This window comes from Somniosus microcephalus, unplaced genomic scaffold, assembly GCF_052327205.1.
Source record: "Somniosus microcephalus isolate GS21.2 unplaced genomic scaffold, FLI_Smic_1.0 unresolved_chr6, whole genome shotgun sequence".
NCBI lineage: Eukaryota > Metazoa > Chordata > Chondrichthyes > Squaliformes > Somniosidae > Somniosus > Somniosus microcephalus.
Window position 1 is genome coordinate 23546679 of NW_028225184.1, and position 144179 is coordinate 23690857.

Genomic DNA, 144179 nt, shown 5'->3' on the forward strand with positions numbered 1-144179 from the left:
GGCTTGACACGGTAGATGCAGGGTAGCACTATTCCTTGGCTGGATAGTCTAGAACTGGGGGTTCTCATCTCAGGATAAGGCTTCTGCCATTTAGGTCTGAGATTAGAAATTTCTTCACTCAGAGGTTGGTGAATCTTTGGAATTCTCTGCCCCAGAGGGCTGTGAATACTGAGTCTTTTGGTATATTCAAGGCTGAAATAGATAGATGTTTGGACTCATGGGGAATCAAGGGATAGGAGATCGGGGTGGAAAGTGGTGTTGATGTCGATGATCAGCCATGATCTTATTGAATGGCGGAGCAGGCTCGAGGGGCCGTAACAGCGACTGCTGCTCCTATTTCTTATGTTCTTCCATTCGCATGAGCTGGATGGTGTAAGCTTGCACATTAAACCACACGCATATTTCTCACATTTTGGTTTTAAGAACACTAAAGCGAGCCGGCCGAATTATCCATCAGCAGATTGAATAATTTTAAAAACAAGGCAGTCAATTTTCGTTTTTACTGCACCAGTGGTAACCTGGTTTACTGCTCGTTATAAAACCGGCTAATTCTCGCTTCATTGCTTTATATAAGGGTCATATCCGGCATTTTATATGTGTAGGTATGTCAGATATTCCGCCAACCAGCTGCCTCCACGTGCCCCAATGATGATGCTCTCAGCACCCCCCGTCCTGCAGATAGCCCTGGTAATGCAGCTCACTGTACTCTGCATTCCTGAAGCATGGTGGCGATCTCGGGGTTGTCTAGTGCTACAGTGTTGGGCAACTGTCGCTGAAATCTGGCTCAAAGTATAAAGAAAACATAAACTGCATTATTTGTGATTCTGCATCAATCGGTGTCGGAAGTCAACCCCAGGATGAAACCAATCCGTTGCACCAGTGAGGCCACATAGCTTCCCCATTCGATGATCTTCCTATCCTGCCCCATCCACCTGTTCCTCCTCATTTGTAATTAGCCCTAAACTCGGTGCCATCCCTCAGGGTGATGTCAGCTGGCTTGCCGTCACACATTATGATTGGTGAGAGATCCTGGCCCCTCTGTTTCCTGCCTTTTCATTCTCAGAGACAAACGTACATCCAGTTGCGATGCTGCCCAACAAATTAACTGAAATGAAAGGCAAGAATACAATACCTTCTTGTGTGTGATGCATAAATGTTATAACAGTAGCCCTGGGGTGGAGGAAGACAGGGATTAAGGGGCGTGAGGCCAAGGTATGTTGATAATTTCTAGATGGTGACTCAACGCCTCCTACCCTAGCCTCATCAACGCTTTCTACAATGTACATTGGGAACAGGGCCAGGGAGTGAAGAGCAAATGGGCTGCAGTGCAGTCCACTGCATGTAATATGCAGACCTGCCATCATAGAATAGAATCATAGAATAGTGCAGCACAGAAGGAGGACTTTAGGCCCATCGAGTCTACACCAATCTGTAAAGAACATTAATGAAAATCATGTAGCAAACAATATAATTCCCCTGTAACCTTCCTCCCAGGCCCAACACTTTGGAAAAGGAGTAGCGTAGTGTCTGTAAAGGGAAAAGTGGCAATTACCAACTGAACAGGAACAAGATCATCCAGTGCAAATATATCGCATGCAAGAGCTCTGCAAAATATATTTATTTATTTTTTGATTTTTCTTGATGAGTAATGGGTCCAGTATTTCCCTACCATTGTATATCGAGCTCTAACAAGTGCTCTGCTAGCTTTACTATGGCTTTGCCGAGAGAGAAGTGGAATATTTTTTTTCATGGAAACCATACCAGTGTATTTACTGCCTTATTCATAGTTGACAACCTGTACAGCACTATGGCCCCATTAACCTACCTCTGCATTGTGGTTCCTTTTCAGCGTTAGGTACATCCACATTGCTGAGGATTAGAAACTTATCGTGTAGCTCCTACTGGTTCAAGGAATACTACAGACCATGCCCAGGTAACTGACCCAGAATCACTTAGATGCTGAGAACTGAGCCTATTGCAGGTATTGGATGAATATTCCCTTCAGCATTAATAGGCTGCCTCGTGCAGTGGCCACCATTTCAAGAAAAGTGATTAACACACATTTGGCGGAAGTGCATTATCGCATTCTAATTAGGAGAAGATCATGACTGATTAGATGTTTCGGTAACCAACCCTTTTTGTAGCTTTAAGTCAACTGCGTTAATTCTCCCTTCTTCTACCTGATGTTTTATGAGGTAAAACATTATGCATCAATAAGGGACCATGATTAAAGCAGCGTGCTAGGAAACAGTGCCTTTAGGTGAAGTTTCTCTAATTCCTACTGCTGTGTAACTAATAGTTGTTAAAAATGCTTTTATTGAGGAAATGTTCTGACCAATGTAATGAAAAGGGGCCATTCTACCTTGAACAATAAATGCACAACCCAGTGTGAGAGAAGCGGTCAGATCATGAAGGGCCTGTGCTGCACCGCTGGTCTTTGAGGAGTTAATTGGTCTCGCTGGTTAGCCTTAACACCATCATAAATGACTTAAAATGGTGGAGTGAGTTTGACAGGGTAGATACAGAGAAACTATTTCATCTGATGGGGAAATCCAGGTCAATGGGAACAATCATAACATTAGAGCAAGATCGTTCAAGATTGATATCAGAAAACACTTTTTCACACAATAGTAGTGTAAATCTGTAAACTGCTCCCCGAAAAGGCTCTGGATGTTGTGGGGCAATTGTAGCTTTCAATAGTGAGAGTGACAGAGATTTATTAGGTAAAGTTTTCAAGAGATGTGGATTAAAGTTTGGTACGTATAGAATCATAGAATAGTACAACACAGAAGGAGGTCATTCGGCCCATCAAGTCTGTGCCAGCTGCTGCAAAGCACAATCCAATTAGTCCCGCTCCCACTCTCTTTCCCCATATCCCTGCAATTTTATCACCTTCAAGTATTATCCAATTCCATTTTGAATCTGTATCCACGACCTATCGGTTAGTGCAGTCCAAATCCTAGCCACTCGTTGCATAAATAACGTATTATACTCATGTCACCAATTTTTTTTTGCCAATAATCTTAAATCTGTGCCCTCTAGTTATCGACCCCTCAGTCATTGGAAAGGGTTTCTCTTTATTTACTCTAGCTAAATACTGTATTATTTTAAACATCTCTATCAAATCTCCTCCTAGCCCAATCTGTTTCATGGAGAACAACCGCAATTTCACCACTCTCTCCACATAACAAACCCTTTACGTCCTTCCAAAAGTGTGGCGCCCAGATTTGGAGACAATATTCAAGCTGGGGCCGAACTAGTGCTACAATGTTCCTTCCTCCCTGTTTAGGAGCTGAATGGCCTACTCTGTTCCTACATCCTTATGTTGCTATAATCGCAGTCTGCTGTTGATGATGATGGTGGTGTGCGAATCGATCGTCCTTCCCGATTCTTATCATTTTGCTGTGATTCCTGATGTAAACTGCGTAATGTCATGGAGTCATTGATTTACACAGCACAGAAAGAGGCCCTTCGGCCCATCGTGTTCACACTGGCCATCAAGTCCTGTCTATTCTAATCCCATTTTCAAGCACTTGGTCCTTACTCCCTGCTCTACTAATCTATGACTCGGCTAATGAAGGCAAGTGTCCCATATGGCGTTTCAAGTGCTCATCTTAATGCTTCTTGAATGTTGTGAGGATTCCTGCCACTACCACACTTTCAGGCAGTGAGATCCAGACTCCAACCACCCTCTGGGTGAAAAAGATTTTCCTCAAATCGCCTCTAAACCTCCTGCCCCTTATCTTGAAACTATGCCCCTGGTTATTGACCGCTCTACTAAGGGGAAAAGTTCCATACTATCTACCCTATCTACGCTCTCCATAATGTTGTACAACTCATCAGGTCCACCTTCAGTCTTCTCTGCTATAAGGAAAGCAACCCCAGTCTGCCCATCCCTCTTCATTGCTGAAGCTCTCCAGCCCAGGCCACATCCTGGTGAATCTCCTCTGCACCCTCTCCAATGCAATCACATCCTTCCTATAGTGCGCCGACCAGAACTGCACACAAAAATTCCAGCTGTGGCCTAACTAGCACTTTGTACAGCTCCATCATAACCTCCCTGCTCTTATAATCTATGACTCGGCTAATGAAGGCAAGTGTCCCATATGCATTTTTAGACTAATTATGTACCTGTCCTGCTGCCTTCAGTTATCTATATACATGCACACCAAGGTCCCTCTGATCCTCTGTTCTTCCTAGGATCCTACCATTCATTGTTTATTCTCTTGCCTTGTTATTCCTCCCAGTCGACTGAAGAAAAGATCAGTCCTGGCCTTCATACACCCTCCATAGTCGATTAAGTCCGAAAAGATTCTACAAATATGTAAAAAAAAAATTAGACAAATGTAGTTCACGTACATTCAGAAAATTTATAATGGCGAACAAGGAAATGGCAAGCAATTAAACAAATACTTTGGTTCTGTCTTCACGCAAGAGGAGACAAATAACTTCCCAGTAATGCTTGGGAACCAAGTGTCTCAGGTGAATGAGAAATTAAACAAAATTAGTATTGTAAAAAAATACTGTTGGAGAAATTAATGCGACTGAAAGCCGATTAATCCCCAAGGCCGGATAATCTGCACCCCAGAGTACTAAAAGAGCTAGTCAGGGAAATAGTGCATGCATTGGTTGTGATCTTCCAAAAATTCTAAAATTATGGAACAGTTCCTGCAGAGTGGAGAGTGGCAAATATTACCCCACTATTTAACGAAGGAGGGAGAGAGAAAAAGGGGAACTACAGACCAGTTAGCCTAACATCAGTAGTAGGGAAAATGCTAGATTCTATTATAAAGGTTGTGATAACAGGACACGTCGAAAATATCAACGGGATTAGGTAAAATGACAACATGGATTTATGAAAGTGAAATCGCGTTTGACAAAACTAATGGAGGTTTTTGAGGATGTAACTGGTAGAACAGATAAGAGAGAACCAGTGGATGTGCTGTATTTTGATTTCCAGAAGGCATTTGATGCACTCCCACATAAGAGGTTAGTGTGCAAAATTGAAGCACATGGGATTGGGGGAAATACTGGCATGGATTGAAAATTGCTTAACAGACAGGAAACAGAGAGTAGGAATAAATGGATCTTTTTCCGGGTGTCAGGCAGTGACTAGTTGGGTACCGCAGCGATCAGTGCTGGGGCCCCAGCTATTCACAATATATATCAATAATTTGGATGAGGGAACCAAATGTAATATTTCCACATTTGCTGACTATACGAAACTAGATAGGATTGTGAGTTGTGAGCAGGATGCAAAGAGGCTTCAATCTATTTAGACAAGTTGAGTGAGTGGGCATATACATGGCAGCTGCAATATAACGTGGATAAATGTGAAGTTATCCAATTCAGCAGGAAAAATATTATAGTACTTTATAATAAATGATAGATTGGGAAATGTTGATGTAAAAAGGGACCTGGGTGTCCTTCTGCACTCGTCACTGAAAGCAATCATGCAGGTGCAGCAAACAGTTAGGAAGGCAAATGGTATGTTGACCTTCATTGCAGGAGGATTTCAGTACAGGCGCAAGGATGTCTTACTCCAGTTATACAGGGCCTTGGTGAGCCCACACCTGCAGTACTGTGTGCAGTTTTGGTCTCCTTACCTAAGAAAGGATAAACTTACCGTAGAGGGAGTGCAGCGAAGGTTCAGAAGACTGATTCTTGGGATGGAAGGACTGTTGTATGTGGAGAGATTGGGTCGACTGGGCTTGTATTCACTAGAGTTTAGAAGAATGAGAGGGGATCTCTTTGAAACGTATAAAATTCTGAGAAGGCTAGGCAGACTTAATGCATGGAGGATGATTCACCTAGCTGGGGATTCTAGAACGAAGAGTCATAGACTCAGGGTGTGGGGCAGGGCATTTAGGACTGAGATGAGGAGAAATTTCTTCTCTCAGAGAGTGGTGAACCTGTGGAATTCTCTACCAAATAAGGCTGTGGAGGCCAAGTCAATGAATATATTTAAGAAGGAGCTAGATAGATTTCTAGACATAAAATTTATCAAGGGGTATGGGGAGAGAACGGGAATATGGTATTGAGAATAGGATCAGCCACGGTTATATTGAAATGTGGAGCAGGCTCGAAGGGACGAATGGCCTACTCCTGCTCCTATTTTTCTATGTTTCTATGATTACCCTGCTGATGCACACTGTAGCTTACTCGTAAAAAAAAACGAGAAAGCTCCGGATGCCATTGGAACCCATATCAGAGCCACAGTTGGCATCTTTTGGAGATGAAAATAAATAATTTGAATTTAACAGTGCAAACGTTCAAAGAAAACAGGAGAAATGAGGGAATTTTATATATGCTTCAAAAGGAAAAAGGCAGCACTATGGGAAAGAGCAGAGGAGTGGGACTAATTGGAGAGCTCTTTCATAGAGCCGGCACAGGCTCGAATGGATACATGACCTCCTTATGTGTTGCATCATTCTGTGATTCTATGAATCTAATTGAGTTGACCATCTCTATGCACCATCCAGCGCATAAATGCAAGACTATCATAGCTTCAAGAAAAAGTTGACAAACGTTGTTACTAACTGTTCCTTTGCTGATTTGTACTTGAAGGATACGTGTTAGTCCCGTGGCAACACTAATTGTGGCATTCGGCACATTGCTCTTCCTCGATGGCCAGTGCAATGGAGAGCGCATTAAAATTTGTTCCTGGAACCTGCAGGTTTTCGGGGTGAGTCAACAATGCACATTTACAAAGAAGGTGCAGTGTGTTAAATAACTGTAATAGAGAGCAATAGATAACTGGATCCCTTCTTCACTTGCTGCGCTGGTGTCAACTGTTTTGTGGAGCTCAGTAACTCAACCCACTCAAGCTCCTGTATGACTATCGGTACTTTTACTGATCCTCGTCCAGGTCATTCAGCTAATGCCTCCAGTCAGTGTCCAATGTCTAATATGTGCCACTGTCACATGAAGCTCTTTTATAATTCAAGATGCTTTGGTAATCAGGCCAGATGTATTATTAATTTACTCTTTCCAAATAAAACACCACAATAGTGAGTCTTCAGTGAGACACTCAGACCTCTGAAGGATATCAGGTACACCAGATAATTCCATAGTTGGAAGAAACCATGAGAAGGGTAAAATAATCACAATCATAGATTTAAGCTGGGGCAGGACCATTCTATCGATACTTTACAGTTTAACATCAATATTCAAACCCGAGTCGCTTTGGGGGGAACTCTTGTTGCATCATAGATTTGTTGAATTAAGATTCATTTAACCGGGTTCCGTTTCCATATCGATTTCTTCTCTCTGCTATTTTAATGCAGCCGTTACAATGTAGATGAAATCGCGTGACAAACTGCGATGACAAAATACCTAATGGAATTTCCGTAGTCCTTTCCTTTGTTGCGGGGAGAGAGTTAACTCAGAAGGAAGCAAGGCTCTAAATTTTCCAATAGGTTATTTGACCTTGAATTGTGGCTGAACAGGCAGGGAACTAAGGGGATAACTTTTCCATGGGGGTGGTCAGTGGGTGCGTTTGGTGGTGAGTCAGGTGGGATTTTTGATTGACATTTGGTCGGGAACCCGACGACAGGCTAGTTTCCCAGATGTCAACCAGCAACGTTGGGGGGTGGGGTAGGTGAGGAAGAGATTGTTAACAGCCTGTTAAAGAGCATTTTGCAATAAAAACAGACAAAGCTGGAAATACTCAGCAGATTAGGCAGCATATGTGAAGAGAGAGAAGCGGATTTAACGTTTCAGATCGATGACACTTCGTGAGTACTGGAAAACGCTGGAGATGTAACAGGTTTTGAAGCAAGTGCAGGGGTAGGGAAAGGGGGAGGGGCGGAAAGAACAATGGGAAGGTCTGTGATTGGATGGAAGGCAGGAGAAATTAAGAGAGATTAAGAGAGATTAAGAGTTGGTGCAAGGCAAAAGGGGTTTGTTTCTTATCTTGTCCCATTACCATCTCCTTTTGCATTGAACCATCTCTGAAGCTCTCTTAATGTCTCTTAATTTCTCCTGCCTTCCATTCTATCACAGACCTTCCCTTAGTTTCTTTCCTCCCCTCCCCCCTTTCCCTGCCCCTGCCCTTGCTTAAAAACCTGTTCCATCTTCAGCTTTTTCCATTTGTGACGAAGGGTCATCGACCAGAAACGTTAACCCTGTTTCTCTCTCCACAAATGCTGCCTGACCTGCTGAGTTTCCGTTTTTTCTGCTTTTTATTTCAGATTTCCAGCATCTACAATATTTTGCTTTTGCAAAAGTGTATTTTCAGCTCACCTTAACATTTTTCTAGGCCACCCACGGATTTCACGCTGCTCGGGGATCAGCTCAGCTCAGCAGCTCGGGAGTTGTATTACCATGGTATCATCTCTTTACTTGAGAGCTGCAAATGTGCTATAAAAGCTCCCATCTCACAGCTGTGCACTTTCCAAGCTCAGAAGCTGTTGCTTACCGCAGTTGGAAAAAAAATGAGCTTTTTGCAGGTTACAAGTATTTGGATTAAACTCTGTATCCAGTGTCAACTCATTGGAACAAATTCTCTCACCATTGGCAGATCACTTCTGTCATCTCAACTGCACCTGCCATCTGTTACATCAGCATTGGTGCCGTTGAAAGTCTCTCAGCTTGGTCCTCAGAATCCCAATACGATCAGCCCCAACACCAGCAGCACCAGGCACACCAGCAGCACCAACAACAACACCAATCTTCTCTGCAATCACCTAATGCTGCACAGGACACAGGGCATAATCTCCCGACCACATTGCTGCCCAGAACGCCAGGGATGGCCTCACCATGGCCAGATTACTTCACTTGATGCTGTACACCCTGGTTGCCAAATGATGCGCCAGGTTGGCACCACGCCACACCGACACCTTAGATCATCCCTTCAATGACCAAGCCATTCCTGTTACACTCATCACGATTGCAGTCGTACCCTTATGCCTCAGCATTCACTGCAACTCACTGTGCCCCTTCTAAAGGTGCACACAGATCTGCCAATAATTCAAAGTGCTCAAAATGAAGGTTTCAATGTTTTACAGCACATTAACAGAAACTTCACATGGACATTGGCTAAAAAATTCAAGTGCCTATCCTTGTGTGTTGTTAGTTGGTCGCTTGCACTAGGATGACGGTGAATGTGAGGGGTGGCTAGTGAGATGGGGAAGTGATAATGTAGATAGAAAGGGATGGGTGGAGGTACAAGGTAAGTTGGTGTGAGTAAGGTTCTGCAGGAATAGATTAGGGAAGGCAGAGTGATGGGGATGTGATGATGTTGAATTTGGCTTTGCAGTAATGTTTCGTGATCTACTGAGATCATTACAAGGTTTGCACCACTGCATCCATGTCCTGACAGCATCACTACTAGTGTCCTCCACTGCAATGTGCAACAAGGCTGCGAGGATGTCCTGGGGTGTTCTCTTGTGCACATTGGAAAGGAAAATAACCTCGCTGCGTGCTGTAACTCCCTCCATAAGCATATCGAGGAAGTCATGGGAGAGCCGACGTGCAGCGTGCAGCTGGGCAGTGCTTAAGTGCACATTGTGCTGTAGAACACTGACAGCGCAACTGCCAAATAAATTGGCGCATGGCCCCTTTAAGGAAACTGGCTGCTGATGAGTCATGAAATGAACTCACCAGACACGCTTCCTTCAATTGGCCTGGAAAGGCACTGGGCTGGCTTAACAAACCCAATAGGGGGATAATCATTCTATACAGTGTGCTGGAGCGAGCAGTGCGGTTGGGACCCGCCACTGACCCTGGCCTCCGAGGTAGGGGAAACCGCAGCCATTGTATTATTTTATTAAATCGAAACGGGTTCCGTATTCATTACTGGTCCTTTCTGAATTGTGCATTCTGTGGCTAGGCCGATCTGTGTGGTACCGCTCAGGCTGAATCCAAACCCGCAGTCCTGAGGACACGAGGATTCACACCAGTATCCACAAACAAATTATTTCTATGGACCAAATTGTCGTCTTGATCACCAGAGCGAGCTCAGAGAAAACTGTTAAGCTATATTTGCGGTAAATTGATTGCTGATGTTAGAAAGTGTGGGATGCCCGCCACTTTCTTCCATCAGCTTTGAAGCGCAAACATGTGACCAATAAAGGAAAGAAAAACCACTATTCCGTCAAATTGATAACCACGTGAAAAGTAATGAGAAATGAGTATAGAACAGGTACATGCACCTTCTCGGCAATAGTGTTTCTTACATTCTGATAAATAACAGGACATTTAGATGGGAAATCAGGCTCCTCCCTTGGCAGGAGATATTTTATTCTGATGATGCAGTGCCCCCACAGGATGGATTCTAATGGCAGAAGTCAACCCTGTTTTCTGACGTGTGTCACGGGGTTTCTTGCATGTTGGAATCCTTTGCTGTCCGAGTTACAACAGAGAAAAAAACAATGGCCAGTTTCGAGGCTTTGACACCTGGCGCAGCAGTGTGTGAAGAGCAGGCCATTACCGCAACCTTGTACACTTCTTTAAATGGGCTATGAACATTATAAAGATTTCCCCTAATGCCTCATAATCTATACGAATTGAGTTGTCCACCTCAAAATATTTCAAGCCACATTCATTAATGTTTCAAATAAATCGTGTAGACCAACAAAAGAAGGACAATTTAATTGGTTTGGAAAAGGCACCCATCTCTTTTTATAGAGGCACTGTATCTGAGTCTTCCTCTGGAATCTTAATGTCTGTAATTCAACTCCCTTTAATAGCTACGGGGTAGATAGCAGTCTGGGTCCAACTAGTGCACGCCAGAACTTAGAGGCCGGGGACCAATGCAGGTTGGTCATTGGGCCTCATCGGTGTGCATTGTCGTGCAGGTCGCGCTTCAACAGGCATCTCGCCAGAGCGAAGAGGTTAAAGTCTGGCTTCCCTGGGAAAATCCTGAGCTAAGACCCCAGGCGCGGAGGGAGGGGAGTTTCTGAAGTGGGCTGGGTTGGGGAATCTAATTTTTTCTTCCAGGTGTGCCACGAGAACCACTGACGTATCCTGATCCAGCCAGGCAAGCTTCCACACAGCTTATGAAGCGGGCCTTCAACTGGCAATTATTCCTAATTTGCATATTTAAAGTGCGGAACAAAATTTTTAGGTGCTCGGGCAGGACTTCTACAGAAAGTGCAATATGGGTTGGGCATGGAATGAGCACAGGCTGCCCCACTGCGAAATTCACATGCTTCTTGCTCATTTTACGACCTACATTTCTAAAACTACTCGGGATAAAGGCAGATGTCTCTCTATCGCGTTGTATAGCTATATTTAATAGGTCAGCAACAGAGTTCTGTCATTCATAGTCCAAGTTTAGAATTAACAGAACATAATAGATCACCTGATATTCTTGAACCAATTATCTTGAAAGGACATATTTTACTTCTTTCCATTAGGTGACATTGTGGGGCGATGACGAGATTATTAAAGGAATTGCGAGCGTAAGTACAATGCTACATTCTCCTACTTCTGTTCTTTCATATTAAGTTGACACTATTTCTTTTGATGGTCAATGACGGAATATTAAATGAGAGTGATTGTATGTTTGAATCACACCGTTAGATGGAGTCATCAAGGCAGCAGTAAAGATTCTACAATTCCCTCATCACCTCTAGGTTGGGCGGATCTTTGATGCCGAAGTCAGAACTATTTGATTGGTCATTCTTTGGCTCTGTTCGCAATGCGGCACTGTCAGTAAGCAGTAATTATAGAGTAAAATAGTATTAAAGTAATTATTAATAACCATTCTTATACTGTGCTTAGTGAGTTAAGACCAGCAGGTTGTCCCAGAGTGGGGCTGGAGGAATGAAGTAAGAATAATGGGTTATTCCGGTTTTAGGATGGTTTAGCCATTCATCGCCAGATCTGGCTGGACGACATAAAGCATTATTGGGTCCTGCTCTCCTCTTCCAAACTGCTCACAAATTCTAGGATCATTCTGGAATACAAAGCTAAACCCCCGCTTCTTTCCTTGATGACAACAATGTTGTTAAGCCCCTCTCCCCTGCCTCCTTTGCCCTCTTCTCCAAAATTAAGTGCACCCCTGCCCTAGCCATCAACTCGCATCTTTCTCTAGTTTCTCTCTTCCCTCCCCTCGTGCACTTCCTGAGCTCATATTGTCCATGAGACCCACCTCCTGCTCCATGGACCCTATTCTCACCGAACTGCTGACCACCCAACTTCCCTTCCTGGCCCCAATGTTAGCTGATAATTTTATTGGTTCTCTCTCTTCAGGTACTGTCCACCTCTGCTTCAAATCTCCCGCCATCACCCCTCTCCTCAAAAAAGAATCCTTCCGAGCATGCAAACTGTTGCCCAACATCCCTTGCCACTCCAACATTCTTGAACGTGTTGTTACCTGCCAAATCTGTGCATATCGTTCCCGGATTATATGTTTGATTCCCTCCAATCAGGTTTCTGTCCCTTTCATAGTACCGAAAAGGCTCTTAACAAAGTCATAAATGACATCCCATGTGGCTGTTACACTAGCAAACTATCCCTCTTTGTCCTTTTCGACAAGTATGCAACCTTCGTGAGACACAGATGTGAGCTATAGGATAGGGCCAGGGGTGTTCTTATTTGTGGAGGCTGGAAGAGGCGGCAGGCAAGATCTTTTATAAAAGATGGTTTGTCTTAGAGAAAAGAGGCCGGGGTTTCTTTGTATTCCAGGGTGATCCTAGAATAGTGACCCGTTTTGGCAGATGAGAACATGGCCCAATAGTGCTTTATGTGGTCAAGCCAGATCTGGTGATGAAGGAACAAGGTGAGCTCAGAGAGGCATGACACCATCCTCCTCCAACGCCTCTCCACCATTTTCTAGCTGGTTGGGAATACACTCACCTGCTTCCGTTCATATCTATCCAGTCACAGCCAGAGAATAACCTACAATGGCTTCTCTTCCCCTTTCCCACACCGATACTTCTGAAGTTATCCAAGGATCTATCCTTTGCCCCCTCCAATTTCTCATCTACATGCTGCACCTCGGCGACATCATCCAAAACCTGATGGTCAGTTTCCACATGTACATGATGACACTCAACTCTACCTGACCACCAGTTATCTTGACGCCTCCACTGTCTCGAAATTGTCACACAGCTTGTCCAACGTCCAGGACTGCATGAGCAGACATTTACTCCAATAAATTTTGAGAAGATGAAGCCATTGTCTTCGGTCCCCGCCACAAAAGCTGTTCCCTCGACACTGCCTCCATCCCTCTCCCTGGGAACTGTTTAAGACTCAACCTAGCTGGTCGCAAGCTTGATGCCATATTTGAGGCCAATTTTGTTTGATAACGGTCCTGTGAAGCACCTCGGGTTGTTTTAAATGAATAAACGCACGAGATTGTGGGAGTGAGTTAGGACCAGCAGACAATCCTGTTCTGAGGTTGTGGGTGTGAGTGAGGACCATTAGAATATCCCAGTGTCAGGATCGGGTGTGAAATATCACCAGCTGACTAACCCGGTGTGAGGTGGTGGGTGTGAAATAGGAACAGCAGACTATCCCAGTACGAGGTTGTGAGTGTGATTTAGGACCAGCAGACTATCTCAGTGTGAGTTGGTGGGTGTGAGTTAGGACCAGCAGACTATCCCAGTGTGGGGTTGTGGGTGTGTGCTAGGACCAGCAGACTATCCCAGTGTGAGGTTGTGGGTGTGAGTTAGGACCATTAGACAATCCTGGTGCAAGGTTGTGGGAGTGAGAAAGGACTAGGTGACTATCCTAGTGTGAGGTGGTGGGAGTGAGTTAGGACCAGCAGACTATCTATGTGTGAGGTTGTGTGTGTGAGTTAGGACCAGCAGGCTATCCCAGTGTGAACGTTTTGGAATGAGTTAGGACCAGCAGTCTATCCCAGTGTGAGTTTGCAGATGTGAGTTAGGACCAGCAGACAATCCCAGTGTGAGGTTGTGGGTGTGAGTTAGGACCAGCAGTTTATCCTGTTGTGAGTTTGTGGGTGTGTGTTAGGCCCAGCAGACTATACCAGTGTGAGGTTGTGGGAGTGAGTTAGAACCAGCAGACTATCCCAGTGCGAGTTTGTGTGTATGATTTAGGACCAGCAGACTATGCCAGTGTCGGGTTGTGTGTGTGAGTTACGACCAGCAGTCTATCCAATTTTGAGGTTGTTGGAGTGAATTAGGAGCAGCAGACTATTCCAGTGTGAGTTTGTTGGAGCGAGTTAGGACCAGCAGACTATCCCGGTGTGATGTTGTGGCAGTGAGTTAAGACCTGCAGACTATCCCAGTGTGAGTTTGTTGTGGGTTTGAGTTAGGACCAGCAGACTATCCTGCTGTGAGGTTGTGGACGTGAGTTAAGACCAACAGACTATCTCAGTGTGAGGTGGTGTGTGTGAGTTAGGATCAGCATACCATCCCAGTGTGGGGTTGTGGGTGTGAGCTAGGACCAGCAGTCTATCCCGCTGTGAGTTTGTGAGTGTGAGTTAGGACCAGCAGACTATCCCAGTGTGAGTTTGTCGATGTGAATTAGGACCAGCAGACAATCCCAGTATGAGGTTGTGGGTGTGGGTTAGGACCAGCAGTTTATCCTGTTGTGTGTTTGTCGGTTTGTTTTAGGACCAGCAGTCTATTCCAGTGTGAGGTTGTGGGAGGGAGTTAGAACCAGCAGACTATCCCAGTGTGAGTTTGTGTGTATGATTTTGGACCAGCAGACTATCCCAGTGTGGAGTTATGGGTGTGAGTTATGATCAGCAGTTTATCCAATTGTGAGGTTGAAGGAGTGAGTTAGGAGCAGCAGACTATCCCAGCTTGAGTTTGTGGGAGTGAATTAGGACCAGCAGACTAAACCGGTGTGAGGTCCTGGCAGTGAGTTAGGACCTGCAGAGTATCCAAGTGTGAGATTGTTGCGTTTATGAGTTAGGACCAACAATCTTTCCTGGTGTGAGTTTGTGGGAGTGAGTTAGGACCAGCAGACTATCCCAGTGTTAGGTTGTAGGTGTGTGTTAGGACCAGCAGACAATCCTGGTGTGTGCTTGTGGGAGTGACTTAGGACCAGCAGTCTTTCCTGGTGTGAATTTATGGGAGGGTGTTAGGACCAGCAGACTATCCCAGTGTGAGATTGTGTGAGTGAGTTAGGACCAGCGGACTATTCTGGTGTGAGGTTGTGGGAGTGAGTTAGAACCAGCAGTCTATCCTGGTGTGAGTTTGTGGGAGTGAGTTAGGACCAGCAGACTATCCCAGTGTGAGGTTGCAGGTGTGAGTTAGGACCAGCAGACTATCCTGGTGTGTGGTTATGGGTAGTGAGTTAGGACCAGAAGACTTTCCTGGTGTGAATTTATGGGAGTGAGTTAGGACCAGCAGACAATCCCAGTGTGAGGTTGGGTGAGTGAGTTAGGACCAGCCGACTATCCCAGAGTGAGGTTGTAGGAGTGAGTTAGTACCAGCAGACTATCCTGGTGCGTGATTGTAGCAGTGAGGTGGGACCAGCATACTAACCCAGTGTGAGGTGTGGGTGTTGGGTAGGACCAGCAGATTATCCCAGTGTGTGGTTGTGTGTGTGAGTTGCGACCAGCAGTCAATCAAGTGTGAGGTTGTGGGAGTGATTGCGGTCCAGCAGACTATCCCAATGTGAGCTTGTGGGTGTGTGTTACGTCCAGCAGAATATCCCAGTGTGTGGTTGTGGGATTGAGTTAGGATTGCAGGATATCTCAGTGTGAGGTTGTGTGTGTAAGTTGCGACCAGCAGTCCATCCAGTGTGAGGTTGTGGGAGTGAGTTAGGACCAGAAGACTAGCCCAATGTGTGGTTGTGGGAGTGAGTTAGGACCAGCAGAGTTTCCCAGAGTGGAGTTGTGGGTGTGAGATAGGACCAGCAGACTATCCCAGTGTGGGGTTGTGGGTGTGAGTTAGGACAAGCAGACTATTCAAGAGTGAGATTGTGGGCGTGTGCTATGACCCGCAGTCTATCCCAGTGTGAGGTTGTGGGTGTGAGGTAGGACCAGCAGACTATCTCGGTCTGAGATTGTGGGAGTGAGTTAGGACCAGCAGACTATTCAAGTGTGATTTTGTGGTTGTGAGTTCGGACCAGCTGTCTACCCAATGTCAGGTTGTGGGAGTGAGTTAGCACCAGCAGACTATCCCAGAGTGGAGTTGTGGGTGTGAGTTAGGACCAGCAGACTATCCCAGTGTGGGGTTGTGCGTGTGAATTATGACCAGCAGACTATCACAGTCTGAGGATGTGGGCGTGAGTTAGGACCAGCAGACTATCCCAGAGTGGAGTTGTGGGTGTGAGTTAGGACCAGCAGACTATCCCAGTGTGGGGTTGTAGGTGTGAATTATGACCAGCAGACTATCCCAGTGTGTGATTGTGGGTGTGTGCTAGGACCCGCAGTCTATACCTGTGTGAGGTTGTGGGTGTGAGTTGGGTCCAGCAGACGATCCCAGTGTGACGTTGTGTGAGTGAGTTAGGACCAGCAGACTATACCAGTGTGAGGCTGTGTGAGTGAGTTACGACCAGCAGATATCCCAGGGTGAGGTTGTGTGTGTGAGTTAGGACCAGCAGACAAACCCAGTTTGAGGTTGTGGGTGTGACTTTGGACCAGCAGACTATCCCGGAGTGAGGTTCTTGGAGTTAGTTAGGACCAGCAGACTATCCTGGTGTGAGATAGATGGAGTGAGTTAGGACCAGCAGACTATTCCATAGCGAGGTTGAGGGTGTGAGTTCGGACCAGCAGACAACCCCAGTGTGAGGTTGTGGGAGTGTGTTAGGACCAGCAGACTTCCCCAGTGTGATGATGTGGGTGTCGGTTATGAACTGCAGTCTAACCCAACGTGAGGTTGTGTGAGTGTGTTAGGACCAGCAGACTATCCCAGTGTGAGATTGAGGGATTGAGTTAGGACCAGCAGATTAACCCAGTGTGAGTTTGTGGGTGTGATTTAGGACCAGCAGATTCTCTCAGTGTGAGGTTCTGGGAGTGAGTTAGGACCAGCAGAATATCCCAGTGTGAGGTTGAGGGAGTGAGTTAGCACCAGCAGACTATCCTGGTGTTAGTTTGTGGGAGTGAGTTAGGACCCACAGACTAACCCAGTGTGAGGTTGTGGGAGTGAGTTAGGACCAGCAGACTATCCCAGTGTGAGTTTGTGGGTGTGTGTTAGGACCAGCAGAATATCCTGGTGTGAGGTTGTGGGTGTTAGTTGGGACCAGCAGTCTATCCCAGTGTGAGGTTGTGGGTGTGAGTTAGGACCAGCAGACTATTCCAGTGTGAGGTTGTGGGTGTGAGTTAGGACCAGCAGACTATTCCAGTGTGAGGTTGTGGGTGTGAGTTAGGACCAGCAGACTATCCTGGTGTGAGGTTGTGGGTGTGAGTTGGGACCAGCAGAATAAATCAGTGTGAGGTTGTGGGAGTGAGTTGGACCAGCAGACTACCCCAGAGTGAGGTTGTGGGTGTGATTTAGTACCAACTTAATACCCTGGTGTGTGATGGTAGGAGTGAGTTGGGACCAGCAGACTAACCCAGTGTGAGGTGGGGGTGTGAGTTAGGACCAGCAGACTATCCCAGTTTGAGGTTGTGGATGTGAGTTAGGACCAGCTGACTATCCTGGTGTGAGGTTGTGGAATTGAGTTAGGGCCAACAGACTATCTCAGTGTGAGGTGGTGGGTGTGAGTGAGGACGAGCAGACTATCCCAGTGAGGGGTTGTGGGTGTGAGTTAGGACCAGCAGCCTATTCCGCTGTGAGGTTACGGGGGTGAGTTTGGACCAGCAGACTATACCAGTGTGAGGTTGCGGGTGTGAGTTAGGATGAGGCGACTATCGCAGAGTGAGGATTTGGGTGTGAGTTAGGACCAGCAGACAATTCAAGTGTGATGTTGTGGTTGTGATTAGGACCAGCTGTCTATCCAGTATGAGGTTGTGGGAGTGAGTTAGGACCAGCAGACTATCCCAGTGTGACGTTGTGTGAGTGAGCTACGACCAGCAGACTATCCCAGCGTGAGGTTCTGGGTGTGAGTTAGGACCAGCAGATTACACTGGTGAGAGATTGTAGGAGTGAGTTGGGACCAGCAGACCATCCCAGTGTGAGGTTGTGGGAGTGAGTTCGTACCAGCAGACTATCCCAGTGAGAGGTTTTGTGAGTGAGTAGGACCAGCAGACTATCCCAGTGTGAGGTTGTCGGTGTGAGTTAAGACCAGCAGAATATCCTGGTGTGAGGTTGTGGTGTTAGTTGGGACCAGCAGACTTCCCAGTGTGAGTTTGTGGGAGTGAGTTGGACCAGCAGACTATCCGAGAGTGAGGATGTGGGTGTGAGTTAGTTCCAGCTGACTACCCTGGTGTGAGATTATAGGAGTGAGTTGTGACCAGCAGACAAACCCAGTGTGAGGTGTGGGTATGAGTTAGGAGCAGCAGACTATACCAGTGTGAGGTTGTGGGTGTGAGTTAGTGCCAGCTGACTGTCCTGGTGTGAGGTTGTGGAAGTGAGTTGGACCAACAGACTATCTCAGTGTGAGGTGGTGGGTGTGAGTTAGGACCAGCAGACTATCCATGTGTGGGGTTGTGGGTGTGAGCTAGGACCAGCAGTCGATCCCGCTGTGAGATTGTGGGGGTGAGTTAGGACCAGCAGACTATCCCAGTGTCAGGTTGTGTGTGTGAGTTAGGACCAACAGACAATCCTGGTGCGAGGTTGTGGGAGTGAGAAAGGACTAGCTGACTATCCTAGAGTGAGGTTGTGGGAGTCAGTTAGGACCAGCAGACTATCCCTGTGTGAGGTTGTGTGTGTGAGTTAGGACCAGCAGGCTATCCCAGTGTGAGCTTGTGGGAATGAGTTAGGACCAGCAGACTATCCCAGTGTGAGTTTGCAGATGTGAGTTAGGAGCAGCAGAGAATCGCAGTGTGAGGTTGTAGTTGTGAATTAGGACCAGCAGTTTATCCTGTTGTGAGTTTGTGGGTGTGTGTTAGACCCAGCAGACTATACCACTGTGAGGTTGTGGGAGTGAGTTAGAACCAGCAGACTATCCCAGTGTGAGATTGTGTGTATGATTTAGGGCCAGCAGACTATCCCAGTTTGGGGTTGTGGGTGTGAGTTACGACCAGCAGCCTATCCAATTGTGAGTTTGTTGGAGTGAGTTAGGAGCAGCAAACTATCCCAGTGTGAGTTTGTGGGAGTGAGTTAGAACCAGCAGACTATCCCGGTGTGAGGTTGTGGCAGTGAGTTAGGACGTGTAGAATGTCCCACTGTGAGTTTGTTGTGGATGTGAGTTAGGACCAGCTGACTATCCCGCTGTGAGGTTGTGGACGTGAGTTAGGACCAACAGACTATCTCAGTGTGAGGTGGTGGGTGTGAGTTAGGACCAGCAGACTATTCCAGTGTTGGGTTGTGGGTGTGAGCTAGGACCAGCAGTCTATCCCGCTGTGAGGTTGTGGGTGTGTGTTAGGTCCAGAAGACGATCCCTGTGTGAGATTGTGGGAGTGAGAAAGGACTAGCTGATTATCCTAGCGTCAGTTGGTGGGAGTGATTTAGGGACAGCAGACTATCGCTGTGTGAGGTGGTGTGTGTGAGTTAGGACCAGCAGTCTATCCCAGTTTGAGGTTGTGGGTGTGAGTTGGACCAGCAGACTATCCGAGAGTTAGGTTGTGGGTGTGAGTTAGTACCAGCTGACTACCCTGTTGTGAGATTGTAGGAGTGAGTTGTGACCAGCAGATTAACCCAGTGTGAGGTGTGGGTGTGAGTTAGGACCAGCAGACTATCCCAGTGTAAGGTTGTGGGTATGAGTAAGTACCAGCTGACTATCCTGGTGTGAGGTTGTGGGAGTGAGTTAGGACAAGCAGACTATCCCTGTGTGAGCTGTCGATGTGAATTAGGACCAGCAGACAATCACAGTATGAGGTTGTGGGTGTGAGTTAGGACCGGCAGTTTATCCTGTTGTGAGTTTGTGGGTGTTTTTTTAGGACCAGCAGACTATCCCAGTGTGAGGTTGTGGGAGTGAGTTAGAACCAGCAGACTATCCCAGTGTGAGTTTGTGTGTATGATTTAGGACCAGCAGACTATCCCAGTGTCGGGATGTGGGTGTGTGTTACGACCAGCAGTTTGTCCAATTGTGAGGTTGTTGGAGTCAGTTAGGAGCAGCAGACTATCCCAGTTTGAGTTTGTGGGAGTGAGTTAGGACCAGCAGACTATCCCGGTGTGAGTTTGTGGCAGTGTTTTAGGACCTGCAGACGATCCCTGTTTGAGTTTGTTGCGGTTGTGAGTTAGGACTAATAGTCTATCCTGGTGTGAGTTTGTGGGAGTGAGTTAGGACCAGCAGGCTATCCCAGTGTTAGGTTGTAGGTGTGTGTTAGGAACAGCAGACAATCCTGGTGTGTGCTTGTGGGAGTGAGTTAGGACCAGCTGTCTTTCCTGGTGTGAATTTATGGGAGGGTGCTAGGACCAGCCGTCTATCACAGTGTGCGGTTGTGTGAGAGTTTTATGACCAGCAGTCTATCCTGGTGTGAGTTTGTGGGAGTGAGATGGACCAACAGTCTATCCCAGTGTGAGGTTGTAGGTGTGAGTTAGGACCAGCAGGCTATCCTGGTGTGTGGTTATGGGAGTGAGTTACCCCAGCAGTCTTTTTGGTGTGAATTTATGGGAGTGAGTTATGACCAGCATGCTATCCCAGTGTGAGGTTGGGTGAGTGATTTAGAACCAGCAGGCTATCCTGGTGTGTGGTTATGGGAGTGAGTTACCCCAGCAGTCTTTTTGGTGTGAATTTATGGGAGTGAGTTATGACCAGCAAACTCTCCCAGTGTGAGGTTGTGGCTGTGAGTTAGGACCAGCAGTCTATTCCTGTGCTACATTGTTTGTGTGAATTAGGACCAGCAGACAATCCCAGTGTGAGGTTGTGGGAGTGAGTTGGGACCAGCAGTCTATCCTGGTGTGTGTTTGTGTGAATGAGTTAGGACGTGCTGAATATCCCAGGGTGAGGTTGTGGGAGTGAGTTAGGACCAGCAGCCTATCCTGGTGTGAGGTTGTGGGAGTTCACTGCGAAAGACAGTTGATCCTATTTTTTCTTTGCTTGACTTTTATCTCCAGTTGCATTCTCCAGTAGGTTTCACTCCATCTTGATGAGGACAGAGATCTACATTAATTTATTTTCCCTTGCCGCGTGTGCTGCAGGCATTGGTGTCATTCCTGCTACGTCAGCTAGTTTTGACGAAATTAGCACAGACCCGTTCAGTGTGTTTTCATGGGACACTCTATTTTCAGCACGGAACCAGTTAAGAAATTCCACTGTCAGATTATAAAAAAGATTAGCACAGCCTCGTATTTTCCTGTCTCTTTATCATTATTATTAAAATATTTTTGCAACTTTTGTACTCTATAAAGATGGTGGAAGAATGTCATCTCGTCCTTCTGCAAGAAATATTTCTCCCACAACGCACTGATTTCGCTGGCAGGTTCAACCGTATCAAGTGAGTCACTGCTTTACACCAACACCGATTCTTTGCATGATAAGAAATGTAGGCATTGTATTGACAGCTTCTACTGTTGGGATATTTAACTTTCTACCTTGAACGCTAACCAATACCATCCCGTGTAGAATTATGTGAATTACTCCATTGGTCAGAAAGCATAGCCATGATATAGGCAGGCTTAATAAAGTTCATTGAATATTAAGATCACATAACTCTCTGTGTGAATTCCACAGTCTCAAACTCTCTGTGAATTCCAGAGACTCGCGAATTCTGGCGTGAGATTTAATTAGGGTGCACAATTCGATTGATTTCCACCAGCCGTTGGCACCATAAGAGAACGCCAAGCAACTAGCAATTGGGTGCGGTGCTGCCAATTACTCCTGCGAAATTCAGCGTGAGGTTATAGGCAGCAGTCTCCGGTAGTGTTCTATGGTGCTGAGCCCGTGTACAGCTGCCCACTCGCATCAAGTGCACAAACTTCAGTTGCGCTCCCTGAAGTACCGCCGGATGATATGTCTGAGAGGGTCAGGTGGGTGTACTTGTTCCCGGGGCGGCGATATTTAAAGGGGAAGTGCTGGGCGGCCGTTTGTATTTGTTGGCTGCCTGCCAGCACCTGCCCCCTCTGCCTTCGGCGAGGGCTGGGATCTTTTGCTGGCACCCCAATCCCTGGTGGCCCAGCTCTGCCCGGGATCGTGCTGCGCAAGGCCCCTCTCCTTTAATAAGTCGAGGGAGGACTGCAGTACCACAGTGCTACGTGCCGGCGTGCGGGCAATGTGGCAGATAGTGCTGCGATATTCTCTGGGAGTGCACCAAGAAGGAGGGGGATCACCTCCAGTAGCACCCCTCCTCCTTCTTGGGATGCTACAACTGAATTTCAGGCACGGGGCCGCAAAACTTTTGGAGCGCGACCCAAAATTTACCCGAAAAAATTACCTGACACATGCAGACCCTGTCATATATGGACACAGACCGATGATCCCCCTTAGCTACTGAGACGCTGCCTGTGTCCACTGTAAATATTCACACTATCCAGGTGAACGTGACAGTAATTGAACACTGTCTGTTGTTGTTGTTGTTTGGCGTACTGACCTCTACCTAGCGGAAGCTGAACGCCAACTCTCCGACACCTGCTCCTACCTCCACCTGGACCATGACCCCACTACCGAACATCAAACCACCGTTTCCAAGACTGTCACTGACCTCATCTCCTCTGGAGATCTTCCCCCCGCTGCCACCAACCTCATAGTTCCCCAACCCCGCACAGCCCGCTTCTACCTCCTTCCCAAGATCCACAAACAGGACTGCCCTGGTAGACCCATCGTTTCAGCCTGTTCTTGCCCTACGGAACTTATCTCTTCCTATCTTGACTCTATCTTTTCTCCCCTTGTCCAGTCTCTTCCCACCTACATCCGCGACTCTTCGGACGCCCTCAGCCACTTTAACAGTTTCCAGTTTCCTGGCCCCAACCGCTTCCTTTTCACCATGGACGTACAATCCCTCTACACCTCCATCCCCCACCTGGATGGCCTGAGGGCACTCCGCTTCTTCCTCGAACAGAGGCCCAACCAGTCTCCATCCACCACGACCCTCCTCCGCCTGGCTGAACTTGTTCTCACATTGAACAACTTATCCTTTAACTCCACTCATTTCCTCCAAATCAAAGGTGTTGCCATGGGTACCCGCATGTGTCCTAGCTATGCCTGCCTTTTCGTGGGCTATGTGGAACAATCTTTGTTCCAGTCCTACTCGGGTCCCCTCCCTCACCTCTTTTTCCGATACATTGATGACTGTATCGGTGCCGTTTCCTGCTCTCGCCCCGAACTTGACAATTTCATTCACTTTGCCTCCAATTTCCACCCTTCCCTCACCTTCACATGGTCCATCTCTGACTCTTCCCTTCCCTTCCTCGACTTCTCCGTCTCCATCTCTGGGGATAGGTTATCGACCAATATTTACTACAAGCCCACTGAATCCCACAGCTACCTGGACTACACTTCCTCCCACCCCGCTTCCTGTAAGGACTCTATTCCATTCTCCCAGTTTCTCCGCCTCTGCCGTATCTGCTCCGACGATGCCACCTTCCACACCAGTGCTTCAGACATGTCTTCCTTTTTCCGCAACCGAGGATTCCCGTCTACCGTGGTTGACACTGCCCTCGACCGTGTCAGTTCTATCTCCCGCACCTCTGCCCTCACCCCTGCCCCTCCCTCCCGGAACCACGATAGGGTTCCCCTTGTCCTCACCTTTCACCCCACCAGCCTCCACATTCAACGGATCATCCTCCGGCATTTCCGCTACCTCCAAAGTGATCCCACCACCAAACGTATCTTCCCCTCCCCTCCCCTTTCAGCATTCCGCAGGGACCGCTCTCTCCGAGACACCCTAGTCCACTCCTCTATCACCCCAAACAGCCCTTCCCCTTCGCCTGGCACCTTCCCGTGCAAGCGGAGGAGAGGTAACACCTGCCCCTATACCTCCCCCCTCCCCACTGTCCAGGGCCCCAAACACCCCTTCCAGGTGAAACAGCGATTTACTTGTACTTCTCGCAATGTAGTATACTGTATTCGCTGCTCACGATGCGGTCTCCTCTACATTGGGGAGACCAAACGCAGATTGGGTGACCGCTTTGCGGAACACCTCCGTTCAGTCCGTAAGGGTGACCCCGAGCTTCCGGTCACCTGTCATTTCAATTCACTGCTCCATTCCCACTCGGACCTCACCGTCCTTGGCCTCTTGTACTGTTCCACGGAAGCTCAACGTAAACTCGAGGAACAGCACCTCATCTTCCGATTAGGCAGTCTGCAGCCTTCCGGTCTCAATATCGAGTTCAACAATTTCAGATCATAACCTCGGCCCCTATTTCATTTTCACTTATATTTTTCCACTCCTTTCCTTTCCCCGTCCCCTTTCCTTTTGTTTCTCTCTCACACCTGGCAGCTATCTTTTGCCCTGCCAGTACACTTTACACCTAATCACAGCCTATTACCATCTCGTCTAGCTTCTAATCTCTTTTACTTCTTTTGGTTCTTTTATTCTTTTGTCCGATCGCAGCCCTGCCTTCGATCTAGTTCCTTTTCTCTCCAGTTTTGAAGAAGGGTCAAACCCGAAACGTCAACTCAAATTTCTCTCCACGGATGTTGCCTGACTTGCTGAGTTTTTCCAGCATTTTCTGTTGTTATTTCGGATTTCCAACATCTGCAGTATTTTGCTAGCGTAGTAATTGAACACTGATGGAAACCCTTTCTAATACTGAACGGGGGAAAGATAAAATTCTAGCCCACTGAGCCCATACCCACCTGTTTGGTACCTTGCAGGATAGGATCAGTCTTGTACGGGAAAGAATTGACTTTCTGCTTCCCATTTAGCTAGTTGAGATGATTAGGAAAAGCGGGCTCAATGTATGTGAGTTTTGAGTCCACTCTATTATTGATTGATATCACATTCACTCCTAATATATGGACTTTTCCCAATGGGTCCCTTTCTCTTTGTGTCAGTCTCAATTCTAATTATTCATAGATTCATAAAGGCACAGAAGGAGGCCATTCGGCCCATCGAATCCGTGCTGGCTCTCTGCAGAGCAATCCAGTCAGCCCCATTCCCTCCGCTGTATCCCCGTAGGCCCTGCAAGTTTATTTCCCCTTAAAAAATGCGTGTCTCCACTTGTACCAAGTGCATCAGCAGCGAATTCCAGGTCCTCGCCACTCGCTGCTTAAAAAAGGTTTCCCTCACATCCCCCTGTATCATTTGCCAAAAAACTTTAATCTGTGTCCCCATGCCTTTGTACCATCAACTAGTGAAAGCAGCCTTTCCCAGTCCAGTCATACAAACTGGTCATAATCTTGTACACCTACATCAAATCACCCCTCGACCTTCCTTATTCTAATGAAAACAAATCCAGCTTCTCTAACCTGACCTTATAGCTAAGATCTCCCATCCCCGGAACCATTCTGCTAAATCTCCTCTGAACCCTCTCATGGATTTAACATCCTTCATAAAGTGTGTTGACCAGAACTGGATGCAGTACTCCAGTTGTGGCCGAACCAGCGCGTTATAAAGGTTCAGCATAGCTTCTCTACTTTTGTACTCAATACCTCAATTTATGAAGCCCATGATCCCATATTCTTTGCTAACCACTACCTCAATATGTCCTGCTACCTTCAGGGAACTATGCACATTAACTCCCAGGTCCGGCTCTCTCTGCACACTCTTTAAAATAATGCCATTAATTGTATATTAATTCTTTAAAAATAAATTAGGAGGGCGAGGAGGGGCCATGAAATAGCACTGGCGAGCAAAATAAAGGAAAATCATAAGATGTTTTATAAGTATATTAAGGGCAAAAGGATAACCAGGGAAAGGGTAGGGCCCATTAGGGACCAAAGTGGCAATCTGTGTGCAGAGCCAGAGGATGTAGGCGGGGTTTAAAATGAATTTTTTGCATCTGTGTTCACTATGGAGAAAGGCGATGCAGACATAGAAATCGGGCAAGGGGACTGTGACATACTTGAACATATTAGCATCGAGAGGGAGGAGGTGCTAGCGGTTTTAGCGGGCCAAAAAGTGGATAAATCCCCAGGCCCGGACGAGATGTATCCCAGGCTGCTGTGGGAGGCAAGGGAGGAGATTGCAGGGGCTCTGACACTAATTTTCAGAACCTCTCTGGCCACAGGGGATGTACCAGAGGACTGGAGAACAGCTAACGTAGTACCATTATTCAAGAAGGGTAGCAGGGATAAACCAGGGAATTACAGGCCAGTGAGTCTAACATCTGTGTTGGGGAAATTATTGGAAAAAATTCTGAGGGACAAAATTAATCTCCACTTGGAGAGGCAAGGATTAATCGGGGATAGTCAGCATGGCTTTGTCAAGGGTAAATCATGTCTGACCAATCTGATCGAATTTTTCGAGGGGGTGACTAGTGGGGTGGATGAGGGAAATGCTGTGGTTGTGGTTTACATGGACTTCAGTAAAGCTTTTGACAAAGTCCCGCATAGGAGACTGGTCAAGAAGGTAAGAGCCCATGGGTTCCAGGGTGCCTTGGCGCATTGGATCCTAAACTGGCTGAGTGGCAGGAGGCAGAGGGTGATGGTCGAAGGTTTGCTTTTGTGACTGGAAGCCTGTGTCCAGTGGGGAACCTCAGGGATCGGTGCTGGGTCCCTTATTGTTTGTGATCTACATAAATGATTTGGATGAGAATGTAAAAGGTATGATCAGTAAGTTCGCAGATGACACGAAAATTGGTGGGGTGGTAAATTGCGAGGAGGAAAGCCTCCGGCTACAGGACGATATAAACGGGTTGGTCAGATGGGCGGAAAAGTGGCAAATGGAATTTAACCCTGAAAAGTGCGAGGTGATGCATTTTGGATGGACAAATAAGGCAAGGGAATACACAATGAGTGGTAGGACCCTAGGAAGTACAGAGGGTCAGAGGGACCCTGGTGTACATGTACATAGATCCCTGAAGGCAGCGGAGCAGCTAGATAAGGTGGTTAAAAAGGCATATGGGATACTTGCCTTCATTAGCCGAGGCATAGAATATAAGAGCAGGGAGGTTATGATGGAGCTGTAAAAAACGCTGGTGAGGCCACAGCTGGAGTACTGTGTGCAGTTCTGGTCGGCTCACTATAGGAAGGATGTGATTGCTTTGGAGAGGGTGCAGAGAAGATTCACCAGGATGTTACCTGGGATGGAGCGCCTCAGCTATGAAGAGAGGCTGGACAGGCTGGAGTTGTTTTCCTTGGAGCAGAGAAGGCTGAGGGGGGACCTGATTGAGGTGTACAAAATAATGAGGGGCATAGATAGGGTAGATAAAGAGGAACTTTTCCCCTTAGTGGGGGGGTCAATAACAAGGGGGCATAGATTCAGGGTAAGGGGCAGGAGATTTAGAGGGGATTTGAGGAGGAACTTTTTCACCCAGAGGGTGGTTGGAATGTGGAACTCAATGCCTGAAAGGGTGGTGGAGGCAGGAACCCTCACAACATTCAAGAAGCATTTGGATGAGCACTTGAAATGCCATTGCATACAAGGCTTTGGACCAAATGCTGGAAAATGGGAGTAGACTGGACAGGGATGGATGGGCGGCGCAGACACGATGGGCCGAAGGGCCTCTTTCTGTGCTGTAAAGCTCTATGACTCTAACTCTATAACTCTATGACTCTATATTCCCTCTCCCTGATCCTTCTGCCAAAATTCATCAACTCACACTTCTCTGTATTAAATTCAAGCTGCATTTCTCCAGATAGCAACAAGGTAATGTCGTATATACACGAATCTTGAAGGTGGCAGGACAAGTTGTTAAAGCTGTTAACAAACATATGGGCCTAGAAATTGGGTATAGCCCCGCCAGCAAGTTTGCGTCGAAAATTTTGCGCCCGCCGCGGAGCCAGTTGTGCCCGCCCCATATTCACTTTCAGCGCCCCAAAGTGGAACCGGGCACTGGTACAGGGTGTGTCCGCCCCGCTTGGGGCGCTGAAAGTGAATTTCAGCGCTCCCAGTCCCACTGCGCCACCCGATGCGGTGCGGCAGGCTGCTGTACTGCAGGTCTCCCCCTTCTCTTAAGGGGGAGGTGCCTGCAACGGCCGGAGCCCCGATTGCAAGTGCCAGCAAAAGAGCCCGGCACAACGGAGAAGTGCCGGGCTCCACGGAAACCAGCCGGCAATGCCGCGGGGGGGGGGTGGAGGAGGCCGGGGAAGGAGGTGCGGGCAGGCGGCTGCCGAAAAAGCGGCCACCCCGCACCTTCACCTTAACTTGCACCGCTAAGGCTGCAGTAAGGACTCGATCTCCCGATGTTGTTAGCGCCCACCACGGAAGAGGCGGCCGCTACTGAAGATGGGGATCGGCGTGGTTTCGGGCGGTACCGGGGCACTGCGTACACCGATTACGTCATCGGTGCCGGCGCAGCGCTACCGGCTAACGCCGATGTTAGGGCCCACCTAATTTCAGGCGCGACGCAACTTTTTGTGCAACCCACTCTTTCGCCCCTAATTGGGTGCAAACGCAACTGAATTTCTAGGCCATGATATCCTGAGATGTATAAATAAAGGCATAGAGCACAAAAGCAAGGAAATTTAGCTAAACCTATATAAAGCACTGGTTAGGCCTCAGCTGGAGTATATTTTCCAATTGTGGGCCCCACACTTTAGGAAGGATCTCAAGCCATTTGAGAGGGTGCAGAATTGATTTACTAGAGTGGTACCAGGGATGAGGGACTTCAGTTATTTGGGAGACTGGAGAAGCTGAGATTGTTCTACATTGAACAGAGAAATTAAGGGGTGATTTAATAGAGGTGCTCAAAATTATGAGAGGTTTTGGTAGAATAGATAGGGAGAAGCTGTTTCCAGTCGAGTGGCAGAAGGGTCGCTAATCAGAGGACACAGATTTAACCCGATTAACAATAAAAAGCCTGTGGGAGATGAGGAGAATTATTTTATGCAGCGAGTGTTGATCTGGAATGCATTGCCTGAAAGGGTGATAGAAGCAGATTCAATAGTAACTTTCTAAAGGGAATTGGATAAATGCTTGAAAAGAATAAATTTGCATGGCTATGGAGAAAGTACAGGTGTGTGAGAGCTATCCAATTAGTCCATCAGAGAGCCGGAACAGGCACGGTGGATGAATAGTCTCCTTCAGTGCTGTAATATCTATGAGGGACTCCTCCTTAAATCTTTAGCGCCCTCTTTGTGTTTACTTCTTTGCTAGGCCCCTCACACCTTTGTTTCCTTCATGATCTCTTTCAAATTAATTACATTCAAGCAGTATTTTTTTAATCATTCCTCTCTCAGATAAACCCCTTTCGCTTCATGTCTGTCTGATGCTCCAATTTCCTTTGCTAATTTCCTTGGATCCCCCTTTTAATGTTTGCGACCCTGCTGCCTATGGAATTAGTTTCTTCTTATCTACTCTATGAAAATGCCTAATGATTTGGATATCCCAATTAAATTTTTCCTTATCGTTTCCGTTTCAAAGGGAAGTAATCCCAGCTCTAGTCTTTCCACATAACTGAAGTCCCTCATCCCTGGTACCATTCTGGCAAATCTCTTCTGTTGCCCTCTACAACGTAGCATAAACACTCCCAAGGCAGGTATAGCATCGGTTAGATACAGAGTAAAGCTCGCTCTACACTCTGCCATCAAACAATCCCAGGGCAGGTACAGCATGGGTTAGATATAGTGGAAAGCTCCCTCTACACTGTCCCATCAAATCCTCCCACAGCAGGTACAGCATGCGTTAGTTACAGAGTAAAGCTCCCTCAGCACTCTCCCATCATATACTCCCAGGGCAGGTAGAGCAAGTGTTTGATACAGAGTAAGGTTCCCTCTACACTGTCCCATCAAGTACTCCCAGGGAAGGTACTTCACGGATTAGATACAGAGTAAAGCTCCTTCTACCATGTCCCATCAATCACTTCCAGGAAAGGTACAGCATGGGTTAAATACAGAGTAAAACTGCCTCTACATTGTCCCATCAGATCGTTCCAGGATAGATATTTCACAGGTTAAATACAGAGTAATGCTCCCTTTAAAATATCCCATCAAACACTACCAGGGCATGTACAGCACGGGTTAGATAAAGAGTAAAGCTCACCCTACACTCTCCCATCAAACATCTGCTGGGTCCACGCTTTCTGTCCTAGACTGTAAGTGGCTCTGCTGGGTCCATAATTTCTGTCTTAGAGTCTAAGTGCGGCTTCTGTGTCCATGCTTTCTGTCTATGCCGAGTAAGTGAGGCTGCTGGGTCCATGCTTTCTGTTCTAGCTCTGTAAGTGGGAATGCTGGCTCCATACATTCTATGTAGACTGTAAGTGGGGCTGCTATGTCCATGCTTTCTGTCCTATCCCTGTAGAATTGACAACTTGAGCGCCTCCGCTGAGATCAGCTAGTTCAACACAGACTGTGAATGAAACACGGGACCATTCTGGTCTGTGCGACTGAGTACCATATTTACCTAGTAAAACATAAACAATAAATTTGAAAGAAACATCATGCCGGTCAAATCACGTGCAACATTGGCTCTTTGTTTTGTGGAACTTACTCAGTTTCACACTTGGTTTTCTCTGCAGTGTGACGCCTCAACTTTCACCTCTTTTTTTAAAAAGGCTATGCTGATTGCTGGTGATCTAAATGCTGACGGTGATTATGTTTCAAAGAGAAAGCAGGATTTCCTTCAAGGGAAATTCAAAACATTTTCCTGGGCTAAATGTGTTCCGAACAAAAGTCCAACTCGAACCAAGCCATGCTATGACAGGTAAATATCAATTGTTATTGAGACAAACAGGCAGCCAATGTGAGTCTTAAAATAATCTGGTCAGAAACGGGCGACAGAAGGGCAGGCGACGGTTTTCCATTGAATGATATGGAAATGGAAATGAGGCGGGGTATAATATGGGCGGCCGATTCGCTCCAGTTTCCTTAGTGTCCCGCATTAAAAGTGAAAATTCACCCATCAGTTTCATTTCGAAAAAGGGATTAGATTTGCAATATGATTTTGCTAACATCCTACCTGTTGGGAGTATCGCTACACTGCACATTGGCCTTGATCAGCAGCCCGTTTTGCACTCCACCCAGTTTCGGACTTGGTGGATGCTGGGCTGTCAATTTACATAAGCCCATTTCGGGCTCGCTGGGAGAAAGATTTTACATCGTTTGTCTGCGGAGATCTGGTTCAAATCTAATCTATGGTGCTCTCTCAGTATTTCAGACACCTGAACTTGATCTTGGGGACAGTGTAAAGCAAGCCACAGCCACACTTCAGGCCTTTTTAAACTGGCCCCATGTTCTTTTCCATTGAAGTCATATCGGCCATTGTGCACTGCTCCAAAGAATAATTTCACTCCTTGTGCTTCCACAGTTGTGGCTGGAATTGATGCTCAGATTAGAGGAGGCAGATGTCATAATACTGGTACTGAATGAATAATTTGCATCTGTTTTCACAAAAGAAGAGGATGAAGTTAATTTTGCAGTAGAGAAGGGGGAGTACTGGGGTGCCACAAGGATCAGGCCACAGTCGTTTACAATCTATATTAATGATTTAGATGAAGGGACCAAAGCAACGTATCCATGTTTGCTGACGATACAAAGCTAGTTGGGAAAGTAAGCTGTATAGACAGGATAAGTGAGTGGGCAATAAGGTGGTACATGTAGTATAATGTGGGGAAATGTGAAGTTATTCACTTTGATAGGAAGAATAAAAAAGCAGAATACTTTTTATATGGCGACAAACTATTAAATATTGGTGTTCAGAGAGATTTAGGTGCCCTTGTACAGGAAACACAGGTGTCAGCATGCTGGTACAGCAATTAGTTAAAATGGCAAATGGCACGTTGACCTTTATTGCGAGAGGGTTGGATTAGAAGAGTAAGGAAGTCTTGCTACAATTGTACAGGGCCTTGATGAGACCACACCTGGAGTACTGTGGACAATTTTAGTCTCCTTATCTATGGAAGGATATATTTGTCTTGTAGGTGATACAACGAAGGTTCACTAGCTTGATTCCTGGGATGAGAGGGTTATCCTATGATGAGAGATTGTGTAGAATGGGCCTATACCCTCTGGAGTTTAGAAGAATGGGAGGTGATCTCATTGAAACATATATTCTGAGAGGTCATAGTTTCATTCTTTAAACCATTAAACAAAAGATATACTACTCGAATCCTCTTCTCTATATCAGATGCACTGCAAGAACAGAGAAAGCAGAGCCGACAGCTAGATCAAGAGCGCGGAACAACTCCAGTAGGCGCGGATAATTGTTTTGGCACAATCTTTGGTCCGTAAATCATAGTCAGTATTGACAAATTCGGCCTTTTCAGTGGGAGATAAGGAAGAATGAGAGCTGGTCTCATTGAAATTTACAAGATTCTGAATGGGGTTGACAGGCTAGGTACTGAGAGGTTGTTTCCCTTCCTGGAGTGCCTAGAACTAGGGGGCATAGACTCTGGATAAGTGGCCGGCCATTTAAACTGAGATAACGAGGAATTTCTTCACTCAGAGGGTGGCGAATTTTTGGAATTCTCTGCCCCAGAGTCTTTAAGTATATTCAAGGCTGAGATCGATAGATTTCTGGATTCTAGGGGAATCAAAGGATATGGACATCGGGTGGGAAAGTGAAGATGAGGTCGATGATCAGCCCCGATCTTATTGAATGTTGGAGCAGACTCGAGGGGTCGTATGGACTACTCCTGCTCCTATTTCATATGTTCTTATATTCCTAGTTACAGTATAGGATAAAAAAATGAGGTACTAAATAGCTTGGCATCACTCAAAGTTAATAAATCTTCCGGCCCAGATGGAATGCATCCGTGGTTGCTGAGAGAATTTAGGGTGGAGATAAAAAGCTCTGAGCAAAATCTTTCAGTACTCCACGGTGTCAGCCATGGTAGTAGTCTTGCCTTAGAATCAGAAGTGTGTGGTCCCAAGTCCCACTCCAGAGACTAGAGCCCATAATGATGGTTAACTTTCCATGCAGCTATTCATGTCTTAAATTAAGAAAACAAGGAAGTTATGCTAAACTTTTGCAAATCACTGGATAAGCCTCAGCTGAAGTATTGTGTACTTTTCTGGGTACCGCACTTTAGGAAAGGTGTCAAGGCTGTGGAGCGGGTGCAGAGACGGGTTACCAGGATAACAGCAGGAATGCAGGACTCCAGTTATGTGGAGAGATTGAAGAAGCTGAGATTGTTCTCCTTAGTGCAGAGCAGGTTAAGTAGTGATTTCATGGAGGCGTTCACAATTATGAAGGGCTTTGATAGAGCAAGTGGGGAGAAACTGTTTCCTCGGGCAAGTAAAGAAATGTCATAGATTTTAAATAATTGACAAAGGAACTCTAGTAGCAATGAGGATTTTTTCACAGAGGTTGTTAAGTTCTGGAGCGCACTACCTGAAAGGGGGTTAGGATCAGATTTCATAAGTGCTTGCAAAAGACAATTTGACAGGTACTGGAAGAGAACTGATTTGCAGGGTTATAAGGGAAAGCTGTGGTGTGGGACTGAATTGTACAATTCTTCCAAAGAGCTGGGACAGGCGCATTGAGCCGAGTTACCTCCTCCTATGCAGTAGGATTTTATGATTCGAGGATGCCAGATTTCAGTGCGTAAGGCATGGTTCACCACCTTTGAGATCCAAATCCAAATCTGTCCCTGGCTATAATAGGGGGCAGAGACTATGAGATACTATCCTTCGAGTTTAAAACACAGTTTACAATCCACCACACTGTTGATTAGGTGTTGCAGTATTTGTTGCTGTCCTTTTAAATCTGGGACATCTGTCCACATCCAGCCCAATGGAACACCAGGTTTCATTGAGCAATCGATGTTGTAGTTATCCTTTGTTGATTTCCTGCCCTCTTGAATAGCTCCAGACCTTGGTTAGCATGGATCAATCTATGTGAAGAAATATTTTACTATATATGGCAACACGTGCCCATTACTCAGTTTGTACTTGTGCAGTCCTTGTACTGTTATAATTGAGCTCAAGATTGAACTTTTCTATTCATCTTAGAATCTTGGATACATGTAAAATATACAAGTATTATTCCACCTCTCACAGGAAATATCCTTCTCCTTGTTACCCATTTCTTTGACTTTTTCCTAAGAAGCAATTTTAACCAAACCCATCCACGGGGAAACTGACGGAATCAGATTAAACGCTGATCTTTTTGGGTGGGATGCAAAGCTGGCGATCCAGACATTCCCGTGGGTTCCCCGCCCAGCGTGTTTGGTGAAAGTTAACCAGTCCTGGCATCGATTTCACACCACAGGCATGTACGCAGGGAAGTGGGCAACATGCCGGACATAGGGGTGCAGCAGTGGGGCGGCAGCTTGCAGGGTCGACTAAAGTTAATGACAGGGATGCATAACCCTGCCACTTGCCGACTTTACAACCAAGGCAGTCGGCCGGAAGTGACTGCCCAGCAGTTATAATCGAGCGCCAGGGGTGCCCCGCAGGACTGGTGTCTGGCACAAGGAAGCCCCGTCAGGGGAGGGGGATTTATAAGCCATGGGTAACCGAGGCCCACTGTTTCCTTGTGGGGCCCAGAGGATCACTCCTGTTTCTCTTGGCACACAAGGGCAAAAAATAATACCTTACTTGTGGGGGCATCCTTTGGCCAAGATTTCTGTATCTGGCAGAGGAGCCTCCACTCAGGCCTAGAGTTAAAATGTTAAATAGGGCCCACATAATTCCATCGGAACCACCTTGCATATTTAACAAGGACCCTTATGGCTTGGCGTGGGTGTCATGACGTCTATAGTTTACAACTGCAGTTGGTCAGATCGGGGAAGGGATGTACTTGGATAAGTCACACGCTCCATTTTAGCACACACTTCCACTTGGTTTCCATGAGGTGCGGTGGAGTTAAAATTGAGCCACTAGACTTTGTTCATGCTTCACCTTCAGCTGAAATCCATTCAGTTTCCGGAGTGTTCCAGCAGAATTTGGTATCTTAAATAATTCAGTATTTCTCTTCCAGGAACAGGGAGATAGAGAGGTCAGGCCAGGGCAACATCCGGTATATGCAACATGAGGCATTTAGACGTTACATTTAGTTTCAGAGCAGTGGGAGGCATTCAAGGAGGAGATAGTGAGGGTTCACAGCAAATATGTTCCCACAAAGGAAAAGGGTGGGACACCCAAACCCAGAGCCCCCTGGATGCCAAGGGTTATACGGTGTAGGACAAGGAAAAAAAGGGAAGCTTGTGTTAGACACCGATTGCCAAATACTACAGGAAGCCCAGAGGAACATAGAAATTGCACGGATGAAATTAAAAAGGAAATTAAGAATGCAAAGAGAGTGCATGAACAATATTGGCATGTAAAATCAAGGAAAACACAAAGATGTTTTGTAAATACATAAAGGACAAGAGAATAATTATGGAAGGAGTAGGGCCTATTAGAGTCCAAAAAGGTCATCTATATGTGGAGGCAGAAGACGTGGGTATGGTTCCTAATGGATACTTTGCGTCGGTCTTCACAGTAAAGAGAGAGGATGCTGACATTGTAGTTAAGGAGGAGGAGTGTGAAATATTATATGGGATAAATATGGAGAGAGAGGAATTATTAAGGGGTTTAGCATCTTTGATAGTAGATAAGTCGCCAGGCCCAGAAGGAATGTATCCCAGGCACTTAAGAGAGGCAAGGGAAGTAACAGTGGAGGCTATGACCATCATTTTCCAATCCTCACTGGCTACAGGTGTGGTGCCAGAGGACTGGTGGTCAGCTAACGAGGTACCTTTGTTAAAAACGGGAGAAAGGGATAGACCGAGTAATTACAGGCCATTCAGCCTAACAAGGGTGGTGGGGAAATTATTGGAAAAAATTCTGAGGGGCAGTATAAATCATCATTTAGAAATACACGGAATAATCAAGGAGAGTCAGCATGGATTTCTTAAGGGAATTGAATTATTTGAGGTGATAACGAGGAGGGTTGTTGAGGCTCGTTTATTTGATGTAGTCTACATGGATTTTAGCAAGGCCTTTGACAAGGTCACACATGACAGGTTGGTCAAACAAATAAAAGCCCATGGGATCAAAAGGAAAGTGGCAATTTGGATCCAAAGTTGACTCAGTGGCCAGAAGCAAAGGATAATGGTCAATGGGTGTTTTTGTAACTGGAGGGCTCAGTACTGGGTTCCTTACATTTTGAGTTTCATATCAAGTATTTATACTTCAATGTAGGGGCCATGATTAAGAAGATTGCAGATGATACAAAAACTGGCCGTGTGGTTGGTAGTGAGGAAGATAGCTGTAGACTGCAGGAAGGTATTGATGGACTGGTAAGATGGGCAAAAAAGTGGTAAATAAAATCCGATCTGGAGAAGTGTGAGGTAATGCATTTGGGAGGGCTAACAAGGCAAGGAATACGCAATTAATTGTAGGATAATGAGAAATGTAGAGGAACAGAGGGACCATGGAGTGCATGTCCACAGATCCCTGAAGATAGCAGGACAGATAGATAAGCTTGTTCTGAAGGCTTACTGGATATTTTCCGTCATTAGTTGAAGCATAGAATATAAGAGCAGAGAGGTTGTGCTGGAACTGTATAAAACATCAGTTGGGCCACAGCTACAATACTGTGGTCAACACATTAAAGGAAAGACGTGATTGCACTAGAGAGGATCCCACGAAGAGCGACTGGATAGGCTGGGTATTTTCTTTAGTGCAGAGGAGGCTGAGGGGAGGCATAATTGTGGTGTATATGAGGGGCCTAGATAGAGTGTGTAGGAATGATCTATGTCCATTAGCAGAGAGTTCAATAACCAGGATGATTCGATTAAAAGTAATTGATCGGAGGATTAGAAGAGATTTGAGGAGACCTTTTATCACACAGAGGGTGGTGGGGGTCATGCAACTCATTGCCTGAAAGGGTGGTAGAGGCAGAAACCCAGGACGAATTTTAAAAAGTACTTGGAAATGCACTTGAAGTGTCATAAGCTGCAAAGTTACAGGCTAAGAGCTGGAAAGTGGGATTAGGCTGGAGAGTGCTTTATCAACTGGCACAGATATGATGGCCAAATGGCCTCCTTCTGTGCCGTAAATTTCTATGAACGCGTGATTCTGTGAACTAAAGCTAACTCGGCTTACAGCACCTTGGCTGAATGGTGATATCAAATGCTCTGGAATAACACGTGATTTTTCTTTCATTTCAGATTCATTTCAAATGATCGGCGAATAAACCTCAAAGACTTTAAAGTGATTCCATTTCCAGCAACTTTGGTATGTTTATTTTCCTGAATTTCTATATTATTATGTAAAATTTAAAGATGTTATCCAGCATTCACAAAATAGAGAGGTTTCACACACGAAACTAGCAAATGGAACAAATGGTGCCATGAAACGTATTAGGAAGGCTGAAGCACACAGGTGCAAGTCAAGGTTTCTGCAAAAAGCCCGACTTTTCCAATATCCGCACATCCTACTGTGAGGTGCAGCAGTGGTCAAATTGCTGGAACGCTCAGTTTACAAGATTTTTTTAAAATTCCCTTTGGCACAAGAAGCTCGGTACCATCCAGGACAAAGCACCTGCTTGCTTGGAGTTACTTAAAAAATCATTCCTGGGATGTGGGCGTCGCTGGCAAGGCCAACATATATTGCCCATGCTTGGCCTGTATTCACTAGAGATTCGAAGAATGAGAGGGGATCTCACTGAAACATATAAAGTTCTGAAAGGGCCAGACAGACTAGATGCAGGGAGGATGTTTCCCGGTTCTGAGAGGGCTAGAACGAAGGGCCACAGTCTCAGGATACGGGGTAGCACATTTAGGACTGAGATGAGGAGACATTTCTATACTCAGTGGGTGGTGAAACTGTGGAATTCTCTACCACAGAAGGCTGTGGAGGCCAAGTCACTGAATATATTTAAGTAGGAGATGGATATATTTCTAGACATGAAAGGCATTAACAGGTATGGGGTGAGAGCGTGAATATGCTATTGAGATAGAGGATCAGCCATGATCATATTGAATGGCAGAGCAGGCTCGAAGGGCCGAATGGACTACTCTTGCTCCTGTTTTTCTATGTATCTATGTTTCACCCCTAATTGCCCTTGAGAAGGTGGTGGAGAGCCTCCTTCTTGAACCGCTGCCGTCCGTGTAGTGAAGGTATTTCCACAGTGCTGTTAGGGAGGGAGCTCGAGGATTTTGAGTCATAGAGTCATAGAGTTTTTACAGCACAGAAAGAGACCCTTCGGCCCATCGTGTCTGTGCCGTCCATCAATCCCTGTCCAGTCTAATCCCATTTTCCAGCATTTGGCCCATAGCCTTGTATGCAATGGCATTTCAAGTGCTCATCCAAATGCTTCTTGAATGTTATGGGGGTTCCTGCCTCTACCACCCTTTCAGGCAGTGAGTTCCAGCTTCCAACCACCCTCTGGGTGAAAAAGTTCCTCCTCAAATCCCCCCTAAACCTTCTGCCCCTTACCTTGAATCTATGCCCCCTTGTTATTGACCCCCCTACTAAGGGGAAAAGTTCCTCTTTATCTACCCTATCTATGCCCCTCATCACTTTGTACACCTCAATCAGGTCCCCCCTCAGCCTTCTTTGCTCCAAGGAAAACAACCCCAGCCTGTTCAGTCTTTCTTCATAACCGAGGCATTCCATCCCAGGTAACATCCTGGTGAATCTTCTCTGCACCCTCTCCAAAGCAATCACATCCTTCCTATAGTGAGGCGACCAGAACTGCACACAGTACTCCAGCTGTGGCCTCACCAGCGTTTTGTACAGCTCCATCATAACCTCCCTGCTCTTATATTCTATGCCACGGCTAATGAAGGCAAGTATCCCATATGCCTTTTTAACCACCTTATCTACCTGTTCCGCTGCCTTGAGGGATCTATGTACATGTACACCAATGGCCCTCTGACCCTCTGTACTTCCTAGGGTCCTACCACTCATTGTGTATTCCCTTGCATTATTTGTCTGTCCAAAATGCATCACCTCGCACTTTTCAGGGTTAAATTCCATTTGCCACTTTTCCGCCCATCTGACCAACCCGTTTATATCGTCCTGTAGCCTAAGGCTTTCCTCCTCGAAATTTACCACCCCACCAATTTTCGTGTCATCTGCGAACTTACTGATCATACCTTTTACATTCTCATCCAAATCATTTATGTAGATCACAAACAGCAAGGGACCCAGCACCGATCCCTGAGGTACCCCACTGGACACAGGCTTCCAGTCACAAAAGCAACCTTCCACCATCACCCCCTGCCTTTGCCACTCAGCCAGTTTAGGATCCAATGCGCCAAGGCACCCTGGATATCATGGGCTCTTACCTTCTTGACCAGTCTCCTATGCGGGACTTTGTCAAAAGCTTTATTGAAATCCATGTAAACCACATCCACAGCATTTCCCTCATCCACACACCTAGTAACCCCCTCGAAAAATTCAATCAGATTGGTCAGACATGATTTACCCTTGACAAAGCCATGCTGACTATCCCCGATTAATCCTTGCCTCTCCAAGTGTAGACTAATTTTGTCCCTCAGAATTTTTTCCAATAATTTCCCTACCACAGATGTTAGGCTCACTGGTCTGTAATTCCCTGGTTTATCCCTGCTACCCCTCTTGAATAATGGTACTACGTTAGCTGTTCTCCAGTCCTCTGGTACATCCCCTGTGGCCAGAGAGGTTCTGAAAATTTGTGTCAGAGCCCCTGCAATCTCCTCCTTTGCCTCCCACAACAGCCTGGGATACATCTCGTCCGGGCCTGGGGATTTATCCACTTTTTGGCCTGCTAAAACCGCTAGTACCTCTCCCTCTCGATGCTAATATGTTCAAGTATGTCATAGTCCCCTTGCCCGATTTCTATGTCTACATCGTCTTTCTCCATAGTGAACACAGATGCAAAAAATTCATTTAAAACCCCGCCCACATCATCTGGCTCTACACACAGATTGCCACTTTGGTCCCTAATGGGCCGTACCCTTTCCCTGGTTATCCTCTTGCCCTTAATATACTTATAAAACATCTTAGGATTTTCCTTTATTTTACTCGCCAGTGTTATTTCATGACCCAGTGACAATGAAGGAATGGTGATATATTTCCAAATCAGGATGGTGTGTGACTTGCAATGGAAACTTGCAGATGTTGGTGGGGCAGCACGGTGGCATAGTGGTTAGCACTGTTGCCTCACAGCGCCAGGGACCCGGGTTCGAATCCGGCCTCGGGTAACTGTCTGTGTGGAGTTGTTTGCACATTCTCCCCGTGTTTGCGTGGGTTTCCTCCGGGTGCTCCGGTTTCCTCCCACAGTCCAAAGATGTGCGGGTTAGGTTGATTGGCTATGATAAATTGACCCTTAGTGTTAGGGGGATTAAATACGTGGGGTTACGGGGATCGGGTGGGACATGTGTCGGTGCAGGCTCGATGGGCCGAAATGGCCTCTATCTGCACTGTGGGGTTTCTGTGTGTTTCTGTGTGTGTGTTCCCATGCAACTGCTCCTCTTGTCGTTCTGGGTGGTTCAGGTCGCGGGTTTGTTAGGTGCTGTCAAAAATGCCTTGGGGAGTTACTTCAGTGCATCTTGTAGATGGTACACACTGCAGCCAAGGTGCACTGGTGATGGAGGAAGTGACTATTTATGTTGGTGGATGGGGTGCCGATCTACTGGGTTACTTTGTCCTAAATGGTGTCGAGCTTGCTAAGTGTTCGAGCTGCAACCATCCAGGGATGTGGAGAGTAACCCATCACACTCCTGACTTGTGCCTTGTAGATGGTGGAAAGGATTTGGGGAGTCAGGAGGTGAGTCACTCTTCGCAGCATACCCCGCCTCTGACCTGCTCTTGTCGCCAGTGAATTTATGTGGCTGGTCCAGTTAAGCTTCTGGTCAATGATGACCCCCAGGATGTTGATGGTGTTGGAATCGGCAATGAAAATGCCATTGAATGTCAAGGAGTGGTGGCTAGACTATCTTTTCTTGGAGTGACTGACCATTCAACTTAGCGATACAATGCAACAACTGTCATGACTCCTTTTCTAAAATGGAAATGGGTAAAGGAATACTGTATTAGTTCAAGACTGGCGCTTAGTAAGTTCTTTGCCCTGGATATGCTGAGGTAGCTGATTTCAGCTGCCGTGGCTGGTAGGCCAATAATCAGACTGAGATCCTTCTCCTGATCACTACCTTGTGACTCCTGCCAGAATGTGGATATGCGCATGTTCTTTGGGTAAATGTTTGGGCAAGGGCTCGACATTAATAAGCCCACGGTTGAATATTTTGCAGACACGAATTACATGGGTCCCATGTGTAGTTTGGTGCACTAGAATATGCCGTGCATGCATGGAACTTCATTTCAGCAAGAACCAGCCCTTTTTGGCCTGAGAAAATAACAAAATGCCTGACAGGATATTAAGAATGATTTATAGCGAAATTGAGCTGGTGTCAGAATTTATGCTGGGTGCACTTTTACGTTGAAAGATGACCGTATTGCCAAGTTCTGATTTGGCAGTCAATGGGGACAATGGAGGCTTTGAGTCAACTTATGTTGGTCCGGGTAAAGCTATAGGTGATCTTATCCCCAAATGTTACTGGAAACTAAACTGGAGAGAAACGCTCAGCATCCTCACAACAGAGCTTTTAACAGAAAGTAAATTTCCACCAATTGTCATTAATATCTCCAATTAGTTGCTGTATTTGGAACATCAACCAGTTGTATTTATATAGCACCTTTAACGTAGAAAAACGTCCCAAGGCGCTTCACAGGAGCGTTATCAAACAAAATTTGACACTGAGCCATATAAGATATTAGTGCAGATGACCAAAAGCTTGTTCAAAGAGATAGGTTTCAAGGAGCGTCGTACAGAAGAAGTGAGAGGCGGAGTGATTTAATCAGGGAACTGAAGAACTCAGAATTTTGGCAGCTGAAGGCATGGCCGCAGAGAGTGGCGTGATTATAATCATGGTTGCTCAACAGACCAGAAATAGAGGAGCGCAGATATCTTGGTGGGTGGGTGGTGGGGTGTTGTGGGGCTGAAGGAGATTACAGAGATAGGGAGGGGTGAGGCCATGGAGGGATTTCAAAACAAGGATGAGCTTTTTACAATCGTGGCATTGCTTAAACGGGAGCCAATGTAAGAGAGCGAGCACAAAGAAATTGGGTAAACAGGACTTAGTGCGAGTTAGGACACGGTCAGCCGAGTTTTGGATGACCTGAAGTTTACAGCGGGTAGAAAGAGTAAATCAGTTTTATCTCAATGATCAAGTTGTAGGACTAGAAAATGGCTCATGCCCGAATGTAGCTGTGAATTAGTGGCAAACACAAACCGCCATGACAAAATATTTGAGCAAGAGTACGATGCAAAATTCATCCTTTTGCATGATTAGGGGGGCGATTATGAACTCCAAATATGATAAAGGTTCCAGCCTTGTTTCTGAACTGCAGCCCCAGAAACTCCTTCCAAACCCCACGGTCAATAATACATTTCAGATCAGTGGTTCTAATGGTAGGGTGGACTGTGTGTATGCCATCATCGGCCCTGGAAATTCCCAGCCAATACCCTTAGCTAATAAGAACGCATCAATTGACGGATTTCAATCAAAACTGCAACAGGAAATTCCTCTATTTAGTTTTCCATCTAGTCCCTGGGGTTTACTGCAGATGTACGGGATTTGGTTTATAAATACTGCTGTGCTGGACCATTCATATGCTTTTCTATTATTCTTTTCTTATTTGTTCCTTCATTATTATTCTTATTAATCTCACTCCTTTATCTGCGCTATTGTTTATCTCCACCACCCTCCTCAGCTTGTTATGTTAGACTGCGTTGTCCCTTCATTGTGCTTATTCTTAGCCCATATGTTCTCATATTTTCTCTTCTCTGCAGCCCATCCCAGAAATTATTAGCCGTTAGCTCTACGTTTTCTTGTTTCCAGAACATTGGCGTCAGTTTGGTAAAGACATATTCCTTCATACCTGTACAACAACGCCCTGTTTCAAAGAACATTCCCATTTTATAGAAATGCGGAAAGCTCCTCCATGAATGGTTCCTCCAGTTACCTATGCAGCCATCTTATGCTCTATCTAGCTGCATCATCCATATCCTATTCAGCCATCTTACGCTCTATCTAGCTGCATCATCCATATCCTATTCAGGCATCTTACGCTCTATCTAGCTGTATCATCCACATCATATTCAGCCATCTTAAGCTCTATCTAGCTGCATCCTCCACATCATATTCAATCATCTTACACTCTATCTAGCTGTATTATCCACATTCTTTTTACCCATTTTACACTCTATCTAGCTGTATCATCCGCATTCTATTCAGCCATCTTACACTCTATCTAGCTGCATCATCCATATCATATACAGCCAACTTACACTCAATCTATCTGTATCATCCACATCCTATTCAGCCACCTTACACTCTATCTAGCTGTATCATCCACATCATATTTACCCATCTTACACTCTATCTATCTGTATCTCCCACATCCTATTCAGCCATCTTACACTCTATATAGCTGTATCATCCACATCCTATTCAGCCTACTTAAACTCTATCTAGCTGTATCATCCACTTCATATTCAGCCATCTTACAATCTGTCTAGCTGCATCATCCACGTCGTTATCAGGCATCTTACGCTCTATCTAGCTGTATCGTCCACATCATATTCAGCCATTTTATGCTCTATCTAGCTACATCATCCACAACGTATTCAGCCAGCTTTTCTCTATCTAGCTGTATCATCCACATCATAGTCAGCCATCTTACGCTCTATCTAGCTGTACCATACCCACTGTATCCCAAACATTCTGTTGATGAGCTCATGCTTTTTAACTGCCCATTTGCTTCCTATGACTCTATGTAAGACCTCTCCCGTTTTCCACTTGGAATGTAGCCTCTGGTCACCCACGCAACAGTCAATAATTTATTTTCGCTCTCTATTTTTTGCGCTTCATTCTAAGGCCCTCGTATCCCATCGGTCTGCTCTCCAAATCGTTCACACTGATCATAGAATCATAGAAAGTTGCAGCATGGAAAGAAGCCACTTCGATCCATCGGGTCCGTGCCGATCATCAAAGAGCTATCCAGCCTAATCCCACTTCCCAGTTCTTAGTCCGTAGCCCTGCAGGTTAGAGCATACCAATTGCACATCCGAGTACTTCTTAAATGTCATGAGTGTTCCTCCCTCTACCTCCCTTTCAGGCAGTGCGTTCCAGATCCCACAACCCTCTGGGTGAATAATTTTCCCCTCAAATCCCCTCTAAACCTTTCCCCAATTACTTTAAATCTGTGCCACCTACATTTTGACTCATCTGTTAAAAGAAATAGGTCCTTCCTATCCGCTTTATCTATACCCTTCATAATTTTAAACAACTCAATAAGGTCTCCCCTCAACCCCCTCTGTTCCAAGGAAAACAGAGCAAAGAAAGATTCTATACTGCCGGCAACATCCTTGTAAATCTCCTCTGTACCCTCTCTAGTGCAATCACATCTTTTCTGTAATGTGGTGAACAGGACTGCACGCAGTACTCTAGCTGAGGCCTAACTAGTGTTATATACAGTTGAAGCATAACCCCCTGATCTTTTATTCTTTGCCATGACAAATAAAGTCAAGCATTCCGTATGTCTTCTTAACCACCTTATCTACCTGGTCTGCTACCTTCCGGGATTTGTGGACATGTACTCCAAAGGTGCCTTTGTTCCTCTACACTACGCAGTGTCCTACCTGATGCAAGTATTTATATACCTGATGGCGGATTCCTATATCCATTGGCCTGCAAAGTAATACCATGTCCCATGCTTTCGTGGTAGGTACAAATCCACCAACCGGTAGAATGGATGGCAAGCTGGCTCCAAATCTGAAACAGAAAAGAGAGAGAAGGGATAAAGGTAGTTTCTCAGGTTGACAAATGGTGGCCAGTGGTGTTCCACAGGGAATAGTGTTGCTGCCGCTATTTTTCATTGTTTAAATAAACGATTTGCACTCGAAAATCGGATGTGCAATTTCCAAATTTGGAGGTAGCGTCAAATTGGTGTATAGTTAATAGTTAATACAGAGAAGGGCTGCGACAAAATACAGGAAGGCATTAATGAACTTGCAGAATCGGCAAGTAATTGATAAATTAACTCGCTACCAGTGGTTGAGGCAAACACCTCAGATGCTTTAAAAAGGAAACTAGACGAGAGGAAAGGGAATAGAAAGATACTGAATGTCTGAGATGAGGCAGCTGTCCTCGTAATATTCTACACTAAAGGGAATACAAGCCTAGTCTATGTAACATGTCGTCATAGTTGAACAATTTTAACTCTGGTATCGTCAGTCAGATATCTATCTCAGTTTTGACATTTTCAATTGACTCCCAAACTCCACGGTTTTTGAAGGAAGAGTGTTCCAGATCTTCACTATCCTTGGTGTGTGTAAGTGCTTCCTGACATCACACTCAATGGCCGAGCTCCACCTTTAAGCTTATGTCCCATTGGTCTGAACTCGCCCACCAGAGAATGTAGATTCTCTCTATCTACCTTATACATCTTAAACACCTCCATTAGATCAACTCTCGATGACTGTCTGTGTGGAGTTTCCACATTCTCCCCGTGTTTGCGTGGGTTTCCTCCAGGTGCTCCGGTTTCCTCCCACAGTCCAAAGATGTGCGGGTTAGGATGATTGGCTATGATAAATTGACCCTTAGTGTTAGGGGGATTAAATACGTGGGGTTACGGGGATAGGGTGGGATATGTGTTGGTGTAGGGGTTACGGGGCTCGGGTAGGATATGTGGTGGTGCAGGCTCGATGGGCCGAAATGGCCTCTATCTGCACTGTGGGGTTTCTGTGATTTCTGTGATTTCTTAATATTCTACACTAAATGGAATACAAGTCAAATCTATGCAACATGTTGTCATAATTGTACCATTTTATTTCTGGTATTGTCTGTTGTACCTGCGCTACAACCCTTTAAGGCTTGTATATCCTTCCTTAAGTGTGCTACCCAGAACTGGACACAGACTACCAGATGGGGTCTAAACCAATGCTTGAAATAACTGTAAACTAACTTCCACCCTTTTGTGTTCTAGCCACCTTGAAATAAAGCACAACGTTGCATTATCATTTTGTACCTGTCCACTTGCTTTTGATGATTTCTGTACATGGCCTCTTAATTCTCTTGCCTCTCCACGGTTCCCAGGTTCTTGCCGTTTAGAACATAACCTGATTTATCGTTCTTGGATCCAAAGTGGATGACCTCACAGCTCCCCACGTTCAACTCCACCTGCCAAAGTTTGTCCCACTCACTTAATCGATCAAAGTTCCTTTACTCCTATTTACACTACTTACTGTGCCTCCTGAATCAGTATTGTCAGCAAACTTGGATATGCGGCTCATTGTTCCTTCATCTGCGTCATTGATGAATATAATGGAATGCTAAGGCCCCGAGTATAGATCGCTGGGTCACCACTGGTCCCATCCTGCCGATTGGATTACATACCTATTAGACCTATTCTCAGCCTATATAACCTTTATATTTCATTGAGAAACAATCTGCAGAGACTGATCCTCGGTCACCTCCTGACAGCCAGAGAAAGGGGTGGCTATTCTCAGATGTGCGAGTTGACACCATTACTAGTTGGTCACTGGTTAGAGACTCTGGCTCACTTTCCTCTTCCGGCTCGTCTCTTCCTCAATTTAAAGAGCAGGATCACTCAGCAAATTGTAATTCTAAGCTCAATATGTCTCCCTATATTAAACTGTTCAATGTAGCGATGTATTCCGAAAGTTAGACAGTCCACTGTTCAATTCAAAGACTGTTGAAGACTAAAGAAAAAGTGAAGATGAATTATGAGTAAACTCGCAAGAAATAATAAATAGAAAGTAAGAGTTTCTACAGGTATATAAAAACTAAGAAATTACCTAAGGTAAACGCTGGTCCCTTAGAGGATGAGAATCGGGAAGTAATAAAGGGGAACGGGTAAATGGCAGAGACTCTGAACAAATATTTTGTATCTGTCATCACGGTTGAAGACACTAACCACATCCCAATAATGGATAATCAAGGGGCCACAGGGAAGGGGGAACTACATACAATCACTATCACTAAGGAAAAACGATTTGGTAAATTAATGGGACTAAAAGATGACAAGTCCCCTGGACCAGATGGCCTACATACCAGGGTCTTAAAAGAAATGGCTCCAGAGATAGTGGATGCATTGGTTGCAATATACCAAACATCCCTGGAATCTGGAGAGGTCCCAGCGGATTGGAAAAGCGCAAATGTAACATCCCTACTTAACAAAGGAGGGAGACAGAATGCAGGAAACTACAGATCGGTTAGCTTAACATCTGTCATTGGCAAAATGCTGGAGTCCTTCATTAAGGAAGCGGCAGCAGGGCATTTGGAGAATCATAATGCAGTCAAGCAGAGTCAGCATGGTTTTATGAAAGGCAAATCAGGTTTAACAAATTTGCTGGTGTTCGTTGAGGATGTAACGTGCAGGATAGATAAAGGTGAGCCAGTGGATGTGGTGTATTTGGATTTCCAGAAGGCATTCGATAAGGTGCCACAAAAAACGTTACTGCATATGATAAGATTTCATGGAGTTGGGGTAATATATTGGCCCTGAAATTAGGATCGGGAGCTTGCCGCACTTACCTGGTGCGCTGACATTTCAATCCTGGCCCACATTGCATTTCCTCTCACTGGCCCGCTTGAGGTCCTGCCACACTGTGCGTGCATGACCCAGCGGCGTACTTAGTGCGATGAGCCGGCTGCGATCACGTGAGCTTAGGGCAACCAATGGGAGGTTGCAAAAGCTCATTCATGAGTTTGATAGTGAGAGCTGTCAAACTCATGAAAACTCCTGGCACCAAAACACTACTTAAACGTGAAAGAAAATTAACAAAAAACATTGTACTACTTAAATGAACCATAAATAACTGTAAAAAAACTATTTTAAACAATAATTTTAAAATTTGAAAAAAATTATTATATAGAAATCGGTGCTAAAACTAAAATTACCTTACAGTAAATTCTTTAAAAAATGATAAATCTGTGGAAAAAAAATTTAGAAATTTTATTAATAGACCACTTACCTGTAAAACTAAGTACATACGTGTGGTTTATCAATGCGTTAAAACCGGAGGCCTTTACACATGCGCAACTCTCTAAAAATAAAGGAAATCCAAGTCACACACACACATTCGGCCTCTCATCCCCTTGGGTCAGAGGAGAGGAAATGTCGGTTTTCCCCGCATGCACTCTGCAAGCTGAAAACCGGCAATTCCTCCGGGCACATGCGTGAGTAACCCGTCCGTACTCACGCATTGGGAGAGGAATTACTGGGCCATTAGCTTGGTTAGAGAATTGTCTAAGTAACTGAAAGCAGAGAGTCGTGATAAATGCGTCATTTTCCAGGTGTCAAATGGTAAACAGTGGGGAGCCACAGAGATCAGTGTTGGACCTCAACTATTTACAAACTATATTAATGACTTGGATGAAGGGACCGAGTGTAATGTAACCAAGTTTGCGGTTGATACAAAGGTGGGTGGGTAAGCAAGTTGTGCAGAGGACTCAAATAATCTGCAAAGGGATATTGACAGGCTAATTGAGTGGGCAACCATTTGAGAGATAGAGTATAACGTGGGAAAGTGCGAGTTAATCCACTTTGGCAGCAAAAATCAAAAAACAATTATTTAAATGGAGAGAAAATACAGAATGCTACAGTTCAGTGGGAAGTGGGGGTCCTTGTGCATGAAACACAAAATCTTCGCATGCAAGCACATCAAGTAATCAAAAAGGCAAATGGAATGTTGCCTTTATTGCAAGGGGTTGGAGTATAAAAGCAGGGAAGTCCTGTTACAACTTTACAGGGTATTGATGAGATCACACCTTCAGTACTGCGTACAGATTTGGTCGAATTATTTAAGGAAGGATATACTTCCCTTGGAGGCAGTTCAGAGATGATTCACTCGGTTGATTCCTGAGATGAGGGGGTTGACTTATGAAGAAAGATTGAGCAGGTGGGCCTATACTCATTGGAATATAGAATAATGAGAGGTGATCTTATTGAAACATATAAGATACTGAGGGGGCTTGACAAGGTAGATGCAGAGAGGATGTTTCCCCTCATGGGAAATCTAGAACTCGGGGACATATTTTCAGAATAAAGGGTCGCACCTTAGATCTGAGATGAGGAGGAATTTATTCTCCCAGAGGATGGTAAATCTGTGGAATTCTCTGCCCCAGAGAGCCGTGGGGGCTGGGTCATTAAATACATTTAATGTGCAGATAGACAGATTTTTGCAAGATGAGGGAGTGAAGGGTTATGGGGAGCGTGAAGGGAAGTTACTTTGAGCCCAAGATCAGCCATGATCTGATTGAATGGCGGAGCAGGCTCGAGGGGCCAAGTGGCCTATTCCTGCTCCTATTTCTTATGTTCTTGTGTTCTAAATGTAGCTAACCACGGAATATTAGGGCAATTATATACATCGAACGAGCTGCCCTGGTGCGATACATATTGAACCCGGTGCACTTCAAATGGCACACATCCGTTACATGACTTACATTTTTATCTATGAGAAATATTATTATATTATTATTTACTTTCTCTCACCCTGCATCTTTGAGAAGAAATGCAAGCTGCTTTTCATTTTCTTCGGGCATTCCTGAAGAAACAAACTGATTCTGTTCGCTGGTATCACCTTCAACTCAGTCACGTTAAAGCCTTAATAACATTTCCAACTGCAACCTGAATATTGGGAAAATTCTCAAAGCATGATCTTTAAATTGATTATTATAAGCAAGTTCCTGATGACATGACATGTTCATTGTTCTGTTTTGTCTTTTGTATTTCAGGAAAGAAAAGTTCAAGCAACCAACACGGTAAGTAGCTGACTTATAAGAACATAAGAACATAAGAAATAGGAGCAGGAGTAGGCCAATCGGCCCCTCGAGCCTGCTCCACCATTCAATAAGATCATGGCTGATCTGATCCTAACCTCCATTCTTCTATCACTCTCCATCCCAGCCGAACCCATATGATCTCCTGGGAGAGGCGAAAAACCAGATAAAAAACCCAATGGCCAATTTGGGAGAAAAAATCTTGGAAATTCCTCTCCGACCCATCCAGGCGATCGAAACTCGTCCAGGAGATCACTCTGTCCCTATATTTTCTACAGTACTTACCTTCTGTAAAGGCGACCTCCACCCCAGCCAGGCACAGCAATAAAACCATCGCCTGAAATCTAACACAGAATTAGAACACAAGAAATAGGAGCAGAACCAGGCTACACGGCCCCTGAGCCCACTCCACTACCCACAGGGCCATGACCATTCCGAAACTAGACTCATGTCCAATTTCCTGGCCGCTCCCCAAAACCCTTAATTCCCTTTACTTCTGGGAAACTATCTATTTCTGTTTTAAATTTATTTAATGATATAGCTTCCACAGCTTTATGGGGCAGCAAATTCCACAAACCTACCACCCTCTGAGTGAAGAAGTTTCTCCTCATCTCAGTTTTGAAAGAGCAGCCCCTTATTCTAAGATTATGCCCCCTAGTTCTAGTTTCACCCATCATTAGGAACAGCCTCACCGCATCCACCCGATCAAGCCCCTTCACAATCTTATATGTTTCAATAAGATCGCCTCTCATTCTTCTGAACTCCAATGAGAAGAGTCCCAATCTACTCAACCTCTCCGCCTATGACCACCCCCTCATTCCCGGGATTAATCGAGTGAACCTTCTTTGTACTGACTCGAGAGCAAGTATGTCTTTTCTTCAGTACGGACACCAAAACTGTATGTAGTATTCCAGGTGCGGTCTCACCAATACCTTGTACAACTGCAGCAATACATCTCTGTTTTTATATTCTATCCCCCTAGCAATAAAAGCCAACATTCTATTGGCCTTCTTGATCACTTGCTGCACCTGCATACTAACTTTTTGAGTTTCGTGCACCTGGACCCCCAGATCCCTTTGATCTAAAGTACTTTCCAGTTTCTTGCCATTAAGATAATAACTTGCTCTATGATATTTCCTTCCAAAGTGCATAACCTCACACTTTCCAGTATTGTATTACATCTGCCAAATCTCTGCCAACTTACTTAGCCTGTCTATGTCCCTTTGCAGGTTTTTTATTTCCTCCTCACTCACTACTTTCTCTCCCATCTTTGTATCATCTGCAAACGTTGATATGTTACATTCGGTCCCCTCCTCCAAATCGTTAATATAGATTGTAATGAGTTGGGGACCCAGCACTGACCCCTGCGGAACACCACTAGCTACTGATTGCGAGTCTGAGAACGAACCATTTATCCCAACTCTCTGCTTTCTGTTTGAGAGCCAATCATCCACCCACGCCAGAATATTACCCCCAATCCCGTGATTTTTTATCTTGAGCAATAATCTTTTGTGTGGCACCTTGTCAAATGCCTTATTTAGAAGTCTAAGTACACTACGTCCACTGGTTCCCCTTTATCCACCCTGTATGTTACTTCCCCAAAGAACTCAAGCAAATTTGTCAAACATGGCTTCCCCTTCATGAAACCATGCTGAGTTTGTCCTATTAAATTATGTTTATCCAAATGTCCCGTTCCTGTCTCCTTAATAATGGACTCTAACATTTTACCAACCACAGATGTTACGCTAACAGGTCTATAGTTTCCAGCCTTCTGCCTACTACCCTTTTTAAATAAGGGTGTTACATTAGCAGTTTTGCAATCTGCCGGGCCCTTTGCTGTGTCCAGGGAGTTTTGGAAAATTATTACCAATGCATCCACAATCCCTAACGCCACTTCCCTCAAGATCCTAGGATGTAAGCCATCAGGTCCAGGGGATTTATCCGCCTTGAGTCCCATTATTTTACCAACTACCACTTCCTTAGTGATTTTAATCGTATTTAGCTCCTCCCCCCCTAGAGTTCCCTGTTTGTCCAGTGTTGGGATATTCTTAGTGTCCTCTGCAAAGACTGATACAAAATATTTGTTCAGCGTTTTTGCCATCTCCATGTTTCCCACCATTAATTTCCTGGAATCATCCTCTAAGGGACCAACATTTACTTTAGCCACCCTTTTTCTTTTTATATAACTGTAGAAACTTTTGCTATCTGTTTTTATATTTTTTGCTAATTTACTTTCATAATCTATCTTCCCTTCATTAATCAATCTTTTAGTTATTTTTTGCTGTCTTTTAAAGACTTCCCAATCTTGTATCCTCACAATGGATTTGGCTACATTATATGCCCTTGTTTTTAGTCGGATACTATCCTTAATTACTTTGCTTAGCCACTGATGGCTATCTTTAATTTTACACCCTTTTTTCCTCAGTGGAATATATTTTTTTTGGAAGTTGTAAAATAACTCCGTAAATGTGCACCACTGATCATGTACCATCTTAGCCTTTAATCTATTTTCCCAGTCCACTCTAATCAAATCCGCTCTCATAACTTCATAGTCTCCTTTATTCAAGCTCAGCACGCTTGTTTGAGATCCAACCTTCTCTCTCTCTAATTGAATATGGAATTCAACCATGTTATGGTCACTCATTCCAAGGAGATCCTTTACTAGGACATTTTTAATGAATCCTGTCTCATTACACAGGACCAAATCTAAGGTTATCCGTAACTTATGACCAACGAATTCGGTGCGTACATAAGCATAATTGCCTCATATCTTCCAGGTTTACACATGGGAATCTTTGTGACAAATCATCCGCATCCCTGGGAAATGGACATCCGCTGGTGGAGAGCTGGGTGAATTGCTATTTGCCCAACTCTTCCCTAGCGAATGCCAGTGAAATTCTTATGACTGTTAAAAGCAGGCTTAAGGCCTACTTTTACAAGAGTAAGGGTGAAAATAAATATTAAAATAATGTTTTTAAACACATTTTAACATTACAAAACCGGGAAAATAAGTTTGTGTTACTTTTGACTGCTTAAAAAAAATTAATTTATTTTTCAAAAATTTTTTTTTTGTTTTAAATATTATTTTTTTATTTAAGTGTTGTTAAATGTGTTTTTAGGGGATTGTTGTTAATGCTTTTGGGGATTCTGTAAACAGGATCCCAATAAGCATAATGTGAATCCCCTTTCTGATTGGTTGAGATGGCCCAAGTGATCCCAGGTGCGCTTCTGATCCTTGGGCATTTATGTAGGCTTATCTGTAGAGGCCCAGGAACACGAGTGTCCAGGGATTCTGGCCCATCAGGCAAGGTGCACAGCTTTTTTGTTTTTCTGAGGCATCCGCCCGTGGGAACCACTGACCGCAAATTTTGACCCATTGTTGCACACTCTGGATCTTAAATGCTTCATAAGTTAAAACCTGCTCTTACATTCCGACATCTGCAACTCTCAGAAATACACAATCAGACCTAAAAACACACTCAACCTAAAGCATTGACACCATTGCATACCCACAAGCACACATTTGCAATCACACACTTGCATACACTCTGAGACTCGCACTTGTAAACACCTTTACACTTACACACGCTCATACAAACATCAACATGCATTTTACACGTAGTCACTCCCGTAAATACAATCACACATTCACACTCACTCGTGTAGACAGTTAGATATGTACAAATGCTTTGTCCTCTATTTGTCTCTCATGCAATCCTACCACACCCACTCAAATGTGAAAACTAAGATAAGTACATCTTCCTGTGTGACATTAATACTGTCACACCGCTAATAAAATTCACTCCTACACTTACTCATATACAAGCACTACACACTCAAAGATACTCAGACATACACACAGTTAAAGCCATGTTAGCACACGCCTAAACATAAACTCAGAAATATAGAATCACACACAAGTTTATGTTGGCTCATGTATACATTTACATGCCCTCGTTCATCTTCAATTTGCACACATATTATCCGAAAAACTTAAATGTTCCACGATGTATATGCAATCATTGGGACATGCCTTCAGATCCTGCACAACAAAGATGGGAGGAAACTCCATCTCCCATTTAATAGCCCTTTTAAATAATGAAATCTAAACACAACACTTTATTTGTCCGAGTCAAATACAGAAAATAATGTCAACTTGGCGAAAATGGCCGTTATGACTGAATGATGGCCTGGTACAGTGTGGTGCAGAATCTGTGAGTGTTGCACTAGTTACTGAGCCTATGCAGCTGGTGCTAATATTGGTGAGAACAAGAGAGAATGCCAGCTGCAACCCATCTGCCCTGGAGCCGGGAGCTGAGATTTGGGGCAACATCGTACCAGAAATCGCGTTCTTCCTCAGTAATTGCATCGCCCCATTGATGTGGAATTTCTAAGGCGATTCTTCCAATGCATTTTTGAGTTCTGCGGAAGACCGGCAGAACCACGGGAGAAATCACATTACCATTTATGCCATTTCTCCCGGTGCTCCGCCGTTTCCCGCCGGAGTTACCTCGCGACACAGGGTCCTTGTGCTGCATTTCAGGCTCATCAACATTAAGCCTTCCTGTGAAAGCTGAATTAACTTACCGTTAACTAAATGATTTCGTAATTGCTTAGCTGCATTCACTTCAGAAATATCTGTTTTGCAAATTATTTTGAGAAGTATTTTTTTTTCATTTTTCTAGATGAAGCCAATCAGTGATCATTACATGATAAGCGTTATATGGGACAGTGATCTGAGCAAAGGCTCCAGCGGACCGAGCAGCAGCAAAAATGTCAACTTGTCGAAGTAAAAGAACATCAGCGGAAAGAGCCAAAAAGTATACGGCTCCAACAGTGCCAACATGCGCAGAACACGATAAATTATAGCAGAAAATTCCCCAACTTTTGAAAATCATTCAATTTACTTCAAATTCCTGATACTACTGTGGGATTGATTGATGTTTGTGGGTATGTCGCTTTATTTTTCTCTTCTGATGGATAGGCTTTTTGAACTCTTCTGTATATTGCTTGCCTCCTGTTCCAAGCACAATCTCCAAATTCCAAAGGGCAAATGACTCGCAGTATAGCTGTAGACGCTGAGGGAATATTCTCTACATGTTAGCTAATAATAAGCTGCAACATAAAAATCCATTAACCCCCAACGGGTCTCACAATTTCTCCTAAAAATCACTCTACCCCTCCTCTATGGGCCGTCAGTAATCTATCTAATACTCCCATCGGGATCGTCAATAAAGTATCTAGCCTTCCCACAGGACCTTCAATACTTTATCTATCCCTCCTCTCAGGATCTTCAAAAATCTATCTATCCCTCCTCTCAGGATCTTCAATAATCTATATACCACTCCTCTCAGGAACTTCAATAATGTATCTATTCCTCCTTTCAGGATCTTCAATAATCTATCTACCCCTCCTCTGATGATGATCAATAATCTATCTACTCATCCTCTCAGGATGTTCAATAATCTATCTACCCTCCTCTCAGCATCTTCAATAATCTATCTACCCCTCCTCTCAGGTTCTTCAATAATCTATCTACCCGTCCCCTCAGGATCTTCAATAATCTATCTACTCCTCCTCTCAGGATCTTCAATAATCTATCTACCCCTCCTCTCAGGATCTTCAATACTCTATCTACCCCTCCTCTCAGGATCTTCAATAATCTATCCACTCCTCCTCTCAGAATCTTCAATAATCTATCTATTCCTCTCACGATCTTCAATACTCTATCTACCCCTCCTCTCAGGATCTTCAATAATCTATCTACTCCTCTTCTCAGGATCTTCAATAATCTAGCTACCCCTCCTCTCAGGATCTTCAATAATCTATCTACCTCTCCTCTCAGGATCTTCAATAATCTATCTAATCCTCTTCTCAGGATCTTCAATAATCTATCTATCCCTCCTCTCAGGATCTTCAATAATCTATCTACTCCTCCTCTCAGGATCTTCAATAATCTATCTACTCCTCCTCTCAGGATCTTCAATAATCTATCTACCCCTCCTCTCACGATCTTCAATAATCTATCTACCCCTCTTCTCAGGATCTTCAATAATCTATCTACCCCTCCTCTCAGGATCTACAATAATCTATCTACCCCTCCTCTCAAAACCTTCAATAATCTATCTACCCCGCCTCTCAATAATCTTTGAAACCCTCCTCTGAGAACCTTCAATAATTTATCTACCCCGCCTCTCAATAATCTTTGAAACCCTCCTCTCAGAACCTTCAATAATTTATCTACCCCGCCTCTCAATAATCTTTGAAACCCTCCTCTCAGAACCTTCAATAATTTATCCACCCCGCCTCTCAATAATCTTTGAAACCCTCCTCTCAGAACCTTCAATAATTTATCCACCCCGCCTCTCAATAATCTATGAAACCCTCCTCTCAAAACCCTCAATATCTACCCCTCCTCTCAAGAGCTTCAATCCCCTCTCTCAATAAACGGACATTTAATTTTGTCATTCTATTGCCCTTTTCAACGACGTTTGCACGTAACTAATTTCACAATCCTTGCAGTTAAAGGGACACTGAAATTTCCATCTGTCTCCCGACAATATATTTGTGAATTTAAATTGCCTGGTATTTGAAACCGCCGAGATAGTAAGCAACTTATCTCATTTCGCGTTTTCAATTTCCTTCAGAAGCTGAAAGCTATAATCACAGCCCTATCTGTGGTGCTAATTAGAATCCGTGGTTTGTGAAACCTGTCCTTTTGCCGTCCAATATCTGTGCATTCTCCACCATGACTTCCAGCCCAATAAATCTAGTTTCCCCGAGCCTGCTGTTTCCTTACAAAGCAATATCGCGGCGGATCTATGTGATTCGTTAAAGCAGCTGATTCATGCAGCTTAACATTATTTTGGTGATTATCACTGGAGTTAAAGAAGAGCAGACAAATGCATTTGGCCAGAAAGGCCCGTTGCAGTTAACCTGGCTGGGATTAGCGGGTCGCATGGCCGAGCTTTTCCGGAAACGTCCGATTTTAAATATCAAGAGCGAAATAGTGCGGGTTCCGGACATGCTCAGCAGGCCAGCCAGCATCTGTGGAGAGCGTAAAACAGAGTTAATCTTTCAGATCGTCTTCTGTCTCCACAAATGCTGCCTGAGCTGCTGATTATTTCCAGCTCTTAAAGGTCACTGGTCCTGAAATTCCACGGGGTTTCCCTCGGCCACTGGCGGGAACTCCCGCAAAAGACTGGAGCAGCCCCTTGAGAAACTAACAGTAGGAGTGTTTACACCCTACGGGGCTAGATAAACACAAAGGAGATTTGGTTCCCTTTCAGCTGTTGTCTAGGCAAGGTTTAAAGTTATTCTTCACGTTACTTTTGACTTGACTTTCACTGTTTTTAAACTCGAACAAAATGAGTAATCAAAGAGACTGCACCCTATTGGAGTGGTGGCGTTCACCCGCTGCCTGGTGGAGTCAATCCCATCCTCTCCTTCGGTCCGTTCAATCTGTCTGTATGACCAAAACCCAACAAAAGTGTGGTATCCACAAGTACAACTAACAATATCATGGCCTGTAAAGCAAAGGTTTAAACAACACTTTAGATATTCCCAGCGGATTACCTCCACATTTGGCAATTATGGGTGCAACTGGAAGATGGGCGAAATGTTTACATAGCTGTCCATTAGAAAAATAGCCGGAATATCCAGAATCTGTGCCGAGTTAAATCAACTCGGACGATGTCGCCTCTGCGGCATCACAATTGGCATCATCGTCTGCAGGCTTAGGAAAGTACAAGCGAACCAAAGCCGGGGCGATCCAGCACCTGACTGAAACATAAAGGTCCCAGAATTTTAGCTCTGTTAAATGGGGAGGGAAATGGCCGTTCTCAGCCGTTTGTGCCGTTACTCTGAGGCTCCGCTGCTTTCCCGCCGGAGGTACGGTGGAAAACTAATAGAACTGCCGTGGAATTTCTGCATCAAACTATTTGTAGTTAAACATCAGCCAGGTACTGTTCATGTTATATATATTGTAACAACGTCCCCCGATGGCTGAATGAGAAGGACAATGTCATGTCTGATCCATGTAGCCAACCCCGCCCTCGAGGTACAGGACAATGGCTACAACTTAGCCAAATCATTGACTGATCACCTGAGTCTGATTCTATGGACCACAGGATCGGTTTCTTTATTTGGCCAGTGAAGAAGGAGTGGCCTCACTTCAATCCCTGCTGAGGGGCTTGCAGAGAGCCAGCCGCAACCTGACTGAAATTAGCGGACCCGCACGAGATTTAGGAAATAAGCAAAGACAACAGGGTGTCGTTTATGCTTTGAATGTGTAAAGAGGTTGGTGTCTTGCTGGGGGGACTGACGGTGGGATTGTACTGAACGTTTCATGCGAGCCATTCCATCGGACAGCTTTTCCTATCTTTGTTAATCAATATCTGCTGTATACAAATAAAATCATACTGCCTGCAAGCATAGCAACATCTGGGTCCGTGTTTGTTTCTTTGTAAAAATAGTAACCTAAAAGTTTGTCAGGCTTTTCCAAAGCTCTTCTGTTCCAGGCCCGTTCCTGCAGTTTATCTGAGAATGTCAAATCATAAAGGTGCAAAAAGCCTACGTGGGAAGTGGTGACAGATATTAAAATCTTGATTAAAAATTGCTGGAGATAGACTGCGCTTTAATCAAACGAAAATTAAAACTTCGGTTTAAACCGTGCTTTCTCGTGTATAACTATTTCCAAGACCTTGGAGTACAATGAATTACTGATATAATGGACACAAAGAAGGCAGTGAGAAAGCTAAATCAGCAAGTATACAAACGACAAACAGAACTCTACACACGAATTACTGATCCATTTCTAAGGGAGTTTGAGGATTTGCAAAACCTATTGACTCATAGTTCCGAATACTCTTTGATTTAACCCATCATGGATGATACTGTACAAAATTAAAGAGTCTTCAGTTCAAACGTATGTAACCTGGGTTACCATTGATCATTGCACCTGGATTCAATCTGATTCAAATTCTCCCTTAAGAACAGCAAACTGCTTTGAAAACGATAAACACAATTAATTTTCTGAGATGTGGAGAGAAAATATCTGACATTACCAAATTACACCATAAATTCAAATAACGTGAATCAACTGTTATTTCACATCGGAGTTGTACAATAATAGACTACCAGAGCACAGAAAGAGGCCATTCCGCTCTTGGTCCCATATGCCGCTCTCTGAATCATAGAATAGAATCATAGAATCTCACAGCATAGGAGGCCATTCGGCCCAGCCTGTCTGTAGCAGCTCTTTGAAAGAGCTCTCCAATTAGTCCCACGCGCCTGCTCTGCCCACACATCCCTGCACTTTTCCCTTTTCATGCATTGAGCCAATTTTCTTTTGAAAGTTACTGATGAATCTGCTTCCACCGCTGCTTCTGGCAATGTGTTCCATAATAATTCACCCAATTTACTTTAAGTTAGTTGAAAGAGCAATATTTAGTCCCGGTGCTTCCATTCTTTCCTTGTGCCTTTTCGCCTTTGTTCATGTAGATACCTACACCACTTTAAAAACAGTTATGGATGCTTCTTCCACCACTGTTTATGTTGTGAAATTCCGGACTGAAATTTCCGCTGAATTACCGCCGGATTTGGCGCTGATATGGAAAGGCTGTTGAGGCAAATGCGTTCTTAAAGGCTATCGCTTCAAATTGCCCAGTGGAAACTGCATCTGAATTACCCCTCGCCAGGAAAACTGCATTTAACGCCCGCCAAAAGCCCGTTCCTCCACATTTAAACCAAAGAGTGTGGCTGATTGCTTCCGCCCGATTTGCCTCAATTTCTGCTGTTGTGTATTTGAATGTGTGTTAGAAATGTCCCCACATGGGATACCGTAGTTGTGATTTGCAATGCACTATGGGAAATGTAGTGCATTGAGTGAACAAGCACATTGTAATAAAATGGCCGTTAACTAAACACTCCACCCTGGAGTCCTTCTTTAATTGTTATAAAGATCCGGGTATAAAACCCCTTGAGACACAACAAAACTGGCGATAAGGACGAAGGACTTGCGCATCACTTTGCACAGGAATCGGCAATGTTTAAAGTAAGAAGTTCCTATCTTTTCTGAATGGCACGCCCGCAGTTTAGGACTGATGCAATCACCTCGTAAAGGTGGCGGTTCGTGTGTTGCACAAATAAGAAGGGGGGAGTAACGATACAGTGAAACGAAGTGGAGAAAAAGGACTGTGAAAAGGCCTGGAAACAAAAAATATATATAAAATTTAAAAAAAAAATTAAAATAATAATTTTTTTTAAATGGCGATGCTAACTGGAGCGTTTGGAACATTTGATGAAACGTCGGAGCAATGGAGTGCTTATACAGAGCGTTTCGGATTTTTCGTGACTGCAAATGGCATTAAAGATGATGTGAAAGTGGCAACATTCCTCAGTGTGATCGGCGCAAACACATTTGGCTTGTTACGGAGTTTGATGCACCCGGATAAGCCCGGCGCTTAGACATATGATCAGGTTGTGGAAGCTTTGGAAACACATATCGCACCCAAGCTGCTGGTGATTGCCGAGAGGTTCAGGTTTCACAAACAAAACCAAGGTGATGGTGAGTCCATAGCTAAAGAAGCTAACTGAGCATTGTGAGTTCGGTGAAACTCTAAATGACACTGTCCGGGATAGGTTTGTGTGTGGATTAAGATGTGAAGCAACGCAGAAGCGCTTGCTCACGACTGACAAACTGATGCATAAATCAGCAGTGGAGCTCGCTGTGTCTATGGAGTTAGCAGGTAAAGCTGCACAGCTGTTGGGAGCTGCTACGAGAGTGCACAGGACAGCAGCTACACCAGATAAACATGCAAGCGGTGCCACAGAGTGCTACAGATGTGGGCGGTCAGGTCATCAGCCATCTGACTGCTGGTGTAAAGACCTGACCAGTCAGAAATGTGAAAAGAAAGGACACATTGAACGTGTGTGTAAAGGGCAAAGCAAACAATCCTACACAGCGACACACAAAAACAAACAAGGAACCACACCTAACTGGCGTTCTAAAAAGAAAAACCTACATTTGGTGAAACAAGAACAGGAAGACAGGGACACAGATTCTGATGGGGAGTGGAATCTCCAAGTGTTAACGGTGAATGGAGGCTCATCAGGCTATAGATTCACTCCACTACTAGAGGGACTACCGGTCAAAATGGAGCTGGATACGGGGGCCGCTGTCTCCTTGATCTCAGAGAAGCTATTCAAAGAAAAACTGAACCACCTATCACTGACGCCGGCCAAGCTCATCTTAAAGACCTACACTGGGGAAACAGTCCCCATGCTGGGTAAGATGGAGGCCAAGGTGGAGCTTCATGGACAAACCGTGATGCTGCCAGTTTACGTGGTCAAGGGTGACTATCCATCCCTGATGGGCAGGCCATGGTTGGAGAAAATCCACCTGGATTGGGAAAAAGTTAATGCTGTGTCAGTCGAAGAGGCGGGGCTGGTGGAAGTGTTGACAAAGCATACGGCTGTCTTTGACAGAGAATTGGGGAGCATGAAGGGGATTACGGTCAAACTCAAGGTGAAGCCTGACAGCCAGCCACGATTCCTGAAGGCCAGGAACGTTCCCTACGCCCTCAGACCAAAGGTGGAGGCTGACCTGGAGCGCCTGGTCAAGATAGGGGTCCTTGTGCCGGTTTCGCACAGTGAGTGGGCCACGCCCGTGGTACCAGTGATGAAGAGAGATGGCGTGGTTCGCTTATGTGGAGATTTCAAAGTTACAGTGAATCCGGCGCTCTCAGCTGAACAGTACCCCCTCCCCATCATTGAAAATCTTTTCGCGGGTCTAGCAGGTGATCAGAAGTTTAGCAAGATTGATCTATGCCAAGCCTACTTGCAGATGCATATAGAAGAGGACTCACAGAAGTACCTCACCATCACCACCCACAAGGGCCTCTACAGGTACTGCCACCTACCCTTTGGTATAACGTCAGCACTAGCTTTGTTTCAGCGGGCTATGGACCAGATTTTAAGTGGCATTCCAGGGGTACAATGTTACCTCGAAGATATCCTTTTCACAGGAAAGGACGACAACGAGCATCTGCAGAACCTGGCGAAGACACTGGGAAGACTTGAAGAATATGGCTTACGCGTTCGCAAGGACAAATGCGAATTTTTCAAGCCATCAGTGGAGTACTTAGGCCATGTCATCAACGTGGATGGCCTACACAGAGCACCGTCGAAAGTGAAAGGCATTGAGGATGCTCCTGCACCTACAAATGTCGGCCAGCTGCGGTAATTCTTAGGTCTCCTGAACTATTACAGAAAGTTCATTCCACAGCTGGCCTTACTGTTGAAGCCATTACATGAGTTGCTGTGTCAGGGCAAGGCCTGGGCATGGACGAAGGAGTGCGAAGCTGCATTCAAGAAAGCCAAAGCAGCTTTGACTGACCCCAGAGTGTTGACGCACTTTGACCCGTCGTTGCAGATTCAGCTGGCCCATGATGCGTCACCTTATGTCATCGGCGCGGTCGTGTCCCACATCTTTCCCTCAGGTGAAGAGAAGCCAATTGCATTCGCGTCAAGGTCTCTGAGCAAGGCGGAGGTGAAATACCCGTAGATCGAAAAAGAGGCTTTGGGCATCATCATTGGAATCAAAAAGTTCCATCACTACTAGTTCGGAAGGAAATTCACCTTGCTGATGGATCATCGTCCTCTGACATCGATTTTTGGTCCACATGCAGGAATACCCTCCCTGGCAGCGTGCAGGATGCAGCGCTGGGCGCTGATGTTAAGCGCTCACAAATACAACATCAAATACCGGAGGTCAGCAGCACATGGCAATGCAGACGGATTGTCAAGACTTCCACTACCTGTGCCCTCTGACGGCTGTGAGCAGAAGATTTTTTACTTTGACATGGTGAGCAATGCCCCTGTCATGGCCCGGCAGGTCAAGAAAGAGACCAGAGTGGGCCCTACGCTATCCAAGGTGCTGGATCGGGTGATGCGAGGAGACGGATCACGGGTGTCAGATGCACCACCTGAGCTCCTACATTACCTGTCGAGAGGGAAGGAGTTGTCTGTCACGTCAGGATGCCTCCTTTGGGGTATGCGAGTGATCATACCACCTAAGCTGCGGAAACATGTCCTCAACGAGCTACACTCAAGACATTGTGGTATTGTCCGGATGAAGGAGCTGGCATGAAGCTACTTCTGGTGGCCTGGTCTGGATCATGAAATTGAAGTTGAAGCGAAATCATGCCCATCATGCGAGACAACCAGGGATACCCCAAGAGTAGCGCCACTGCATCCATGGGAATGGCCAACGACACCATGGCAATGGATCCATCTGGACTTCGCGGGACCAGTGGAAGGAGCGATGTTCCTGGTCGTGGTGGACTCCCATTTCAAATGGCCAGAGGTTACAGTGATGTCCACTACCACTACGGAGAAAACCATCGAGACTCTGAGAGAGATGTTTGGGCGATTTGGTCTGCCGGAGCAGATCGTAACCGACAATGGAACACAGTTCACATCCCAGGAGATGGAGGAGTTCCTCAAGGGCAATGGAATACAGCAAGCATTCTCCGTGCCTTATCATCCATCCATGAATGGATTGGCGGAGAGATTTGTCAGAATGCTGAAACGCACGTTGAAAGCTGCAGGAAGTGATGCTCCTCTAAAGCAGCACCTGAATGCTTTCTTGCTGAAATACCGAAACACGCCTCATGCTACAACAGGAGCATCTCCTGCTTACCTACTCATGGGAAGGCAGCTACGGACACGCCTTGACTTGCTGAGGCCAACGTCCACAGAAGCAGTGGTGCACGCCAAGCAGCAGGATCAAGTAAGCAGACGAGCTCAGAGGTCCAAAGAACGACACTTCCTGGTAGGGGGCAATGTCCTCGTGCGTAACTACACCACCCCGGAGCGGTGGGTCACGGCTACGGTCATTCAAAAGACTGGCCCCGTTTCATGCCGTGTCCGCGCCGGAGATGGCCGAACATGGAGACGGCATGTAGACCAGTTACTGCCAAGACAGTCGCCACAGGTAACCCAAGAAACAGAGGATCAAGGACCTGTTGGGGGCTCCAGCAGGGACTGGTCGTCCGACCCTGAGATGGTGGCATCATCCACTCTTGTGCCATCAAGTGAGGAAGCCACGCGTGCAGGGTCCCAGGAGAGCCAGCCAGAGCCTGCTCCTGAGACTAGGCATTACCCCCAAAGAGAAAGGCAGCCTCCAGAGCGCCTTATTTACAGTTCGTGCTAACCTGTGTGCATGGGGCAGAATAATCCCCAGGGTTAGTGGAATGTAGAGGCAGTCTACCCTCTCTTCCAAAGTTATAGTCATTTTCAGTTATTCTGTTTTGTGGGCATTCTATTTTAAGGGGGAGGAATATGTTGTGTATTTGAATGTGGGTTAGAAATGTCCCCATATGGGATACCTTACTTGTGATTTGCAATGCACTATGGGAAATGTAGTGCATTGAGTGAACAAGCACATTGTAATAAAATGGCCGTTAACTAAACACTCCACCCTGGAGTCCTTCTTTAATTGTTATAAAGATCCGGGTATAAAACCCCTTGAGACACAACATCTGCCCAATACGCACCCAAGTGCTCACCAGCACAAGAGTAGTGGTGATAAGAGATGCGAATCCACATGGATATTTCTCAGAGTTCAGTGTGCTTAGGCCAAATCGCAGAGGATTGGAAAACACAAAAAGTGAGTACTATCTTCAAAAAAATGGCGTGGAATGAACCATCAAACCTGCAAGCATTGCTTCCACTGTTTGGAAAGGTTTTGAAAATATTATGAGGGATAATATGAGGAGAATGAACTGATCGGGGACAGCCAGCTTAGTTTCAGGAGTAGGGCGCTAAGCTGAACTAATTGATCGGATTTCTTTGAGGAGATGACAGACCAGGTAGATAACGCACAACGATGAATATGATACTTAAAAGGAATAGCTCTTTCAGACTGTCGGCACAGGCATGATGCGTCGAATGGCCTCGTTCTCTGCTGCATGATTCTATGATCAATGTACACAAAATCAAAAGGATATTGACATGCTCAATCAATGGATGCAAAAATGGCAACTGCAATTTAATACAGGGAAATGGACGGTTCTGAGAGTTGGTAGAGGGGTGGTTGGCCTGAATTGTGTGCTAAACAAATACATACTTGAGATCTTGGAGTAGGAGATGACCTTGGGATTTTAGGCACCAGCACAATGATCCCAGGTTGTTAAAATATCGTTGAAAACGTTATCGCCTCTCAAATCTGTGCCCTTTTTCCTGCAAATCTAATCAGGTTTTCGCCCAACATAGCACTGAAACGGCACAAATCAAAAGTCACAAATGGCTTCCTAGCTGATTATCGTTCCTAATCCATCTGGAGCTGTCTGCAGCTTTTGACAAGCTTGACCACATCACCCTCCTCCAACGCTGCTCCTCTCTTGTCCAGCTGGGTGTGACTTGTACCATTCTTATCCATTCAGTCAGAGTTAGGGAATATCTTGCAATGGCTTCTCTTCTGCTCCGGCACCGTTAGCTCTGGAGTTCACCAAAGATCTATCATTGGCCTCCGCTTTTTCTCATCCAATGGCTGCCCTTCGGTGACATCATCCCAAAGCACAATGATAGGTTCCACAAGTACGCTGATGACACCCACTTCTGCCTCACCCCACGTCTATCAGCATTTCAACTGTCTCTGATTTTTCATACTGCTTGACTGACATCCAAACCAGAATGAGTGAAAACACCCAAAAAGGGTAGAGGAGCAAAGATACAGATACACAAATTACTAAAAGCAGTGACACAAGTTAATAAGGCCATAAAAAGCGCAAACAAAACATTGGAATTCATGTCTAGAGGGATAGAATTGATCAGCAGAGAAGTTCAGTTAAACCTGTATAGAACCATGGTTTGGACCACACTTGGAGTATTGTGCACAGTTCTGGTCTCCATGTTAAAAAAGTATATAGAGGTACTGGAGTAGGTGCAAAAAGGTTTACAAGGATGATACCAGAACTGAGAGATTACACTTTTCAAGGAAGAATTAACAGGTTGAGTCGCTTTATTCTAGAAAATAGAAGACGGAGGGATGACCTGATAGTGGTCTTTAAAAATATGAAAAAGTTTGATAGGGTATGTGTAAAGAAGACGTTTCCAGTTGTGGGCAAACCTAATCAAGGAAGATTTAACTGGTTGACACGCTTTAAATTACAGTTGATACGTCATAACTGTCCTTGCTGATCAGAGAGACGATAACAGTCAGCTCAACGGCAACGTGAACTGAATCAGAAACATGGGCTCTAAGTGTTAACCTTTGTGGGGCGGGATATTGGAGACCATTGGCAGAGTTTTTTCTCAGTCTAACTATCTGTCCGTTGGCTACAGATGAACTACGGAATTTAGTTCAGAAAGCAATTTGGAAAGACTTCAAAATGAGCAACTTAGTTCAAGTTGAAATGGATATAATTTGAAGACAGAAAGAGCAGCTGAGCGAACATCTATCTATATTTCTCGATCAATATATTCAAATCCTGAAGCATTTCTGTGTTTGAATTGATTGTGATTCTTTTCACATTGAAATCATGGGAGGCACCATAAAGTTCCCTATCTATTGAAAACAATGTTACAGCAATATCTGTTATCCTTGCATGCTTCAGATGTGACACGCCTTTAGCCTGTTACACCAGACAATGCTAAAAGACATTTAATTTTACCTGTCGAGCTATGAGCCTGCCACAAGGGGTTGACAACAAATATCACCAAATATGTTATTAACCTTATATTTGGTCATGCTTTCTTGCTGTAGAACCGTATTTCATGTTCTCATATTTTTGTTACATTTGTCTGTAGACCTTTCTCCCATTATAAATCCTTACCTTCATATCTATAATGGAAATTGCATAATGTCGGGTCACGATTAAACCACACCCCGCCCCCGCCATTAGTGGTGCACTTGTGCCTCAATGTTGTGCTTCCTAGCCCCTCCTGTACTGCAGAGAATCCGATATGCAGGTAGTAATTCCTAAATAGTAATAAATTTTCCTATTTAACTATAAATACATTTAGACCATTAAATAAAAGTAAACGCAGGTCTTATTCCTTTTAATGGGGAAAGAATTACATCTGTGTCTAATTATTCCGGCCCTCCAACCCTGTTTACCTGAAGACTACACTTGGGCCGCCAACTTACTTAGAGTTGCTTCCGCTCCACCATCGTAACTTCACCACAACTGCGCATTTATCGCCTAAACAGGATTTGCGGCGTCCATCCGGTCAAGTAATGGCATCAACGAGCGAGCATCTCTGCTGAAATTCCTAGCCATAATAAGCAACGCTACGGAAAATCGACTAGTAATCGATTAAAAGTCTAACATGTGCACACATGTCTGGTCTACAAAAATCATCTTCCACTTTTCACATTCCTGTTCCATTTTTCATTGACTTCATTCCTTACAAACTCCTATGATCACGTTTAACACAGAAACCACCTGTGTAATATTGCCGCAGTGTATACGGCATGTCCGCATACTAGTGGTGCAGTAGCACTGCCGCCTGGTGCGCCCCAGCTCCTCAGTGTGTATACAGTGTAACTCATATATGCCAAATACCTCCACATCTTTGCTTTCCAAATTCCCCGAAGATGGCTTTGAAATGGCCAGTGAAATTTATCTGTGCTCCCTGGGCCAGTGGCTAAACCCACGTCATCTTGCCATTGACCCAGGATAGCATATTGCTCTTCTTCGGACTTCATGGTTGTAGTGTATGTGCCTTTAAGAGCCCCATGTGTACTGTAATGCCGGTAATGGCCACTCGGGCTATATAAGCCTGTATATTGTGTTGTATCAGTTAGTTCCCCTCCAGGCTTTGTTTAGTAAACACCTGTGAAACCAATTCCTGTCTTCAGTGTCTCTATCAACACACGGACACAACAGTGGTGACGAATTGGAAACGGACTTACCTGCAATTCGGCAGCACCTCAAGGACATGGATTCCTCTGGCGTCCAAAGTTGAAGAAAAATCAAGAAAAAAAGAAAAAGCTGTTGTTTCACCAGCTAGCCAAGCTGGCGGCAGGTACTGCAATAATCCTTCCTGGGCGTCGGGCTGGGGCTCCAGCGGCTGGCTCTACAGCTAGGCCAAGCAGCAAAAGCGGAGGCAGGCAGTAACAGACGGGGAGGGAGCACTCGGGAGATGGCCGGCGCTGCAAGCAGGTCGACGTTCAGACCTAGAGAGAGAGTCCGGCGGGAACGAGTCTCCAACTGTAAATAAATAAATAAAAAGAACGGGAACCGCGGGAGACAGCGTTGTCATCGGCAGCAGCGGCGGGGAAGTGCGGGAAGCGCCATATCTTTTCTGCAGAAAAGAAAGAAAAGCGCTGGAAGCGCTATTTTTTTTCTAGGATGCCTAATTCTGGCAATATTGGTGCTTTTGATAACGAGATAGAGGATTGGACACATATGTGGAAAGAGTGGAGGTATATTGCACCGCAAATGGAATAGAAGATGAAAAAAAAGCTTCAGCACTGCTAAATCTAATGGGCGCAAAGACATACGGGCTGTTACGAAATTTAATCACTCCAGCCAAACCAAAGGACAAGAATTTTAAAGAAATAGTTGATACCCTACAGGAGCACTTAAACCCAACACCGCTGCTGATAGTGGAATGATTCAAATTCTTCAAGAGAAATCAACACAAGAATGAAAGTAACGCTGATTACCTCACCGAATTAAGAAAGCTATCAAAACACTGCCAATTCGGGGCAGGACTAGCAGATTATCTTTGAGGCAAATTCGTCTGCGGTCTCCTAAGTGAAGGAACACAGAAAAGGCTGCTTTCTGAATAAGATTTAACACTGGACAAGGCTTTCAGTATGGCTGTATCATACGAAGCAGCTGCAAGAGGAGCCACAGAGATACAACAAAAGACACAGGACTTCGGCACCCATGAAATGATACAGGGTTTTGACAGATGTTATCGGTGTGGCAGATCCACCCATGACCAGAGGGACTGCTGGTTCAAGGACAAAGCTTGCAGGCACTGCGGAAAGATTGGACACATTGCACGGGTATGCCGATCTGGACAAAAAAAATCCACAGACAGGAAAAGAAAATCAATAAAGAAAAGTACAGAAAGGTACAAATGATGATGGACAGTAGCTCCGAAGATCAGAAGAGTGATAGCGACTCCGAAAATAAGGGACTAAGCTGTCTCAAATTACATAATGTAATTGCCAAAGATGATTACCGGACCATTTGGGTTACCCTCACGATAGCAGGGTCCTCAGTTAAAATGGAGCTAGATACAGGATCAGCTCTGACCGTCATAAATCGATGGGATTACGAGCGGCTATTTCCGCATATACCTTTAAAAGACACATCCATTATCTTGAAAACATATACAGGGCAGAAGGTATACCCCAAAGGAAAAATAAGTATGCCTGTTGTATACAACGGCAAGGAAATACAAAAGTTGTATTTATACATTCTACAAGATGGTGGCCCACCGCTGTTGGGACGTGAATGGATCAGGAAAATACATTTAGACTGGCACTCCATTCAGGCACTGACGGTGACCAGTAAGAAAAAAAACGATGATGACGTCATACCTGAATGATTAAAAGGCATCTTGGCCAACGCCAAAGAAGTGTTTCAAGAGAAACTAGGAAACTTGAAGGGCATCGCCGCCTCAATAAAAGTGGAAGATGCAGCAATTCCCAAGTTTTTTAAGGCAAGACCGGTGCCATACACAATTCGTCCAGCAGTCGAGGCAGAGCTGGAGAATTTGGAAAAGGCAGGCGTATTATCCAAAATAAATTGGAGCGAGTGGGCAACACCCATTGTCTCAGTCATGAAGAAAGCATTGAATAATGATAAATCTGAAGAACAGAGAAAAATTCGCATCTGTGGAGAATTCAAGGTGACTGTAAACCCGGTCCTTCACACGGTACAGTATCCTATTCCGAGGATACAAGATATTTTCGCCTCACTATCCGGAGGGAAACGTTTCACCAAAATTGACTTGGCACAGTCATATCTACAGATGGAGGTTGAAGAGGCCTCTAAAATATATCTCACGATAAATACACACAAAGGTCTGTACCAGTACAATCGACTGGTTTTCGGAGTAGCATCCGCTCCAGCTATCTGGCAAAGAGCTATGGAGCAAGTCCTCCAAGGGATTCCGGGGACTCAATGCTACCTAGACGACATCCTTGTAACAGGAGAAAACGACAACGAGCAGCTTGCCAATTTGGAGCAGGTGCTCAATAGGCTGAGAGAATGGGGACTGCGAGCAAATCGCCCCAAGTGCGAATTTTTCCAAAATCAAATATCATATTGTGGCCACATAATTAATAAGGAAGGGTTGCATAAGTCACCTGAATAAATTGAAGCGGTCATAAAAGCCCCAGCACCTGAAAATGTTTCACAATTAAGGTCGTTCCTGGGATTAATAAATTACTATCATAAATTTTTACCTAACTTATCAACTCTTCTACACCCTCTTAATGAACTGCTACAAACAGGAGTAATTTGGAAATGGAGCGAAGACTGTAAACGTGCCTTCCATAAATGCAAAGACTTAATCACGTCCAAAGAAGTTTTGGCTCATTACAACCCATCACTGCCAATCAGACTGGCGTGTGATGCATCCCCTTGAATAGCGGCCGCCTTCGAGTTAGGGCGCTGAAACTGAATTTCCGGCGGGCGCAAGTGGCTCCACGCACAGCGGTACTTTCTGGGCGTGAGCGAGCTGGCCGCCCCAAACTGAATTTGTAGGCCAATGACTTAGTAATTCATTGATTGAAACCAGGTGAGGCCTAAGATAAGAGTGGGGCGTAAAGCAGTCTAAACAAATTATCAACACAATTTGCATTACCAATTCTATGGTTGTATGATTGATATTACTCACGCTTTCCCTATTTTCCTAACCTTACAAAAGGTGCTTGATAAAATATCACATAATACCAAAATTGAAGCCCATGGGATTAAAGTTGCTGTGACAACAGTGAGTGGTGTGGGGTATATCAGTAATACAGAGAGTGCTGTCAGCAGAAACGGTCCAGAGTTTGGCATGTATCAGAGTGTGACAGTGAGGGATGTGGGGTATATCCGTTTTACAGTGAGTGCTGTGGGGAGAAACAGTCCAGAGTGTGGCATGTATCAGAGTGTGACAGTGAGGGATGTGGGGTATATCAGTTTTACAGTGAGTGCTGTGGGGAGAAACAGTCCAGAGTGTGGCATTTATCATAGTGTGTCAGTGTGGAGTCTGGGGTATATCAGTATTACAGTGAGTGCTGTGGGGAGTAACAGTCCAGAGTGTGGCATGTATCATAGTGTGGCAGTGAGGAGTGTGGGGTACTGCAGTATTAAAGTGAGTGCTGTGTGGAGTAACAGTCCAGAGTGTGGTACTTATCACAGAGAGAGAATGGGGTGCAGTGTATATCAGGTTGTTACAGTGAGCGGTGTGGAGTATATCAGATTGTTACAGTGAGTGGTGTCGAGTATATCAGTATGTAAGAGAGGATTACAGTGAGGGGTATATCAGTGTTACAGTGAGGGGGTTGGGGTATATCAGAGAGTTACAGAGAGTCGTATGGTTTATATCAGCGTGTTACAGTGAAGGGTGTGGGAAATATCAGAGAGTTAGATGGAAAGTTCTTGGGAATATCAGAGTGTTGGATTGAGGGGTGTGGGGTAAATCACAGTGTTGCAACGAGGGGTGTGGGCTATATCAATGTTACAGTGAGGGTTGTGGGGCATATCAGAGTCTTACAATGAGTGGTGTGGGGTATATCAGAGTGTTACAGTGAGTGGTGTTGGGTATTTCAGAGTCTTACAGTGAGCATTGTGAGATATATCAGAGCGTTACATTGAGGGGTGTGGGGTATATCAGAATGTTAAAGTGAGGTGAGCGTGGTATATCGGTGGGCCACAGTGAGTGGTTTGGGATATGTAAGAGAGGATTAAAATGAGGTATATATGAAAGTGTTAAATTGAGTGGTGAGGGGTATTTCGGTGTGTTACAGTGAGTGCTGTGTGGGATATATCAGAGAGAGTTACAATGAGCTGTGTGGGGTATGTCAGAGTTTTACAGTGAGGGGTGTGGGGTATATCAGTGTATTACAGTGAAGGTTGTGCGGTATAACAGAGTGTTACAGTGAGGGGAGGGGTATATCAGTGTTACAGTGAGGGGTGTGGGATACATCACTGTTACAGTGAGGGGTGTGGGGTATATCATTGTTATTGTGAGGGGTGTGGGGTATATCAGTGTCTTACAGTGAGGGTTGTGCGGTATATCAGAGTGTTACAGTGAGGGGAGGGGTGTATCTTTGTTATTGTGAGGGGTGTGGGTTTATCAGTGTTATAGTGAGGGTTGTGGACTATATCAGAGTGTTACAGTAAGGGGTGTGGGGTATATCAGACTGTTACAGTGAGGGGTGTGGGGTTTATCAGAGTGTGACAGTGAGGGGTGTGGACTTTATCAGAGTGTTACAGTGAGGGGTGTGGGGTTTATCAGAGTGTTACAGTGAGGGGTGTGGGATATATCAGAGTGTTACCGTGAGGGGTGTGGGGTGTATGAGAGTGTTACAGTGAGGGGTGTTGGGTATATCAGAGTGTTACAGTGAGAGGTGTGGGGCGTATCAGAGTGTTACAGTGACGGGTGTGGGGTGTATCAGAGTGTTACAGTGAGGGGTGTGGACTATATCACAGTGTTACAGTAAGGTGTGTGGGGTGTATCAGAGTGTTACAGTGAGGGGTGTGGACTATATCAGAGTATTAAAGTGAGGGGTGTGGGTTATATCAGACAGTGTTACAGTGAGGTGTGTGGAGTATATCAGAGAGTTTCAGTGAGGGGTGTGAGGTGTATCGGTGTGTTACAGTGAGGGGTGTTGGATATATCAGAGTGTTACTGTGAGGGTGTGGGGTGTATCAGAGTATTACAGTGATTGGTGTGAAGTATAGCATCGTTTTTCAGTGAGGGCGACAGAGAGAGAGCCGCCTGCCCCAACACACACACACTGCTCCACAACAGAAACAAACACCTTCTCCCACAGAAATATGCCCCCTCCACACAAACACATCCCTCCCCACACACAAACCCCTCCAACACTTACACACAAACCTCTCCCCACACACACACCCAACCACCACCACACACACAGCTATCCGCACACACACCGCTCCCAACAGTAACACACCCCTCCACACACACACACCACTCCCGACACACACATCCCTCCCCACACACACGCCTCCTGCACGCACACCACTCCACACACACCCCTCCCACACACACACAACCCTCCCCACACACAAACCCTGCCCCCACACACACTCTCCCCACACACGCACACACACCTCCCTGCCCACACATACACACCTCCCCACACAATCCCCACCCCGAAAAGCCACAGCGCACCCCACACACACACCTGTCCACACACAAATAACTCCCACACACACCCCTCCCTAAACAAACACACACCCGACACAAACACATCCCACCCCACAGACACAAACTCCTCCACCACACACACACCCCAACAACACACACTAACCTCTCCCCACACATGCACATCCTGCCACAACACATACAACACTCTCTACACACGCTTCCTTCCTCCACACACAAATCCCTCCACAAAAACGCTCCCCTCCCCACGAACACACAACCCTCCCCGCACACACACACACGCCCCTCTCCGACACACAACCATCCCCACACACACACAAACCCCTGCCAATACACACAGCCCTCAACGACAGACACAACTTTTCCCCCACACACACGCCTCTCCCCGACACACACCGCTCCCCGCAGACACACACAACACCCCTCACACACATCCCCACATACACACCTCTCGAATCACACACACCTCACCCCACACAGACACACCGCTCTTCCCCACACAAGCACCCTCACATACAGAACCCTACCGCACACGCAGACCAATTAAATACATATATCTGTTCTGTCTTCACAAAGGAGCACACAAATAACCTCCCAGATATGTCGGGGAACATAGGGACTGTAGAAAGGGATGAAATAAAAGAAATCATTATTTGTAGGGAAATGGTGTTAGGGAAATTGATGGGATTGAAGGCCAATAAATGCCCAAGGCCTGATAATTTACATCCTAGGGTACTTAAGGAAGGGGCCATAGAAAAGTAGATGCATTGCTGATCATGTTCCAACATTCGATGGAATCTGGAACAGTAGCAATGGATTGGAGGGTAGCTAATGTTACCCCACTATTCAAAAAATGTGGTAGAGAGAAAAAGGAGAATTACAGACCAGTAAGCCTGACATCCGCAGTGGGGAAAATGCTAGAGTCCATTATAAAAGATGCAATAGCAGAGCACTTGGAAAACATTGACAGGATCGGACAAAGTCAAGATGGATTTACAAAAAGTAATTCGTGCTTGACTATACTACTGGAATTTTTTGAGGATGCAGCTAGTTAAATAGATAAGGGAGAACCAGTGGATGTGGTGTATTTGGACTTTCAGAAGGCTTTCGATAAGGTCCCACATAGAGATTAGCGTGTAAAAATAAAGCACATGGGATTGGGGGCAAGGTAATGACTTCGATAGAGAACTGTTTGGCAGATAGAAAGCAAAGAGTTGGAATAAACAGGTCTTTTTCCAAGTGGCAGGCAGTGACAAGTTGGGTACCGCTGGGATCGGTCCGTGGACTCCAGCTATTCCAAATATATATTGATGATCTAGACAATGGAAGTAGATGTAATATCTCCAAATTTGCAGATGGCACAAAGCTGCGTGGGCATGTGTGCGGAGGATGCCGAGAAACTACAGGATGATATGGAAAGGTTGGGTGATTGGGCAGAAGCATGGCAGATGCATTATAACGTGGATAAATGTGAGGTTATCCACTTTGATGCCAAAAACAGGAAGGCAGATTATTATCTGAAAGGCAATAGAGTGGAAGAAGGGGAAGTGCAACGAGAACTGGGTGACCTTGTGCACCAGTCGCTGAAGGTAAGCATGCTGGTGCAGCAGGCGGTTAAGAAGGGAAATGGTATGTTAGCCTTCATAGCGAGAGGGTTTAAATACAGGAACGAGGATGTCTTGCTGCAGTTGAACAGCGCCTTGGTGAGACAACATCTTGAGTATTGTGTGCAGTTTTGGTCGCCTTATCTGAGGAAGGATATTCTTTCCGTGGAAGGATCTCAGCGAAGATTCCCAGACTGATAACTGGGAACGCAGGACTGATATATGAGGAGAGATTGGGACGATTGCGCTTGTACTCGCTGGTGTTTAGAAGAATGAGAGGGGATCTCAGTTAAACTTATAAAATTCAGGCAGGACTGGACAGACTACATGCAGGGAGGAAGACCTGATGGTCGGGGAGTCCAATACCAAGGGTCAGAGTCTCAGGATAAGGGGTAGAACTTTTAGCACAGGAACACACTCCTGCCCGACACACACCCATCTCCAGAGACACACACACCACTCCAATCACACACACACCCCACCCCACGCAGACAAACCCCTCCCCCACAAAAACACCCCCACAGACACAAACGTCCCCCAAACATACAGCTCTCCACCCCACACACACAACGAACACACCCCACTCCACACACAACCAAACCCCAAACACACGCACACATCCCTCACCACACACACACACACCTCCCCACAGACACTCCTAACCCACACACACATCAATCCCCACACACATTCACCCGTCCCCGCACAACCACACACCTCCACGCACACTCACCCCTCCACACACATACACCCATCTCTGCACAGTAGCCACGCCCCACACCCCCACATCCCTCGGCAAACAGAAACACACCCCTCCCCAAACATACACCTCTCCCCACGCACATTCCCCTCTCCCACACACACCAAGCCCCTTCACACACATCCCTCCCCCACACATAACCCTCCCCCCAAAAACACAGCCCTCCCCGTCACACACATACCACTCCCCACACACCACCCTCACCACCATGCATACACCGCTCCCCACACACACACCTCCCCACATATACACTCCTCCCCCACACATTCCCTCCCCACACACACGCACCCCTCACCTCACACACGCACCACTCCCCACACAGACACCTCTCCACCGTGCATACACTGCTCCCAACACACACCCCTCCCCATATATACACTCCTCCCTCACACATTCCCTCCCCACACATACGCACCCCTCATCTCACACACACAACTCCCCACACACACACCCCGCCCCCACAAACACAACACTCCCTATAGACACATACCTGCCCACACAAACACCTCTCACCCACACACAATACCCTCCCCAAAAGCATAACCTCCCCACACGCATACCACTACGCAAACACACACACTCTCCCCTCCCCCTACACACACACCCCTGCCCACCGGACCACAACTCCACACAATCATTCACCCTTCACCCCCCACGGACACACACCTCTCCCCACACACATACCCCTCCAAACACAAACCCCTGCCAACACAAAAGCATGCAACCCCCAAGCCTCCACACACACAACTCTCTCCCACACACAAAGCGCTCCCCACTCTCACAACCATCCCCACACTCACCTCCTCCACACATGCCACCTCACTCACAAACATGACCCCCACAATCACACCCCACTCCCACGCACACACAAAGCCTTCCCCTCCACAAACATACATTCCCACAAACACACACCGTTCCTCCATACACAAACCACTCCCCCCACACACGCAGCCGTCCCCCAAACACGCACATACCCCTTCCCACACATAGCCCCTGTTATAAATCGCATCATCATAAAGAAGCTACTCATGAAATAACACTGGACGTCCAGCTGGTGGCACTGTCCAAGGTGTATAAATATTCTGGCGTGGGCCCAGGATTCCCAGGGACATTTTGTAAGACGGAAACTAGTGAAGTACAACTAGACCTCCATGTTCTGAAACAAATTGATTAAAGCCTTGTTTTATACTCAAACCAAGTGCGTAGTGAGTTTTATTACACCAATTTAATCAACTTGATATCGAATCCACGCTCTGAGTGATTTCGGGAATAGCCAGCTACGACTTCAACTGCAGAAGGGAACTCTGGCATAGTAATCAATCCATCATGGACAAACTACTCAGACCCGCCCATCTTGACCTGGACCCGAATTCAGCTACAACTGCTAAAGTATGGAAACAGTGGTATCGAACTTTCAGCAACTTCCTCAGGGTGTGTGGTGAGAATATTCCTGATAAATTAGAGATACTTGCCAATTATGCATCTCCTCATGTGTTTGACTATATCGAACACTGTGTAGACTATAACTCCGCTATCCTAATATTAAGCGACTAAATGTTAAGGCCTCAAACGAAATTTTTGCTCGGCATGTACTGGCCACAACTCGACAACAACAAGGGGAATTACTTGAAGAATTCATTCAGAAACTTCGCAGGGTCAGCAAGGATTGTAATCTTAAAGCTGTCACCACAGAGCAGTACCATGAGGAGTTAGTTCGTGATTCCTTTATTAATGGAATCGCGTCTCCCTTCATATGCCAGCATCTGTTGGAGAATAAAACCCTCGATCTACAGGTTGCCTATGACCAGGCATGTTCCATGGACTTAGCAAAGAGGAATGCAAATACCTATACTTTACTTCATGTACTGGCTGCTACTGTCATTTTAATGACTCCTTCGATAGGTCTTGGGTGGAGGCCCTCACTGATGATCACTCTAACCTAGCAGATGACAACCCTGCCCTAGAAGCCTTCACTGATGACGACCCCGCCCTAGCAGCATCTTGGCAATCTGGAAGGAAATGTTTCCACTGTGGAGGTGCGTTTCATTATAGGAAATGTTGTCCTGCTCGTAACACAACCTGCAATCATTGCAGCAAGAAAGGTCACTTTTCCAAGGTATGCCAGTCAAGAGCCTCTGTTAGTAAGAAAGGCCACTTTTCTAAGGTATACTCGTCGAGACCTCCTGTTAGTTTTGTAGCTAGTATCTATAAAATTGCTCCTCCCCCAAGAGTCACTTCTAAGGTTACTGCTGCTATCTATGTAACTGCTCCTCCCCCAAGAACCACTACTACGTTTACAGCTGTCAAGGGTAAAACTGCCCCTCCTCCCTTCACAGCTGTTTTTCCCCAAAGTCTGTCCCATGCAGCCATGAAGGTTTCGGTAAATGGACACATTTTAGCGAACTAATCGACACATGCGGCTCTGAGAGCTTCATTAGTGAGTGGGTAAGTAAGTTAAAACTGCGCATTTACCCCTCTGACAGGGAAATTGCAATTGCTCTGATGACAATGACCACCAATTCTTTCGGCTTTTGTCTTGTCATCCTTATTCTCAATGGCCGCACTTATTTCTCCACCCGGCTCGTAGAGTTCAAGAACCTATGCAGTGATGTGCTCCTGGGACAGGATTTCCAGAAACAACACAAAAGACTCAATTTCGAGTTTGGAGGGTCAAAGCCGTGGCTCACTGTTTCCAAAGTACTGTCTTGTGAGCTTTTGTCAGCTTCGCTCGATGAGCCCTCCATGTTTGACAATCTTTCCCCCCGATGTAAGCCCACAGTCACTAAATCAGGAAATTCAGCCAAGATGATCGATCTTTTATCGAGACAGAAGTCTCTTGCCTTCCAGCTAACGGTATCATTGAGCCATGTTCATCTTCCTGGCGGGCTCAAGTCGTCATTTTTAAAAATCCCCTGGAGCAACACAAGACACGTCTTTGCATCGATTACTCGCAAACTATTAACCAGTAAACCGACCTGGATGCCTACCCACTACCATGCATCGATGACATGGTCAATAACCATGCCAACTACAAAGTATTTTCAACTTTTGATTTAAAGGGCGCATATTATCAAGTACCATTAAAGGACTCTGACAAAATGTTTATGGCCTTTGAGGCCAATGGTCGGCTTTACCAGTTTCATCGCCTTCCATTTGGTGGCCGTCTTTCAACGGGCAATGGATAGCCTAGTCAAACAGGAGAACTTAACGGACACTTTTCCATATCTGGATAATATCACCATTGCTGGTCATGACCAGAAGGAGCATGATGCCAATCTCCAGAAATTTATTGACGTTCTCCGTCGTCGCAACTTAACCTTAAATGAGTCCAAATATGCGAAATCAGTACAATCAGTCAACATCCTTGGCTACTGGGTGGGCAACAGTGTCATCAAAACAGATCCGGAGAGACATCGTCTGCTTCAGGAGCTCCCTCCCCCTATGAATCTCAGCTCTCTTCATTGGGCACTCAGCATTTTCGCCTATTATCCGAAATGGATACCCCACTCTTCCAACAAGTTCCAGCCACTGCTTCATGCAGGGTCAATTCCATTGGAGGCAACGGCTATTTCAGCTTTCAACCTCCTCAAGCGACAACTGGAAAAAGCCACAATTCATTCCATTGATGAAAATCTTCCTTTCATAGTCGAGTGCGATGCACCGGAGGTGGCGATCTCTGCTACCTTGAATCAAGGTGGTCGAACCATTGCATTTCTGTCCAGAATATTGCAGGGTAGCAAGCTCCATTATCCTCATGTCGAGAAGGTGGCTATGGCCATCATCGAAACAGTATGTATATGGAGTCATTTTCTCACTCATCACCATTTCACACTTATAACCGATCAGCGCTCTGTGCCCTTTATGCTGGATAACCGGAAACGCAATAAGATCAAGAATAACAAAATAAAACTCTGGAGGATGGAATTGGCCGCCTTTGGATACACCATACATTATCAACACGGCAAAGAGGATGTAGCCCCGGATACCCTCATGCAGGCATTCTGCTCATCTGTGTCAACATCGACTCTGGCGGTTCTTCATACTGACTTATGCCATCCTGGCGTTACCCAGATGTTGCACTTTGTGCGATCTAAAAATCTCCCATTCTCTATGGGAGATGTGAAAAGAATGTGCTCCTCCTGTATAATTTGTGCGGAATTAAAACCACAATTCTTCTGTCCATCGGATGGCTCGCTAATACACGCTATGCTGCCTATGCAGCGACTCAGCATTGAATTTAAAGGGCTATTGCCTTCCTCAACGCGAAACACCTACTTACTTGCTATGGTGGACGAATTTTCACTCTTTCCCTTTGCCTTCCCCTGTCCCAATATGTTTACTTCCACAGTGATCAAATGCCTTGATCAAGTCTTTTCCCTTTGCGGTACGGCTAATTTCATCCACTCTGATCGGGATCCCTCCTTCATGTCAAGCAAACTCAAAGTTATCTTTCCCAATGGGAAATCAACACAGGTAAAATCTCACCATACCATCCCATCAGTAATGGACAGGTTGAGAGATACAACTCTATCATTTGGAACGCTGTTCGTCTTGCACTAAGTTCACGCAACCTACCAGACCAGCAGTGGGAATCTATGCTCCCAGATGTGTTGCATTCCATCAGGTCTCTTCTTTCTACGTCCACCAATGACAATCCTCACGAGCAATTCTTCAGGTTCTCGTGTCGCTCCATTCATGGGACGTCCCTACCATCATGGTAGGCAGCTCCCGGCCCCAGTCCGCTCCGAAGATTCGTCCGATCTTCTTAAAATGATCCCCTCATTGATGAGGTAGAACTCACGGACGTCAATCCCACATTCACGCATGTGCGGTACCCTGATGGCCGGGAGTCCACCGTGTCACTCCGGGACGTGGCTCCCTGTCCAGACGGTTCCGTGAACCCATCTGATAGAGGGACCCACGGTGATGATGCCGACACTCTGCACTCCCCCAAAGATGATGCCCTACCTGGGACCTCGAGAGATCCGTCAGCTGCCCCACCGGATCCACTCGGAGAGCTGAGCGCTCCCCGTGGGATGGCCAGCTGAGGCCAGGACGCTGGTCTATCCCCGGCTATCAAACAGGATGAAGCCAGCTCTGCGACTGTGGCGACCTGCACCTGGAGTCACGATCTCCCCAGCCACCCTCGGGCCGATCAGAGCAACACGGGCCCTGTTACTCCAACGGTATGGATCAAGCAGCCCAGGGCCCAATACACAGTCCGGGGAGACATGCCTCCTAGCCATAAACAAACATCTAAAAAACTGCGGCTATTCGTGGTGTGCCTAATCCGTTAAGCGGAAGTCATCGGACTTCCAAATCTTTTTGGCAGGAAGAATGTTATAAATCTCATCATCATAAAGAAACTGCTCACCAAGAAACACACTCCTCCCCGAGAAGGGGTTGTGGGTGGAGAGAGATGGTGGTGCGGGGAGGAGAGAATGGGGTGTTGGTGAGAGAGAAGGTCGTACGGGGGAGAGGTAGAAGGGGGTTTCGGGGTGGAAGGTTATGTTTGGGACGGAGAGAAGAGGCTGTGGGGGAGAGAAGACTGAAGGGGGCATGGTGGGAAGGATGAACGTGTCCGGGGGGAGAGAGAAGTGAGTGTGGGGGAGAGAGAAAATGCGCTGCGGGGGCAGAGAGTATTTGTTGTGGGGGGAGAGATAGAATGGTGTGTGGGGTGAGATAGGAAATGGGTTGTGGAGGAGCGAAGAGGGTGTGGGTTAGATCAGTGTTTTAATGTGAGAGTTGAGGTATATCATAGTGTTACAGTGAATGCTGAGGGTTATATCAGTGGCTTACAGTGAAGGGTGAGCAGTATCTCAGGCGGTTACAGTGAGTGGTGTAGAATATATGTGTTACTGTGAGGCGTGTGGGGTATATCAGAGAGTGAGATTGAGGGTGTGGGATACATCAGTGTTTCAGTGAGGGATGTGGGGTATATCAGTGTGTTTCAGTGAGGGGTGTGATTTATTTATGTGTTACAGTGATGGGTGTGTTGTCTATCAGATTATTACCATGAGTGGCGTGGGTATATCAGAGTGTGACAGTGATGGTTGTGGGGTATATCAGATGTTTGCAGTGAGGAGAGTTGTTTATAGCAATGTTTGACAGCGTGGGGTGTGGGGACTATCAGAATGCTAGAGTGAGGAGAGCGGGGTATATCAATGTGTGACAATAAGGGTTTGTGGGTTATATAGTGTTTGCTGCAGTGAGGGGTCTGGGATCTATCAGAGTGTTACTGTGAGGCATGAGGGTTATATCAGTGTGTGACAATGAGGGTTTCTGGGTTATAACAATGGGTGATTCAGTGATGGGTGTGGGATATATCAGTTTTACAGTGAGGGGCGTGTGGTATATCAGTGTTAAAGTGACGGGTGTGCGTTATATCTAAATTGGCTCCTGGTCCCAGGTCTAACAGTGTGAGTGAATCTGAATGGTTTCCTGTTCTCATATCTAACAGTGTGGGTGTGGGAGTCTGAATGAACTCCTGAACTCTGATGTAACATTGGGTGTGTGTGAGTTTGAATGCGCTCCTGTCCTCTGATCTAACAGTGTTTGTGTGGGAGTCTGAATGAGCTTCTGGTCTCTGATCTAACAGTGTGTCTTTGGGAGTCTGAATGAGCTCCTCGTCTCTGATCAAACAGTGTTTTTGTGGGAGTCTGAATGGGCTCCTGCTCTCTGATCTAACAATGTTTGTGCGGGATTTTGAATGGGTTCCTGCTCTCTGATGTAACATTTTGTGCGTGGGAGTCCTAATGAACTCCTGGACTCTAACCAAACAATGTGCGTGCGGGAGTTTGAATGAGCTCCAGGCCTCTGATCTAACTGTGTGTGTGTGCGAGTCTGAATGGGCCTCTGGTCTCTGAACAAAAAGTGTGTGTGTGGGAGTCTGAATGAGCTCCTGTTCTCTGCTCTAACAGCATGTGTGCGGGAGGCTGAATGGGCTCCTGGACACTGATCTAACAGTGTGTGTGTCAGAATATTAGTTGTGAACTGATGTGCTCCATGATTCAGGGACATAATCTTAGTGTAACTGATAATTACCTCATCCTGTACCAGAGAATTTTAGTTGTGAACTGACCGGTTCCATGGTTCAGGGCCAGAATCTGAATATAACTGAGCAGTAGCTTATCGTGTACCAGAGAATTTTAGTTGTGAAGTGACCTGCTCCTTCGTTCATGGTCAGTAACAGAGAGTAACTGAGCATTAGGTCACCCTGTACCAGAGAATTCTAGTTATGCACTGACCTGCTACATGGTTCAGGGAAAGTATCTGAGTGTAACTGATCCGGGTGAATTGGATAGCCACTGAAATGGGAGGAAATGAATTTATCACCGAAATTACCTGAAATCAGTCACTGAGAAGCTGCTCTGACTTCCTGCTAGTGGATCAGACTGAGGGGTTGTTATTCTCTGAACTTCCAAATAAGGAGCGATATAATATTCAGCTCTTGGGGAGTTCAGCTTGCAGACGGGCAATGCCTGTCTAATATTAATGTAGGTATAAAATAATATACTTTCTATTTGATATATAAAGTGCCGGACTAGAATGGGTTAATTTCAGTCTTTCAGTGACTGTAATTGATGCCAGTCTCCATGGGAACTAATTGTCTCTGCTTGATATTAATTCCAGTCAGTTGAACACAGCAGGCCATGGAGCATTTTTTCCAATATTTATTATAATGCAATATATTTAAAATATATCACAGATCAGCATTTTGCTCAAATCAATTGTTCAATCTTACCATTTAATCATTAAACACTCTGACTGTGCAAAACCAAGAGATATTCATCTCACTCAGCGAGGCTACAATGTGGGAATCGGGATCACTCTGGAAGATTGAAAATGTAGACTGTTGGGTGGAACGGTGCTAAGTAGTATCAGGACTTTCAACATAGGCAACAGATACTCACCAACGTAAGCAGCACCTTTCAGGGATTCACTATTCCTCTTTATAAGTTCAGTCTATACATCATCAGTGTAAAAATCCCCATCCCTCCAAATAAGCTGGAAACCAGACAACATCGATGGCCCCTCATTGCGGGGGATGGAGATTTATCTGAAAGTATTATCTACACTGGGGATAATCTGCTTCATATATTTTATTGTTCTGGTACAGTGCTGGAACTGTCCAACAGAGGATACCTTTGAAATTTTCACCAGTAACAGTGAACCTGAATCCCAGCGTTAAACAAGACAGGTTACAATCCCGGCCTTGGTTCCATCTCTTACTTCATTCAATCAGTGAATTTAATGTTTGAATTGATAGGGCGTGAATTGTTTAATTGAACTGTGTGTTAGTTCGGGGAATATTTTAAAATATATTCTGTGACCTCAGAAATGATAATGAGACTTGTGTAAATCTGTTGTGCTCAGCTTACTCTAACTAGTAAGAAGCAGACACATGTAGGTTCCAGTTCAGTCATGTATCAGGAATGGTAGTGAATATTTAAGTGAGATCAGTGACTGACCAAGTGAGGTCAGTAATGTCTCGGAATGGGTAGTGGCATTACAATATATGTCAGATATATTCTAGAGTTGGACTGGCAGTACTATAACTATCAGTAACGCACCTCGGTTTGTATTGACAGTAAAAGTGAAGTCAATAATATACCTGGATGTGGAATGATCGTACAAGTGAGGTTCGTGGACTACAGAAGATAGTGGAAGAATACGTGAGGTCAGTGACATATAGGAATGGATAGTAACAGTAGATGTGAAGTCAGTGACAATTCTAAATAACTATCAAATCATCCCGCATGTCCTGTGAGAAGTGATGATTTCTATTACTTGTCTTGAGACCGGCAGTGAGACTCTCAGCTAAGTTGATCATATTAGTGAGTCAGTTGGTCACAGCAGCATTAGATATTATTCCCGCTCATGTTTATTACAGAACTGAAAATATATAAATAGAGATATCGAGGAGGGGCAATCAGGACAATCCACTTCAACCAAAGGTCAGTTTCTGAACACTACAGATTTGCTAAATCAAATTGATCATTAGGATGACCTGCAGCAGAGATTTTAGTTTTGAACTCACCTGCTCCATTGTTCAGGGACGGTATCTGAGTGGAAACAGACCGGGAGAATTGGATACAGTCGCTGACACAACAGGATTACAATTTATCACCGAAAGTATCTGAAATCTGTAACTAAATCTCTGCTCTCAATGCAATGCTATCAGACTGCAGGGCTCATAATTTCTATTTTTCCCAATTCTAGTGAAATAATATTCAGTTCTTTGGGGAGTTCACCTTACAGACGGGCAATAGCTGTCTTATATAAATATAGATATAATAATGACATATTTTATAATTGATAAATAAAGTGCCAGAATTTAATGGGTTAATTTCAGACTTCAGTGACTGTAATTGATGCCATTCTCCATGGGAACTAATTGTTTCTGCTTGTTATTAATTCCAGTCAGTTGAGCACATCAGATCATAGAGTATTCTATCCAATATTTATTACAATGGAAAGTATTTAAAATATATCACAGATTTGAATTTTGATCACATTAATAAATCAATCTTATCATTAAATCATTTAACACCCTGACTGTACCAAACCAAGAGATGCTCATCCCACTCAGCAAGACTGCCTGTGGGAATGAGGTTCACTCTGCAGGATTGAAAATGTAGACTGCTGGGTCGAACGGTGCTAAGTAATATCAGGACTTTCAAAATACGGTAACAGATTCTCACCGTTTTAAGCAGCACCTTTCAGGGATTCACTATCCCTCTTTATAAGTTCAGTCTATACAGCATTAGTGTGAAAATCCCCGTCCCTCCTAATAAAGCAGAAACCAGACAGCATCGACGGTCCCTCATTGCGGGGCATGGAGATTTAACTGAAAGTTTTGTCTAAACTGGTGTAACTCTGGTTCATATATTTTAATTTTCTGGTACTGAGCAGATAATGTCCAACAGAGGATCCCTTTAAGAGTTCCACCAGTAACAGTGAACCTGAATCCCAGCGTTAAACAAGACTGGTTCCATCCCCCGGCCATGGACACATCTCTTACTTCATTCAATCAGTGAACTTAATCATTGAATTGATAGGGAGTGAATTGTTGAATTGAGCTGAGTGTTAGTTTGGGGAAAATTTAAATATGCTCTGTGATCTCAAACATGATAATGGGAGACTGGTGTAAATCTGTGGCGCTCAGCTCACTGTAACTATTAAGAAGCAGAGACATGTAATGTCCAGGGTGAGTAACATTAATTCCAGTCACTGAACAGCAGCAGATTCCTTTTTCACTCTAAGACTCTTTACACAACAATATATTTTAAACCAGGTGTTGGACAGATGTATATTAAAAACCCCACAAACCATAGAATAGGAAGATTTTAATAACTATTGGGAGTAACAGATGTTGCGAATCGCTCGTTCTGACAGGAATGATGAGAAGTGGGAGCCGAATCATTTACAGATTTCAAATCATTTCCATGAGCCGATGTAATCATGTCATTCCATACAATTTCAATACACTGCTCAGGGATGAGCTTAACAGTCACGCTTAGAATCTGAAACATTTCATTGGTCAGTCTCCAAAAAAATATCAGAAATGGGGATATCAGCAGCTTATATTTCTATTAAAATTCACTTCATGTTTCCTCACGTGTGATCGTTCAGATAATCTAAAATAAGTTCTATGTTCTGTGTTTAATTAAACTAATGGTTAAATCTAGTGCAATTTTGAACTATTCGTTTATATTGGACAGTGCTGCCCTTGATCCGTGAGATTCAGGAGAAATGACAGAGAGAGTCTTATGTCTGAGGCAGCGCCATCATGCAACGGTGCACCAGCGCTGTATCTGAATGTATAGTGAGAGTAAAGTGAGGTCTGTGATGTATCTGGATGTATAGTGACAGTACAAGTGAGGTCTGTGATGTATCTGGATGTATAGTGACAGTACAAGTGAGGTCAGTGATGTATCTGAATGTGTAGTGAGAGTAAAGTGAGGTCTGTGATGTATCTGAATGTGTAGTGACAGTACAAGTGAGGTCAGTGATGTATCTGAATGTATAGTGACAGTACAAGTGAGGTCAGTGATGTATCTGAATGTATAGTGACAGTACAAGTGAGGTCAGTGATGTATCTGAATGTATAGTGACAGTAAAAGTGAGGTCAGTGATGTATCTGAATGTGTACTGACACTACAAGTGAGGTCAGTGATGTATCTGAATGTGTAGTGACAGTACAAGTGAGGTCAGTGATGTATCTGAATGTATAGTGACACTACAAGTGAGGTCAGTGATGTATCTGAATGTATAGTGACAGTACAAGTGGGTTCAGTGATGTATCTGGAAGTATAGTGACAGTACAAGTGAGGTCTGTGATGTATCTGAATGTGTAGTGACAGTACAAGTGAGGTCAGTGATGTATCTGAATGTGTAGTGACGGTACAAGTGAGGTCAGTGATGTATCTGAATGTATAGTGACAGTACAAGTGAGGTCAGTGATGTATCTGAATGTATAGTGACAGTACAAGTGAGGTCAGTGATGTATCTGAATGTATAGTGACAGTACAAGTGGGTTCAGTGATGTAGCTGAATGTGTAGTGACAGTACAAGTGAGGTCAGTGATGTATCTGAATGTATAGTGACAGTAGAAGTGGGTTCAGTGATGTATCTGAATGTATAGTGACAGTACAAGTGGGTTCAGTGATGTAGCTGAATGTGTAGTGACAGTAGAAGTGAGGACAGTGATGTATCTGAATGTGTAGTGACAGTACAAGTGTGTTCAGTGATGTAGCTGAATGTGTAGTGACAGTAGAAGTGGGTTCAGTGATGTATCTGAATGTGTAGTGACAGTAGAAGTGAGGTCAGTGATGTATCTGAATGTGTAGTGACACTACAAGTGAGGTCAGTGATGTATCTGAATGTGTAGTGAGAGTTCAAGTGGGTTCAGTGATGTATCTGAATGTGTAGTGACAGTAGAAGTGAGGTCAGTGATGTATCTGAATGTGTAGTGGCAGTTCAAGTGGGTTCAGTGATGTATCTGAATGTGTAGTGACAGTAGAAGTGAGGTCAGTGATGTATCTGAATGTGTAGTGACAGTGCAAGTGGGTTCAGTGATGTATCTGAATGTATAGTGACAGTACAAGTGGGTTCAGTGATGTATCTGAATGTGTAGTGACAGTAGAAGTGAGGTCAGTGATGTATCTGAATGTGTAGTGACAGTACAAGTGGGTTCAGTGATGTATCTGAATGTGTAGTGACAGTACAAGTGGGTTCAGTGATGTATCTGAATGTGTAGTGACAGTAGAAGTGAGGTCAGTGATGTATCTGAATGTGTAGTGACAGTACAAGTGGGTTCAGTGATGTATCTGAATGTGTAGTGACAGTAGAAGTGAGGTCAGTGATGTATCTGAATGTGTAGTGACAGTACAATTGGGGTCAGTGATGTATCTGGAGGTGTATTGACACTTCAAGTGGGGTCAGTGATGTATCTTCATGTGTAGTGAATGTACACGTGGGGTCAGTGATGTATCTGAATGTGTATTGACACTACAAGTGAGATCATTGATTTTGCTGGATGGGCATTGATGACACAGGTCAGTTCAGTGATATATCAGGAAGGGTAATGAATATTTATGTGAGATCAGTGACGGAACAATTGAGCTCGGTAATGTCTCGGAATGGGTAATGGTAGTACAATGTAGGTCAGAGATATTCCTAGAGCTGTAATAGCATTACCATATCTGTCAGTAATGCAACTCGGTTTGCACCGACATTACAAGTGAGGTCAGTAATGTATCTGGATGTCGAATGTTGGTACAAGTGAGGTTACTGGACTGCAGAATGGATAGTGGCAATATAAGTGAGGTCAGGGACATATCGGAATGAGTAGTAACGGTAGATGTGAAGTCAGTGACAGTTCTAAATCACTATCAGATCTTCTCGCATGTTCTGTGAGAAGCGCTGATTTCTATTGCTTGCGTTGAAACCGGCAGTGAGACTCTCAGCTGTAGGGTTATATTAGTGCCAGTCAGTTGGTCACTGGAGCATTAGAGATTTTACCCGCTCATTTTTATTACAGAACTGAAAATATCCAAATAGAGATATCGAAGAGGGGCAATCAGGGCAATGTACTTCTCCCAAAGATCAGTTTCTGAACACTCCAGATTTGCTAAATGAAATTGATCATTAGGTTGATCTGCAGCATTGAATTTAAGCTGTGAACTGACCTGCTCCATTGTTCAGGGACGGTATCTGAGTGTATACTGACCGGGGGAATTCGATAGACAGTCGCTAACAGAACAGGGTTAAAATTTATCACCGATAGTATCTGAAATCTGTAACTAAAACTTTGCTCTCAATGCAATGCTATCGGACTGTGGGGCTCATATTTTCTATTTTTCCCAATTATAGTGAAATAATATTCAGTTCTTTGGGGAGTTCAGCTTGCAGACGGGCAATTCCTGTCTAATATTAATATAGATATAAAATAACAAAGTTTATATGTGTTAAATCAAGTGCCGGGCTAGAATGGGTTAATATCAGCCGTTCAGTGACTGTAATTGGTGCCACGGGAGCTAATTGTCTCTGCTTGTTATTGATTCCACTCAGTTGAACACAGCAGGTCAGAGAATATTCTTTCCAATTTTAATTATATTGTAATATATTTAAAATATATCACAGGTCTGCATCTTGCTCACATCAACAAATCAATTCCTATAATTTAATAATTAATCACCCTGACTGTACAAAAGCAAGAGATGCTCATGGTACTCAGCGAGGCTGCACTGTGGGAATCGGTTTCACTCTGAAGGATTGAAAATGTAGACTGCTGGGTGGAAAGGTGCTAAGTAATATCAGGACTTTCAAAATACAGCAACAGATTATCACCATTGTAAGCAGCATCTTTCAGGGATTCACTATCCCTAAGTTCAGTCTATACATCATCAGTGTGAAAATCCCCATCCCTCCTAATAAGACTGAAATCAAACAACATCGACTGTCCCTCATTGCGGGGATGGAGATTTTTCTGAAAGTTTTGTCTACACTGGAGGGACTCTGGTTCATATATATTAATGTTCTGGTAATGAGCAGATAATGTCCAACACAGGATCCCTTTGAAATTTCCACCAGTAACAGTGAACCTGAATCCCAGCCTTAAACAAGACAGGTTCCATTCCCCGGCCGTGGACACATCTCTTACTTCATTCAATCAGTGAATTTAATGATTGAATTGATAGGGAGTTAATCTTTGTATTGGGCTGAGGGTTAGTTTGTGTATTATTTTAAAGTATATTCTGTGATCTCAGAAATGATAATGGGAGACATGTGTAAAACTGTTGTGCTCAGCTTACTGTAACTGATAAGAAGCAGAGACACATAGGTTCCAGGGAGAGTAACATTAAACCCAATCACTGAACAGCAGCAGATTCCCTTTTCACCCTAAGATTATTTACAAAACAATATACTTTAAACCAAGTATTGGAAAGATGTAAATGAAAACTCCCACAAACCATTGAATAGGATAATTTTAATAAATATTGCTAAAGCAAACTAATGAATAGGTTGACCTGCACAAGCGAATTGCTCGGTCTGACAGGAATGATGGGAAATGAGAGCCGATTCATTCACAGGTTTCAAACCCTACCCGGTCTGGGCCTACACCTGACTCCAGGCCTTCTTTAAGCGGTCTGGGCCTAAACCTGAATCCCTCCCCACACTAACCTGCCTGGGCCTGCACCTGGCTCCAGTCCCTCACTACTCAGTCTCGGCCTGCACCTGTCTCCAGCACCTCACTACCCGGTCCGGCCCAACCCCTGACTCCAGTCCATCACTACCCGATCTGGGCCTATATCTGACTCCAATCCCTCACTACCCGGTTCAAAGGGGTTCAATGCAGAGGTAGCTGGCATGGAAATAGGACAGTCGGCAGGGGAACACGCCGCTCGGCATTGTGGGTACAGATTCACTGACACTGGGCATTGTGGATACAGTGTCACTTTAACTTGGCATTGTGGGTCCAGAATCACTGACCCTGGGCATTGTGGGTGCAGGGTCACTGACCCTGGGATTGTGGGTACAGTGTCTCTGACCCTGGGCATTCTGGATACAGAGTCACTGACCCTGGGCATTGTGGATACAGTGTCATTGAACCTGGGCATTGTGGATACAGTGTCACTGACCGTGGGTTTTGTGTTCAGAGAGTTGCTGACCGTGGGCACTGTGGGTACAGAGTCACTGACCCGGGGCATTGTGGCTCCAGATCCACTGACCCTGGGAATTGTGGTTACAGAGTCACTGACCCTGGGAATTGTGGGTAGAGTCACTGACACTCGGCATTGTGGGTACTGAGTCACTGACCCTGGGAATTGTGTGTACAAAGTCACTGACCCTCGGCATTATGGGTACAGAATCAATGACCCTGGGCATTGTTGGTACAGATTCACTGAACCTGGGAATGGTGGGTAAATAATCACTGACCCTGTGATTTCTGGGTACAGAGTCACTCACCCTCGGCATTTTCGGTACAGAGTCACTGACCCTGGGCATTGTGGGTACAGTGTCATTGACCGTGGTATTTGCAGTTAGAGAGTTGCTGACCGTGGGCACTGTGGGTACAGGATCACTGACCCGGGCCATTGTGGTTGCAGGGTTACTGATCCTGGGCATTGTCGAGACAGAGTCACTGGCCCTGGGAATTGTTGATACAGAGTCACTGACACTGGGCATTGTGGATACAAAGTCACTGCTCCTCGGCTTCGTGGGTACATAGTCACTCACCCTGGGCATTGTGAGTACAGAGTCACTGACTCTGTGCATTGTGGGTATAGGGTCACTGACCCTGGGCATTGTGCGTGAAGTGTCACTGACCCTGGGCATTCTGGTTAAGGTCCTGATGTTGATTACGGCCCCCTGTGACTGTTTGACTTTAATTGGTTATTGGCCTCTGAATCTTCCGCTATCCCTAGACCACGCTGTGATCTGTCCAGCAATGTGGAAGCTGGAATAGCTGGAACAAACGGCAGAGGAACTGTGGCTGGGGAACCCGAGCTGGAGCAGAGTCAGGAACAGAAATGGTATGGAGCTGGGTGGGAGTAACAGTGGTAATGCCAGGGTATTGCAGAGGATGCTGTGTATTGTGCCTGGCCTGGGAGAGCTCGCAGCTGACACTGGGTGTAATGTGGGGGTACACAGTCAGGTAAATGCAGAGCAAGCTCTACACTGTACCTACCTTGTGTGTGCCCGATGCTGATACTGAGTATATAGTGGGCGTAGGCTTTCAGGATAAAGTAGATGGAGGTCTGTATTGTACCTGCCCTGGGAGTGGGAGTGGCTACGGCCAATTTGTGACATTGTTCCAGGCTGCCATGTGATTGGCTCCCTGTTCTTTTGTGTTGTCACCTGGAGTCAGAGTTACACCCCGCATTAAGGCCCATCAGTGGGTTGTCAGTGTGGGATGAGCTGGACTGACAGCTGACACTGGGAAAGTGTAGCTGACGATAAACAGGGAAAAGGAGAGAAAAGAACAATTTAATATGGTCTACAGTAATTCAAACACTCATTAATTGCAAGCCTACTCAAATTAGACACAGTCACAGTCACAAGAACAGTCCTACTGTATTCCAGATAGTGATTGTGGGATCAATATGACTCATTTTTCTATTGACAGCCACTGGGAGTGAGCAATATCTCAGTGTGGTAAACCACTGTTTGTATTCCACTGTGTACATGCCTGGACATGCCTCGGCTGACTCCTCCCACAAGTCCAAGTATAAAGGTGACTGCTCCCCAGCCCCTTTGTATTTCTGGACCGGTCGACCACTCGAGGCAGACCTTCATTCTTTTGTTAATAAAAACCTTTAGTTACTCTCTTAACTCTCAGTCTTTTATGAGTAATTGATAGCGCATCACTTAGAAAGGAGGAGAGAGAGAAGTCGAATCACCACCTCACTAACTCGGAATCGAGAAATGTCACTGGCTTCAGAGAGCAGGTCTCGTGGGACCAAAATCCCCCGTGTCAGAAATGTATTAAAAAGTTATGCATCATCAATGATTGGAAAGGTGAGGAAATTTACAAAGAATCCCACCAGTCCAGGATTTTACCGAGGTGAGTCTAACCAGATACTGGGAGCTGTTCAACATCTGACATTAGGCTTGGCCTCAGATGCGACAAGTTGAGCAGAGCTTAATTTGTAGATAAAACTTGCCCGTACCTCACCTGGGACTTTTTCACACTTACAGTTAGGTGGATCTTTATTCATCCCATGCTGTACCTGAGATGGTTGTGCTTCATTGGGCAGAGTCAAGGGAGATGTATGCTGCATTGAACAAGTGCTGCATCTGAGTTGGTTGTCTTTCTTGGTACAGGTTACTGACCCCAGGCATTGTGAGTCCAGAGTCAATGACTCTCAGCATTTTGGTACAGGGTCACTGATGCTGGGCGTTGTTAGTACAGGGTCACCGACCCTGGGCTTTTTGGGTAATTGTCACTGACCCTGGGCGTTGTGGGTAGAGAGTCACTGTCCCTGAGCTTTGTGGGTAACGGTTGACTGACCACTGGCATTGTGGGTACAGGTCACTAAACCTGGGCCTTGAGGGTACAGAGACACTGGCGCTGGGACTGTGCTACAGTGTCACTGACCCTGGGCATTGTGGGTAAGCTAATTGACCCTGAGCCTTGTGGGCAATGGGCCACTGACCCTGGGCGTATGCTACAGAGTCACTGACCCGGGCATTGTGCTAATATTTCACTGAGCCTGCTCATTGTGGGAATGGGTCATGACCCTGGGCATTGTGGGTAAGCTCACTGACCCTCAGGAATATTGACTAAAGGGTCACTGACCCTGGGCATTGTAGCTACTAGATTACTGACTCAGGGCATTGTGCGAACAGATCACTGACCCTGGGCATTGTGTGCACAGGGTGACTGACCCTAGGCATTGTGGGTAAGCTCAATGACCCTAGGAATTGTCGGTAAATGGTCACTGACCATGGGCATTTTGGGTACAGGGTAACTGCCCCTGGGAATTGTGGGTACAGCATCACTGACCATGGGCATTGTGGGGAAAGTCCTGAGGGTGATTACAGCGCCCTGTGGCTGTATAACATTAATTAGTGTTTGACCTCTGACCTTTCCTCTCCCCCCGCAGAGAGTGCTATGTCCTGCGAAGTGGGCCCAGCAATACCTGGAACAGATGGAAGAGAAACTGTAGTTGGGGCAACACAAGCTGGAGCAGAGTCAAGAACAGAATTGGTATGGTGCGGGGAGGGGCATGTTGTAACAGAGTTAATGTCAGGGTAATATAGAGGGAGCTCTTAATTGTTCCTGCCCCAGGAGCGCTAGATGCTGACACTGGATATAAAGTGGTGGGACACTGTCAGGTTAATGTAGAGGGACCTCCTTAAAGCACCTGCCACAGGAGCGCTCGATGCTGACACTGGGTATAAAGTGGGGGTACACTGTCAGGGTAATGTCGAGGAAGTTCTTTACTGTATCTGCCCTGGGAGTGCTCGAGGCTGATACTGGGGATAAAGTGGGGGTACACTGTCTGAATAATGCAGAGAGAGCTCTGCATTGTACCTGACCCAGGAGTGAGAGAGGCTGCGGCCTCTTTGTGACATTGTTCCAGGCTGCTGTGTGATGTCACCTGGAGTCAGGTTTCTGCCCCTGGTTATAGCCTATCAGTGGGATGTCAGTGTGGGAGGAGCTGGAGTGACAGCTGACACTGGGGGTGTTTAGCGGATGACAAACAGGGAATAGGAAAGTAACTAACAATTTCTTATTATCTACTGTAATTCAAACACTCATTAATTGCAAATATCTTCATATTATTACAATCACATTCAAAAACCAGTCCCACTGTATTCCAAAGAGAGATTGTGGGATGAATATGATTCATTTTTCTATTGACAATCTCTGGGAGTGAGCAATATCTCAGAAAAGGGGTGAGAAAAAAGTCAAATCATCGCCACACTCACTGGAACTCGTGAAATGTCGCTGGCTTCATAGATCAGGTCTGGTGGGATCAAGAACCGCCGTGTCAGAGTAGGATAAAACGGGATGCTTCAACAATAATTGGAAACGTGAGGAACTTTACTGAGAATCCCACCCATCCAGGATTTTGCCGAGGTGAGAGTCTAACCAGACACTACGAGCTGTCCAACTAATGCTGTCAGTCTCGGCCCCAGATGTGCAAGTTGAGCAGAGCTTAACTCGTAGATAAACCTTGCCTGTAGCTCACCTGGGAGTGTTTGACACTTACAGGTAGAGAGACAATTATTCACCCCATGCTGTAACTGAGCAGGTTGTCCTTCACTGGGCAGTGTCCAGGGAGCTATACGCGGCATTGAACACGTGCTGTATCTGAGTTGGTTGTGTTTCTGTGTACAGGGTACTGACCCGAGGCATTGTGGGTCCAGTGTCAATGACCCTGGGGATTGTGGATAATGGTCACTGAACTCGGGCATTTTGGATACAGGGTCACTGACCTTGAGCATTGTGGTTTCGGTGCCACTAAAGCTCGGCATTGTGGGTACAGGGTCACTGATACTGGGTGTTGTTGGTACAGGATCACTGAACCTGGGCAATGTGGGTAAACGTCACTGACCCTGGGCATTGCGGGTAACCGCTGACTGAACACGGGCATTTTGGGTACAGGTCACTGACCTGGGCCTTGAGGGTACTGGGTCACTGACCTTGGGACTTGGGCTGCATGGTCACTGAACCTGGGCATTGTGGGAATGGATCATGACCCTGGGCATTGTGGGAAAGATCACTGACCCGCAGGAAAAGTGAGTAGAGTGTCACTGACCCTGGGCATTGTAGCTTCTGGATCACTGATTCAGGGCATTTTGCAACATTTCACTGATCCCTGGCATTGCAGGTACAGGGGGACTGAACCTGTGCATTGTAGGTAAGCTCAATCACCCTGGACATTGTTCTTAAATGGTCACAGGCCCTGGGCATTTTGGGTACAGTGTCACTGCTCCTGGGAATTGTGGGTGCAGGGTCACTGACCCTGGGAATTGTGGGTACAGCGTCACTGAACATAGGCATTGTGGGAATAGTCCTGAGCGTGATTACATCGCCCTGTGTGTATAACTTTAAATGGGGTTTGACCTGTGACCCTTCTTGTCCCCCCGCAGAGCCTGCTGTGTCCTACCCATCGATGTGGGTCCAGGAATACCTGGAACAGACGGAAGAGTTTCAATAGCTGGGGGAACACAAGCTGGAGCACCATCAGGAACAGAATTGGTATGGTGCAGAAAGGGGAAGGGAGTCAAATGTTAATGTCAGGGTAGTATAGAGGGAGCTCTTCATTGTATCTGCCCTGGGTTTTCCTGATGCTGAAACTGGGTATAAAGTGAGGGTACACTGTCACCGTAATGTAGAGGGGCTCTGTATTGTATCTGCCCGGGGAGTGCTTGCTGTTGACACGGGGTATAAAGTGGTAGTACACTGTCAGGGTAATGTAGAGGAAGCTTTGTATTGTACCTGCACTGGGAGTGCTCGATGCTGACACTGGGGATAATGTGGCAGTACAGTTTCTGTGGGACCTCTGTATTGTACCTGCCCCGGGAGTGCTTGCAGCTGACACTAGGGTATAAAGTGGGTGTACATTGTCAGGGTATAGCAGAGGGATCTCTGTATTGTACTTGCACTGGGCATGAGAGGGGCTATGGCCATTTTGACATTGTTCCAGACTGCCATGTGAGTGGCTCCGGGTTCCATTGTGATATCACCTGGAATCAAAATTACACGCCTGGTTATGGCCCATGTCAGTGTGGAAGGAGCTGCAGTGACAGCTGAGAGTGGGAGTGTGTAGCTCCCGATAAACAGGTCAAAGGACAGAATGTAATAATATAATATTATCTACATTAATTCAAACACTCATTAATTGCAAATATCTTCATAACAGATACAATTACAGTCACAAAATCAGTCCCACTGTATTCAAGGTAGAGATTCTGGGATTAAAATGATTCATTTTACTCTTAGAACATAAGAACATAAGAACATAAGAAATAAGAGCAGGAGTAGGCCAATCGGCCCCTCGAACCTGCTCCACCATTCAAAATGATCATGGCTGATCTGATCCTAACCTCAAATCTTCTATCACTCTGCATCCACCCGAACCCATGTGATCTCCCGGGAGAGGCGAAAAACCAGATAAAGACCCAATGGCCAATTTGGGAGAAACAAATCTGGGAAATTCCTCTCCGACCCATCTAGGCGATCGAAATTCTTCCAGGAGATCACTCTGTCCCTATATTTTCTACAGTACTTACCTTCTGTAAAGGCGATCTCCACCCCAGCCAGGAACAGGAATAAAACCATCTCCTGAAATCTAACAGAATTAGAACACAGTAGGAGCAGAACAAGGCTACACGGTCCCTGGGCCCACTCCACTACCCACAGGGCCATGACCATTCCGAACCCAGACTCATGTCCAATTTCTTGCCCGCTCCCCGTAACCCTTAATTCCCTTTACTTCTAGGAAACTATCTATTTCTGTTTTAAATTTATTTAATGATGTAGCTTCCACAGCTTTCTGGGGCAGCAAATTCCACAAACCTACCACCCTCTGAGTGAAGAAGATTCTCCTCATCTCAGTTTTGAATGAGCAGCCCCTTATTTTAAGATTATGCCCCCTAGTTCTAGTTTCACCCATCATTGGGAACATCCTCACCGCATCCATCCGATCAAGCCCCTTCACAATCTTATATGTTTCAATAAGATCGCCTCTCATTCTTCTGAACTCCAATGAGTAGAGTCCCAATCTACTCAACCTCTCCTCATATGACCACCCCCTCATCCCCGGGATTAACCGAGTGAACCTTCTTTGTACTGACTCGAGAGCAAGTATGTCTTCTCTTAAGTATGGACACCAAAACTGTATGCAGTATTCCAGGTGCGGCCTCACCAATACCTTGTACAACTGCAGCAATACCTCCCTGTTTTTATATTCCAACCCCCTAGCAATAAAAGCCAACATTCCATTGGCCTTCTTAATCACTTGCTGCACCTGCATACTAACTTTTTGAGTTTCGTGCACCAGGACCCCCAGATCACTTTGAACTACAGTACTTTCCAGTTTCTTGCCATTAAGATAATAACTTGCTCTATGATTTTTCCTGCCAAAGTGCATAACCTCACACTTTCCAGTATTGTATTACATCTGCCAAATCTCTGCCCACTTACTTAGCCTGTCTATGTCCCTTTGCAGGTTTTTTATGACCTCCTCACTCACTACTTTCCGTCCCATCTTTGTATCATCTGCAAACTTTGATATGTTACACTCGGTCCCCTCCTCCAAATCGTTAATATAGATTGTAAAGAGTTGGGGACCCAGCACTGACCCCTGCGGAACACCACTAGTTACTGGTTGCCAATCTGAGAACGAACCATTTATCCCAACTCTCTGCTTTCTGTTAGAGAGCCAATCCTCCACCCACGCCAGAATATTACCCCCAATCCCGTGATTTTTTATCTTGAGCAATAATCTTTTGTGTGGCACCTTGTCAACTGCCTTTTGGAAGTCTAAATACACTACGTCCACTGGTTCCCCTTTATCCACCCTGTATGTTACTTCCTCAAAAAACTCAAGCAAATTTGTTAAACATGACTTCCCCTTCATGAAATCATGCTGAGTTTGCCCTATTAAATTATATTTATCCAAATGTCCCGTTACTGTCTCCTTAATAATGGACTCTAACATTTTACCAACCACAGATGTTAGGCTAACAGGTCTATAGTTTCCAGCCTTCTGCCTACTACCCTTTTTAAATAAGGGTGTTACATTAGCAGTTTTCCAATCTGCCGGGACCTTTGCTGAGTCCAGTGAGTTTTGGAAAATTATTACCAATGCATCCACAATCCCTACCGCTACTTCCCTCAAGACCCTGGGATGCAAGCCATCAGGTCCAGGGGATTTATCCGCCTTGAGTCCCATTATTTTACCAAGTACCACTTCCTTAGTGATTTTAATTGTATTTAGTTCCTCCCCCCCTAGAGCCCCCTGTTTGTCCAGTGTTGGGATATTCTTAGTGTCCTCTACTGTAAAGACTGATACAAAATAATTGTTCAGTGTTTTTGCCATCTCCATGTTTCCCACCATTAATTTCCCGGTCTCATCCTCTAAGGGACCAACATTTACTTTAGCCACCCTTTTTCTTTTTATATAGCTATAGAAACTTTTACTGTCTGTTTTTATATTTTTTGCTAATTTACTTTCATAATCTATCTTCCCTTTCTTAATCAATCTTTTTGTTATTTCTTGCTGTCTTTTAAAGACTTCCCAATCTTCCATCCTCCCACTAGATTTGGCTACCTTATATGCCCTTGTTTTTAGTCGGATACTATCCTTAATTACTTTACTTAGCCACGGATGGCTATCTTTTCTTTTACACCCTTTTTTCCTCAGTGGAATATATTTTTTTTGGAAGTTGTAAAATAACTCCTTAAATGTACACCACTGATCATGTACTGTCTTACCCTTTAATCTATTTTCCCAGTCCACTCTAATTAATTCTGCTCTCATACCTTCATAGTCTCCTTTATTCAAGCTCAGCACGCTTGTTTGAGATCCAACCTTCTCACCCTCTAATTGAATATGGAACTCAACCATGTTATGGTCACTCATTCCAAGGGGATCCTTTACTAGGACATTTTTAATTAATCCTGTCTCATTACACAGTACCAAATCTAAGGTTGCTTGCCCCCTGGTCGGTTCAGTTACATACTGCTCAAGAAACTCATCCCTAATACACTCAATGAACTCTTCCTCAAGGCTGCTCTGCCCAATTTGATTTGTCCAGTTAATATGATAATTGAAATCCCCCATAATTATAGCTGTTCCCTTATTACAAGCCTCAACTATTTCCTGATTAATACTCCGTCCAACAGAGTTGCAACTGTTTGGAGGCCTATAGACTACACCCACTAGTGTTTTTTTCCCCTTATTATTCCTTACCTCCACCCAAACTGTTTCACTATCCAGCTCCTTTGACCCAATATCATTTCTCTGTATTATAGTGATTCCTTCCTTTATTAACATAGCCACCCCACCTCCTCTCCCTTCCTGCCTGTCCTTCCTGATTGTTAAGTAACTTGGTATGTTTAATTCCCAGTCATGGTCACCCTGCAGCCATGTTTCTGTAATGGCCACAAGATCATACCCATATGTCATTATTTGTGCCGTTAACTCATTCATTTTGTTACGAATGCTACGTGCATTCAGATAAAGAACTTTCAAATATGTTTTGTAACACTTAGTTCCTGTTTTTTCCCTTTTTAGTACTTTACTTTTTACTCCATACCTTCTGTCCCTTCCTGACACATTCTGTTTTTTATTTCCCCCACTGCAACCTAAGTCTATGACCTTCTCTGTTGTCATTTCTATTATTTGCTCTCTAGAAACCTCCCCCCCACCAATTAGTTTAAAGCCCTCTCTACAGCCCTAGTTATATGATTCGCCAGGACTCTAGTCCCAGCACTGGCCAAGTGGAGTCCATCCCAACAGAACAGCTCCCTCCTGTCCCAGTACTGGTGCCAGTGTCCCAAGAAGCAAAACCCATTTCTCCCACAGCAGTCTTTGAGCCACGCATTTAAGTCTTTAATTTTATTTATCCCAGCCAAATTCGCTCGTGGCTCAGGTAATAACCCAGAGATTATTACCCTTGAGGTTCTGTTTTTTAATTTGACCCCTAGCTGCTCATACTCCTTTAACAGGACCGTCTTCCTTGTCCTATCTACGTCGTTTGTACCAACATGGACCACGACAACTGGATCCTCCCCCTCCCACTGCAAGTTTCTTTCCAGCCCAGAAGAGATGTCCTTAACCCTGGCACCAGGCAGGCAACACAGCCTTCGGGACTCCCGCTCTTGACTGCAGAGAACCCGATCTATCCCCCTAATGATACTATCCCCTACCACTACAACATTTCTTTTTACTCCCTCCACTTGAATGGCCCCCTCTACCACGGTGCTGTGGCCAGGTTGCTCATCCTCCCTGCAGTCCCCGCTCCCGCCCTCACAGGGAGTAAAACCTCGATCCTGCTGGACAAGAACAAGGGCTGCGTCTCCTTCAACACGACATCCTGGATCCCTGTACCTTCCTCACTCGTAGTCACACCGTCATGTCCCTGACCACGGACTACATCTGCAGTAATTAACTTCATAGGTGTGACCATCTCCTGAAACATAGAGTCCAGGAACTTCTCCCCCTCCCTGATGTGTCGCAGTGTCCGAAGCTCGGTCTCAAGCTCCATAACATGGAACTTGAGTTCCTCTAGCAGCAAACACTTGTCACAGATGTAATCACCGTGAGCCTCAATGGGGTTCACCGGCTCCCACATCTCGCAACGGTAACACATCACCTGCTTCATTCTATATAATTAATTTAATTTCTTATTATTAGTTATGAAGACGCTGCCCGGATATATATGATAATATCACACCACTATTCAATAGGACTTACCAACTTAAAGGTATGAAAGAGAAGAGAAGGAAGAAAACCAACCAACCAGCTGATCACCAACCTCCTCCTTGAATACTGTCTGTGGGGCCTGTTTGGTTGACTCGTCTCGCTGCTCCACCTCCGCAGTGCTGTCTAAGCCTGGGAGTGGGGAATAAAAAAGAGCAAAAAACACACCCTCACCTCCCACTTATCCGAACTCTCCCACTTAGCAAAACTCCAACAGCACTCAATGCACAAAGCACTCCGTGCACTGCACTAGCCCCTCCCCTTTTATACCCGGATTCTACTTCCTGTTTAAACTGCCCAAGAGTTTAAAAAAAACCCTAAAAAATTAAACTTACTTCAAATAATTGACTTCTTAACACACTAAAATTCACAAAATACACTTAAATGATTTTTCTCCCACTTAGCAAAACTCCAACAGCAGTCAATGCACAAAGCACTCCGTGCACTGCACTAGCGCCTCCCCTTTTATACCCGGATTCTACTTCGTGTTTAAACTGCCCAAGAGTTTAAAAAAAACCTTAAAAAATTAAACTTACTTCAAATAATTGACTTCTTAACACACTAAAATTCACAAAATACACTTAAATGATTTTTCTCCCACTTAACAAAACTCCAACAGCACTCAATGCACAAAGCACTCCGTGCACTTCACTAGCCCCTCCCCTTTTATACCCGGATTCTACTTCCTGTTTAAACTGCCCAAGAGTTTAAAAAAAACCTTAAAAAATTAAACTTACTTCAAATAATTGACTTCTTAACACACTAAAATTCACAAAATACACTTAAATGATTTTTCTCCCACTTAGCAAAACTCCAACAGCAGTCAATGCACAAAGCACTCCGTGCACTGCACTAGCGCCTCCCCTTTTATACCAGGATTCTACTTCCTGTTTAAACTGCCCAAGAGTTTAAAAAAAACCCTAAAAAATTAAACTTACTTCAAATAATTGACTTCTTAACACACTAAAATTCACAAAATACACTTAAATGATTTTTCTCCCACTTAGCAAAACTCCAACAGCAGTCAATGCACAAAGCACTCCGTGCACTGCACTAGCGCCTCCCCTTTTATACCCGGATTCTACTTCCTGTTTAAACTGCCCAAGAGTTTAAAAAAAAACCTAAAAAATTAAACTTACTTCAAATAATTGACTTCTTAACACACTAAAATTCACAAAATACACTTAAATGATTTTTCTCCCACTTAGCAAAACTCCAACAGCAGTCAATGCACAAAGCACTCCGTGCACTGCACTAGCGCCTCCCCTTTTATACCCGGATTCTACTTCCTGTTTAAACTGCCCAAGAGTTTAAAAAAAAACTTAAAAAATTAAACTTACTTCAAATAATTGACTTCTTAACACACTAAAATTCACAAAATACACTTAAATGATTTTTCTCCCACTTAACAAAACTCCAACAGCACTCAATGCACAAAGCACTCCGTGCACTGCACTAGCCCCTCCCCTTTTATACCCGGATTCTACTTCCTGTTTAAACTGCCCAAGAGTTTAAAAAAAAACTTAAAAAATTAAACTTACTTCAAATAATTGACTTCTTAACACACTAAAATTCACAAAATACACTTAAATGATTTTTCTCCCACTTAGCAAAACTCCAACAGCAGTCAATGCACAAAGCACTCCGTGCACTGCACTAGCGCCTCCCCTTTTATACCCGGATTCTACTTCCTGTTTAAACTGCACAAGAGTTTAAAAAAAAACCTTAAAAAATTAAACTTACTTCAAATAATTGACTTCTTAACACACTAAAATTCACAAAATACACTTAAATGATTTTTCTCCCACTTAGCAAAACTCCAACAGCAGTCAATGCACAAAGCACTCCGTGCACTGCACTAGCGCCTCCCCTTTTATACCCGGATTCTACTTCCTGTTTAAACTGCCCAAGAGTTTAAAAAAAACCTTAAAAAATTAAACTTACTTCAAATAATTGACTTCTTAACACACTAAACTTCACAAAATACACTTAAATGATTTTTCTCCCACTTAACAAAACTCCAACAGCACTCAATGCACAAAGCACTCCGTGCACTGCACTAGCCCCTCCCCTTTTATACCCGGATTCTACTTACTGTTTAAACTGCCCAAGAGTTTTAAAAAAACCTTAAAAAATTAAACTTACTTCAAATAATTGACTTCTTAACACACTAAAATTCACAAAATACACTTAAATGATTTTTCCCCCACTTAGCAAAACTCCAACAGCACTCAATGCACAAAGCACTCCGTGCACTGCACTAGCCCCTCCCCTTTATACCCGGATCCTACTTCCTGTTTAAACTGCCCAAGAGTTTAAAAAAACCCTTAAAAAATTAAACTTACTTCAAATAATTGACTTCTTAACACACTAAAATTCACAAAATAGTCTCTAGGAGTGAGCAATATCTCAGGAAGGTGGAGAGATAGAAGTTGAATCATCGCCACACTCACTGGGAATGGAGAAATATCGCTGGCTTCATAGAGCAGATCTGGTCGGACCAAGACCCTCAGTGTTGGAGACGGGATAAAACGGGAAGCTTCAGCAATGATTGGAAGGTGCGGAACTTTACATAGAATTCCATCAATCCAGGGTTTTGCCAAGGTGAGAGTCTAACCAGATACTAGGAGCGGTCCAACAGCGGCTGTCAGGCTCAGCCTCAGTGGTGGCAAGTTTAGCGGAGCTTAGCTCGTAGATAAAGCTTGCCTGCAGCTAACCTGGGAATGTTTGACACTTACAGGTAGAGAGATCTTGATTCACCCCATGCTGTAACTGAGTTGGTTGTGCTTAATTAGGCTGTCTCAAGGGAGATATACGCGGCATTGAACACGTGCTGCATCTGAGTTGCTTGTGTTTGTGTGTGCAAGTTACTGACCCCGGGCTTTGTGGGTCCAGACTCAATGACCCTGGGGATTGTGGGTAATAGTAACAGACCTCGGGCATTGTGGGTATGGTGTGACTGACCCTGGGCATTGTGGGTACAGTGTCACTGATACTGGGCGTTGTTGGTACAGGGTCAATGAAGCTGGTCATTGTGGGTAAAAGTCACTGACCCTGGGCATTGTGGGTAACTTTTGACTGACCACAGGCATTGCGTTACAGTCACTGACCCTGACCCTTGTGGGTATTGGGTCAGTGAACCTGGGCCTTGTGCTGCAAGGTCACTGAATCTGGGCATTGTGGGAATGGGTCATGACACTGGGAATTGTAGTTAAGGTCATTGACTTTCAGGAAATGTGATTAGAGGGTCACTGACCGTGGGCATTGTAGCTTCTGGATCACTGACTCTGGGCAGTTTACAGACATTTCACTGACCCATGGCATTGTGGGTGCATGGGGGCTGAATCTGTGAATTATGGGTAAGCTGAACATCCCTGGACATTGTCGGTAAATGGTCACTGACCATAGGCATTGTGGGTACAGATTCACTGCCCCTGAGAATTGTGGGTACAGGGTCACTGACCCTGGGAATTGTGGGTACAGTGTCACTGGCCATCGGCATTGTGGGAGAAGCCCTGAGGGTGGTTACAGCGCCCTGTGGGTGTATAACTTTAAATGGTGCTTGACCTCCGATCTTTTTGTCGCCCCGCAGAGATTGCTATGTCGTGCCCAGCGATGTGGGCCCAGGAATACATGGAAGAGACAGAAGAGATTCAGTAGCTTGGGGAACACAAGCTGGAGCAGAGTCAGGAACAGAATTGGTACGGAGCGGAGAGGGGAAGGTAGTCACAGTGTTAATGCCCGGGTAATATGCAGGGAGCTCTTTATTGTAAGTGCCCTGGGATTGCTAGATGCTGACACTGCGTATAAAGTAGGGGTACACTGTCTCGGTAATGTTGAGAGGGCTCTGTATTGTACCTGCTCCGGGAGTGCTTGCAGCTGACACTGGGCATAAAGTCGGGGAACACTGTCAGAGTAAAGTAGAGCAAGCTCTGTATTGTTCCTGCACTGGGAGTGCTCGATGCTGACACTGGGTATATTACCCGGGAGTATTTGACACTTACATGTAGAGGGACATTTATTCTGTATTGATCCCAAGCTATACCTGAGCTGGTTGTGTTGATGTACCAAATTGGATGGAGCTTCACTCTGTACCTAACCCGTGCTGAACCTTCCTGGGAATGTTTGGTGGGGCAGTGTAGAGGGAGCTTTACTTTGTATCTAACCCGTGCTGTACCTGCCCTAGAGTTACATGATGAGAGCTTTACTCTGTAACAGAGGATTACCTGGGATAGACAGCACAGAACCAGGCCATTAGCCCAGCTAGTCCATGTCAGCGGTTATATTCTGCTCAAGCCCACACGTCTTACGTCATCTAAGTCTATCATCATAGCCCTCTATTCCCTTTCCCCTCATATGCTTATCTAACTGCCACTAAAATGCATATATGCTATTCGCTTCAACCACTCCCTGTGGTAGCGAGTTCCACACTCTTATCACTCTCTGGGTAAGGACTTTTATTCTGAATTCCCTATTTGATTGCTTGGTGAATAACTTATGTTGATGGCCTCAAATGTTGCTTTTCCCCACAAGTTGAAACACTCTCTCTGTATCAACTCTATCAAAACCTTTCCTCATTCTAAAAACCTCTATTAGGTCACCCCTCATACTTCAAGTGAACGGAGACCCAGCCTGTTCATCCATTGCTGATATGTATCCCCTAGCTTTTCTAGTATCATTCATGTAAATCTTCTATGCACCCTCGCCATTGCCTCCATATCCTTTTTACAATATATCAACCAGAACTGTACGCAGTACTCCAAGTGTGGTCTAACCAAGGTTCGATAAAGGTTCAGCATAAATTCACTACTTTTCAATTCTACCCCTCCAGAAATAAACACTAGTGCTTGTTTGCTTTTTCTAATTGCCTTATTAACCTGTGTCGCTACTTTAAGTAATTTGTGTATTTGCACTCCGAGTTACCTTTGCTCCTCTACCTCATTTAGAATCTTATCTTCCAAGTAATATTTGACCTCTCTAATTTTCTTTCCAAAATGTAATGCTTCAGATTTATCTGTGTTAAATTTGATTTGCCAATTATATGTTCAATAAAGAAATATTAAAAATGCATCATAAATAATATCAATCAGTAATACAAATGTACGTCTATAACTAGAATATTTATGTCTCCCCTCCTCTTTCTCTCTCTCTCCCTCGTTCTCTCCTCCTCCCCCTCTCTCTCCCTCCCTCTGCCTCAGAATTATAAAATATCTCTTTGTCAATAACAGGCCTTTCTGCCCAGCCAGTCCCTAACTTTTTCCAGGTCTCCAAGCCACTGGGATCTATCTCAGAGGAGCTGGTGAGGAGGGCAAACACGGTTATTGTGTCAGCCTGTAATCCAGGCTCCATTCACCAGGCGAGGATCAGGCTAAATCAGCACAGGCCGGGGATGGAGCCTGTGCCTTTCCTGCTCTGTGTGTGTGTGGGTCTCAGTTACCACTCCTGGAGGGGACATTTCAAGGGTGGGACACCCCTCATGGTGCAGGAATGATTGCTGCCTCTCTCTCTCTCTCTCTCTCTCTCTCTCTTGCAGTTTGTTTCGGAGTTCATGACGAGTAGAATTCTCCACTGCAGTCCCGCGCACCTTACATGTACAGGAAGCACGACCTGCTGTCGGAGCTGCAGGAGATCAAGTGCTCAAATCTGTGACATGCTCTGCAGCGAAGTAATGTCAACCCTGGGACCAGGGGGTAGAGCAGGGGATCAACTCAGCACAGAGGATGGAGCCTGGACATTCCCTGCTCTGTGTGTGTGTGTGTGTGTGCGTGTGTGTTGTGTATGTGTGGAGGGGGTGCGGGGTGGCTCAGTGCAACACCGGGTGAGATCAGGCTAACTCAGCACAGGCCGGGGATGGAGTCTGTACCTCTCCTGCTGTGTGTGTGTGTGGGGCTCAGTAGCAAACCGGGTGTGAGATCAGGCTACCACCATACAGGTCGAGGATAGAGCCTGGGCCTTTCCTGCTCTGATTCGGGCCCTACTCTCTGGTGTTTTCCCAACCTAATCCACTGCTGTGGCAGTCATGTGAATGTTGGGGACCTGGGCTAAGGAGTTTTTGGCCACCGAGCCGACTGTTGACACAGCGCAGGCCGATAGTGAAACAATTGTTCAATGGAGTTCATCGCTGAGCTGACCAGTATTGGGACAGGCCACTCAGTATTGTGGGTGCAGGATCACTGCCCATGGGCATTGTGGATACAAGTTCACTGCAACTGGGCATTACGGGTACAGGGCCACTGCCCCTGGACATTGTGGATAAGGTCCTGGGTGTGCTTACGGTCCTCGGTGAGTGTTTGACTTTACATGGTGTTTGACCTCGGACACATCTGCTACCCCTGCAGACCCTGCTCTAACCATGATTGAAACATATACGACCTTAGGGGTCCTGCTAGGGTGGATGTGGAGAAGATGGTTCCTCTTGTGGGAGAATCTAGAACTAGGCATCAATATTAAAAATAAGGGGTCGCCCATTTAAGACAGAGATGAGGAGAATATTTTTCGCAGAGTGTCATGAGTCTTTGGAACTCTCTCCCTCTGAGGGCGGTGGAATCGGAGTCTTTCAATATTTGTAAGGCAGAGGTAGGTAGATTCTTGATAAGCAAACGGGTGAATGGTTATCAGTGTTACGCGGGAATGTGGAGTAATGAGATCAGCCGTGATCTTGTGAAATGGCAGAGTAAGTTCGAGGGGCCGAGTGGCCCACTCCTGCCCCAAATTCGTATGTTTGTATGTCCTATTCAGCAAAGTGGACACTGGAACACCTGGAACAAGCGGCAGGGGAACTGTGGCTGGGGAACCCGAGCTGGAGCAGAGTCAGGAACAGAACTGGTAAGGTGTGTGGAGGGGGAGGGTTCTACAGTGTTAATATCAGAAAAAGGCAGTGGGAGCTGTGTAGTATACCTGCCCTGCGAGTGCTCGATGCTGACGCTGTGTAAAAGTGGTGGTACACTGTCATGGTAATGCAGAAGGTGCTCTGTACAGTACCGACACTGGAAGCGTTCGATGCTGACACTGTGTATAAAGTGGGGGTACACTGTCAGGGTAATGTAGGGGGAGCTCTTTATTGTACTTGCTCTGGGAGTGGGACGGGATTGGCCGCTTTGTGACATTGTCCCTGTCTGCTGTGTGATGGGCTCATGGCTCCTTTGTGATGTCACCTGGGGACAGGGCCCCGAACCTGGTTATGACCCATCAGTGGGATGTCAGTGTGAGAGGAGCCGGAGTGACAGCAGACACTGGAAGTGAGTTTTCTCCCAAACAACAGGGCAAAAGACAGAAAGGAACAATTCAATATTAACGTGAGTAATTCATATAATGTCTTTACTTGTAAGTGTACTCAAATTAAACATAATCAGTCACAAAACCGTTCCACTGCATTACAGTCATAGATTCTGGCTTTAATATGAATCATTATTCTATGGACAGACTCTGGGAATGAGCAATATCTCAGGAAGGTCGAGCTTGCGAAGTCGAATCATCACCAAACTCACTGGGACTGGCGAAACGTTGCTGGGCTCACAGAGAATATCTGCTGTGAACAAGACCGGCATTTTCAGAGATGGGAAAAAACGGAAAACTTCAGCAATGGTTGGAAAGGTGAGGAACGTTACTGTTAATCCAATCGGTCCAGGATTTTGCCGAGGTGAGAGTCTAACCAGATACTGGGAACTGGTGAACATTTCCCATTTGGCTCAGCATTTGATGCGGCAATTTGAGTGGAGCTTAACTTGTAGACAAACATTGCATGTAACTAGGCTGGGAGTGCTTGACACTTACATGCAGAGGGATATTCATTCTGTGTTCACCTCTTGCTGTACACGAGCTGTCTGTGCCTCATTGGGTAGTGTCAAAGGAGCTGTACTTTGCATTGAGAATGTGCTGTGTCTGAAATGGTTGTGCTTGATGAATCGAATTAGGGGGAGTCTTACTCTGTACGTCACCCATGTTCTGCCTGCCAAGAGAGTGTATTGGGTTGTCATTGTAAGGGAAACTTTATTTTGTATCTCTCTATCTTTCCCGTGCTGTACCTGCCCTTGGAATGTTTGATTGTGCAGTGCAATGGGAGCTTCAATCTCTGTGAAACGCATGCAATATGCAGGAAGATATCAATGGACTGGTCAGCAGTGCAGAAAAAGCGGAAAATGAAATCAATCCGGAGATGTGTGACGTAAAGTATTTGGGGAGGAATAAAAAGGCAAGGGATACCATAATCTCACACTGTATCAGAGACTGACAGATACAGAATAGAACCCACACTCACACACAGTACCAGAGACTGATAGTTACAGAATGAATCCCAGACTCACACACAGTACCAGAGACTGACAGATACAGAATGAATCCCAAAATCACATACAATACCAGAAACTGACAGTTACAGCATGAATCCCACACTCACACACAGTACCAGAGACTGACATATACAGAATAAGACAAACTAACACACAGTACATTGAACACGAACTGTTTCTCAAATGATTGTGGCACATTGGGTAGTATCAGGGAGATGTAATTTGCATTGAGCATGTGATGTATCTGAAATGGTTGTGCTTGATGAGCCGGGATCAAAAGACAAGGGCTCCACTTGCCCAGAGACTGACAGATACAGAATGAATCCTACACTCAAACACAGTACAAGACATTGGCAGATACAGAGTGAATCACAGACTCACACACATTACCAGAGACTGACAGATATAGAATGAATCCCACAATCACACACATTAGCAGAGACTGACAGATATAGAATGAATCCCACACTCACACATGGTACCAGATACTGACAGGTACAGAATGTATCCCACACTCACACACTGTACCAGAGACAGACAGATACAGAATGAGTCCCACACTCACACACATTACCAGAGACTGACAGATACAGAATGAATCCCACACTCACACACAGGGCCAGAGACTGGCAGATACAGAATGAATCCCAGACTCAAACAGAGTACCAAAGATTATCAGATACAGAATGAATCCCACACTCACACACAGTACCAGAGACAGACAGATACAGAATTAATCCCATACTCACACCCAGTACCAGGGACTGGCAGAAACAGAATGAATCCCACACTCACACACAGTACCAGAGATCGGCAGATCGAGAATGAATTGCAGACTCCCACACATTAGCAGAGAATGATATATGCATAATGAATCCCCCACACACACTGTACCAGAGACGGGCAGATACAGAATGAATCCCACACTCACACACAGTACGAGAGATTGACAGACACAGAATGAATCCCAAACTCACACACAGTACCCAAGACTGTCAGATACGGAATAAATCCCACATTCGCACACAATACCAGAGAATGGCGAATAAAGAATGCATCCCACGCTCACACACAGTACGAGAGACTGACAGATACAGAATAAATCGCACACACTCACACACAGTACCAGAGACTGACAGATACATAATGAAGCCCAAACTCACACAGTACCAGAAATGGGCAGATACAGAATGAATCCCACGCTCACACACAGTACCAGAGACTGACAGATACAGAATGAATCCTAAACTCACAAAAAGTACCAGAGACTGACAGATACAAAATGAATCCCACACTCACACACAGTACCAGAAACTGAGAGATGAAGAATGAATGCCACAATCACACACAGTGCCAGAGACTGAGAGATACAGAATGAATCCCACTCTCACACACAGTACCAGAGACTGACAGATACAGAATGAATCCCACATTCAGACACTGTCCCAGAGAGTGAGAGATATAGAATGAATTCCACACTCACACACAGTACCAGAGACTGAGAGATACAGAATGAATCCCACTCTCACACACAGTACCAGAGACTGACAGATACAGAATTAAAAAAAAAAAATTTTCATTGATGGAATTTGGGCCTCGCTGGCTAGGCCTCCATTTAGTGCCCACCCCTAATTGCCCTTGAGAAGATGGTGGTGAGCCGCCTTCTTGAAACGCTGCTGTCCATATTGTGTAGGTACACCCGCAATTCCGTTAGGAACGGAGTTCCAGGATTTTGGCCCAACGACAGTGAAGGAACGGCGATACAGGTCCAAGTCAGGATGGTGTGTGGATTGGAGGGGAACTTGTAGATGGTGATGTTCCCATGCGTCCGCTGCCCTTGTCCTTCTAAGTGGTAGAGGTCGCGGGTTTGGAAGGTGCTGTTGAAGGAGCTTTGGCGAGTTGCTGCAGTGCATCTTGTAGATGGTACACACTGCAGCCACACTGCGCCGGTGGTGGAGGGAGTGAATGTTGAAGGTGGTGGATGGAGTGCCAATCAAGCAGGCTGCTTTATCCTGAATGGTGTCGAGCTTCTTGAGTGTTGTTGGAGCTGCACTCAACCAGGCAAATGGAGAGTATTCCATCACACTCCTGACTTGTGCCTTGTAGATGGTGGAAAGGCTTTGGGGAGTCAGGAGGTGAGACACTCGCCGCAGAATTCCCAGCCTCTGGCCTGCTCTTGTAGCCATAGTATTTATATGGCTGGTCCAGTTCAGTTTCTGATCAATGGTAACCTCCAGGATGTTGATAGTGGAGGATTCAGCGATGGTAACGCCATTGAATGTCAAGGGGAGATGGTTAGAGTCTCGCTTGTTGGAGTTGGTCATTGACTGGCACATGTGTGGTGCGAAGGTTACTTGCCACTTGTCAGCCCAAGTCTGAATGTGTTCAGGTCTTGCTGCATATGGACACGGAATGCGTCAGTATCTGATGAGTCTCAAATGGTGCTGAACAGTGTGCAATCATCAGCGAATATCCCCACTTCTGACCTTATGATGGAGTGAAGGTCAATGATGAAACAGCTGAAGATGGTTGGGCCGAGGCACTGCCCTGAGGAACTCCTGCAGTGATGTCATGTGATTGACATAAATGACCTCCAACAACCTCAGCCAAATTCCTTTGTGCTAGGTATGATTCCAACCAATGGAGAGTTTTCCCCTTGATTCCCATTGACTTCAGTTTTGCTAGCGCTCCTTGATGCCACACTCGATCAAATGCTGCCTTGATGTCAAGGGCAGTCGCTCTCACCTCACCTCTTGTGTTCAGCTATTTTGTCCATGTTTAGACCAAGGCTGTAATGAGGTCAGGAGCTGAGTGGCCCTGGTGGAACCCAAACTGGGCGTCAGTTAGGAGGTTATTGCTGAGTAAGTGCCACTTGATAGGACTTTCGACGACACCTTCCATCACTTTGCTGATGATTGAGAGTAGACTGATGGGACAGTAATTGGTCAGGTCGGATTTGTCCTGCTATTTGTAGACAGGACATACTTGGGCAATTTTCCACATTGCCGGGTAGATGCCAGTGTTGTAGCTGTATTGGAACAGCTTGGCTAGGGGCGCAGCTAGTGCTGGAGCACACGTCTTCAGTACTATTGCCGGAATGTTGTCAGGGCCCATAGCCTTTACCGTATCCAGTGTCTTCAGCCATTTCTTGACATCACGTGGAATGAATTGAATAGGCTGAAGACTGGCACCTGTGATGCTGGGGACCTCAGGAGGAGGCCGAGATGGATCATCCACTCGGCACATCTGGCTGAAAATAGTTGCAAATGCTTCAGCCTTGTCTTTTGCACTCGCGCGCTGGGCTCCACCATCATTGAGGATGGGGATATATTTGTAGCCTCCTCCTCCTGTTAACTGTTTAATTGTCCACCACCACTCACGACTGGATGTGGCAGGACTGCAAAGCTTTCACTTGATCCGATGGTTGTGAGATCGTTTAGCTCTGTCTATCGCATGTTGCTTCCATTGTTTGGCAAGCAAGTAGTCCTGTGTTGTAACCTCACCAGTTTGACACCTCATTTTTTGGTAGCCTGGTGCTGTTCCCGGCATGCTATCCTGCACTCTTCGTTAAACCCGGGTTGATCTCCTGGCTTGATGGTAATGGTAGAGTGAGGGATATGCCGGGCCATGAGGTTACAGATTGTGATTGAATACAATTCTGCTGCTGCTGATGGCCCACAGTGCCTCATGGATGCCTAGTTTTGAGGTGCTAAATCTGTTCGAAATCTGTCCCATTTAGCACGGTGGTAGTGCCACACAACACGGTGGAGGGTATCCTCAACATGAAGTCGGGATTTCTTCTCCACAAGGAATGTGCGATGATCACTTCCACCAAAGCTGTCATGGACAGATGCATCTGCAACAGGTAGATTGGTGAGGACGAGATCAAGTAGGTTTTTCCCTCTTGTTGGTTCCCTCAAGTCTGCCAGCTATATCTTTTAGGACTCAGCCAGCTCGGTCAGTTGTGGTGCTACCGAGCCACTCTTGGTAATGGACATTGAAGTCCCCCACCCAGAGGACATTTTGTGCCCTTGCTACTCTCAGTGCTTCTTCCAAGTGGTGTTGAACATGAAGGAGTAGTGATTCATCAGCTGAGGGAGGGCGGTAGGTGGTAATTAGCAGGAGGTTTCCTTGCCCATGTTTCACTTGATGCCATGAGAACTCATGGGGTCCTGTGTCAATGTTGAGGACACCCAGGGCTACTCCCTCCCGACTGTATACAACGGTGCCACCATCTCTGGTGGGTGTGTCCTGCCGGTGGGACAGGACATACCCAGTGATGGTGATGGTGGTGTCTGGGACATTGGTTGTAAGGTAAAATTCGGTAATTATGACTATGTCAGGCTGTTGCTTGACTAGTCTGTGGGACAGCTCTCCCAATTTTGGCACAATCCCCCAGATGTTGTTAAGGAGGACTTTGCAGGGTCGACAGGGCTGGGTTTGCCTTTGTTGTTGTCATTTCCGGTGCAGAGGTCGATGCCGGGTGGTCCATCCGGTTTTATACTTATTGTTTTCGTAGCGGTTTTTTACAACTGAGTGGCTTACTTGGCCATTTCAGAGGGCATTAAAAGTCAACCACAATGCTGTGGGCCTGGGGTCACATGTAGGCCAGACAAGGTAAGGACGGCAGATTTCCTTCCAAAACTCAAACACAGTACCAGAGACCGACAGAGACAGAATGAATCTCACACTCACAAACAGTGCCAGAGACGGACAGATGCAGAATGAATCCCACACTGACACACAGTACCAGAGACTGACACAGACAGAATGAATCACACATTCACACACAGTGCCAGGGACTGACAGATACAGAATGAATCCCACACTCACACACAGTACCAGAGACTGAGACAGACAGAATGAATCTCACGTTCACACACAGTGCCAGAGACTGACAGATACAGAATGAATCCCACATTCACACATAGTGCCAAGACTGAAAATAACAGAATGAATCCCACACTCACACACAGTACCAGAGACTGAGAGGTAGAACATGAATCCCACACTCACAAAGTAGCAGAGACTGATAGTTAGAGAATGAATTCCACACTCACACACAGTACCAGAGACTGACATATACAGAATGAAACACAAATTAACACACAGTACATTGAACACGAACTGTTTCTCAAATGATTGTGGCACATTGGGTAGTATCAGGGAGATGTAATTTGCATTGAGCATGTGATGTATCTGAAATGGTTGTGCTTGATGAGCCGGGATCAAAAGACAAGGGCTCCACTTGCCCAGAGACTGACAGACACAGAATGAATCCTACACTCAAACACAGTACAAGACATTGGCAGATACAGAGTGAATCACAGACTCACACACATTACCAGAGACTGACAGATATAGAATGAATCCCACACTCACACACAGTACCAGAGACTGACAGGCACAGAAGAATCCCAGACTCACACATGGTACCAGATACTGACAGGTACAAAATGTATCCCACACTCACACACTGTACAAGAGACAGACAGATACAGAATGAATCCCACAATCACACACATTAGCAGAGACTGACAGATATAGAATGAATCCCACACTCACACACAGTACCAGAGACTGACAGATAGAGAAGAATCATAGACTCATACATGGTACGAGATAATGACAGGAAAATAATGTATCCCACACTCACACACTGTACCAGAGACAGACAGATACAGAATGAGTCCCACACTCACACACATTACCAGAGACTGACAGATATAGAATGAATCCCACACTCACACACAGGACCAGAGACTGGCAGATACAGAATGAATCCCAGACTCAAACAGAGTACCAAAGATTGTCAGATACAGAATGAATCCCACATTCACACATAGTACCGGATACTGACAGATACAGAATGAATCCTACACTCACACATAGTACCAGAGACTGACACATGCATAATGACTCCCACACTCACACACAGTACCAGAGACTGACAGATACAGGATGAATCACACACTCACACACAGTACCAGAGAATGACAGATACAGAATGAATCCCACACTCACACACAGTACCAGAGACTGAGAGATACAGAATTAACCGCACACTCACACACAGTACCAGAGATTGACAGATATAGAATGAATCCCACATTCACACACAGTGCCAGAGACTGACAGATACAGAATGAATCCCACACTCACACACAGCACCAGAGACTGAGAGATACAGAATGAATACCACACTCACATAATTGTACCAGATACTGACAGATACAGAATGAATCCCACACTCACACACAGTACCAGAGACTGACAGATACAGAATGAATCCCACACTCACACACTGTACCAGAGACTGAGAGATACAGAATGAATCCCACCCACACACACAGTACCAGAGACTCACAGATACAGAATGAGTCCCACACTCACACACAGCACCAGAGACTGAGAGATACAGGATGAATCCCGCACTCACACACAGTACCAGAGACTGAGAGATACAGAATGAATCCCACTCACACACAGTACCAGAGTCTGACAGATACAGAATGAATCCCACACATACAGACAGTACCACAGACTGACAGATACAGAATGAATCCCACACACACACACACAGTATCAGAGACTGACAGCTACAGAATGAATCCCACGCTCACACTCAGTACCAGACTCTGACAGATACAGAATGAATCCCACACTCACACACAGTACCAGAGACAGACAGATACAGAATTAATCCCACACTCACACACAGTACCAGAGACTGGCAGATACAGAATGAATCCCACACTCACACACAGTACTAGAGACTGACAGATACAGAATGAAACCCACACTCACAGACTGTACCAGAGACTGACAGATACAGAATGAATCCGACACTCACACACAGTACCAGAGACTGACAGATAGAGAATGAATCCCACACACTCACACAAAGTACATGAGACTGACAGATACAGAATGAATCACAAACTCACACACAGTACAAGAGACTGATAGATACAGAATGAATCCCACACTCACACACAGTACCAGAGAGTGACAGATAGATAATGAATCCCACATTCACACACAGTGCCAAAGACTGACAGATACAGAATGAATCCCACTCTCACACACAGTACCAGAGACTGAGATATACAGACTGAATCCCACTCTCACACATAGCACCAGAGTCTGACAGATACTGAATGAATCCCATACTCACACACAGTACCAGAGACTGAGAGATACAGAATGAATCCCACACTCGCACACAGTACCAGATACTGACAGATACAGAATGAATCCCACTCTCACACAGTACCAGAGACTTAAGGATACAGAATTAATCCCACACTCACACACAGCACCAGAGACTGACAGATACAGAATGAATCTCACACTAAGAAACAATACCAGAGACTGACAGATAAAGAATGAATCCCACACTCACACACGTACAGAATGAATCCCACACTCACAAACATTACCAGAGACTGACAGGTACAGAATGAATCCCACACTCACACACAGTACCAGAGACTGAGAGAAACAAAATGAATCCCACACTCACATACAGTACCAGAGACTGATAGATTCAAAATGAATCCCACCATAAAACACAGTACCAGAGACTGACAGCCACAGAATGAATCCCACACTCACACAGAGTACCAGAGACTGACAGATACCGAATGAATCCCACACACTCATACACAGTACCAGAGACTGACAGATGCAGAATGAATCACACACTCACACATAGTACCAGAGACACACAGATAGAGAATGAATCCCATACTTACACACAGTACCAGAGACTGTCAGATACTGAATGAATCCCACACTCACACCCAGTACCAGAGACTGACAGATACAGAATGAATCCCAGACTCACACACAGTACCAGGGACTGAGAGATACAGACTGAATCCCACTCTCTCACATAGCACCAGAGTCTGACAGATACAGAATGAATCCCACTCTCACACACAGTACCAGGGACTGATAGATACAGACAGAATCCCACTCTCACACATAGCACCAGATTCTGACAGATACAGAATGAATCCCACACTCACACACAGTACCAGAGACTGAGAGATACAGAATGAATCCAACAATCACACTCAATACCAGAGACTGACAGACACAGAATAAATCCCACACTCACACACAGTACCAGAGTCTGACAGATACAGAATGAATCCCACACTCACACACAGTACCAGAGACTGAGAGATACAGAATGAATCCCACACATACAGACAGTACCACAGACTGACAGATACAGAAGGAATCCCACACTCACACACAGTACCAGAGACTGACAGATACAGAATGAATCCCAAACACACACACAGTATCAGAGACTGACAGCTACAGAATGAATCCCACGCTCACACTCAGTACCAGACTCTGGCAGATACAGAATGAATCCCACACTCACACACAGTACCAGAGACAGACAGATACAGAATGAATCCCACACTCACACACAGTACCAGAGACTGGCAGATACAGAATGAATCCCACACTCACACACAGTACTAGAGACTGACAGATACAGAATGAAACCCACACTCACAGACTGTACCAGAGACTGACAGATACAGAATGAATCTGACACTCACACACAGTACCAGAGACTGACAGATAGAGAATGAATCCCACACACTCACACAAAGTACCTGAGACTGACAGATACAGAATGAATCACACACTCACACACAGTACAAGAGACTGATAGATACAGAATGAATCCCACACTCACACACAGTACCAGAGAGTGACAGATAGATAATGAATCCCACATTCACACACAGTGCCAAAGACTGACAGATATAGAATGAATCCCACACACACACACAGTACCAGAGACTGACAGATACAGAATGAATCCCACTCTCACACACAGTACCAGAGACTGAGATATACAGACTGAATCCCACTCTCACACATAGCACCAGAGTCTGACAGATACTGAATGAATCCCATACTCACACACAGTACCAGAGACTGAGAGATACAGAATGAATCCCACACTCGCACACAGTACCAGATACTGACAGATACAGAATGAATCCCACTCTCACACAGTACCAGAGACTTAAGGATACAGAATTAATCCCACACTCACACACAGCACCAGAGACTGACAGATACAGAATGAATCTCACACTAAGAAACAATACCAGAGACTGACAGAAAAAGAATGAATCCCACACTCACACACAGTACCAGAGACTGACAGATACAGAATGAATCCCACACTCACAAACAGTACCAGAGACTGACAGGTACAGAATGAATCCCACACTCACACACAGTACCAGAGACTGAGAGAAACAAAATGAATCCCACACTCACATACAGTACCAGAGACTGATAGATTCAAAATGAATCCCACCATAAAACACAGTACCAGAGACTGACAGATACCGAATGAATCCCACACACTCATACACAGTACCAGAGACTGACAGATGCAGAATGAATCACACACTCACACATAGTACCAGAGACACACAGATAGAGAATGAATCCCATACTTACACACAGTACCAGAGACTGTCAGATACTGAATGAATCCCACACTCACACCCAGTACCAGAGACTGACAGATACAGAATGAATCCCAGACTCACACACAGTACCAGGGACTGAGAGATACAGACTGAATCCCACTCTCTCACATAGCACCAGAGTCTGACAGATACAGAATGAATCCCACTCTCACACACAGTACCAGGGACTGAGAGATACAGACAGAATCCCACTCTCACACATAGCACCAGAGTCTGACAGATACAGAATGAATCCCACACTCACACACAGTACCAGAGACTGAGAGATACAGAATGAATCCAACAATCACACTCAATACCAGAGACTGACAGACACAGAATAAATCCCACACTCACACACAGTACCAGAGACTGAAAGATACAGAATGAATCGCACAATCACACACAGTACCAGAGACTCACAGATACAGAATGAATCCCACTCTCACACACAGTACCAGAGACTCACAGATACAGAATGAATCCCACTCTCACACAGTACCAGAGAATGACAGATACAGAATGAATCCTAGATTCACAGTACCAGAGTCTGAGAGACACAGAATGAATCCTCGGCTCACACACAGTACCAGAGACTGAGAGATACACAATGAATCCCAAACTCGCACACAGTACCAGATACTGACAGATACAGAATGAATCCCACTCTCACACAGTCCCAGAGACTCAGAGATACAGAATGAACCCCATACCCACACACAGTACCAGAGTCTGAGAGATACAGAATGAATCCTAGACTCACACACAGTACCAGAGACTGAGAGATACAGAATGAATCCCACACTCACACACAGTACCACAGACAGACAGATACATCATGAGTCACACACTCACACACAGTACCAGAGACTGAGAGATACAGAAAGAATCCCACACTCACACAGTACCAGAGACTGAGAGACACAGAATGAATCCCACACTCACACAGTCCCAGAGACTGACAGATACAGAATGAATCGACATTCACACACAGTACCAGAGACTGACAGATACAGAATGTATCGCACACCCACACACAGTACCAGAGAATGACAGATACAGAATGAATCTCACACTCAAAAGCAGTACCAGATACTGACAAATACAGAATGAAACCCACACTCACACACAGTAGCAGAGGCTGACAGATGCAGAATTAATCCCAAACTCACACCCAGTACCAGAGACTGAGAGATACAGCTTGAATCCCACACTCACACACAGTACCAGAGACTGACAGATACAGAATGAATCACAATCTCACAAAAAGTACCAGAGACAGACAGATACAGAATGAATCCCACACTCAAACACAGTACCAGAGACTGACAGATACAGAATGAATCCCATACTCACACCCAGTACCAGAGACTGACAGATACATTATGAAGGCCACACTCACACACAGTACCAGAGACTGACAGATACAGAATGAATCCCACACTCACACACAGTACCAGAGACTCACAGATACAGAATGAATCCCACTCTCACACACAGTACCAGGGACTGAGAGATGCAGAATGAATCCCACACTCACACACAGTACCAGAGTCTGACAGATACAGAATGAATCCCACAGTCGCACACAGTACCAGAGATTGAGATACAGAATGAATCCCACACTCACACACAGTACCAGAGACTGACAGATACAGAATGAATCCCACATTCACACACAGTACCAGAGACTGAGAGATACAGAATGAATCCCACACTCACATATTAGTACCAGATACTCACAGATACAGAATGACTCCCACACTCACACACAGTACCAGAGACTGACAGATACAGAATGATTCCCACACTCACACACAGTACCAGAGACTGAGAGATACAGAATGAATCCCACACTCACATATTAGTACCAGATACTGACAGATACAGAATGAATCCCACACTCACACACTGAACCAGAGGCTGACAGAAACAGATTGAATCCCACACTCACACACAGTACCAGAGACTGAGGTACAGAATGAATCCCACACTCACACATAGTACCAGAGTCTGACAGATACAGAATGAATCCCATACTCACACACAGTACCAGAGACTGACAGATACAGAATGAATCCCACACTCACACACAGTACCAGAGACTGGCAGAGACAGAATGAATCCCACACTCACACACAGTACCAGAGACTGACAGATACAGAATGAATCCCACACTCACACACAGTGCCAGAGACTGACAGATACAGAATGAATCCCACACTCACACACAGTACCAGAGACTGACAGATACAGAATGAATCCTATACTCACACATTGTACCAGATACTGACAGATACAGAATGAATCCCACACTCGCACACAGAACCAGAGACTGACAGATGCAGAATGAATCCCACACACGCACACAGTACCAGAGACTGAGAGATACAGAATGAATCCCACACTCACACACAGTACCAGAGACTGACAGATACAGAATGAATCCCACACTCACACACAGTACCAGAGACTGACAGATACCGAATGAATCCCACACTCACACACAGTACCAGAGACTGAGAGATACAGAATGAATCCCACACTCACACACTGTACCAGAGACTGACAGATACAGAATGAATCCCACACTCACACAGAGTACCAGAGACTGAGAGATACAGAATGAATTCCACACTCACACACAGTACCAGAGACAGACAGATACAGAATGAATCCCACACTCTCACACAGTACCAGAGACTGACAGATACAGAATGAGTCCCACAAACACCACAGTACCAGAGACTGACAGGTACAGAATGAATCCCACTCCCACACACAGTACCAGAGACTGGCAGAGACAGAATGAATCCCACACTCACACACAGTACCAGAGGCTGACAGATACGGAATGAATCCCACACTCACACAGAGTACCAGGGACTGACAGATACAGAATGAATCCCACTCTCACACACAGTGCCAGAGACTGACAGATACAGAATGAATCCTATACTCACACATAGTTCCAGATACTGACAGATACAGAATGAATCCCACACTCACGCACAGTACCAGAGACTGAGGTACAGAATGAATCCCACACTCACACACAGTACCAGAGACTGACAGATACAGAATGAATCCCACACTCACACACAGTACCAGAGACTGGCAGCGACAGAATGAATCCCACACTCACACACAGTGCCAGAGACTGACAGATACAGAATGAATCCCACACTCACACACAGTACCAGAGACTGAAAGATACAGAATGAATCCTATACTCGCACATAGTACCAGATACTGACAGATACAGAATGAATCCCACACTCACACACAGTACCAGAGACTGACAGATGCAGAATGAATCCCACACACGCACACAGTACCAGAGACTGAGAGATATAGAATGAATCCCACACTCACACACAGTACCAGAGACTGACAGATACAGAATGAATCCCACACTCTCACACAGTACCAGAGACTGAGAGATATATAATGAATCCCACACTCACACACTGTACCAGAGACTGACAGATACAGAATGAATACCACACTCACACAGAGTACCAGAGACTGAGAGATACAGAATGAATCCCACACTCACACACAGTACCAGAGACAGTCAGATACAGAATGAATCCCACACTCTCACACAGTACCAGAGACTGACAGATACAGAATGAGTCCCACACATACCGCAGTACCAGAGACTGACAGGTACAGAATGCATCCCACACACATACACAGTACCAGAGACTGAGAGATACAGAATGAATCCCACACTCACACACAGTACCAGAGACTGACAGATACAGAATGAATCCCACACTCACACACTGTACCAGAGACTGACAGATGCAGAATGAATACCACACTCACACAGAGTACCAGAGACTGAGAGATACAGAATGAATCCCACACTCATACACAGTACCAGAGACAGACAGATACAGAATGAATCCCACACTCTCACACAGTACCAGGGACTGACAGATGCAGAATGAGTCCCACACTCATACACAGTACCAGAGACTGACAGGTACAGAATGCATCCCACACACATACACAGTACCAGAGACTGAGAGATACAGAATGAATCCCACACTCATACACAGTACCAGAGACAGACAGATACAGAATGAATCCTACACTCTCACACAGTACCAGAGACTGACAGATACAGAATGAGTCCCACACTCATACACAGTACCAGAGACTGACAGGTACAGAATGCATCCCACACTCACATACAGCACCAGAGACTGAGAGAAACAGAATGAATCCCACACTCACACACAGTACCAGAGACTCACAGATACAGAATGAATCCCACACTCACTGTGGTGATTATTCTTGTTTTATAAGAAGCTTTGTAATTGGTTGCCTGTTTTCCTGCCTTGAGATATATGCTGTAACCTTGTTGGTTGGTTGATTCCATGTGAACTGTGGTGGCCATCTTAAGTTCAGTTTTTACAGTTTGGTTGAGACTAAGTGCTCAACATGTACTGCTGGTTTTTTAAGGTTAATAAAGCTCAGCTTTTGAAAGGCAATCTACTCTTTATTTCAATTTATTAAACTTTTGCTATAATGGAACGATATCTTCGACCGGAACGATTTGATGCTGACCCTAATTCTGCAGGAGTGGATGATCAATGGAAACATTGGTATCGTACATTTAAAAACTTTTTGGGTGTGTTGGATCAGCAATCTCTGAATAAGTTGGATATACTAATCAACTACATTGCTCCGGATGTGTATAAGTATATTTTGGACTGTGAAACTTATGAATTGGCTATTGCTACGTTGGAAAAAAATGTTGTTAAACCCAAAAATGAGGTATTTGCACGTCACCTTTTATCTGCCCGTAGGCAGCAGGCGGGAGAATCCTTGGATGCTTATTTACAAGCACTCCGGCGCCTTGGTGCTAACTGTAATTATAAGGCTGTGTCTGCAGAAGAACATATGGAAGAGTCGGTACGGGATGCATTTATTACTGGTTTACTGTCTAGATCAATTCGTCAGCGGATATTAGAAAATAAGACCTTGGATCTTAAGATTGCTTTTGAGCAATTCTCTACATTGGATATGGCTCAGAGAAGTTCCGATTCTTATGCTCTTTTTGATCGGCCTGCGACCGTGGTTTCGGCAGTTCTGGATGAAAGGGAGTTACGTGGATTTAATAGGAGTGGTTTACCAGATTCCGAAACAGTTTCTACTTCGGCAGCTGTTGCCTCTAGGATTCAGAAGTGTTATTTTTGCGGGAACGCCCGGCGCCCCCGTCTGAAGTGCCCTGCCCGGGAGGCTGTGTGTAGTAAATGCGGGAAGGGAGGTCATTATGCACGTGTTTGCAAATCGGTTGCCTCCTCTGCGACCATTCAGCCTTTAGATGGGGCGTTTATTGCATCAGTTTCTGCCGCCTTTTCCCATGGCCTAAACAAAGCTATAGTTATGGCCGAACCTAATGGGTTAGAATTGAAGGCCCTTATAGATACGGGCAGTACTGAGAGCTTTATAAATCTTCAGTTTGTGAGGGAGAAGCGTTTGAAAATTTCGCCTGCTTCCTATCAGGTGTGTATGGCTCAGACGACTCTCACCTCACAAGTAGCTGGTTGTTGCCTTGTGAAATTAATTCTCCTAGGTAATACGTATACTGATATACGCCTGTCCATTCTGTCTAATCTCTGTGCGGACATTTTGATTGGTCATGATGTGCTTCAATTACATTAGTCTCTCAGTCTTTCTTTCGGAGGAACCAAGCCACCTTTGTCTATTTGTGGATTAACTTCTTTATTCATTTCTCCATTTTCACTTTTTTCCAATTTGATGCCGGACTCTAAGCCAATTGCTACCAAGTCAAGAAGGTATAGCAGTCAGGATAAAGAATTTATTAATTCTGAAGTTCAACGTCTTTTATCGGAAGGAATCATTGAACCTAGTTTTTCGCCCTGGCGGGCACAGGTAGTTGTCACCACTAATGAGAGACATAAGAAGCGAATGGTGATAGACTACTCTCAAACTATTAACAGGTATACTCAATTAGATGCGTACCCCCTGCCTAAGATTGATGAGCTTATCAATAAAGTATCTCAATATAAGGTTTTTAGCACTATTGACCTAAAGAGTGCTTATCATCAGATTCCTATCGCTAAGAGGGAGAAACCATATACGGCCTTTGAAGCTGGCGGAAAGCTCTACCAGTTTTGCCGAGTACCATTCGGTGTCGCCTGTTTTCAACGGGCAATGGATGCTTTTATAAGTGATAACTCTCTCTCTGACACCTTCTCATATTTAGATGACATCATGGTGTATGGCAAATCAAGGGTGGAGCACGATTTTAATCTAGAAAGATTCCTTCAAGTTGCGGAAAACGTTGACTTAACTTTCAATAAAGAGAAGTGTATCTTTTCGACCACCGAGGTAAATTTACTGGGGTATATTATCTCGGGAAACAAGATTAAACCAGATCCAGAACGGCTGCGACCACTGATTGAGTTACCTTGCCCTACTAATTCTAAGGCCTTGCAACGAGTTGTTGGACTGTTTTCTTATTATTCTAATTGGATTGCAAACTTCTCGCAGAAGATCCAGCCCCTTATTCGGGTTATGACATATCCTCTATCATGGGAGGCCAGGATGTGTTTTGATAATCTTAAAAAGGATATCCTTGGAGCAGTTGTGCATTCTAATGATGAGCAGGTTCCCTTTGTGATTGAGACGGACGCTTCCAATTTTGCAATTGGGGCTACCCTGAACCAAAATGGAAGACCTGTGGCCTTTTTCTCACGTACTCTGAGCAATAGTGAGCAGAGACATTCATCAATAGAGAAGGAGGAGTACGCAATAGTAGAAGCACTGCGTAAATGGAGACATTATTTATCTGGGTGACATTTTACGTTAGTAACTGACCAAAAATCTGTGTCCTTCATGTTTGATGTCAAACATTTAGGAAAGATTAAGAATGATAAAATAATGAGGTGGAGGATTGAGTTGGCAAGCTATCATTTCGATATAGTCTATCGTCCGGGAAAGGATAATGTTGCCGCTGATGTGCTGTCGAGGGCTTATTGTTCTGTGCTTCACGGAGATACGCTTATTAATATTCATAATGCTTTGTGCCATCCTGGTGTTACGAGGATGATACACTTCATACGCAGTAAGAATTTGCCCTTTTCAGTTGAAGACGTCAAGCGGATGACTTCGTCATGCTCTGTCTGCGCCCGGTGTAAACCGAATTTCTTTAAGCCTCAACGAGCTCCTCTTATAAAAGCTACTTCTCCCTTTGAACGCCTGAGCGATGATTTTAAGGGGCCTCTTCCTTCAACGACTCAGAATCGATATATATTTACTGTTGTGGATGAGTTTTCAAGGTTCCCTTTTGCTTTTCCTTGTGCAGATGTATCAGCTGCTAAAGTTATTAAATGTCTGACTCAACTTTTTGTCATCTTTGGGATGCCTGCGTATATCCATTCAGATCAGAGAAGTTCTTTTATGTCTTCCCAGTTGAAGGAATACCTCCATAGTCGGGGAATTCCTACTAGCAGAACTACTCCGTATAATCCCCAGGGTAACGGACAGTGCGAACGATACAATGGGGTGATCTGGAAGGCAGTTATGTTGGTATTGACATCCCAGAACCTTAAGAATACACAGTGGGAAATGGTACTGCCTCATGCCCTGCATTCCATTAGATCATTGCTTTCAACGGCTACTAATGTGACCCCCCATGAAAGGCTCTTCAACTATCCGCGGAGATCCACTATGGGATATTCGGTACCTTCATGGCTTACTATGCAGGGGCCTGTGCTGCTCCGACGCCATGTTAGATTGTCAAAGTATGATGCTTTAGTGGAGGAGGTGGAGCTATTGGAGGCAAATTCCCAATATGCTCACATTCGATTCCAAGATGGGAAAGAAAGTACGGTTTCAGTTAAAGACCTAGCTCCTTGTGGTGGCCAGCCCTCTCCTGAGGACATTAACAAAAGCCATAATTCAGATAATGTTGATGTCGTCACAGATACTACGAACATTTCCAATCCTATTGCAGACACTTACAATTCTCTTAGTCTGCCCCCGATGGATGTTCATGACCCTCCCAGTCTACCTTCTAATGGGACTTCCAATCCGGAAATCGTTGATAATCGGGATATTGATAGCCTCCCTGCAGAAGATATTTCTGTGTCTCCTGGTGTGGGAGGGCAAGGAAATCCACCAAGGCTAAGAAGGTCGACACGAACAAGATATCCGGCCGACCGATAAAAAATGGACTTTTAAAATAATTAATAATTTAATAGTAAAATTTTAAAATTGTTGAAGACATTATACATGTATTGCTCCAGTCATAAATAACTAATTGTAAACTGTAAAGGCTATCTAGGTTGAAGTATATTTTAAAAGGAGGGGTGAATGTGGTGATTATTCTTGTTTTATAAGAAGCATTGTAATTGGTTGCCTGTTTTCCTGCCTTGAGATATATGCTGTAAACTTATTGGTTAGTTGATTCCATGTGACCTGTGGTGGCCATCTTAAATTCAGTTTTTACAGTTTGGTTGAGACTGGGTGCTCAACATGTACTGCTGGTTTATTAAGGTTAATAAAGCCTAGCTTTTGAAAGGCAATCTACTCTTTATTTCACTCACACACAGTACCAGAGACTGAGAGATACAGAATGAATCCCACACTCACACACAGTACCAGAGACTGAGAGGTAGAGTCTGAATCCCACACTCACACACAGTACCAGAGACTGACAGATACAGCCGGAATCCCACACTCACACACAGTACCAGAGACTGACAGTTACAGTATGAATCCATCACTCACACACAGTAACAGAGAATTAGATACAGAATGAATCCCACACTCACACATATTACCACAGACTGACAGATGCATAATGAATCCCACACTCACACACAGTACCAGACACTGACAGATAGAGAATGAATCCCACACTAACACAAAGTACCAGAGACTCACAGGTACAGAATGAATCCCACACTCACACACAGTACCAGAGACTGAGAGATACAGAATGAACCCCACTCTCTCACGCAGTACCAGAGACTGACTGATACAGATTGAATGCCACGCTCACACACAGCACCAGAGACTGAGAGATACAGAATGAATCCCTCACTCACACACTGTACCAGAGACTGAGAGTTACAGATTGAATCCCACACTCACACACAGCACCAGAGACTGACAGATACAGAATGAATCCCACACTCACACACAGTACAAGAGACTCACAGATACAGAATGAATCCCACACTCACACATAGTACCAGAGACTGAGATACAGAATGAATCCCACACTCACACACAGTACCAGAGGCTGACAGATACATAATGAATCCCACACTCACACACAGTACCAGAGACTGAGAGATACAGAATGAATCCCACACTCACACACAGTACCAGAGACTGAGAGATACAGAATGAATCCCACACTCACACACAGTACCACAGACAGACAGATACATCATGAGTCACACACTCACACACAGTACCAGAGACTGAGAGATACAGAATGAATCCCACACTCACACAGTACCAGAGACTGAGAGACACAGAATGAATCCCACACTCACACAGTACCAGAGACTGACAGATACAGAATGAATCGACACTCACACACAGTACCAGAGACTGACAGATACAGAATGTATCGCACACCCACACACAGTACCAGAGAATGACAGATACAGAATGAATCTCACACTCAAAAGCAGTACCAGATACTGACAAATACAGAATGAAACCCACACTCACACACAGTAGCAGAGGCTGACAGATGCAGAATTAATCCCAAACTCACACCCAGTACCAGAGACTGAGAGATACAGCTTGAATCCCACACTCACACACAGTACCAGAGACTGACAGATACAGAATGAATCACAATCTCACAAAAAGTACCAGAGACAGACAGATACAGAATGAATCCCACACTCAAACACAGTACCAGAGACTGACAGATACAGAATGAATCCCATACTCACACCCAGTACCAGAGACTGACAGATACATTATGAAGGCCACACTCACACACAGTACCAGAGACTGACAGATACAGAATGAATCCCACACTCACACACAGTTCCAGAGACTGAGAGGTACAGAATGAAACCCACACTGACACACAATACCAGAGACTGACAGACACAGAATAAATCCCAAACTCACACACAGTACCAGGGACTGAAAGATACAGAATGAATCCCACACTCACACACAGTACCAGAGACTCACAGATACAGAATGAATCCCACTCTCACACACAGTACCAGGGACTGAGAGATGCAGAATGAATCCCACACTCACACACAGTACCAGAGTCTGACAGATACAGAATGAATCCCACAGTCGCACACAGTACCAGAGATTGAGATACAGAATGAATCCCACACTCACACACAGTACCAGAGACTGACAGATACAGAATGAATCCCACACTCACACACAGTACCAGAGACTGAGAGATACAGAATGAATCCCACACTCACATATTAGTACCAGATACTGACAGATACAGAATGACTCCCACACTCACACACAGTACCAGAGACTGACAGATACAGAATGATTCCCACACTCACACACAGTACCAGAGACTGAGAGATACAGAATGAATCCCACACTCACATATTAGTACCAGATACTGACAGATACAGAATGAATCCCACACTCACACACTGAACCAGAGGCTGACAGAAACAGATTGAATCCCACACTCACACACAGTACCAGAGACTGAGAGAAACAGAATGAATCCCACACTCGCACACAGTACCAGAGGCTGAGAGATACAGAATGAATCCCACGCTCACACACAGTACCAGAGACTGAGAGATACAGAATGAATCCCAAACTCACACACAGTACCAGTGACTGACAGATACAGAATGAATCCCACACTCACACACAGTAACAGAGACGGAGATACAGAAAGAATCGCGCACTCACACATATTACCAGAGACTGACAGATACATAATGAATCCCAAAGTCACACACAGTACAAGGGACTGACAAATACAGAATGAATCCCACACTCACACACAGTACCAGAGACTGAGAGAAACAGAATGAATCACAAACTCACACACAGTACCAGAGACTGAGAGATACAGAATGAATCCCACACTCACACACAGTACCAGAGACTAAGTGATAGAGAATTAATCCCCACACACACACAGTACCAGAGACTGAGAGATACAGAATGAATCCCACACTCACACACAGTACCAGATACTGACAGATACAGAATGAATCCCACACTCACACACAGTACCAGAGACTGGCAGAGACAGAATGAATCCCACACTCACACAGAGTACCAGAGACTGACAGATACAGAATGAATCCCAGACTCACACAGAGTACCAGAGACTGACAGATACAGAATGAATCCCACTCTCACACACAGTGCCAGAGACTGACAGATACAGAATGAATCCCACATTCAGACACTGTCCCAGAGAGTGAGAGATATAGAATGAATCCCACACTCACACACAGTACCAGAGAATGAGGTACAGAATGAATCCCACACTCACACATAGTACCAGAGTCTGACAGATACAGAATGAATCCCATACTCACACACAGTACCAGAGACTGACAGATACAGAATGAATCCTATACTCACACATTGTACCAGATACTGACAGATACAGAATGAATCCCACACTCGCACACAGAACCAGAGACTGACAGATGCAGAATGAATCCCACACACGCACACAGTACCAGAGACTGAGAGATACAGAATGAATCCCACACTCACACACAGTACCAGAGACTGACAGATACAGAATGAATCCCACACTCACACACAGTACCAGAGACTGACAGATACCGAATGAATCCCACACTCACACACAGTACCAGAGACTGAGAGATACAGAATGAATCCCACACTCACACACTGTACCAGAGACTGACAGATACAGAATGAATCCCACACTCACACAGAGTACCAGAGACTGAGAGATACAGAATGAATTCCACACTCACACACAGTACCAGAGACAGACAGATACAGAATGAATCCCACACTCTCACACAGTACCAGAGACTGACAGATACAGAATGAGTCCCACAAACACCACAATACCAGAGACTGACAGGTACAGAATGAATCCCACTCCCACACACAGTACCAGAGACTGGCAGAAACAGAATGAATCCCACACTCACACACAGTACCAGAGGCTGACAGATACGGAATGAATCCCACACTCACACAGAGTACCAGGGACTGACAGATACAGAATGAATCCCACTCTCACACACAGTGCCAGAGACAGACAGATACAGAATGAATCCTATACTCACACATAGTTCCAGATACTGACAGATACAGAATGAATCCCACACTCACGCACAGTACCAGAGAATGAGGTACAGAATGAATCCCACACTCACACACAGTACCAGAGACTGACAGATACAGAATGAATCCCACACTCACACACAGTACCAGAGACTGGCAGCGACAGAATGAATCCCACACTCACACACAGTGCCAGAGACTGACAGATACAGAATGAATCCCACACTCACACACAGTACCAGAGACTGAAAGATACAGAATGAATCCTATACTCGCACATAGTACCAGATACTGACAGATACAGAATGAATCCCACACTCACACACAGTACCAGAGACTGACAGATGCAGAATGAATCCCACACACGCACACAGTACCAGAGACTGAGAGATATAGAATGAATCCCACACTCACACACAGTACCAGAGACTGACAGATACAGAATGAATCCCACACTCTCACACAGTACCAGAGACTGAGAGATATATAATGAATCCCACACTCACACACTGTACCAGAGACTGACAGATACAGAATGAATACCACACTCACACAGAGTACCAGAGACTGAGAGATACAGAATGAATCCCACACTCACACACAGTACCAGAGACAGACAGATACAGAATGAATCCCACACTCTCACACAGTACCAGAGACTGACAGATACAGAATGAGTCCCACACATACCACAGTACCAGAGACTGACAGGTACAGAATGCATCCCACACACATACACAGTACCAGAGACTGAGAGATACAGAATGAATCCCACACTCACACACAGTACCAGAGACTGACAGATACAGAATGAATCCCACACTCACACACTGTACCAGAGACTGACAGATGCAGAATGAATACCACACTCACACAGAGTACCAGAGACTGAGAGATACAGAATGAATCCCACACTCATACACAGTACCAGAGACAGACAGATACAGAATGAATCCCACACTCTCACACAGTACCAGAGACTGACAGATGCAGAATGAGTCCCACACTCATACACAGTACCAGAGACTGACAGGTACAGAATGCATCCCACACACATACACAGTACCAGAGACTGAGAGATACAGAATGAATCCCACACTCATACACAGTACCAGAGACAGACAGATACAGAATGAATCCTACACTCTCACACAGTACCAGAGACTGACAGATACAGAATGAGTCCCACACTCATACACAGTACCAGAGACTGACAGGTCCAGAATGCATCCCACACTCACATACAGCACCAGAGACTGAGAGAAACAGAATGAATCCCACACTCACACACAGTACCAGAGACTCACAGATACAGAATGAATCCCACACTCACTGTGGTGATTATTCTTGTTTTATAAGAAGCTTTGTAATTGGTTGCCTGTTTTCCTGCCTTGAGATATATGCTGTAACCTTGTTGGTTGGTTGATTCCATGTGAACTGTGGTGGCCATCTTAAGTTCAGTTTTTACAGTTTGGTTGAGACTAAGTGCTCAACATGTACTGCTGGTTTTTTAAGGTTAATAAAGCTCAGCTTTTGAAAGGCAATCTACTCTTTATTTCAATTTATTAAACTTTTGCTATAATGGAACGATATCTTCGACCGGAACGATTTGATGCTGACCCTAATTCTGCAGGAGTGGATGATCAATGGAAACATTGGTATCGTACATTTAAAAACTTTTTGGGTGTGTTGGATCAGCAATCTCTGAATAAGTTGGATATACTAATCAACTACATTGCTCCGGATGTGTATAAGTATATTTTGGACTGTGAAACTTATGAATTGGCTATTGCTACGTTGGAAAAAAATGTTGTTAAACCCAAAAATGAGGTATTTGCACGTCACCTTTTATCTGCCCGTAGGCAGCAGGCGGGAGAATCCTTGGATGCTTATTTACAAGCACTCCGGCGCCTTGGTGCTAACTGTAATTATAAGGCTGTGTCTGCAGAAGAACATATGGAAGAGTCGGTACGGGATGCATTTATTACTGGTTTACTGTCTAGATCAATTCGTCAGCGGATATTAGAAAATAAGACCTTGGATCTTAAGATTGCTTTTGAGCAATTCTCTACATTGGATATGGCTCAGAGAAGTTCCGATTCTTATGCTCTTTTTGATCGGCCTGCGACCGTGGTTTCGGCAGTTCTGGATGAAAGGGAGTTACGTGGATTTAATAGGAGTGGTTTACCAGATTCCGAAACAGTTTCTACTTCGGCAGCTGTTGCCTCTAGGATTCAGAAGTGTTATTTTTGCGGGAACGCCCGGCGCCCCCGTCTGAAGTGCCCTGCCCGGGAGGCTGTGTGTAGTAAATGCGGGAAGGGAGGTCATTATGCACGTGTTTGCAAATCGGTTGCCTCCTCTGCGACCATTCAGCCTTTAGATGGGGCGTTTATTGCATCAGTTTCTGCCGCCTTTTCCCATGGCCTAAACAAAGCTATAGTTATGGCCGAACCTAATGGGTTAGAATTGAAGGCCCTTATAGATACGGGCAGTACTGAGAGCTTTATAAATCTTCAGTTTGTGAGGGAGAAGCGTTTGAAAATTTCGCCTGCTTCCTATCAGGTGTGTATGGCTCAGACGACTCTCACCTCACAAGTAGCTGGTTGTTGCCTTGTGAAATTAATTCTCCTAGGTAATACGTATACTGATATACGCCTGTCCATTCTGTCTAATCTCTGTGCGGACATTTTGATTGGTCATGATGTGCTTCAATTACATTAGTCTCTCAGTCTTTCTTTCGGAGGAACCAAGCCACCTTTGTCTATTTGTGGATTAACTTCTTTATTCATTTCTCCATTTTCACTTTTTTCCAATTTGATGCCGGACTCTAAGCCAATTGCTACCAAGTCAAGAAGGTATAGCAGTCAGGATAAAGAATTTATTAATTCTGAAGTTCAACGTCTTTTATCGGAAGGAATCATTGAACCTTGTTTTTCGCCCTGGCGGGCACAGGTAGTTGTCACCACTAATGAGAGACATAAGAAGCGAATGGTGATAGACTACTCTCAAACTATTAACAGGTATACTCAATTAGATGCGTACCCCCTGCCTAAGATTGATGAGCTTATCAATAAAGTATCTCAATATAAGGTTTCTGCACTATTGACCTAAAGAGTGCTTATCATCAGATTCCTATCGCTAAGAGGGAGAAACCATATACGGCCTTTGAAGCTGGCGGAAAGCTCTACCAGTTTTGCCGAGTACCATTCGGTGTCGCCTGTTTTCAACGGGCAATGGATGCTTTTATAAGTGATAACTCTCTCTCTGACACCTTCTCATATTTAGATGACATCATGGTGTATGGCAAATCAAGGGTGGAGCACGATTTTAATCTAGAAAGATTCCTTCAAGTTGCGGAAAAAGTTGACTTAACTTTCAATAAAGAGAAGTGTATCTTTTCGACCACCGAGGTAAATTTACTGGGGTATATTATCTCGGGAAACAAGATTAAACCAGATCCAGAACGGCTGCGACCACTGATTGAGTTACCTTGCCCTACTAATTCTAAGGCCTTGCAACGAGTTGTTGGACTGTTTTCTTATTATTCTAATTGGATTGCAAACTTCTCGCAGAAGATCCAGCCCCTTATTCGGGTTATGACATATCCTCTATCATGGGAGGCCAGGATGTGTTTTGATAATCTTAAAAAGGATATCCTTGGAGCAGTTGTGCATTCTAATGATGAGCAGGTTCCCTTTGTGATTGAGACGGACGCTTCCAATTTTGCAATTGGGGCTACCCTGAACCAAAATGGAAGACCTGTGGCCTTTTTCTCACGTACTGTTCTGCCCTCGCAACGCGATTCTATGCAGAGCTAGACAGATAGCGAACAACTCGATATCTTCCAATAAAATCACAAGGCTTGACTTTTCTTGTAACACTTTACTGAACGATTCTAATTGTAAAACTGAAATACAACACAGAAATGGAAGCACACATTAGTATACAGGCGCATAACTGATATGTATACACAGATTTAGGTACGCCTGAGCAACACAGTACATTTAGTAAACTGGGAGGCATTCTCTTTAAATTAGCCCTGTACATAGTGTATGAAAATACAGCTACTAGTTAATCAGCTAGACAGAGAAAAGTTACAACTAAACATTTTCTACAACATACAGTGCACATTAATCATCCATAGCATTCTAAAATACTTACAGACAAACAATTTCCAAGACTCAAGCATGGGGACAATACAACTGCTGCTGTAGGAGCACCGTGGTGTAGGTCTGTGTCCCAGCGAGGACTCCACGAGGACTACGTAGCAGTCCTGTGGGGAGCGTGATGACCTCATCACGCTCGGTAGCGTTGTCCGCGCTTGGGGCGTCACGTGATGCGCGTGGTCGCGTTTCTGGCCGTGGAGGCCAAAGTCGGGAGCGGGAGGCCAGGCTGAGCCGATGCTTGCCGCGGGAGCGGAAGATCGCGTCGCTCCCGGCGGCTGGTAGATGCGGCCGAAGACGCTAGGCCGGGCTGTGCCGGCAGCCTTTCTGGAAGGCCGAGTCGGGCCGGCAGCCGCCTCACGCACGTCACGTCGTACGTGCCGTGACGTCAGCACGCTACGTTGTACGTGACGTGACGTCAGCACGCTAAGGCGCGTCTTAAAGGGGCAATGGCCCTAAAAGGTAAGTTAAAGGGGCAAAGGCCCCAACAGGTAGGTTATACATATATAAGTAAGTTAAATACATACAGTGAGGTTAAGTTAGAGGGAGAGGCAGCACACTCCCCGCTTGGTACAATTCCATTGTACCACTACAGATACAAAATAAACCTGAAGAAAACGTCCTTTGGCTGCAACATACTCAGAGTCCGTTCTCTAGGTTACTTCAGAAAGGAGGATCTCCGAGACTGGCCTCAGAAACACTTTGATAGGCCCCTCCTTGACAATCTTCACCTCCACCTTGCGGACCCTCTTGTCCCTGGTCGGCAGAGTTTTGACAACCAGGCCCACTGGCCATTCATTTCTGCGTGCTTGGCTGTCTTTCAGCAAGACAACGTCTCTCACTTTGACGTTTGGCTTGTCTTCTGTCCATTTCCTACGGCTCTGTAGGGTGGACAAATACTCTCCTCTTTGCTTGGGGAATGTCTGTCCCTCTTCAAGACATTTGAATTCCTCCTTGAAGACATCATGCTGGACAGAGCGAATGATCACACCTTTGGCTTGTGAAGGCTCACTTGTGCTGGATACTTCTTTAGAACATTTCCATCCTTTGCGCTCTATGTTGTCCGAATTCCCCTTGAAGGATGCTGCTACATGAATGAGTCGGGCTGTGGTTCGGCAGAGTGTTCTCCAGCTTGAGAATCGCTCGAAGCTTTGTGAGCCCAACTGAGATTCTGAGGCTTTGGTGACCGGGGTCATAACTTCAGGCCGAATCTCAGTATCAGCTTCAGGCTCCACAAGGGTGAAGGGATTGGACTCAGGAGTCTCCTCTGTGTTGACATTAGACAGGAAAGAGGGGCCCGAGAACCAACTGCTTTGCTGTAGGTGTGCTGCTGGTATAGACCTGGTAGCATGGTCTGCAGGGTTCAGGTCCGTGGGGACATAGCACCACTGGTCAGGGTGAGTGGATCGTCTGATACGAGTCACCCAGTTGGAAACATACACGTAAAACCTTCTTGTGGAGTTGTGGATGTAACCAAGTACAATCTTGCTGTCCGTGAAGAACTTGACGGCGCCCACATCGATGTCAATCTTGTCTCTGATCAACTGTAGGTTCCATTTTGCTTCTTTTTCAGGGAGGAGTGGAGCATCCCACTCACTCTGATCCGATGAGAGTTCCCGTACAAATGCTTTTCCTTGCATTGTTATGGGAGCTACGAACCCCAAAGGGTCGTACAAACTGTTGACTGTGGACAGGATGTCTCTCCGTGTGAATGGCCTTTCTTCACGGGACACCAGGAATGTGACGCTGTCTGTTTCCAGGTTCCAGGAGAGCCCCAGGCGCCGTTGAAGGGGGGGAGGATCCACTCCAAGGTGCAAATCCTTCAGATCCTTGGCACGGTCCTCTGCAGGGAAGGCTTCCATCACCTGTCCACTGTTCGATGCTACCTTGTGTAGTCTCGGGTTGGACTCTTTCCATGGCCAACAACTTTCAGGACGGCCATCTAACTCCAGAAGGCCCGAACTCAACAACTCTCGACGGATAAGGCACCCAGCGAGGTCCTGTGTACCCTGTGGCTCGGGTGGGGACTGCTTGGCCGGATTGGCCGAGTGCTGTGGAGGTCTATGTAGGTAAGTCTTGCTTGTTTCTTCTCCTTTAAGCTCAGTGTCTCCAAAAACAGGCTGTTTGCTACTGTGTTGAGTAGCTGGTTCTGCGTTGAGATAGTTGGATGTTTCCTTGGAGAACAATTTGGAGTGTTGTTGGACACACTCACTTGTACGTTGCACTGGACTGAGGGGCTGTCCCAGAACATATGTTTCCTGGCTGGGCTCCCCGCCTTCGTTCTCCTCACCTTCTTCATAAGCTGCGGCTTTAGCTTTAGCGGCAGCTCTCTGGCTTTGGAGAGTGTGGAGACTGGCAGCGAGGTCAGCTCTCTGCTTCATAACCCTAGCTTCTTTTTCAGCAAGGGCCAATTGAGCCTGGGCAGCTTTTGCCTTGGCACGTGCTTTGGCGGCTGCAGAAGCTGTCGATGACGACGGTCTGCTGGACTGCCGAGATGATCTAGTGGATACTTTAGAGGACTGTGCTGTCTGCTTCATCACACTAGCGTCGAGGTCAGCTCTCTGCTTCATCACACTAGCGTCGAGGTCGGCTCTCTGCTTCATAAGGTCAGCTTTCTGCTTCATCACACTAGCGTCGAGGTCGGCTCTCTGCTTCATAAGGTCAGCTTCTTTTTCAGCGAAGGACAATTGAGCCTGGGCAGCTTTTGCCTTGGCACGTGCTTTGGCGGCTGCAGAAGCTGTCGATGACGACGGTCTGCTGGACCGCCGAGATGACCTAGAGGATACTTTAGAGGGCTGTGACTTGGCATCGTTTGCTAGGAGAGGCTCATGCTTCTCGCTTGACTGGTCGACGTCCTCTAGGGTATATTGTTTTCCTGAGCGTAGACTCATGGTAGCTGAGTGGTATCTTCCTGCGCTTGAGCCCGCTGTGCTGTTGTCTTTTTACTGTTCTGCCCTCGCAACGCGATTCTATGCAGAGCTAGACAGATAGCGAACAACTCGATATCTTCCAATAAAATCACAAGGCTTGACTTTTCTTGTAACACTTTACTGAACGATTCTAATTGTAAAACTGAAATACAACACAGAAATGGAAGCACACATTAGTATACAGGCGCATAACTGATATGTATACACAGATTTAGGTACGCCTGAGCAACACAGTACATTTAGTAAACTGGGAGGCATTCTCTTTAAATTAGCCCTGTACATAGTGTATGAAAATACAGCTACTAGTTAATCAGCTAGACAGAGAAAAGTTACAACTAAACATTTTCTACAACATACAGTGCACATTAATCATCCATAGCATTCTAAAATACTTACAGACAAACAATTTCCAAGACTCAAGCATGGGGACAATACAACTGCTGCTGTAGGAGCACCGTGGTGTAGGTCTGTGTCCCAGCGAGGACTCCACGAGGACTACGTAGCAGTCCTGTGGGGAGCGTGATGACCTCATCACGCTCGGTAGCGTTGTCCGCGCTTGGGGCGTCACGTGATGCGCGTGGTCGCGTTTCTGGCCGTGGAGGCCAAAGTCGGGAGCGGGAGGCCAGGCTGAGCCGATGCTTGCCGCGGGAGCGGAAGATCGCGTCGCTCCCGGCGGCTGGTAGATGCGGCCGAAGACGCTAGGCCGGGCTGTGCCGGCAGCCTTTCTGGAAGGCCGAGTCGGGCCGGCAGCCGCCTCACGCACGTCACGTCGTACGTGCCGTGACGTCAGCACGCTACGTTGTACGTGACGTGACGTCAGCACGCTAAGGCGCGTCTTAAAGGGGCAATGGCCCTAAAAGGTAAGTTAAAGGGGCAAAGGCCCCAACAGGTAGGTTATACATATATAAGTAAGTTAAATACATACAGTGAGGTTAAGTTAGAGGGAGAGGCAGCACACGTACTCTGAGCAATTGTGAGCAGAGACATTCATCAATAGAGAAGGAGGAGTACGCAATAGTAGAAGCACTGCGTAAATGGAGACATTATTTATCTGGGTGACATTTTACGTTAGTAACTGACCAAAAATCTGTGTCCTTCATGTTTGATGTCAAACATTTCGGAAAGATTAAGAATGATAAAATAATGAGGTGGAGGATTGAGTTGGCAAGCTATCATTTCGATATAGTCTATCGTCCGGGAAAGGATAATGTTGCCGCTGATGTGCTGTCGAGGGCTTATTGTTCTGTGCTTCACGGAGATACGCTTATTAATATTCATAATGCTTTGTGCCATCCTGGTGTTACGAGGATGATACACTTCATACGCAGTAAGAATTTGCCCTTTTCAGTTGAAGACGTCAAGCGGATGACTTCGTCATGCTCTGTCTGCGCCCGGTGTAAACCGAATTTCTTTAAGCCTCAACGAGCTCCTCTTATAAAAGCTACTTCTCCCTTTGAACGCCTGAGCAATGATTTTAAGGGGCCTCTTCCTTCAACGACTCAGAATCGATATATATTTACTGTTGTGGATGAGTTTTCAAGGTTCCCTTTTGCTTTTCCTTGTGCAGATGTATCAGCTGCTAAAGTTATTAAATGTCTGACTCAACTTTTTGTCATCTTTGGGATGCCTGCGTATATCCATTCAGATCAGAGAAGTTCTTTTATGTCTTCCCAGTTGAAGGAATACCTCCATAGTCGGGGAATTCCTACTAGCAGAACTACTCCGTATAATCCCCAGGGTAACGGACAGTGCGAACGATACAATGGGGTGATCTGGAAGGCAGTTATGTTGGCATTGACATCCCAGAACCTTAAGAATACACAGTGGGAAATGGTACTGCCTCATGCCCTGCATTCCATTAGATCATTGCTTTCAACGGCTACTAATGTGACCCCCCATGAAAGGCTCTTCAACTATCCGCGGAGATCCACTATGGGATATTCGGTACCTTCATGGCTTACTATGCAGGGGCCTGTGCTGCTCCGACGCCATGTTAGATTGTCAAAGTATGATGCTTTAGTGGAGGAGGTGGAGCTATTGGAGGCAAATTCCCAATATTCTCACATTCGATTCCAAGATGGGAAAGAAAGTACGGTTTCAGTTAAAGACCTAGCTCCTTGTGGTGGCCAGCCCTCTCCTGAGGACATTAACAAAAGCCATAATTCAGATAATGTTGATGTCGTCACAGATACTACGAACATTTCCAATCCTATTGCAGACACTTACAATTCTCTTAGTCTGCCCCCGATGGATGTTCATGACCCTCCCAGTCTACCTTCTAATGGGACTTCCAATCCGGAAATCGTTGATAATCGGGATATTGATAGCCTCCCTGCAGAAGATATTTCTGTGTCTCCTGGTGTGGGAGGGCAAGGAAATCCACCAAGGCTAAGAAGGTCGACACGAACAAGATATCAGGCCGACCGATAAAAAATGGACTTTTAAAATAATTAATAATTTAATAGTAAAATTTTAAAATTGTTGAAGACATTATACATGTATTGCTCCAGTCATAAATAACTAATTGTAAACTGTAAAGGCTATCTAGGTTGAAGTATATTTTAAAAGGAGGGGTGAATGTGGTGATTATTCTTGTTTTATAAGAAGCATTGTAATTGGTTGCCTGTTTTCCTGCCTTGAGATATATGCTGTAAACTTATTGGTTAGTTGATTCCATGTGACCTGTGGTGGCCATCTTAAATTCAGTTTTTACAGTTTGGTTGAGACTGGGTGCTCAACATGTACTGCTGGTTTATTAAGGTTAATAAAGCCTAGCTTTTGAAAGGCAATCTACTCTTTATTTCACTCACACACAGTACCAGAGACTGAGAGATACAGAAAGAATCTCACACTCACACACAGCACCAGTGACTGAGAGATACAGAATGAATCCCACACTCACACACAGTACCAGAGACTGAGAGGTAGAGTCTGAATCCCACACTCACACACAGTACCAGAGACTGACAGATACAGCCGGAATCCCACACTCACACACAGTACCAGAGACTGACAGTTACAGTATGAATCCATCACTCACACACAGTAACAGAGAATTAGATACAGAATGAATCCCACACTCACACATATTACCACAGACTGACAGATACATAATGAATCCCACACTCACACACAGTACCAGACACTGACAGATAGAGAATGAATCCCACACTAACACAAAGTACCAGAGACTCACAGGTACAGAATGAATCCCACACTCACACACAGTACAAGAGACTGAGAGATACAGAATGAACCCCACCCTCTCACGCAGTACCAGAGACTGACTGATACAGATTGAATGCCACGCTCACACACAGCACCAGAGACTGAGAGATACAGAATGAATCCCTCACTCACACACTGTACCAGAGACTGAGAGTTACAGATTGAATCCCACACTCACACACAGCACCAGAGACTGACAGATACAGAATGAATCCCACACTCACACACAGTACAAGAGACTCACAGATACAGAATGAATCCCACACTCACACATAGTACCAGAGACTGAGATACAGAATGAATCCCACACTCACACACAGTACCAGAGGCTGACAGATACATAATGAATCCCACACTCACACACAGTACCAGAGACTGAGAGATACAGAATGAATCTCACACTCACACACAGTACCAGAGACTGAGAGATACAGAATGAATCCCACACTCACACAAAGTACCAGATACTGACAGGTACAGAATGATTCGCACACTCTCACACAGTACCAGAGACTGACAGATACAGAAAGAATCTCACACTCACACACAGTACCAGAGACTGAGAGATACAGAATGAATCACACAATCACACACAGTACCAGAGACTGAGTGATACAGAATGAATCCCACACTCACACACAGTACCAGACACTGACAGATACAGAATGAATCCCACACTCACACACAGTACCAGAGACTGACAGATACAGAATGAATCCCACACTCACACACAGTACCAGAGACTGAAAGATACAGAATGAATCCCACACTCTCACACAGTACCAGAGACGGACAGATACAGAATGAGTCCCACACACACCACAGTACCAGAGACTCACAGAAACAGAATGACTCGCACACTCATTCACAGTACCAGAGACTGACAGGTACAGAATGAATCCCACACTCACACACAGTACCTGAGACTCAGGTACAGAATGAATCCCACACTCACACATAGTACCAGAGACTGACAGATACAGAATGAATCCCACACTCATACACAGTACCAGAGACTGTCAGATACAGCCTGAATCCCACACTCACACACAGTACCAGTGACTGAGAGATGCAGAATGAATCCCACACTCACACACAGCACCAGAGACTGAGAGATACAGAATGAATCCCACACTCACACACAGTACCAGAGACTCACAGATACAGAATGAATCCCACACTCACACACAGTACCAGTGACTGAGAGATGCAGAATGAATCCCACACTCACACACAGTACCAGAGACTGACAGATACAGAATGAATCCCAAACTCACACACAGTACCAGAGACTGACAGATACAGAATGAATCCCTCAGTCTCACACAGTACCAGAGACAGGCAGATACAGAATGAACCTCACATTCACACACAGTACCAGAGACTGAGAGATAAAGAATGAATCCCACACTCAGACACAGTACCAGAGACTGACAGATACAGAATGAGTCCCACACACACCACAGTACCAGAGACTCACAGAAACATAATGAATCGCACACTCATTCACAGTACCAGAGACTGACAGATACAGAATGAATCCCACGCTCACACACGGTACCAGAGACTGACAGGTACAGAATGAATCCCACACACATACACAGTACCAGTGACTGAGAGATACAGAATGAATCCCACACTCACATAAAGCACCAGAGACTGAGAGATAGCTAATGAATCCACACTCACACACAGTACCAGAGACTCCCAGATACACGATGAATCCCACACTCACACACAGTACCAGAGACTGAGAGATAAATAATGAATCCCACACTCACACACAGCACCAGAGACTGACAGGTACAGAATGAATCCCACATACATACACATTACCAGAGACTGACACATAGTGTGTGTGAGTGTGGGATTCATTCTGTATCTGTCAGCCTCTGGTACTGTATGTGAGTGTGGGATTCATTCTGTATCTGTCCCCACCGTGCCACTATGCCACAGATACAGAATGAATCCCACACTCACACATATTACCAGAGACTGACAGAAACAGAATGAATCCCACACTCACACACAGTACCAGAGACTGAGAGATACAGAATGAATCCCACACTCACACACAGTACCAGTGATTGAGAGATACAGAATAAATCCCACACTCACACGCAGCACCAGAGACTGAGAGGTACAGTCTGAATCCCACACTCACACACAGTACCAGAGACTGACAGATGCAGAATGAATTCCACACTCACACAAAGTACCAGAGATTGGCAGATACAGAATGAATCACACACACACACACAGTACCAGAGACTGACAGATACAGAATGAATCTCACTCTCACACACAGTGCCAGAGACTGACAGATACAGAATGAATCCTATACTCACACAAAGTGCCAGAGACTGAGAGATAGAGAATCAATCCCGCACTCACACATAGTACCAGATACTGACAGATACAGAATGAATCCCACACTCACACACAGTACCAGAGACTGACAAATGCAGAATGAATCCCACACTCACACACAGTAACAGAGACTGAGAGAAACTGAATTAATCACACACTCACACACAGTGCCAGAGACTGACAGATACTGAATGAATCCCACACTCACACACTGTGCCAGAGACTAAGTGATACAGAATGAAGCCCACACTCACACACAGTACCAGAGACTGACAGATACAGATTGAATCCCACTCTCACACACAGCACCAGAGACTGACAGGTACAGATTGAATCCCGCACTCTCACATAGTACCAGAGACTGAACAATACAGAATGAACCCCACACTCACACCCAGTACCAGAGACTGGCAGATACAGAATGAATCCCACTCTCACACACAGCACCAGAGACTGACAGGTACAGATTGAATCCCACACTCACACATAGTGCCAGAGACTGAACAATACAGAATGAATCCCAC